Here is a 144,179-nt window from a genome sequence, read left to right as displayed (position 1 = left end):
TTGCTCAGGTAGTGAGTGTGGTAAGTAGATTCCAGGCCAACCTAGGGCAGGAGCACTGGACTATTGTGAAAAACATACTTAAGTACCTTTGAAAGACAAAAGAGTTTTGTCTGGTATTCGATGGTAGATACTACAGATCCAGGGGTATACTAATGTCAATTTTTAGTCGGATCCAGATGATAGAAAATCTACATCTGGGTATGATGTGTGGCTCATTGTGACACTAGCAAGTGCACTAGCCGTTCAAGTAATAAAGTAGTGAGTGAAGTATCGTTCCCACGAGGATTTAGGAAACAATTACCAATACTAAATTGAGAACTTCTTATCTGATCAACAAATAAATCAAAACTCTAATGAAAGCTAAGAAATCCTAAATTAAAATCTATCTAAATCATTGGCCCAATTGCCTTCAATTCAGGTTAGAAGAGTAAGCAGTAAATGTCAATCTCAGAATTCAGCAATCTATCAATTTGGATCATTCGAATGAATCATGAATGAGCCTTGGTTTGGTGAAACCCCAAGGTCATGAACAGCCTCTCTCAAGTGCATGTTCATCCTATGCATGAGTGACGGTTCTTCTATCTCTAGCAAGAATCTAATCCCCATGCATGCATTTCTTCAAACACTTCTAAGGCATCAATTCAAATCTGAATTGATCACCAACTAAATTGTGCAAGTTATCTCTAACCTTGCACTCAATTCAGTTTTTGAATAGTAGATCTGAATTCCTAGAGTCTCTCTCAAGCACTCTAGGAATTCCAAGCTGTAGATTAATTCGCCCAATCTGAAAATTGCTGATCTGAATTCTCTTTCAAGCAATTCAGATCTTGCAATCTCAGATCTGAGAATTCAGATCTGAGTTTTGAAGGTTAGTTGGCCGAATTAATCTACAATCACACCCTTATTCAAGAAACTTCAAATACAATGCATGACCATTTGAATGAATCAAAAAGAATTAGATTGCTGAACTGAAATTTTACAAGCTGAAATACATCAAGGAAGAATGGAAACAAGGAGAAAGAAGAAAGAACATATAACTAAGAAACTGAATTCAAATCAAAAGAGAATGAAACTACAAATGATTTATTACAGAAGATCTTTGAATCACAAACTCTCAATTCGAACTCACCTTCTTCTTCTAGCTTGCTTGTCTTAAACTTCCTTCAGCCCTTCTTCTTCTTCTTCCTTGCGCCTAGCCTTCTTCTCTTCTCTTCTCTCAAGGTGGCTGAACCTCTAAGAGTGGGAGAGCCTTCCTCTCAAGCAATTGAACAACTTTCTCCCCTCCTAGAGGCCTCCTTATATAGTTTTTCAAGGGGGCTCTTGCCCCTTCTTGAAGCCTCTAGAATGGGGTGTATTACACCCCTCATGAACCTTCTAGAGTGCTCCCTCCTTCTCTTCAAGAAACATCTAGGAGTTGCCACCCCTAGCTCCCTTTGGGCTGCTATTTGGGCTACAACTTAGCTTGCTTTTGAGCTCATGTGGGCTACACTCTAGGCTGTTATTTGGGCTAAAAATGGGCCTTCCTTGCTGGGCCAAATTCTCCTCATAGCTTATGCTTTATTTTCTTGGGTTTTCTAAAGGAATTCACTTGCTCTTTTTGGGCCGAAGTGCTCTCTCTTGCTTCCACGACCGGGCTGGACTGAAATTGGTCTTTTTGAACCTTCTTTTCTTTCCTTTTTCCTTCCTTTTCTTGGATTGATTATCCCTGAACCTATTCTTAGCATTAAGCTAAATTAAGGCAAAAATTAATAAAACCGGCATAAAAATCCATGCTAAAGTCCTCAAAAATTATAGATAAATTGTAAGTTCATCAGGGTATATTTCACGATATGATCATGTGTTGTTTGTTGGAAAAGTAGCAAATAGGGGTCCATGGCAGATTCCACAACTGAAGCCGAATACATTGCCGCAAGTGAGGCTGCCAAAGAAACTGTATGGATGAAGAAATTCATTAATGAATTGGGAGTAGTTCCATCCAGCACATCACCCATTCCATTGTTGTGTGACAGCAATGGAGCTATTGCTCAGGCTAAGGAGCCATGAGCCCACTTGAAGTCGAAGCACATCGAGAGGATGCACCACATACTGCGGGAGATTGTTGATAGAGGGGACGTCCTAATTCAGAAGGTAGCATCAGTAGAGAATGTAGCAGACCCATTGACTAAGCCACTCACACAGAAAGTGTTTGAGAAATACGTGGAAAGCATGGGACTCCGATTTATACCAGATTGGACCTAAGTGCAATTGGGAGTTGTTAGGCAGTGTATGCCCTTAGATCCATACAGATTGATGTACATTATGACATTTATTGTAAATGAATAAAGTACATATTTGATTCAAGTTATTGTGGTGTGCTTCCATGTAATACGCTTAAATTGGACACATATGAGACTCGTGTTAATTTAAAATGTTCACAGTTGTTGGATAAGTTTGCGGAGATTTATCCTGCCAAGGCTGACACTGATGTGCTGCCAATTGTTGGGGTAGCATGTCCTAGTTGCCAGGGTGAGACCCAAAGTACATGCAGTGTAGGTTTACTTGAAACCCTAAACTGGACCAGATTTCTAGTATTGCCCTGGACCTTGGAGATTGATGGGCAAAAGTGAAAAATTACACCTGACCGCTAGACTTGATTATAATACTACACTAGGTGTCGGATTGGGCTGTCTTTGATATGCCAATTGTTAGATAGTCTTGTATGCCCTTAGCTTCAATCAGAATGATGTACTTTTGATGTTTATTGTAAATGAATAAAGTGCATATTTGATTCATGTTCTTGTGGTTTGTTTCTATGTTATACCCTTAAACTGGACACTTAATGAGACTCGTGTTAGTTTAGAATGTTCACAACCAGTGGGTCGGTCTGGGGAGACCTATCCTGATAAGGCTGACACTGATGTGCCACCAAGTCGGTTGGGGTGGCCTGTCCTAGCCACTAGGGTGAGACCCAAGGCACATGCAATGTAGGATTAATTGAATCTTTGAACTGGACCAGATTTCCAGTGTTGCCCTGGACCTTGGAGATTAATGGGCAAAACTGGAAAGTTACACTTGATCCCTAGACTCGATTATGATACTGCACTAGGTGTCAGATTGGGTTGTCTTTGATGTACCAATCAGTGAGATCCTTAGTGGGGGTCAACACCTGGGTTTGTTGGGACAGTTTGAGAATTCATCTGATAGGTGATCATAATGACAGGATCAGCCCCTTTGTCGGACAAAGGTAACGATCGGGGATGCACTCTCTCTGATGGAAACCAAGACTGTCGGCAGCCGATTTCAATCATTGAGATTTGTTTTGCAAAATATATTTGAGATATAAAAGTATATATATTATAGTTTCTAAGATGTTTGCAAAAGGTTTTAATTCCCGGGATCCATATAAGTAGAGAGTGCAACACTATTCCTTGCAGCCAAGGGAGAGTTCCTCTCTTGTCGGGCAGTGTTTGATCATTATGGGCTGAGAGGTTAAGTGTAAGGCCTCTAAGGGTAATGCCTGATGGGCTAATTTTGCATCTGCCTACCGTCCCTGGGTTTTTATAAGGTGGTTTGGCCCAGGGACCACTTAATGTAAGTGTTGGGCCCAATAGAAGCCCATGTGATGGGTTTCAGGGGGTGCACTATCCACAACAGTGTATTCGGCTAGGCCTTGTAACAAAAGCTGGGCCGAACCCATGTGGCTGATGTGTAGATCAATGCTTAGGTCCCACACCATACAAAGAAGCCCAATTGGGTAGTAGTTTGGAAGCAGTTTGGAAGCAATTTTGAGCACATAAACTTTTTGGGCCTAAAGCCCATTTCAAACTGGTCCTTTTAATTAGTAAAATAGAGAGGGCAGATCTGGGATTAAATGATAGAATAGAGTCCTACTCTATCCACTCAGAGAGAGACCAGATCCGAATTCAGATTTGGAAACCTCCTGATAAGATCAAGAGAAGGCTGATCTAATCTGCAGATAAGATAAGGGTTGTATCCTTATCACTTGAAGAGAGTCCAAATTCAGATTATGATCTAAATTAGGAAACTCCTGATAGGATCAGGAGCTGATCTCTTTAAGCCTATGAAAGGAGGGGGCGAACCATCCAAACTATCCCAGAAGTTCCAGAGATACTAGATCTCGAATTACAAAGCGAAGAATACACAGTGTGACTGTGCCTTCTCCCTGTGATCCCTTCCTACCACCGTCATACTGCCAGTTCGTTCTCCAACATTGTAGGGGTAGTCAAGATTGGATCCTGATATCAATCTTTGCTGAAAGGCTGGTAGGAAGTTGTGCTCACTGCCTCCATTGGATTCTTGCTGAAGAATTCAATTCATGGGATGGACCCTGTTGATTCTGCTCCTTCATCCACTGTGTCGTCTTCAGTGGGAGTAGTTTTTGGTGATCTTCTTTGGGCGTGAACACCTCCATTGAGAGATACTATTTCTCTGTATCAGGTATATCCCTCTCCCACTGTTTTATTTCAAATCTGGTTTGGTTTATGGTTCAAGATTGATCTTTGAAAAATATGATTTTTCTAAAATAGGGAATATGATTCCCAGTTGAAGGGAGAGAAATTTTTGAAATTCGCCCACCCTAATCCACACCTTTTGGTCATCCATGTGATGGATCTGACATCCCTTTACCAATCAGTGAGATCCTTAGAGGGGGTCAATACCAGGGTATGTTGGGACAGTCCGAGAATTCATCTGAGTGGATAGGGATGTCATATTTTTCAATGATCAGGGATGCACTCTCTCTGATGGAAACCAAGACTGCCGGCAACCAATTTCAATTATTGAAATTTGTTTTTGCAAAATATATTTATAAGATATACATATATTACAGTTTCAAAATGTTTGCAAAAAGGTTTTAATTCCCAGGATCCATGTGAGTAGAGAGTGCAACACTGTTCCTTGCAGCCGAGGGAGAGGTCATCTCTTGTCGGGCAGTGTTTGATCATTATGGGTTGAGAGGTTAAGTGTAAGACCATTGAGGGTAATACATGATGGGCTAATCTTGCATCTGCCCATAGTCCCTTGGTTTTTATAAGGTGGCTTGGCCCAAGGACCACTTAGTGTAAGTGTTGGGCCCATTAAGAGCCCATGTGATGGGCTCAAGGGGTTCACTGTCCATAATAGTGTATTCGGCCATGCCTTGTAACAGAGGTTGGGCTGAACCCATGTGGCTGATGTGTAGATCAATGTTTGGGTCCCACGCCCTACAAAGAAGCCCAACTGGGCAGCAGTTTGGAAGGCCACTGAGCACATAAGACTTTTTGGGCCTAAAGCTCATTTTGAATTGGTTTAGTTAGACTAATTAAAGAGGGGTGGATCTGGGATTTGGATCAGCAGATAGGATAGGGTCTTACCCTATCCACTCAGAGAGTCAGATCTAAATAGAGATTTGGATCTAGAAACCTCCTAATGAGATTGGGAGAGAGCTGATCTAATCTGCAGATAAGATAAGGATTTATCCTTATCACTTAAAGAGAGTCTAGATTCAAATAAGGATTTCAATCAGGAAACTCTTAATGGGATTAGGAGTTGGTCTCTTTAAGTCTATAAAAGGAGGAGGGGGCGAACCATTCAGTACATCTACACTCAACCATAGAGATCATATCTTAGATCACACAGAGAGAAGACAACAACAGTGTGACTGCGCCATCTTCTCCCTACGCTCTCCTCCAATTGCCGCCTACTGCCAGTTTGATCTCTAGTTTTGTAGGAGCGATCAAGAATAGTTCTTGGTATCATCTTTGGAGAAAGGCTGTTCTGAAGTCATGCTCACAGCCTCCATCGAATTCTTGCTGAAGGATTCGATTCTTGGGAAGAACACTAATGATTCTGCTCCACCCTACACTGTATCATCATCAGTGGGAGCAGTCTTTGGAGATTTCTTTGGGCATGAACACCTTCATTGGAAGATATTGTTTCTTCATATCAGGTATATCCCTCTCCTACCTCTTGGTTTCAGATCTGGTTTGGTTCTTGGTTCAAGATTGATCCTTGAAAATGTAGATTTTCTAAAACAGGGAATGCGATTCCTAGATGGGAGAGAGAGAAATTTTTGAAATTTTGCCCTACCTTCCTGCAGGGTTCGGCCATCCATATGATGTTCCCACTTTAGATGACCTACCACACACTCAACCCCAGACTCGGCTGGTTCAGGATCTCTTAGACTCCACACAACCAGTCCCTACTCCTGTTCGGCGCACTCACTCTATGATTACCCGATCTATGCGCTCTGAGGCCTCTCTGGCCACTCAGTATCCTCTTCCTCTTTGTTATAATGCATCTATTGTGGTTACTGATTATGAACCCTCTACTTACTCCCAAGCCTCTAAACATCATCGTTGGTGTGATGCAATGTCCAAAGAGTTACATGCTCTTGTTCAAAATAAGACTTGGGACCTCGTACAATATCATTCTTCAATGAATGTGATCGGCTCTAAGTAGGTGTATAAGATCAAAAGAAAACCTGATGGATTGTGGATTACTATAAAGCTTGACTTGTTCCTTAGGGTTTCACTCAGATACCAGGTGTTGATTTTTCTAACACCTTTAGTCCTGTCATTAAACCCACCACTATTCGTACTATTCTCTCTCTTGTGATCTCACATCAATGGGTCATTCGACAACTGGACTTTGATAGTGCCTTTCTCAATGGGATTGTCACTGAGAATATCTATATGCAGCAACCTAAGGGTTTTGAGGATGCTGATTACCTTACTCATGTGTGCAAACTATCCAAAGCACTCTATGGACTTTGATAGGCGCCTCGGGCTTGGTTCTCACGTCTTAGCTCTAAGCTTGTCGAACTGGGATTCTGTACTTCTCGATGTGATCCCTCTTTGTTTATTTACTCTCATGGTGCTCATCATATATATTTGTTATTATATGTGGTTGATGTATACTCACTAGGACTTCTCCAACCCTCATTAAATCTATGATAACCAGACTGAGCCGAATGTTTCAACTTAAGGATCTTGGTGACCTCCATTATTTTTTAGGAATTAAAGCTCACAGAGATCACACTGAACTCTATCTTTGTTAGTGCCGCTATATCATTGATCTCCCCCATTGTGTTAAACATTCAATTAATTATCAATCCTTAGGCCTATTAGTGGGAGAATTAGGGCTGACATTCGGCCTTGATCGAACCCTAGATTCAGTCCAACCAATTTGGACCAATCTGGTTCGAATGGGTCTAGGGTTTGATATTTAATTAAAGATTTAATTCAAGAAACTAATCTAAAATTAAACATTGATAAAAGAAAAAGCAAGAATCAGTCAGATAGGATTGTTCGCACAATCCATCCTACAAAACAAACGTTAGGTCACAGTTTGTAGGTTCATAAACTATAAATCGCAGATAGCGATTCTCCCATCTGCGAAATCTCCTTCCCTACGCTACCATCTTCGGTCCAAAATAAAATAAATAGAAAACATAATTTCTATTATATTACATCAGATCAAATGCCTATACATTCAATCTAAAAGATAAAAAAAAGAAATTATTTTAAAGACCAAATGTAATAAAATAATCAAGAAACTGCAAGTCGTAGATTCCCTGCGCCAATCAAGATTTCGATCTCCATGTGTACGAATAACCCAAAATCAAGAAAATTATAAAGAACAATTCTAAATAATAATCAGATTTATAAAATTTAATTTCAGATTAATCGCCCATTAGATGGAAACAAATTTTCCAAAAAAATCTTACATCTACACAAATCGGGTAGAACGCCTTCTGCCCATTTGCACAAGTTCAGATTTGACCCAATTCGGTTCAAGATTTGAACCTGGCTCTGATACCACTGAAGGGATGAGATATCCATTGTATGGACTAAAGGGATAGGATATCCATCACATGGATGCCCAAAGATTGTGGAATAAGGGGGCGAATTTCAAAAATTTTTCCCTCCGTTCAACTGAGAATCGAATTCCCTATTTAGAAAATCATATTTTCAATGATCATTCTTGAACCATAAACTGAACCAGATCTAAACCAAAAGGAGTAGCGAGGGATTATACCTAATACGAAGAAGCAATATCTCCCAATGGAGGTGTTCACGCCCAAGGAAGGATCCAAAATCTACTCCCACTGAAGATGGCGTAGTGTAGGGTTGAGCAGAATCAACAGTGTTCTTCCAAAAGAACATGACCCTTCACAACGAAAAGATTGGTGTCAAGATAAAATCTTGATTTCTCCCAAGAACTGGAGATCGAACTGCTGGAGGCGGCACCTGTAGGAAGGATGCGGCAAGAGAGTATATGCAGGGTGTAGAATTCTCTCTTCTTGTGATCTCAACTCTAAAGATAAGAGTGTGTTGGTTGCATGTCCAAAGGCTGCCACCCCCTCCTCCTTTTATAATCTTAAAGGGATCAGCTCCTAATCCCATTAGGAGTTGCTAATCCAAATCATATTTGGATAAGAAGTCCCTTTAAGTGATAACGGATAACTCTTATCTTATCTGTAGATCAGATCAGCCATCTCCTAATCTAATTAGGAGGCTTCCAGATCTAAATCTTATTTAGATCTTGGACTCTCTAAGTGGATAGGGTATGGGCCCAATCCTATCAGATGATCCATCTTAGAATTCGCACCTTTAAATGACTAATCAAATTAGCCCAGTTCGAATGGGCTTAAAGCACATTTAAGGTTATGTATTCACTTAATCTTCCAAACTGCTGCCTAGTTCGGCTTCCTTGTATGGCGTGGGACCCAAACATTGATCTACACATCAGCCACATGGGTTCGGCCCAGCCTCTGTTACAAGGCCTAGCCGAATACACTGTTATGGACAGTGCACCCCCTGAAACCATCTCATGGTCTCTATGGGCCCAACACTTACCCTAAGTAGTCCCTGGGCCAAGCCACCTTGTAACACCCAGGGACTGCGGGCAGATACAAGATTAGCCCATCAGGTATTATCCTCAATGGTCTTACACTTAACCTCTCAGCCCATAATGATCAAACACTGCTCGACAAGAGAGGACCTCTCCCTCGGCTGCAAGGAACAATGTTGCACTCTCTGCTTATATGGATCCCGGGAATTAAAACCATTTGCAAATCATTTCGAAACCATAATATATACTTTTATATCTCATATCAGATGATCCATCTTAGAATTCGCCCATTTAAATGACTAATCGGTTGTTGGCAGTTGACGGGTTTGTCGAAGCCCTCAAAATTATTACTAGTCCCACAATAAAATATTTGCAGTAAAAGTGGTTCTAGGTCGAATCCCACAGGGAGCAAATCAGTAATCTCTTAGCAGAATGGGTAAAGTAATGGGAAAATTAAATAACTAAAATTAAAAGAATAACAAACTAAGCAAACAAAAGAAAATCAGTCTTACCGAATTCTGGTTCAAGGGTTCGGGTTGAATCGATTGGCCATCGATCCTAGGTACTATTCAACATTCTTGCAATTCAAGCATTTAACCTTAGATTTATTAGGATAGCCATAATAAACCTTGTGTTTTCCTAATTCAGTTGACCAAACCCAGCATTCGATCAACAACCTAATTGCTACTTGTACCATTATTCGTGACAATTACGGATCACCGAAATCATGGATAGCAGTAGGAAAATCAACATCAATTCAGTTTGTCAGACTAAGTAACATTAACATCCAATAAAAATGTGCACAAGAACCAATGAATACTTGAATAAAAAAGAAAGAAAATAAAGTAACTACAGAACCTCACAATGACACAATCGAACCTCCCCCCTTAAACCAGAAAAAGAAGCTTAGCTACTCATGATCTGCGCAATCTCCATGCTCTTTTTCTCCATAGCCGAACTGCCTTCTTGCTTCTTGGTCTTCTTGATGATCTCTTGGATCTTGGAATGAGTGATTGGTATAGCTAGTTTGCCCCCCTCTTTATATAGCCAAAGGAGAGGGCTGTTTTCCAACTCCTTCTAGGAGATCATCTTATCTTTAGGGTGTTTTGATCTTATCTTGAACTAATCCTATCCTATCTCTTGTCTAATGCTCTAATCTCAATCTTCTTATCTCTCTAGGATTACATTCAAGACTTTAGATCTGATAAAACTCTCTCCTTGGAGATTACATTCGAAATTTGGACTCTTAACTCTTGAATTCGAGTTGGGCTGCTTCAAGGTACTTCTGCGAGTTGGGCTTAAGTTGTGAAATGGGCTTGGCTGCGAACTTGCTCCGACTTTGGGCTCATTTTCGTACTCGATTCAAGCCGACTCTGTCAAAACCCAAAACATAAAAGTTGTGGGCCTTCCTTTCGTCTTTCTAATGCTTCTTGAATTGTCCAATTCGGTCTCCGTAATTGAGAGTTAGGCCCAGATTACTGACTGTCGCCGAAACTGTGCAAAATCACCCGATTTGCCCTATTTTCTTCCAATTGCCTTCTTTATTGCCCTGAATCGAAATACAAGAGTAATGAGTCCATTTAAGTGCTAAATAAATATAAAAGAGTGAATATGAGGGGATTAAATTAGGGTTCGTTTTGGTCTCATCAAATCCCCCCACACTTAAACTTTGCCCATCCTCGGGCACGGCAAAAACTCAAGTAACACAAGAGAGACTAACTACTGATTTTCAATCTTTCCTTTTCTCTACATGAGGCCTGGTTCATTTCATGCTTTAGTTCAGACTTGGTAACCTTTACGTTTTCATCTCTTTCTCCCCTTTTTCTTGTCCCAGAGTGATCGCAAATCACTATTCCTCATGGTCCCAAGTTAAATCGATAGTCAAGGAGACAAGCCTTCCAGGGCTGAAACTCCTTAGACTGCACGGGTGCTCATTGCTTTTAACAAACAAATTCAGCCAGATGCAATTACTTTCCTTTGAATCAAAACAAGGTGTGCTTATTGCCATAAGCTTGCTATGTATCACATCTTCACCACTTAGTGTGAATTCCTAGGATCTGAAGGTGAGAATGGGGTTGGGGTTCTAGGGTGAGTGCATTTTATGCTCCATCTCACCCTTGCCTTCTTTTCAAGATGTGAGTGCATTTTATGCTCCATCTCACACTTGCTTTCATTTCTAAATGTGAGTGCATTTTATGCTCCGTCTCACACTTGTTTTTTGTTTCTAGATGTGAGTGCATTTTATGCTCCATCTCACATTAGTCACGATTTTAGTTTCAAACTCCCTTTCTCTTTTTTTTTTCACAAGAATCACAGGGTTTCACCGCCTGATCCATGAATTCATTGATCATGGTCTCTATATGCCTAACACAGCAAGTTCTAGAATAATCATCCCCTGTTTGATAGATAATTATGTGAAAATCAATCAAACCCTTATGCATCTTGCCTATTGATCGATTAAAATCATGAGGTACCATATGCAGCCAAGAAAGATTCAGTTAGTCATACTTGCATCCTATCTTATCTATTCAGCCTAAGCACATGATTCCTAATAAGTTGAAATCGTTCAAGGATAAGTTCCTAGGGAGCAGAAATTTCAAGAAGATAAGGTATCCCAAATTTCCATCAGATTTCCGTAATCCCCCCACACATAAGTTATACATTGTCCCCAATGTATGTGATTATGCATAAAGTAGAAGGATTTGGGGGTACTTCCCTGTTTGTCTTGTTGGGTTCCTGCTAAACACAAAAATCAAAACCAAACAAAATAACAAAATTAACTAAACACAATGGGTTGCCTCCCACAAGCGAAATTGTTTAACGTCGTTATGCTCGACGTCCTCCTTTGCTACTTTAGCTCTCGTGGTTTCAGCTTTCGGTGTGCCCCCCTTCCATCCATCATGAGCGGGTTCAAATCTGGAATAGGGTCCTTCGTATCCAATTGTGCACTCGATTCTAGCTCCTCATTCATATCTTTTTCAAAAAATTCCTGCATAGTTGGATCAATAGTGTCAACTGAATGGTCTTCATTTGGGTACTTCATAGCTTCAAAAATATTAAATTTAATAGTCTCCCCGCCGATTTTGACGGAGAGGGTACCCTCATCCACATCTATTTTGGTCTTGGCCGTTTTCATAAATGGCCTGCCTAATAGAAGTGGGGCTGAATTTTTGATCATGTCCTCCTCCATCTTCAGAATGTAAAAATCAGCTGGGAAAATTAAATCGTTAACCTGCACCATTACATTCTCAACAATCCTTTCTGGGAAGGCGTAAGAACGATCAGCTAATTGGATAACAGCTTTAGTTTCCCTTAAAGGACCTAATCTCAAAGCATAGTAAATCGATTATGGCATGACGTTGATAGATGCACCTAAGTCTAGCATGGCATACTCGATTTGCTTATTGCCAATCACACAAGGTAGGGTGAACATACCTGGATCAGCATGTTTTTCTGGTAAGGTCCTCTTGATCATGGCTGAAACGTTCTCTCTAACTCTTGAGTCCTGCACCTTGTCTTCTTCTTGTCTTTTATCCACCTTCCTTGGTGAGGTAGGTTCTAGCTGCAGTTCCTTCCCGCTTCTCAGCACCACTGCACTTACATTCTCCTTGGGGTTGACTACCGTTTGTGATGGTAGTTTCCCGGAGCTCTGCACCTCCAACTTGCTAACAGCAGTGGCAAGTTGGCTGATTTGGTTCCCCAAATTCTGAATGCTGGCTCTTGTTTCCAGTTGAAATTGTTGAGTATTAGTAGCTAGAGCCTTAACTATATCTTCTAATGATGTACCTGAATTCGAGGGTTGGCCTTGCGCTGTAATGGGTGTTGAAAACTGGGGTTGTCGACTGAAAAAATGGGGCTGGTATTGCTGCTGTCCTCCTTGGTTCCCGTAGCTTAGGCTTGGGTGATCTCTCCACCCCGGATTGTAATAATTGGAGTAGGGGTCATACTTTCGTTGGGGCTGGCCCGGGAATCCTCCTATGGCATTGACTTGCTGCATCAAACCATCTTGCAATGATGGACACATGTCCATAGGATGGCCAGGAATCGAGCAGATACCACACACCCTGGCAGTTTGTACTTGTCCTGCAGCGAGTTGTCTTACCAAAGCAGTTAGGTTAGAAATCTGATTTTCTAAATTTACATGGCTTACCTCATTAACCCGTCTAATGGTATCGTCTGTCCTAGCACCGAACTGTTGTGAATTTTTGGCCATTTTGGAGATTAACTCCCTGGCCGCTTCGGGTGTCTTGTTCACCAAGGCTCCTCCATTGGCTGCATCGACCATACTTCTATCCATGGGCTGAAGCCCTTCATAGAAGTATTGGATTAACAATTGTTCAGGAATTTGGTGGTGGGGACAACTAACAACAAGTTACTTAAACCTTTCCCAATATTCATATAATGTCTCACCACCAAACTGCCGAACTCCACATATTTCTTTTCTTATATTCGCAGCCCGGGATGCAGGAAAATATTTATCTAAAAATATCCTATTCATTTCATCCCATGTGCATACAGAACCGGGAGGGAGAATATAAAACCAATCCTTTGCTTTATCTCTTAAAGTAAATGGAAAGGCTATGAGTTTTACCTGGTCCTCGGTCATACCATGGGGTTTCATGCTTGAACAGACGACATGAAATTCCTTTAGATGTTTGTGAGGGTCCTCACCTGGGAAACCATGAAACAGAGGTAATAATTGAATCAAACCAGATTTGAGTTCAAAGGCTACCTCAAGAGTGGGGTACGTGATGCATAAAGGTTGTTGGTTCATAATTGGTGCAGCCAACTCCCTTAATGTCCTCTCTCTGTCAGCCATTTTTTCTACTTCTTCGAAGATGGGAAGATCACAATCTGAATTCACCTTCTTTGGTGAACGATCATTCCTTTGCTTCGCCTCCTTTCTTAAACAATGGTTGGTCCTCTCAATTTCAGGGTTGTACTCGAGTTCACCTCATTGAGAAGCACGAGTCATAAAATAAAAAAGGTTAACAAGAGGAAGGTAATAGCTAAGAAATTAAAGTTGCTCCCCAGCAACGGTGCCAAAATTTTGACGGGTTTGTCGAAGCCCTCAAAATTATTACTAGTCCCACAATAAAATATTTGCAGTAAAAGTGGTTCTAGGTCGAATCCCACAGGGAGCAAATCAGTAATCTCTTAGCCGAATGGGTAAAGTAATTGTGTGGGAAAATTAAATAACTAAAATTAAAAGAATAACAAACTAAGCAAACAAGAGAAAATCAGTCTTACCAAATTCTGGTTCAAGGGTTCGGGTTGAATCGATTGGCCATCGATCCTAGGTACAATTCAGCATTCTTGCAATTCAAGCATTTAACCTTAGATTTATTAGGATAGCCATAATAAACCTTGTGTTTTCCTAATTCAGTTGACCAAACCCAGCATTCGATCAACACTTATCACCACTCAACTGGGTACGATAGCGTTCCATGTTAAACAATGATAGCATTAAGATTTGTGAAAACAGTTAAACCAAAATAACAATAATTGAGATAGCTGCAATTACTGAATTTTGTTCCATCGATTCTTTTAGGTTGAACCATGTTAAAACATTGGTCAAAGGCTGTCACAAACAATTGACCCAAAAAGATAACAACCTAATTGCTACTTGTACCATTATTCGTGACAATTACGGATCACCGAAATCATGGATAGCAGTAGGAAAATCAACATTAATTTAGTTTGTCAGACTAATTAACATTAACATCCAATAAAAATGTGCACAAGAACCAATGAATACTTGAATTAAAAAAAAAAGAAAATAAGAACCAATAAAAATGTGCACAAAACCTCACAATGACACAATCGAACCTCCCCCCTTAAACCAGAAAAAGAAGCTTAGCTACTCATGATCTGCACAATCTCCATGCTCTTTTTCTCCATAGCCGAACTGCCTTCTTGCTTCTTGGTATTCTTGATGATCTCTTGGATCTTGGAATGAGTGATTGCTATAGCTAGTTCGCCCCCCTCTTTATATAGCCAAAGGAGAGGGCTGTTTTCCAACTCCTTCTAGGAGATCATCTTATCTTTAGGGTGTTTTGATCTTATCTTGAACTAATCCTATCCTATCTCTTGTCTAATGCTCTAATCTCAATCTTCTTATCTCTCTAGGATTACATTCAAGACTTTAGATCTGATAAAACTCTCTCCTTGGAGATTACATTCGAAATTTGGACTCTTAACTCTTGAATTCGAGTTGGGCTGCTTCAAGGTACTTCTGCGAGTTGGGCTTAAGTTGTGAAATGGGCTTGGCTGCGAACTTGCTCCGACTTTGGGCTCATTTTCGTACTCGATTCAAGCCGACTCTGTCAAAACCCAAAACATAAAAGTTGTGGGCCTTCCTTTCATCTTTCTAATGCTTCTTGAATTGTCCAATTCGGTCTCCGTAATTGAGAGTTAGGCCCAGATTACTGACTGTCGCCGAAACTGTGCAAAATCACCTGATTTGCCCTATTTTCTTCCAATTGCCTTCTTTATTGCCCTGAATCGAAATACAAGAGTAATGAGTTCATTTAAGTGCTAAAAAAATGTAAAAGAGTGAATATTAGGGGATAAAATTAGGGTTCGTTTTGGTCTCATCAGCAGTCTTGGTTTCCATTAATGAGAGTGCATCCCCGATCATTACTTTTGTTCGACAAAGGGGTTGACACTGTCATTACGATCACTCACTCAGATGAATTCTTAGACTGTCCCAACATACCCATATTTTGACACTCGCTAAAGATCTCACTAATTGATACATCAAAGATAGCCCAATCCGACACCTAGTGTAGTAACATAATCGAGTCTAGGGGTCGGGTGTAACTTTCCATTTTTGCCCATCAATCTCCAAGGTCTAGGGCAATACTGGAAATCTGGTCCTGTTCAAAGATTCAATTAATCCTACACTGTATGTGCCTAGTGTCTCACCCTAGCAGTTGAGACAGGCCACCCCAACCGACTTGGTGGCACCATAGTATTAGCCTTGTCAGGATAGGTCTCCCCCGACCGACTCACTGGCTGTGAACATTCTAAACTAACGCGGGTCTCATTAAGTGTCCAGTTTAAGGGTATTACACAGAAACATACCAAGGGAACATGAATCAAATATGCACTTTTATTCATTTACAATAAACTCATAAAGTACATCATTTTGATTGAAGCTAAGGGCATACAAAACTGTCTAATATGGATGCCCGAATCTTGTAGAATAGAATGGGCAAATTTCAAAAATTTCTCTCTATCCTACTAGGAATCGTATTCACTATTTTAGAAAAATCATATTTTTCAAAGATCAATCTGTTAGACAGTTTTTGTATGCCCTTAGCTTCAATCTGATTTGATGTACTTTTGTTATTTAGTGGAAATAAATAAAGTGCATGTTTGATTCATGTTGTTTGGTTTAATTCTGTGTAAAACCCTAAAACTGGACATTTATAGCGACTCGTGTTAGTTTTAAATGTTCACAGCCGTTGGATAAGTCTGGGGAGATTTTTCCTGCCATGGCTGATACTGGTGTGCCACCAAGTGTTGGGATGGCCTGTCTCAGCCACCAAGGTAATACCCGAGGCACATGCAGTATGGGATTACTTGAATCCTTGAACCGGACCAGATTTCCAGTCTTGCCTTGGACCTTGGAGATAGATGGGCAAAACTGGAAAGTTACACCTGACCCCTACACTCGATTATGACACTTCACTAGGTGTTGGATCAGGCTGCCTTTGATATGCCAATCAGTGAGAACCTTAGCAGGGATCAAAACCTGGGTATGTTGGGGCAGTTTGAGAATTCATCTGAGTGGGTGATCTTAGTGACAGAATCAGCCACTTTGTCGGACAAAGGGAAATGATTGGGAATGCACTCTCTCTGATGGAAACCAAACTGCCGGCAGTTGATTTCAATCGTTGGAATTTTGTTTTGCAAAATTAATATATTTATATATATATGTACGGTTTCAAATTGTTTGCAAATGGTTTTAATTCCCGGGATCCATGTGAGAGGAGAGTGCAGCACTGTTCCTTGCAGCCGAGGGAGAGGTCCCCTCTTGTTGGGCAGTGCTTGATCATTAAGGGCTGAGAGGTTAAGTGTAAGACCATTGAGGATAATACCTGATGGGCTAATCTTGCACCTGCCCACAGTCCCAGGGTTTTTATAAGATGGCTTGGCCTAGGGACCACTTAATGTAAGTGTTGGGCCCATAGGGTCCATATGATGGACTCAAGGGGTTCATTGAGTTTTTCAGTGAATTCGGCTGGGCCTTGTAATAAAGGCTGGGCCGAACCCATGTGGCTGGTGTGTAGATCAATGCTTGGGTCCCACGCCATACAATGAAGCCCAACTGGGCAGCAGATTGGAAAGTAATTAGACACTGAACACTTAATGGGCCAGAAGCCCATTTCGAGGTGGGCTGATATTATCACCCATCCTTGGGGCGAATCTCAGATTAATGTTAGTGAAAGGATAGTGTCTTTAGCCTTATCCACTCTTGGAGACCAAATTCAAATTAGATTTGAATCTGGTAACCTCCTGATAAGATCAGGAGTAAGCTAACTTTATCTGCAGATAGGATTAAGATTATCCCCTATCCAAATACTGATTTGGATTGGCATAACTCCTAATTAGGAGGTTTCTTAATCAAGAATAAAGGAGGAGAAACCCTAACCAAGAAGGAGAGAAATACAATAGATTTCGAATCAAGAAAAATCGCATGATAGGTTCCTGCGAATTGAGATTAGATCTCATACTCCAAAAAAAAAAAAAAAGCAGTTCAGCCTTTTCGCCTTTAGAGTTCTCCTCCTGCCGCCACCATCTCCTTTGCAAGATTAGATCTTTGCAGAAAAGAAAGTCAAGAAATCTGTTCTTGACATCAGTCTTGCAAGAAAGACTGAAATAGATTCAGTGTTTAGTGCTTCTAGAGGATACTTGCGAAGGATCCAGTGTAGAGGACGCACCCTGCTGGTTATGTTCCATCCATAGCTGTGTCATCTTCAACAGGAATGGATCTTGGAGCATTCTTTGGGCGTGAACACCAACTTTGGGAGATAGTGCTTCTCCGGATCAGGTATATTCATCCCATTTGTCTTTTGGTACAGATCTGGTTTCATTATGGTTCAAGTAGGATCCTTGAATATTGTATTCTAAATTTAGGGAATATGATTCCCAGTTGAGAGAAGGTAGGAAAATTATTGAAATTCGCCCACCCATTCCGCAACCTTTATGGCGTCCATTAGATGGATCCTACCATTCTTTCACAATCTTGAACTAGGAACCGAACCAGATCTGAACTTGGGTCCTAGAATAGGTAACCTACAGAGCCTTTTGGGTAGCCAACAAATAGGCAACGACTGGTCTTGGATTCCTACTTGTCTGCACTCATTCTTTTAACGTGTGCTGGACAACCCCAAATCTTTAAGTGTCTGACACTTGGTTTCTTTCCGGTCCAAAGTTCATATGGAGTATTCGGAACCGATTTGGTTGGAACCCGATTCAGCACATAAATCGTAGTCTCTAATGCGTAACCCCAAAAGGATGTGGGTAACTCTGAGTGTATGAGAAGCGACCGGACCAAACCCAATAAGGTCCTATTCCCCCTCTCTGAAACACCGTTAAGTTGTGGTGTAGCAGGAGGAGTTAATTGTGATACTATCCCATTCTCCTTTAAGTAGTCCCTGAATTCTTCAGAGAGATACTCACCACCTCGATTTGATCGAAGGACCTTAATTTCTCTCCCTAACTGTTTCTCGACCTCTTGTCTAAACTTTTTGAACTTTTCAAAGGATTCAAACTTGTGTCTCATTAGTTACACGTAACCGTATCGTGAAAAATCATTTGTGAAGGTGATGAAATACACGTGTTGATTTTGTGTCCTAACAGTCAGGGGACCACATACATCACTATGTATTAGGTCAAGTGTGCTTGTACATCCTTCACTCAGCCTTCTGCTTACGTTGAACCCCTGTAGTGAGTTACAAGCATGAGTTGAAGCCCCAGAGTCAATACACCAGGATGCAGAAGCTACCAACAAATTGGTTTCTATAACACAAGTTTCGAAGTTACCTTTCTTGGATTCCAGGTAGGCAGGACAGTTCATTTTCTAGTGGCCGGTCTTCTTGCAGAAGTGACAGGCATCCGATGCTTTGTCTTTCTTCTACTTCTTGCTCTTAGTGGCTTTCTTCTGAGGCTTCTTTGCCTTCCTCTTTCTCTTGCCTGTCTTGCCAGCTTCAACAAGCATGGCTACAGGCTCATCCTTTCTAATCAGTTCTTCAACTCTTTGCAACATATTGCTGAGCTCTTGTAAACTGACGTTCAGCTTGTTCATGTTATAGTTCATGATGAATGGATTAAAGGAATGAGGCAAATAGTTAAGGATTGCATCTATCTGGGTTGCAAGGTCTAGCCCGGATCCAAAAGCCTCCAATTCATAGATGTATCCCATCATCCGAAGACAATGGTCGTGAACTTGTTGACCCTTGGACATTTGTGCGGTCATGAACTGTTTCAAGACCTTTTGTCGAGTATAACGATTCTTTTCTTCATACATTGTCCTAAGACTGTCCAATATGTCTTTGGCAAGTTCAATCTGATCGAACTGCCTCTGTATCGAGTTGTCTAAGGAGGCAATGATGTAACACCGGGCAAGGGAGTTTTTCCCCTCCCATTCTTGATAGTCTCTCCTTCGGGCCTCAGAAGCCCTATCACCCGGACGCTCCAGGGCAGGATTCTTTGCCACTTTGTCCAACTTTTCAGAAGCTAGGACCAGCATAAGGTTCCTATACCAGTCAGCATAGTTTGGGCCCTTCAACTTGTTGTCATCAAGCAGTTTTGCAAAAGATCCATTTGCATTTTCTGATAAAAGAGCAAACATCAGTCCACAACCTAATTTGATTCATGTTCATTTCATAGATATGGATTTTAATCTACGATCCATTTCCATTTATTCGTCTCTGAGATTTCCCACCTTTCTTAGAGACGGAGATTACGGGTTGTCTCTGGAAATGTTGGAAATCACATAGGGTGCATGGAGCCAACTGTTTCAGCTGCATAACCCCACCACCTTTCTGTGAAGGATCATATCCACTCATCATATGAGTTTTCCCTTTGGCCTATGTCAGACAAGGTTCAGAGCCGTTTTCAGGTAAACCTTTCTGTCCAGTGAGTGCTTACCCATCATATTCATGAACGCCAAGGTACCGTGTGAGAGTTCCCATTTTCTGGTGAAGCCCCTCCCACAACGGTCTATGACGCCCCGATCATCTTATGAAACACTCAGACAAGCCCAACAGCAAATGGATAGCCCATTTTCTGGTGCGTTTCCTCATTACTGAAGGACCCATCCTCATGCTAATGATGGAAGGCCTTTAGAGAGTTCATCATATGAATCTCCCTATCACATGCACTCATATTAGTTGGATCCTACCATTCTTTCAGTGGTATCAGAGCCACAAGTTCAAATATTGAACCAAAAGAAAATTAGATCTGACCCTGCGCAGATGAACAGAAAATGTTTTGCCAAGATCTGCACAGATTGCTTTCCTTTTTTTTTTCAAGAAATTGTTTCTTGTTAAGGGCATTTGATCTGAAATTAATTTTTTTAAATCCTAAAATTTATTTAGAATTGTTCTTTATTTATTTTTTATTTAATGGACTGTTCAAACTTGGAGATCGCAGTGCAGTTTTGGCGCAGATAGTCTTCGCACCCTTTTTTCTTCCTTTAATTATTATTCGGTCTGTAAATTTTTTTTTTTCTAGACTGAATGTATAGGATTTGATCAGGAATGTAATTAATTAATAGAAATAGGATTTCTATTTTTTATTTATTTTCTTGATTAAAGAAGAAGGAAGAAGATGGCGGCGCTGGAGATTTGTAGATGGAGAAATCGCATACTGCGATTTACAGTTTATGAAACTGTAACTTTTGTGATTAACCTTTGTTTTGCAGGTGGCATGAACAGTCCATATTTTTTATTTGGGATTGTCTAAAATAAAAAATTATTAATTTCAGATCTGTCTTGAATTAATTCTTGAATTGAAAATCAGTTTTGGACATTTTTGGACTAGATTAGACCAAAATTGTTTGGACCAAATCTGAGATTCGAATGGGGCTGTTTTTTAGTCCATATTTCTCACACTAATTATTCCAAATCTGATGTTCAATTACAGGGATTAATTTGGCCCACCTATAAAGCCCAGTTTTAAGGGGTTAAAACTGCAAAAGCCCATTGTTGTGAGAAAAGCTGTATGGGCCAAACTTCTAACTGCAATTCAGCCCATACACCAAGTAAACATTAATTGTTAATGCTTTAAGTTTTAAATGGGCCATTCGATGGGCTTTACAACAGTTAATTGATTGGATCAATTCTTCCTTTACATGTGATGTTTGGATGTATGATGTGCAGCGACCATGGGCCATAAGCACTTGGCCCATGTTAACTCGTTAGTGGCTCTTGCGCACACCATGGCAGAATGCCCATCATTGCCATGGTGTCCCTTAAGGTCAATGGATGACCCCTCTCTACTTGGTGGGCCCCACAACCCTGAAAAGGGATGCGTACGAAACCCCTAGCTGATTGAGGCCCACTAGAAATCTGGCTTTATGAAAGCCAGTGGGAGCCAGTTTGGTTTGACCGAAATAAGAACTAGGGCATAATTTTGCTCCCTCCAAGCAAATATGAGTGCGTGTGATAGGGAGATCCATTTGATGGACTCTCTAAAGGCCTTCTGTCATTAACACAATGATGGGTCCATCAGTAATGAGGAAACACACCATAAAATTGGGTTATCCATTTGTTGTTGGATCTGTTAGAGTGTTTCATTAGATGATAGGGGCGTCATAGACCGATGTGGGAGGGGCTTCACCAGAAAATGGGAACTCTCTCACGGTACCTTGGCGTAACCTGAATATGATGGGTGTGCACTCACTGGACAGAAAGGTTTACCTGAAAACGGCTCTGAACCATGTCTGACAGAGGTCAAAGGGAAACTCATCTGATGAGTGGATATGATCCATCACAGAAAGGTGGTGGGGTTATGTAGCTGAAACAGTTGGCTTCACGCACCCTATGTGATTTTCCACATTTCCAGAGACATTCCGTCGTCTCCGTCACTGAGAAGGGAGGGAAAATCTCAAAGATGAATAAATGGGAATGTAACATAGATTAAAAGCCATATGTATGTAGGTAACATGAATCAAACTAAGGTTGTGGACTAACGTTTTTGTTGTTTTATCAGAAAATGGCAAACGATCAATTTGCAAAGCTTCTAGATGATAACAAGCTTAAGGGCCCAAACTATGCCGATTGGTACAAAAATCTTATGTTGGTCCTAACTTCTGAAAAGTTAGATAAGGTGGTGAAAAATCCTACACCGGAACGTCTGGGTGATAGGGCTTCTGAGGCCCGTAGGAGGGACTACCAAGATTGGGAGGATAAGAACTCCCTAGCCCGCTGCTTTGTCATTGCCTCATTAGACAACTCAATACAGAGGCAGTTCGATTAGATCAAACTAGCCAAGGACATATTGGACAGTCTAAGAACAATGTATGAAGAGCAGAACCGTTCTACTCGACAGAATGTCTTGAAATTGTTCATGACCGTGCAGATGTCCAACGGGCAGAAAGTTCATGACCATTATTTTCGGATGATGGGATATATTAATGAACTTGAAGCTCTTGGATCCGGGCTAGATCTTGGCACGCAAGTGGATGCCATCCTGAATTCTTTGCCCTCTTCCTTCAATGCGTTCACTATGAACTACAACATGAATAAGCAGAATGTCAGCGTCCAGGAACTCAGCAATATGTTGCAGAGGGCCAAGGATCTTTTAAAGAAGGATGAGCCTGTGGTTATGCTTGCTGAAGCTAACAGATCGGGCAAGAGAAAGAGAAGGGCAAAGAAGCCCCAGAAGAAAGCTGCCAAACCCAAGAAGCAGAAGAAGAACAAGAAATCGGATGTCTGTCACTTCTACAAACAGACCGACCATTGGAAGAGGAATTGTCCTGCCTACCTAGAATCTAAGAAAGGTAACATCAAAACTTGTGTCATAGAAACTAATATGTTAGTTCCTTCTGTGTCCTAGTGTGTTGACTCTGGGGCTTCAACTCATGCGTGTAACTTACTGCAGGGGTTCAAAGTTAGCAGAAGATTAAGTGATGGCGAGGTGACACTATTCTTGGGAACGACTCCAAGTGTTGCAGCTGCGGCGATAGGAACCGTAGAATTAGTTTTTAGAGAAGGAGTCCTTGTACTTAAAGATTGTCTTTATGTACAGAACTTGAGAAGAATTTTAATTTTTGTTTCTAAACTGTGTGCTAATGGATATACTATTTATTTTAGTAATATGATTACGGTTAAACGGAATCACAAATTCATTGCATGCATCGAACTGGAGAATGGTCTATATGTTCTACATCCTTCTCTAGAAACTAACCTAACCGAAACTACGTCTGTCGAAAATCCGAAGAAATGGAATCGTGATACAGTTAATCCCACGTGCCTCTGGCATTACCGACTTGGCCATATCGGTATTGACCGAATCACAAGACTGATAAAGGATGGTCCTTTGGATTTTCTAACCGTAGAAAATCTTCCCACTTGTGAGCCTTGCCTTCAAGGTAACATGACTAAGCGGCCATTTGACGGTAAGCCTGAAAGATCTGGAGGCACACTTGACCTAATACATACTGATGTATGTGGTCCCCTGAGTGTTAGGACATGGAATCAACACGTGTACTTCATCACCTTTACAGATGATTTTTCACGATATGGTTATGTGTACCTAATGAGACACAAATCTGAATCCTTTGAAAAGTTCAGAGAGTTCAGACAGGAAGTCGAGAAACAGTTAGGGAGAGAAGTTAAGGCCCTTCGATCGGATCGAGGTGGCGAGTATCTCTCTGACGAATTCAGGGACTACTTAAAGCATAATGGGATAGTGTCACAACTAGCTCCACCTGCTACACCACAACTCAATGGTGTTTCAGAGAGGAGGAATAGGACCTTGTTGGACATGGTCCGGTCACTATCTTACGCTCAGAATTACCCACATCCTTTTGGGGATATGCATTAGAAACTGCTATCTACGTGTTGAATCGGGTTCCAACCAAATCAGTTCCAAAAACTCCATATGAACTATGGACCGGAAGGAAGCCAAGTGTAAGACACTTGAAGAGGAGAGCTCAAGAGCAGTGGGAGATGTCCCACAAGTTCTAGGTAGTGACCAACCTAGAAGGTCCACCTGGGTATCCAGACCACCAATCTGATATGGTTATGACCAGGATACCTACCTGGTGGAAGCCTTGACTAGTGAAGAGGATCTCGTGACTTACACGGAAACTATGTTAGACATAGATTCCCAGAAGTGGGTGGAGGCCATTAGAGCTGAGATGGACTCAATGGAGACTAATGGAGTCGGGACTCTAGTGGATCTGCCCTCCGGGGTAAAAACAATTGGTTGCAAATGGATCTACAAGAGGAAGAAGGGCCCCGATGGCAGGATTGGGACCTACAAAGCTCGCTTGGTGGCGAAAGGGTATACTCAGAAAGAATGCATCGATTATGAGGAAACCATTTCGCCCGTGGCCATGCTTAAATCCATTAGGATCCTGCTAGCTATAGCAGCATACCATAACTACAAGATTTGGCAAAAGGATGTCAAAACCGCGTTCCTAAATGGAGATCTTAGTGAAGATATCTACATGCAGCAGCCGCAAGGATTTATTGCTGTTGGTCAGGAACAAATGGTATGTAAACAGATCCATATATGGACTTAAGCAGGCTTCTAGAAGTTGGAACATCCATTTTAATTCTGCCATCAAAACACTTTCCACGTGTTTCTCAAACACTTTCTGTGATAGTGGCATTGTCAATGGGTCTGCTACGTTATCCGATGGCGCTACCTTATGAATCAGGACGTCCCCTCTACCAACAATTTCCCGCAGTATGTGGTACTTCCTCTCGATGTGCTTCGACTTTGAGTGGGCTCATGGCTCCTTAGCCTGAGCAATGGCTCCATTGTTGTCACACAACAATGGGATTGGTGATGTGTCGGACGGAACTACTCCCAACTCATGAATGAACTTCTTCATCCATACGGCTTCTTTGGCAGCCTCACTTGCGGCAATGTACTCGGCCTCGGTCGTGGAGTCTGCAGTGGACCCCTGTTTGCTGCTTTTCCAGTAAACAGCACACGATCCTATCGTAAAAACATATCCAGATGTAGACTTTCTATCATTTGAGTCTGACTGAAAATCGGCATCTGTATACCCTTGGATCTATAGTGAGCTACCGTCGAATACTAGACAAAACTCTTTTGTCCTTCGAAGGTACTTAAGTATGTTTTTCACAGTATTCCAATGCTCCTACCCTGGGTTGGCCTGAAATCTACTTACTACACTCACTGCCTGAGCTATGTTAGGACGAGTGCACAGCATGGCATACATGATGCTCCCTACGGCAGAGGCATAGGGAATGTCTTTCATGCCATCAATCTCCACAGAAGTCTTGGGAGACATCTTCTTGGAGAGAGTGACTCCTGAAAGGAACATTTCCTTTTTTGGAGTTTTTCATGCTGTATCTTTTGACTATTTTGTCAATGTAGGCAGATTGGGATAATCCTATTATCCGCTTCGATCTATCTCTATAGAGTCGAAGACCCAGTATATAGGAGGTTTCTCTAAGATCTTTCATGGAGAATTGCTGTGATAACCATACTTTCACCGTAGTTAACATACCTACATCATTCCCAATGAGTAGAATGTCATCTACATACAGAACCAAGAAGGTAACCTTATCTCCACTGTACTTCCTGTAAACACAGGGTTCATCTGGATTCTGCTCGAAATCAAACGATTTGACGGCAGAGTCAAAACGGATGTTCCAACTTCTAAAAGCATGCTTAAGTCCATAAATGGATCTATTAAGTTTACATACCATGTTTTCCTAACCTGCAGCAATGAAGCCTTGCGGCTGCAACATATAGATATCTTCAGTAAGATCTCCATTCAAGAATGCAGTTTTAACATCCATTTGCCAAATCTCATAATCATGGTATGCTGCTACAGCTAGCAGGATTCTAATGAATTTAAGCATGGCCACAGGAGAAAAGGTTTCCTTATAATCGATGCCCACTTTCTGAGTGTACCCTTTAGCCACCAGACGAGCCTTGAAGGTCTCAACCTTACCATCGGGGCCCTTCTTCCTCTTGTAAATCCATTTGCAACCGATTGCTTTTACCCCGGAGGGCAGATCTACTAGAGTCCAGACTCCATTGGTCTCCATTGAGTTCATCTCTGCTCTCATGGCCTCCACCCACTTCTGGGAATCTACGTCCAACATAGCTTCCGTGTAAGTCACGGGGTCCTCCTCACTAGTCAAGGTTTCCACCAGGTAACTATCCTGGTCATAACCATAACGGACTGGTGGCCTGGATACCCGAGTGGATCTTCTAGGTTGGTCACTACCTGGAACTTGTGGGACATCTCCCACTGCTCCTGGGCTCTCCTCATCAAGAACAATTTCCTGACGATGGGTGTCTAGATATAGTCAGTTTCCAAGAATTGCGCATTACAACTGCAGAACACTTTCTACTCACTTGGGTCATAGAATAGGTAACCTATAGAGCCTTTTGGGTAGCCTACAAATAGGCAACGGCTGGTCTAGGATTCCAACTTGTCTGCACTCGTTCTTTTAACGTGTCTTGGACAACCCCAAATCTTCAAGTGTCTGACACTTGGTTTCTTTCCGGTTCAAAGTTCATATGGAGTATTCGGAATCGATTTGGTTGGAACCCGATTCAGCACATAAACCGCAGTCTCTAATGAGTAACCCCAAAAGGATGTGGGTAACTCTGAGTGTATGAGAAGCGACCGGACCATGTCCAATAAGGTCCTATTCCTCCTCTCCGAAACACCATTAAGTTGTGGTGTAGCAGGAGGGGCTAATTGTGATACTATCCCATTGTCCTTTAAGTAGTCCCTGAATTCATCAGAGAGATACACGCCACCTCAATCTGATCGAAGGGCCTTAATTTCTCTCCCTAACTGTTTCTTGACCTCTTGTCTGAACTCTTTGAACTTTTCAAAGGATTCAGACTTGTGTCTCATTAGGTACACGTAACCGTATCGTGAAAAATCATCTGTGAAGGTGATGGAATACACGTGTTTATTTCGTGTCCTAACACTCAGGGGACCACATACATCAGTATGTATTAGGTCAAGTGTACCTGTACATCGTTTAGGCTTACGTTAAATGGTCATTTCGTCATCTTGCCTTGTAGGCAAGGCTCACAAGTGGGAAGATCTTCTACATTTAGAAAATCCAAAGGACCATCCTTTACCAACTTTGTGATTCGGTCAACACCGATGTGGCCAAATCAATAATGCCACAGACACGTGGGATTAACTGTATCACGAGCTCTCTTCTTATGGATTTCAGCCGATGTAGTTTCGGTTATGTTAGTTTCTAGAGAAGGATGTACAACATAGAGACTGTTCTCTAGTTCCCCGTATGTGATGAATCTGTTGTTTCTTTTAATAGTAATCGTATTACTAAAGAAAACAGAATTACCATCTGCACACAGTTTTGAGACAAAAATCAAATTTCTCCTTAAATTTTGTACATAAAGACAGTCTTTCAGTACAATTATTCCATCTCTAAAAATTAATTCCATGGTTCCTATGGCCGCGGCTGCAACAGTTGCAGTAGTCCCTAAGAAGAGTGTGACTACTCCTTCACTCAGCCTTCTGCTTACCTTGAATCCCTGCAGTGAGTTACACGCATGAGTTGAATCCCCGGAGTCAATACACCAGGATGCAAAAGCTACCAACAAATTGGTTTCTATAACACAAGTTTCGAAGTTACCTTTCTTGGATTCCAGGTAGGCAGGACAGTTCCTTTTCCAGTGGCCGGTCTTCTTGCAGAAGTGACAGGCATCCGATGCTTTGTCTTTCTTCTACTTTTTTCTCTTAGTGGCTTTCTTCTGAGGCTTCTTTGCCTTCCTCTTTCTCTTGCCTGTCTTGCCAGCTTCAACAAGCATGGCTATAGGTTCATCCTTTCTAATCAGTTCTTCAGCTCTTTGCAACATATTGCTGAGCTCTTGTAAGCTGACATTCAGCATGTTCATGTTATAGTTCATGATGAACGGATTAAAGGAAGGAGGCAAAGAGTTAAGGATAGCATCTATCTGGGTAGCAAGGTCCAGCCCAGATCCAAGAGCCTCCAGTTTGTTGATGTATCCCATCATCCGAAGACAATGGTCGTGAACTTGTTGACACTTGGACATTTGTGCGGTCATGAACTGTTTCAAGACCTTTTGTCGAGTAGAATGATTTTGCTCTTCATACATTGTCCTGAGACTGTCCAATATGTCTTTGGCAAGTTCGATCTGATCGAACAGCCTCTATATCGGGTTGTCTAAGGAGGCAATGATGTAACACCGGGCAAGGGAGTTTTACTCCTCCCATTCTTGATAGTCTCTCCTTCGGGCCTCAGAAGCCCTATCACCCGGACGCTCCGGGGTAGGATTCTTTGCCACTTTGTCCAGCTTTTCAGAAGCTAGGACCAGCATAAGGTTCCTGTACCAATCAGCATAGTTTGGGCCCTTCAACTTGTTGTCATCAAGCAATTTTGCAAAAGATCCGTTTGCCATTTTCTTATAAAATAGCTAACATCAGTCCACAACCTAATTTGATTCATGTTCATTTCATAGATATGGATTTTAATCTACGATCCATTTCCATTTATTTGCCTCTGAGATTTCCCTCCTTACTCAGTGACGGAGACTACGGGTTGTCTCTAGAAATGTGGGAAATCACATAGGGTGCATGGAGCCAATTGTTTCAGCTGCATAACCCCACAACCTTTCTGTGAAGGATCACATCCACTCATCATATGAGTTTTCCCTTTGGCCTTTGTCAGACAAGGTTCAGAGCCATTTTCAAGTAAATCTTTCTGTCCAGTGAGTGCTTGCCCATCATATTCGTGAACGCCAAGGTACCGTGAGATAGTTCCCATTTTCTGGTGAAGCCCCTCCCACATCGGTCTATGACGCCCCTATCATCTTATGAAACACTCAGACAAGCCCAACAACAAATGGATAGCCCATTTTCTAGTGCGTTTCCTCATTACTGTAGGACCCATCCTCATGCTAATGATGGAAGGCCTTTAGAGAGTTCATCATATGAATCTCCCTATCACATGCACTCATATTAGCTGGTGGGAACAAAATTACGCCCTAGTTTGATTTAGGTCAAACCAAAGTGGCTCCCACAGACTTTCATAAAGCCAGATTTTGGTGGGCCTTGAATCGGCTAGGGTTCCGCACGTAACCTCTTGATGAGGTGTGGGGCCCATGACTGAGGGAAGTCATCCAATGACCAATAGGGACACCATGGCAATGATGTGCATTCATCCATGGTGTGCGCAAGAGCCACTGTCGAATGAGCATGGGCCAAGTACTTATGGCCCATGTGCGCAGCACATCACACATCCATACATCACATGTAGGGATAAATTGATCCAATCAATTAATTATCTGTAAGGCCCTTTGGAAGCCCGTTAAAATTCCATAATATTAACCATTAATATTATCTAGGTATATGGGCTGAATTAGGGTTTCCTAGTTCGGCCCATATAGCTTTATCCTTTCCAATGGGCTTTTAAAGTTTTAACTATTTAAAACTGGGCCTTTACAGGCTGGGCCGAATTAGCCATTTAATTAAATATCAATCCTTAGGCCCATTAGTGGGAAATTAGGGCTGACTTTCAGCCTTGATTAAACCCTAGAATTGGTCCAAACAGTTTTGAACCAATCTTAGTTCGAATGGGTCTAGGGTTTGATTTTAATTAAATCCTTAATTCAAGAAAATAATCTGAAATTAAATACTGATAAAAGGAAAAACAAGAATCAGTCAAACAGAGCTGTTCACACAATCCTTCCTGCAAAACAGATGTTAGATCACAGAATGCAGTTTCACAAACTGCAAATCGCAGATAGCATTTCTCTCATCTGCGAAATATCCTTTTCTGTGTCGCCAACTTCGACCCAAAATAAAAATAAATAGAAATCCTATTTCTATTAATAATTACATCAGATCGAATACCTATACATTGAGTCTAGAAAATAAAAAAAAAATTATTTACAGACCCAAAAAAAAATCAAGAATTGCAAAATCGCACATTCCCTTCGCAAACCAAGAATTCGATCTCCTCTTGTACGAACAGCCCATAAATCAAGAAAATTATAAAGAACAATTCTAAATAATAATCAGATTTATTTAAAATTAATTTTAGATTATTTGCCCATCTGTTTTGGAAACAAATTTTCCAAAACCCATATCTGCGCAAATTGGGTAGAACGCCTTCCCCTAATTGCGCAGGTCCAGATCTGAAACAAAATGGTTCAAGATTTGAACCTGGCTCTGATACCACTGAAGAGTTGAGAGATCCATCCCATGGATGCCCAAAGATTGCGGAATAAGGGGCAAATTTCAAATTTTTTTTTCTCTCCCTTCAACTGGGAATCACATTCCCTATTTAGAAAATCATATTTTCAAGGATCAATCTTGAACCTTAAACTGAACCAAATCTTAACCAAAAGGAAGGGGAGAGAATAATACCTGATACAGAGAAGTAATATCTCCCAACGAAGGTGTTCACGCCCAAGGAAGGATCCAAAGACTGCTCCCACTGAAGATGGCGCAGTGCAGGATGGAGCAGAATCAGCAGTGTTCTTCCCCAAGAACTCTGTCCTTCACAAGAAACAGCAGGATGGAACGTGAGCACAGCTTCCCTTTTCAATCCTTTCTCAAAGAACTGATGTCAAGATCCAATCTTGACTTCTCCCACAGCTGGAGATCGAACTGGCAAACAAGGCGGCAAGAGCAGGGAGACGGCAAGAGAGTATTCGCAAGGTGCAGAATTCTCTCTTCTTGATTTCAGCACTAAAGAGGATCTGATGTGTTTCTTGGTCTCTCTCAAGGCTGCTGCCCCCTCCTTCTTCTTTGTTAACTTGAAAAAATCAGCTACTAATCCCATTAGGAGGTGTTTATCCAAATCATATTTGGATCAGCCTTCTCTTCTTGTGATAAGGATAAACCCTTATCTTATCTGCAGATTAGATTAGCTTTATCCTAATCCCATTAGGAGGTTTCTAGATCTGAATCACATTCAGATCTGGACTCTCTGAGTGGATAGGGTTAATACCATATCCTATCTGCTAATCTATCTTAGAATTCGTCCCTTTAATTAACTAAATAAATAGCCCAGTTCGAAATGGGCTTTAGGCCCATTAAGCTTATGTGCTCACTTAACCTTCCTAACTACTGCCCAGTTGGGCTTCCTTGTATGGCGTGGGACCCAAGCATTGATCTACACATCAGCCACATGGGTTCGGCCCAGCCTTTGTTACAAGGCCTGGTAGAATACACTGTTAAGACAGTGCACCCACTGAAACCCATCAAATGGGCTCTATGGGCCCAACACTTACCCTAAGTGGTCCCTGGGCCAAGCCACCTTGTAACACCCAGGGACTGTGGGCAGATGCAAGAATAGCCGATCAGGTATTATCCTCAGTGGTTTTACACTTAACCTCTCAGCCCATAATGATCATACACTGCCCAACAAGAGAGGACCTCTCCCTCGGCTGCTAGGAACAGTGTTGCACTCTCCACTTATATGGATCCTGGAAATTAAAACCTTTTTCAAACATTTTAGGAAACATAATATATATACTTTTATATCTCATATAAAATATACTTTGCAAAACAAATCTCAACGGTTGAAATCGGCTGCCGGCAGTCTTGGTTTCCAATAGTGAGAGTGCATCACCGATCATTACCTTTGTCTGACAAAGGGGCTGATACTGTCACTATGATTACCCACTCAGATGAATTCTCGGATTTTCCCAACATACCCAGGTTTTGACCCCCGCTAAGGATCTCACCGATTCGACACCTAGTGCAGTACATTAATCGAGTCTAGGGGTCGGGTGTAACTCTCTAGTTTTTCCCATCAATCTCCAAGGTCCAGGGCAATACTGGAAATCTGGTCCAGTTCAAAGATTCAATTAATCACACACTGTATGTGCCTAGGGTCTCACCCCGGTAGCTGAGACAAGCCACCCCAACCGACTTGGTGGGTGTCAGCCTTGTCAGGATAGGTCTCCCTAGACCGACCCACTGGCTGTGAACTTTCAAAACTAACACGAGTCTCAATAAGTGTCCAGTTTAAGGGTATTACACAGAAAAATACCAAGGGAACATGAATCAAATATGAACTTTTATTCATTTACAATAAACTCATAAAGTACATTAATTTTGATTGAAGCTAAGGGCATACAAAACTGTCTTACAAGATGTAGGAATGTTGACTTCGGTCAAGGTATGGCTGCCACAACAGTTCTCCATGAAAGATCTTGGAGAAGCTTCATACATATTGGGTCTTCGACTCTATAGAGATAGATCGAAGCAGATAATTGGATTATCCCAGGCTGCTTACATTGACAAAATTGTCCAAAGGTACAGCATGGAAAACTCCAAGAAAGGAAATGTTCCTTTCAGACATGGAGTAACTCTCTCCGAGAAGATGTCTCCCAAGACTTTTGAGGAGATTGAGGGCATGAGAGACGTTCCTATGCCTCAGCCGTAGGGAGCATCATGTATGCCATGCTGTGCACTCGCCCAGACATAGCTCAGGCGGTGAGTGTGGTAAGCAGATTCCAGGCTAATCTAGGGCAGGAGCATTGCACTGCTGCGAAGAACATACTTAAAAACCTTCGAAAGACAAAAGAGTTTTGTCTGGTATTCGATGGTAGTTCACTTCAAGTTCTGGGTATACCGATGCCGATTTCCAATCGGATGCAGTTGATAGAAAGTCTACATCTGGGTATGTTTTCACGATAGGATCGTGTGCTGTTTGCTGGAAAAGCAGCAAACGGGTGTCCACTGCAAACTCCACAACCAAGGCCGAGTACATTGTCGCAAGTGAAGCTGCCAAGGGAGCCATGTGGATGAAGAAATTCATACACGAATTGGGAGTGATTCCATCCAGCACATCACCCATCCCGTTGTTGTGTGATAACAATGGAGCGATCGCCCAGGCTAAAGAGCCTTTGGCCCACTCGAAGTCAAAGCACATCGAGAGGAAATACCATGTACTGCGGGAGATCGTTGGTAGAGGGGACGTCCTAATTCAGAAGGTAACATCAGTGGATAATGTGGCAGACCCATTGTCTAAGCCACTGACAGAGAAGGTGTTTGAGAAACATGTGGAAAGTATGGGACTCTGGCTTGTACCAGATTGGACCTAAGTGCAAGTGGGAGTTGTGAGACAGTCTTGTATGCCCTTAACTTCAATCGAATTTGATGTACTTTTGTTATTTAGTGGAAATAAATTAAAGTGCATGTTTGATTCATGTTGTTTGGTATAATTCTGTGTAAGACCCTAAAACTGGACACTTATAGAAACTTGTGTTAGTTTTAAATGTTCGTAGCCATTGGATAAGTCTGGGTTCATTTATCCTGCCAAGGCAGATACTGGTGTGCCACCAAGTGTTGGGATGGCTTGTTTTGGCCATCAGGGTAAGACCCAAGGCACATGCAGTATGGGATTGCTTGAACCCTTGAACCGAACCAGATTTTCAATATTGCCCTAGACCTTGGAGACAGATGGGCAAAACTGGAAAGTTACACCTGACCCCTAGACTCGATTATGACACTTCACTAGGTGTCGGATCGGGCTGTCTTTGATGTGTCAATCAGTGAGATCCTTAGTGGGAGTCAAAACCTGGACATGTTGGGGCAGTCTGAGAATTCATCTGAGTGAGTGGTCATAGTGACAGGATCAGCCCCTTTGTTGGACAATGGTAATGATCGGTAATGCACTCTCTCTGATGGAATCCAAACAGTCGGCAGTTGATTTCAATCGTTGGAATTTTGTTTTGCAAAATAAGATATATATATATATATATATATATATATGTACGGTTTCAAAATATTTGCAAAAGGTTTTAATTCCCGAGATCCATGTGAGTAGAGAGTGCTACATTGTTCCTTGCAGCCGAGAGAGAGGTCTTCTCTTGTCGGGCAGTGCTTGATCATTAAGGGCTGAGAGGTTAAGTGTAAGACCATTTAGGATAATACCTGATGGGCTTATCTTGCACCTACCCACAGTCCCAGGGTTTTTATAAGATGGCTTGGCCGAGGGACCACTTTTTGTAAGTGTTGGGCATATAGGGTCCATGTGATGGGCTCAAGGGGGTCACTGAGTCTTTCAGTGAATTAGGTTGGGCCTTCTAAAAAAGGCTGGGCCGAACCCATCTGGCTGGTGTGTAGATCAATGCTTGGGTCCCACGCCATACAAAGAAGCCCAACTGGGCAGTAGGTTGGAAACTAGTTAAACACTGAACACTTAATGGGCCAAAAGCCCATTTCGAACTGGGCTGATATGATCACCAGTTCATAGGGCGAATCTGAGATTAGTGTTAGTAAAAGGATTGGGTCTTTGACCTTATCCACTCTAAGAGACCAAATTCAAATTAAATTTGAATCTGGTAACCTCTTGATAAGATCAGGAGTTAACTAACTTAATCTGCATATAGGATTAAGATTAACCTCTATCCAAATACTGATTTGGATAACTCCCAAATTATTGGGAGGTTTCTTAATCAAGAAGAAAGAGGAGAAAACCCTAGCAGAAATATCAGATTTCGAACTAGGGTGTTTTGTGTAAACAAGAAACACATCCTGCAATCTAAGATTTGATCTCTCACAGACTTCTCCTCCTTTAGCCGCTGCCACTACCTGTTGGAAGATTGGGTCTTTGCAGCAACAGGAAGTCAAGAAAGCAGTTCTTGACAATAGTCTTGCAAGAAAGACACTAGGATTCGGTGTTCATGGTTTCCAGAGGGCTCTTGTGATGAATCTAGTGTGTAGGAGGCATCATGCTGGTTCCGTTCCATCCACAGCTGTGTCATCTTCAGCAGGAGCGGATCTTGGTCTCTTCTTTGGGCATGAACACCAACTTTGGGAGATATTATTTCTCTGGATCAGGTATAATCCTTACTATTTCCTTTTGGTTCAGATCTGGTTTGTTTATGGTTCAAGCAGGATCCTTGAATAATGTATTCTAAATTTAGGGAATATGATTCCCAGTTGGAAGAAGGTAGGAACTTTTTTTGAAATTCGCACCCCCATTCCGCACCTTTCTTGGCATCCATTAAATGGATCCTACCATTTTTTCAGTGGTATCAGAGCCACAGGTTTAAATCTTGAACCAAAAGAAAATCAGATCTGACCCTGCGCAGATGAACAGAAAATGTTCTGCCAAGATCTGCGCAGATTGCTTTCCTTTTTTTTTTTAAGAAATGATTTCTTGTTAAGGGTGTTTGATCTGAAATTAATTTTGTTGAATCCAAAAATTTATTTAGAAATGTTCTTTATTTATTTTTTATTTAATGGACTGTTCGAACCTGGAAATCGCAGTGCAGTTTTGGCGCAGATAGTCTACGCACCCTTTTTTCTTCCTTTTATTATTATTCGGTCTGTAAATAATTTTTTTTTCTATACTGAATGTATAGGATTTGATCAAGAATGTAATTAATTAATAGAAATAGGATTTCCGTTATTTATTTATTTTCTTGATTAAAGAAGAAGGAAGAAGATGGCGGCGCTGGAGATTTGCAGATGGAGAAATCGCAGTAGACAAATCGCATACTGCGATTTACAGTTTATGAAACTATAACTTTTGTAATTAACCTCTATTTTGCAGGTTGTATGAATAGTCCATATTTTTATTTGTGATTGTCTAAAATCAAAAATTATTAATTTCATATCTGTCTTGAATTAATTCTTGAATTGAAAATCAGTTTTGGACCTTTTCGGACTAGATTATACCAAAATTGTTTGGACCGAATCTGAGATTCGAAGGGGGCTGCTTTTCAGTCCATATTTCTCACACTGATTATTCCAAATCTGATGTTCAATTACAGGGATTAATTTGGCCCACCTATAAAGCCCAGTTTTAAGGGGTTAAAACTGCAAAGGCCCATTGTTGGGAGAAAAGTTGTATGGGCCAAACTGCTAACTGCAATTCAGCCCATACACCTAGTAAACTTTAATTGTTAATGCTTTAAGTTTTAAATGGGCCATTCGATGGGCTTTACAACACTTAATTGATTGGATCAATTCTTCCTTTACATGTGATGTTTGGATGTATGATGTGCTGCGACCATGGGTCATAAGCACTTGTCCCATGTTAACTCGTTAGTGGCTCTTGCGCACACCATGGCAGAATGCCCATCATTGCCATGGTGTTCCTTATGGTCATTGGATGTCCCCTCTCTACTTGGTGGGCCCCACAACCCTGAAAAGGGATGCGTACGGAACCCCTAGCCGATTGAGGCCTACCAGAAATCTGGCTTTATGAAAGCCAGTGGGAGCCACTTTGGTTTGACCAAAATTAGAACTAGGGTGTAATTTTGTTCCCTCCAAGCAAATATGAGTGCGTGTGATAAGGAGATCCATTTGATGGACTCTCTAAAGGCCTTCCGTCATTAACACAATGATGGGTCCATCAGTAATGTGGAAACGCACCATAAAATTGGGCTATCCATTTGTTGTTGGATCTGTTAGAGTGTTTCATTAGATGATAGGGGCGTCATAGACCGATGTGGGAGGGGCTTGACTAGAAAATGGGAACTCTCTCACGGTACCTTGGCGTAACCTGAATATGATGGGTGTGCACTCACTGGATAGAAAGGTTTACCTGAAAACGGCTCTGAACCTTGTCTGACAGAGGCCAAAGGGAAACTCATCTGATGAGTGGATATGATCCGTCACAGAAAGGTGGTGGGGTTATGCAGCTGAAACAGTTGGTTTCACGCACCCTATGTGATTTCCCACATTTTCAGAGACATTCCGTCGTCTCCGTCACTGAGAAGGGAGGGAAAATCTCAGAGAGGGGAAATCGTCTCTGTCACTGATTTCCCAAAAGATGAGGAAGAAGGGGTAATGAAAGAAGAAACTCACACATTCTTAAATTCAGAATGGGCATACAAGGAAGGAAACAAATCCTTAAGAGGGGAAATCCCCACCCAGATTTGTTCCCAGAATTTTATGGAGCTGCCTGTGTTCAAATCATACTTGATGAAATGAGAGAAAGTTAGAAGCAGGTCGTGAATGGATTTCCGTGGTGGCACACTTGTGGTCCTAAATCGAATTCCGACATCCCATCCATTTTGCTCCAACCCATGTATGCTTACCAATATTTTAGCCTATAGTCTCTCCTTTTCTATTGGGAGTCTCCATAGTCGTTTTCCCAAAAGAGCCATGTTCCTTTTCCTAATTTTCCCAATCCCCAAGTCACCCAAATTTTTGCTTTTGCACACCACCTCTCAACTCACCCTATGGTCCCTTTTCTCCTCCCCAGGCTCCCAAAGGAAATCTCTCATCATCTTCCCTGACCTATTGGATACATTTGATGGGATTTTGAACACTTAAAGGAAATAGATGAGTAAGTTATCTAAGGTAGCCTTGATCAGTGTAATCTTTACACCAAGGGAAAGGTAATTCTTCTTCCAAAAGGCAAGTCTCTTTTCAAATCTTTCCACCACTGGATTTCAGAAACTCTCTTTCTTCGGGTTATCACCTAAAGGCACCCCTAAGTAAGTCAATGACCATCCTGAAACTTCACAACCCAATAGTTTTGCGCTTTCCCTAATCTCACCCTCCTCCAAATTCACACCCATTATACAAATTTTCTCAAGATCCACCTTTAGGTTGGACATTTGCTCAAAAATTTGTATCACCAACTTCATGCTCCTGATGTACCTCAGATTCCCACCTTCACAGAACAAAATTGTGTCATCTGCAAACAGTAAATGGGTAAGGGGGGTTTCCTCCCTCCCGACTCTCTAGCCTCTTAATAGGCCCCTTGAATTTGCTTTATGAATCAATCTCCCTAAAACATCAACAACCAAAGTGAAAAGGAAAGGTGATAAGGGGTCCCCCTATTTTATTCCCCTTACAACTAGAAAGAAGCCCACCACTGTCTCATTCACTAGCACAAAATAATGATAGTTCCGAATGCATCCCATGATCCATTTACACCATCTAGGCTCCAACCCAAATTTGGACATCACTTTCATCAAGAACGACCAATCCACCAAATCATAAGCCTTTTCTAAGTCTAGTTTACAAACCACTCATTTCTTTCTATTCTTCCAAAAATTCTCCACACTTTCATTCGCAATCAAGATTTGATCAGTAATTTGTCTCCCCCTTACAAAAGCTCCTTGATTTGGAGAGATTATTGTTGGCAATGGTTCCTTCATCCTCAAAGACAAAACCTTTTTCTAGGATCTTATACAAGCTATTCACTAAACTGATTGGCCTAAAGTTCTTTGGGTGGGATGCATCTTTCTTTTTTGGGACCAATTTTAAGAAAGTAGAATTCAAACCCGGGTTAACCACACCTCTTCTATAAAATTCCTCATACACTAGCAAAAGGTAATCTTTCATAATATCCCAACAACCTTGATAAAAAGCCATTGTAAAACCATCCGGGCCTAGAGCTTTTGTTCTATCCATAGAAAACACAACCACCTTGATCTCCTCCAGCTCAAACCTTCTTTCCAATCTCTACCTATTGTCCTCCCATATATCTGACCAATCTAAGCCTTCTAGCCACACCCCCTACTTAGTGGCCTTCTTAATATGGACTTAACGTGTTCAACAAATGCCCCTGCTATTTCATCATGTTGTGTTAATGCAACAAACTCCACTTCGTCTTGAGATAAAGTTTTTCCTTCCTCTCCCATTTTCCACAAAATGAAAAAATCAGGTATTTTCATTTCCCTCTTGTAGCCATTTGCATCGAGATTTTTGCCTCTAGTTTATTTCCTCCTTATGTAGACAATCCTCTAATATGGAATCAATGGAACAATGTACTAACGTGTTTTAACCTAAAAGGAATCAATGGAACAAGATTCGATAATTGCAGCTATCTCAATTATTGTTATTTTGGTTTAACTGTTTTCACAAAGTTTAATGCTATCACTAGTTAATATGGAGCGCTATTGTACCCAGTCGGTTAGTGATAAGTGTTGATCGAATGTTGGGTTTTGGTCAGCTGATTTAGGAAAACACAAGGTTTATTATGGCTATCCTAATAAATCTAAGGTTAAATGCTTGAATTGCAAGACTACCGAAGTCTACCTAGGATCTGAAGGGTTGAGAGGTCCATCACATGGACGCCCAAAGATTGTGGAATAAGGGGTGAATTTAAAAATTTTTCTCTCCCTTCAACTGGGAATCACATTCCCTATTTAGAAAATCATATTTTCAAGGATAAATCTTGAACCTTAAACTGAACCAAATCTGAACCAAAAGGAATGGGAGAGAATGATACCTGATACGGAGAAGCAATATCTCCCAACGAAGGTGTTCACGCCCAAGGAAGGATCCAAAGACTGCTCCCACTGAAGATGGCACAGTGCAGGATGGAGCAGAATCAGCAGTGTTCTTCCCCAAGAACTCGGTCCTTCGCAAGAAACAGTAGGATGGAACGTGATTAATGAACAACTTTTGTGATTAACTTTTCATTTAAATTTTATCATAGGAGATGGTTGAAATGATGTTCAATTTATGATTGTTTTTAAAATTAGCAAGATTTTATCATAGGGATGAACTTAGAACCGAAACCGACCGAAACCGACCCAACCCGACTCAAACCAACCAAGTCAGTTTTGCTTAACACTAGGTCGGTTTCGGTTTCTATGTCAGGTAACCCGACCAGGTCGGTTCGGTTGGAAAAATCACAGTAAAATGACCCAACCCAACCCGTGAACAGCCCTAACACCCTGCAAAACTCTGGAATCGATATCGAAACAAAAGGTAACAAATTCTAATATTCCATTGTCATTTTCTCATAAGAAATTGCTGCTTTCTGTTTTGCAAGCTCCGAAGTTGGAATTAAAGACCTTGCCAGATGACCTTAAGTATGCATATTTGGGCGATAAATAAATATTGCCAGTGATCATTGCGAAAGGGTTGACTGAAGAATAAGAGGAACGACTCATCAAGGTTCTGGAGAAATATAAGGCGGCGATTGGTTGGACCTTGGCCGACATAAAAGGGGTCAGCCCCTCAATTTGCATGCACAGGATTCTTTTGGAAGATGGCGCCAAACCAGTCAGAGAATCGCAAAGAAAGCTCAACCCAGTAATGAAAGAAGTGGTGATGAAAGAAATACTTAAGTTGTTGGATGAAGGGATAAATGCCACTTTATGGTAAAGGAGGGCATTGTGTTCGGACATGTTATCTCTGCTAGAGGAATAGAGGTCGATAAGGAAAAAGTTGATTTCATTGTGAGCTTACCTTACCCTACAAATGTTAGGGAAGTACGTGCCTTTCTTGGACATGCAGGTTTCTGTCGTAGGTTTATCAAAGACTTTTCAAAAATCGCCCTGCCATTGTCCAAATTGCTTCAGAAGTATGTGCCTTTCAACTTTGGAGATGAGTGCAAGGAAGAATTTGACAAGCTCAAGAATCTATTGACAATTGCACCCATTATTCAACCACCTAACTAGAACTTGCCATTTGAGATCATGAGCGATGCAAGAAATTATGTGGTAGGAGTTGTTCTAGGTCAATGAATTGATGGGAGGAGCCACGTCATCTACTATGCTTCGAGAACACTGAATGCTTTACAATGCAACTATACGACCACCGAAAAGGAGCTATTAGCAATTGTTTTTGCTTTAGATAAATTTTGATCATATTTGTTTGGCTCTAAAGTGATTGTATTTTCTGATCATGCAGCTTTGAAATACTTGCTGGCGAAAAAGGAGTCAAAACCGAGGCTGATAAGGTGGATACTTTTGCTCCAAGAGTTCGATTTGGAAATCAAGGATCGAAGGGGCGCTGAAAACTCAGTGGCAGACCATCTAAGCAAGTTGGTAAAAGATGAAGACTCCCCACCCATCTCTGAGTTTTTTTTCCGGATGAGCAACTGCTCTACATAAAAGGTATGGTCCCTTGGTATGCTGATATCGTGAATTACTTGGTCACCGAAATTTTGCCTAATTATCTCAGCAAGTCAAGGAATAACGAAATCATATATGAGGCAAAATATTATGTTTGGGATGAACCCTATCTATGGAAATTCTGCTCCGATCAAGTGATTAGGAGATGTGTCCCTGAAAATGAGCATATATCGATTTTAAATTTTTATCAAAATTATGCTTGTGGTGGACATTTTGGGCCAAAAAGAACAGCTCGAAAGGTCTTAGATAGTGGGCTGTATTGGGCAACCTAATTTAGAGATGCATACTTGTTTTGTAAAAATTGTGAAAGATGCCAACAAACAGGTGCATTGTCTCGTAGAAACAAGATGCCCCAAACCCCCATTCTTATTTGCAAAATCTTTGATGTCTTGGGTATTGATTTTATGGGACCCTTTCCTCCCTCTGTGGTTTTGTTTACATACTTTTGGCAGTTGATTATGTCTCAAAATGGGTGGAAGCAAAAGCCACTAGAACTGATGATTCTAAGTGTGTTGTAGGTTTTAACAAATCTAACATTTTTAGTGGTTTGGTATTCCTTGAGCCATCATAAATGATCAAGGGACCCACTTCTGCAATAGAACCGTTGAAGTCTTGCTGAAAAAGTATGGGGTGCATCACCAAATCGCCACTGCCTATCACCCCTAGACAAATGGACAAGCTAAGGTTTTCAATCGAGAGGTCAAGTCCATTTTAGAGAAGACGGTGAACCCAAGTAAAAAGAATAGGAGCCTACATCTAGATGACACACTTTGGAAATACTGAACCGCATACAAAACACCAATAGGGATGTCTCCTTATAGGTTAATTTTTGGCAAATCTTGTCACTTACCAGTCAAAATCGAGCATAAGGCCTATTGGGTAATCAAATGCTGCAATATGGACATGGAAGAAGCTGGCATGGCAAGAAAGCTCCAATTGCAAGAATTGGAGAAGTTGCGGTTAGAACCATATGAGAATTTGAGAATCTACAAAGAGAAGACCAAATTGTTCCATGATAATTTGCTTCTAAGAAAACAATTTATAATTGGACAAAAAGTTTTATTATAATTCATGCCAGGTAAGTTGCGTTCTAGGTGGATGGGCCCTTTTGTTGTTACTAATGCATTTCCTTATGGTAGACATCTCATTGGACCTTCCTCATTATTCATTGAATTAAGGAAGCAAAGGAGGACGTCGAGCATAACAACGTTAAAAAATTACGCTTGTGGGAGGCAACCCACTGTGTGTGGTTATTTTTTGTCCAATTATTGTTTTCAATTTTAGGAACATGGTCGTGTTTAGCAACTGATTTCACATTTGAAGAATCTCAACAAGATGTTCAGGGAAGTTCCCTTAAATCCTTCTATCGTATGCATAACCATATACATTGGGGACAATGTATACCTTAAGTGTGGGGGGATTAGGGGAAACTCATAATTTCTAGGGTAACTCTAGCATGCTTCATTCATCACTTATTAACCTTGCCTTTTGAAGTTTCTGCTCCCTAGAAACTTATCCTCGAATAATTTCAAACTATTAGGAATTATGTCCTTAGGTTGTATAAACAGGATAGGATGCAAGCATGACTAACTGGAATTTTTGGTTGCATAAGGTACCTCATTATTTTAAATGATCAATAGGCAAGATGCATACAAATTTAACCCGCACGAGTGTGTGCTTAATTTTCACCTAAATGTCTATCAAACACGGTGTAATTATTCCAGAACTTGCTATGTTAGACATGTTGAGACCACGTTAATGAGTACATTGATCAAAATGTTGATGTCCTTGTTAGACAGTTTTGTATGCCCTTAGCTTCAATCAAGATGATGTACTTTATGAGTTTATTGTAAATGAATAAAAGTGCATATTTGATTCATGTTCCCTTTGTATGTTTCTGTGTAATACCCTTAAACTGGACACTTAATGAGATTCGTGTTAGTTTAGATTGTTCACAGCCAGTGGGTCGGTCTGGGGAGACCTATCCTGACAAGGCTGACACTGTGGTGCCACCAAGTTGGTTGGGGTGTCTTGTCTCAACTGCCAGGGTGAGACCCTACGCATATACAGTGTAGGATTAATTGCATCTATGAACTGGACCAGATTTCCAGTATTGCCCTAGACCTTGGAAATTGATGGGCAAAATTGGAAAGTTACACCCGACCCCTAGACTCGATTATGATACTGCACAAGGTGTCGGATTGGGCTGTCTTTGATATACCATTCAGTGAGATCCTTAGCGGGGGTCAAAACTGAACGAATGAGAAATCCATCCCATGAACGCCCAAAGATTGCGGAATAAGGGGGCGAATTTCAAAAATTTTTCTCTCCCTTCAACTAGGAATCACATTCCCTATTTAGAAAATCATATTTTCAATGATCATTCTTGAACCTTAAACTGAACCAGATCTGAACCAGAAGCTACCAACAAATTGGTTTCTATAACACATGTTTCGAAATACATTTCTTGGATTCTAGGTAGGCAGGACAGTTCCTTTTCCAGTGGCCGATCTTCTTGCAGAAGTGACAGGTATCCAATGCTTTGTCTTTCTTCTGCTTCTTGCTCTTAGTGGCTTTCTTCTGAGGCTTCTTTGCCTTCCTCTTTCTCTTGATTGTCTTGCCAGCTTCAACAAGCATGGCTACAGGCTCATCCTTTCTAATCAGTTCTTCAGCTCTTTGCAAAATATTGTTGAGCTCTTGTAAGCTGACATTCAACTTGTTCATGTTATAGTTCATGATGAACGGATTAAAGGAAGGAGGCAAAGAGTTAAGGATAGCATCTATCTGGGTTGCAAGGTCCAGCCCTGATCCAAGAGCCTCCGGTTCGTTGATGTATCCCATCATCCGAAAACAATGGTCATGAACTTGTTGACCCTTGGACATTTGTGCGGTCATGAACTGTTTCAAGACCTTTTGTCGAGTAGAACGATTCTGCTCTTCATACATTGTCTGAAGATTGTCCAATATGTCTTTGGCAAGTTCGATCTGATCGAGCTGCCTCTTTATCGGGTTGTCCAAGGAGGCAATGATGCAACACCGGGCAAGGGAGTTTTTCTCCTCCCATTCTTGATACTCTCTCCTTCGGGCCTCAGAAGCCCTATCACCCAGACGCTCCGGGGCAGGATTCTTTGCCACTTTGTCCAGCCTTTCAGAAGCTAGGACCAGTATAAGGTTCCTGTACCAATCAGCATAGTTTGGGCCCTTCAACTTGTTGTCATCAAGCAGTTTTGCAAAAGATCGATTTGCCATTTTCTGATAAAAGAGCAAACATCAGTCCACAACCTAATTTGATTCATGTTCATTTCATAGATATGGATTTTAATCTACGATCCATTTCCATTTATTCTTCTCTGAGATTTCCCTCCTTTCTCAGTGACGGAGACTACAGGTTGTCTCTGGAAATGTGGGAAATCACATAGGGTGCATGGACCCAACTGTTTCAGCTGCATAACCCCACCACCTTTCTGTGAAGGATCATATCCACTCATCATATGAGTTTTCCCTTTGGCCTCTGTTAGACAAGGTTCAGAACCATTTTCAGGTAAACCTTTCTGTCCAGTGAGTGCTTACCCATCATATTCCTGAACGCCAAGGTACCGTGAGAGAGTTCCCATTTTCTGGTGAAGCCCTCCCACATCGATCTATGACGCCCCTATCATCTTATGAAACACTCAGACAAGTCCAACAGCAATGGATAGCCCATTTTCTGGTGCGTTTCCTCATTACTGAAGGACCCATCCTCATGCTAATGATGGAAGGCCTTTAGAGAGTTCATCATATGAATCTCCCTATCACATGCACTCATATTAGCTGGAGGGAACAAAATTATGCCCTAGTTTGATTTAGGTCAAACCAAAGTGGCTCCCACTGACTTTCATAAAGCCAGATTTCTTTGGGCCTAAATTGGCTAGGGTTCCGCACGTAACCTCTTGATGAGGTGTGGGGCCCACCATTGAGGGAAGTCATCCAATGACCAGAAGGGACACCATGGCAATGATGTGCATTCAGCCATGGTGTGCACAAGAGCCACTGTCGAATGAGCATGGGCCAAGCACTTATCGCCCATGTACGCAGTTAATCACACATTCATACATCTCATGCAGGGATAAATTGATCCAATTAATTAATTATCTGTAAGGCCCGTTGGAAGCCCGTTAAAATTTCATAATATTAACCATTAATATTATCTAGGTATATGGGCTGAATTAGGGTTACCCAGTTCGGCCCATATAGCTTTATCCTTTAAAATGGGCTTTTGCAGTTTTAACTATTTATAACTGGGCCTTTACAGGCTGGGCCGAATTAACAATTTAATTAAATATCAATCCTTAGGCCCATTAGTGGGAAATTAGGGCTGACTTTCAGCCTTGATTAAACCCTAGAATTTGTCCAAACAGTTTGGACCAATCTCGGTTCGAATGGATCTAGGGTTTGATTTTAATTAAATCCTTAATTCAAGAAAATAATCTGAAATTAAATACTGATAAAAGGAAAAACAAGAATCAGTCAATCAGGGTTGTTCGCACAATCCATCCTGCAAAACAGAAGTTAGATCACAGAATGCAGTTTCACAAACTGCAAATCGCAGATAGTGTTTCTCCCATCTGCAAAATCTCCTTCTCTGCGTCGCCATCTTCGATCCGAAATAAAAATAAATAGAAATCCTATTTCTATTAATATTTACATCAGATCGAATACCTATACATTAAGTCTAGAATATAAAAAAAAAATTTATTTACAGACCCAAAATTAATTCTAGAACTGCAAAACCGCAGGTTCCCTGTGCAAACCAAGAATTTGATCTCCTCTTGTACGAACAGCCCATAAATCAAGAAAATTAAAAAGAACAATTCTAATTAATAATCAGATTTATTTAAACCATATCGGCGCAAATTGGGTAGAACGCCTTCTCCCTAATTGCGTAGGTTCAGATCTGAAACAGAATGGTTCAAGATTTGAACCATGGCTCTGATAACACTGAAGGGATGAGAGATCCATCCCATGGACGCCCAAATATTGCGGAAGAAGGGGGCGAATTTTAAAAATTTTTCTCTCCCTTCAACTGGGAATCACATTCCCTATTTAGAAAATCATATTTTCAAGGATCATTCTTGAACCTTAAATTGAACCAGATCTAAACCAAAAGGAATGGGAGAGAATTATACCTGATACGAAAAAGTAATATCTCCCAACGAAGGTGTTCACGCCCAAGTAAGGATCCAAAGACTGCTCCCACTGAAGATGGCGCAGTGCAGGATGGAGTAGAATCAGCAGTGTTCTTCCCCAAGAACTCTGTCCTTCGCAAGAATCAGTAGAATGGTACGTGACCACAGCTTCCTTTTCAATCATTTCTCAAAGAACTGATGTCAAGATTCAATCTTGACTTCTCCCACAACTAGAGATCGAACTGGCAAATAGGGCGGCAAGAACAGGGAGGCGGCAAGAGAGTATTCGCAAGGTGCGGAATTCTCTCTTCTTGATTTCAGCACTAAAGAGGATCTGATGTATCTCTCCTAAAAGCTGCCACCCCCTCCTTCTTTTGTTAACTTAAAAGATCAGCTCCTAATCCCATTAGGAGGTGCTTATCCTAATCATATTTGGATCATCCTTCTCTTCTAGTGATAAAGATAAACCCTTATCTTATCTGCAGATTAGATTAGCTTTCTCCTAATCCCATTAGGAGGTTTCTAGATCTGAATCACATTCAGATCTGGACTCCATGAGTGGATAGGATTAAGACCCTATCCTATCTGCTAATCCATCTCAGAATTCGCCCCTTTAATTAACTAAATAAATAGCCCAGTTCGAAATGGGCTTTAGGCCCATTAAGCTTATGTGCTCACTTAACCTTCCTAACTGCTGCCCAGTTGGGCTTCCTTGTATGGCATGGGACCCAAGCATTGATCTACACATCAGCCACATGGGTTCGGCCCAGCCTTTGTTACAAGGCCTGGTCGAATACACTGTTAAATACAGTGCACCCCCTGAAACCCATCAAATGGGCTCTATGGGCCCAACACTTACCTTAAGTGGTCCCTGGGCCAAACCACCTTGTAACACCCAGGGACTGTGGGCAGATGCAAAATTAGCCCATCAGGTATTATCCTCAATGGTCTTACGCTTAACCTCTCAGCCTATAATGATCATACACTGCCCGACAAAAGAGGACCTCTCCCTCGGCTGCAAGGAACAGTGTCTTACTCTTTACTTATATGGATCCCGGGAATTAAAACCTTTTTGTAAACAATTTAGAAACCGTAATATATATACTTTTATATCTCATATAAAATATACTTTGCAAAATAAATCTGAACGGTTGAAATCGGTTGCCGGCAGTCTTGGTTTCCAACAGTAATAGTGCATCCCCGATCATTACCTTTGTCCGACAAAGGGGCTGATCCTGTCACTATGATCACCCACTCAGATGAATTCTCGGATTGTCCCAACATACCTAGGTTTTGACCCCCGCTAAGGATCTCACTGATTGGTACATCAAAGACAGCCCGATCCGACACCTAGTGCAGTATCATAATCGAGTCTAGGGGTCGGGTGTAACTTTCCAGTTTTTCCCATCAATCTCAAGGTCTAGGGCAATACTAGAAATCTGGTCCAGTTCAAAGATTCATTTAATCCCACACTGTATGCGCCTTGGGTCTCACCCCGGTAGCTGAGACAAGCCACCCCAACCGACTTGGTGGCACCATAGTGTTAGCCTTGTCAGGATGGGTCTCCCCAGACCGACCCACTGGCTGTGAACATTCTAAACTAACACGAGTCTCAATAAGTGTCCAGTTTAAGGGTATTACACAGAAATATACCAAGGGAACATGAATCAAATATGCACTTTTATTCATTTACAATAAACTCATAAAGTACATCAATTCGATTGAAGCTAAGGGCATACAAAACTGTCTAACAGAAACCTGGGTATGTTGGGATAGTCTGAGAATTCATCTGAGTGGGTGATCATAATGACAGAATCTGCCCCTTTGTCAGACAAAGGTAATGATTAGGGATGCACTCTCCCTGAAAGAAACCAAGACTATTGGCAGCAGATTTCAATCGTTAAGATTTGTTTTTGCAATATATATTTTATATGAGATATAAAAGTATATATATCATGGTTTCTAAAAGGTTTGCAAAAGGTTTTAATTCACAGGATCCATATAAGTAGAGAGTGCAACACTGTTCCTTGCAGCCGAGAGGTCCTCTTTTGTTAGGCAGTGTATGATCATTAAGGGCTAAAAGGTTAAGTGTAAGACCATTGAGGATAATACCCGATAGGTTAATCTTGCATCTACCCACAGTCCCTGGGTGTTACAAGGTGGCTTGGCTCAGGGACCACTTAGGGTAAGTGTTGGGCCCAGAGAGACCATGAGATGGGTTTTCAGGGGGTGCACTGTCCATAACAGTGTATTCAGCCAGGCCTTGTAACAAAGGTTGGGCCGAACCCATGTGGCTGATTTGTAGATCAATGTTTAGGGTCCCATGCCATACAAGGAAGCCCAACTGGGTAGCAGTTTGGAAGGCTAAATGAATATAAAACCTTAAATGGGCCTTAAGCCCATTTCGAACTGGGCTAATTTGATTAGTTACTTAAAGGGGCGAATTTTGAGATGGATCAGCTGATAGGATTTGGCCCAGACCCTATCCACTTAGAGAGTCCCAGATCTAAATAAGATTTAGATCTGGAAGCCTCCTAATTAGGTTAGGAGATGGCTGATCTGATCTATAGATAAGATAAGGGTTATCCCTTATCACTTAAAGGGACTTCTGATCCAAATATGATTTGGACCAGCAACTCCTAATGGGATTAGGAGCTTATCCCTTTTAAGATTATAAAAGGAGGGGGCGGCAGCCTTTAGACATGCAACACATAACTCCTGTCTTCAGAGCTAAAATCACAAGAAGAGAGAATTCTGCACCCGGCGAATACTCTCTTGCCGCCTCCTTCCTGCAACCGCTGCCTTCAGCAGTTCGACCTCCTCTTCTCAACAAGAGTAATCAATATTCGATCTTGATACCATTCTTTTGGAGAAAAGAATTGGAGCTGTATTCACAAGCCACCTAGTTGATTCTTGCAAAGGGTCAAGTTCTTTTGGAAGAACACTGCTGATTCTGTTCCACCCTGCACTGCGCCATCTTCAGTGGGAGCAGATTTTGGATTCTTCCTTGGGCGTAAATGAAAGGATGGTAGGATCCATCTAATGGACGCCATGAAGGGTAAAGAATGGAGGGCGAATTTCAAAAAAATTTCCTACCTTCTTCCAATTGGGAATCATATTCCCTAAGTTTAAAATACATTATTCAAGGATCCTACTTGAACCATAAACAAACCAGATCTGAACCAAAAGGAAACATGAAGGATTATACCTGATCCGGAGAAATAATATCTCCCAAAGTTGGTGTTCACGCCCAAAGAAGAAACCAAGATCCACTCCTGCTAAAGATGACACAGTTGTGGATGGAACGGAACCAGCAGGGTGCATCCTACACTCTGGATTCTTCACAAGAACCCTCTGGAAACCTTGAACACCGAATCCTTCTGTCTTTCTTGCAAGACTATTGTCAAGAACTGATTTCTTGACTTCCTGTTGCTGCAAAGATCCAATCTTCTAAGAGGGAGTAGCGGCGGCTAAAGGAGGAGAAGTCCAGGGACGAAGAGGGCAGAACTGTCTCTTCTCTCTGGAGTTTGTGGGAGATCAAATCTCAGATCGCAAGATGTGTTTCTTGCTTCCTCAAACCCCCTAGTTTGAAATCTGATATTTCTGCTAGGGTTTTCTCCTCTTTCTTCTTGATTAAGAAACCTCCCAATAATTTTGGGAGTTATCCCAATCCAAATCAGTGTTTGGATAGAGGTTAATCTTAATCCTATCTACAGATTAAGTTAGTTAACTCCTGATCTTATCAGGAGGTTACCAGATTCAAATCTAATTTAAATTTGGTCTCCTAGAGTGGATAAGGTCAAAGACCCAATCATTTTACTAATACAAATCTCAGATTCGCCCCATGAACTGGTGGTCAAATCAGCCCAGTTCGAAATGGGCTTTTGGCCCATTAAGTGTTCAGTGTTTAACTAGTTTCCAACCTGCTGCCCAGTTGGGCTTCTTTGTATGGCGTGGGACCCAAGCATTGATCTACACACCAGCCACATGGGTTCGGCCCAGCCTTTATTACAAGGCCCAACCGAATTCACTGAAAGACTCAGTGACCCCCTTGAGCCCATCACATGGACCCTATGGGCCCAACACTTACATTAAGTGGTCCCTGGGCCAAACCATCTTATAAAATCCCAAGGACTGTGGGCAGGTGCAAGATTTTCCCATCAAGTATTATCCTAAATGGTCTTACACTTAACCTCTCAGCCCTTAATGATCAAGCACTGCCCGACAAGAGAAGGCCTCTCTCTCGGCTGCAAGGAACAATGCCGCACTCTCTACTCACATGGATCCCGGGAATTAAAACCTTTTGCAAATCTTTTCGAAACCGTACATATATATATATATATATATATATATATATATTAATTTTGCAAAACAAAATTCCAACGATTGAAATCAACTGCCGGCAGTTTGGTTTCCATCAGAGAGAGTGCATTACCGATCATTACCATTGTCCGACAAAGGGGCTGATCCTGTCACTATGACCACTCACTCAGATGAATTGTCAGACTACCCCAACATGTCCAGGTTTTGACCCCCACTAAGGATCTCACTGTTAGACACATCAAAGACAGCCCGATCCGACACCTAGTGATGTGTCATAATCGAGTCTAGGGGTCAGGTGTAACTTTCCAGTTTTGCCCATCTATCTCCAATGTCTAGGGCAATACTAGAAATCTATTCCGGTTCAAGGGTTCAAGCAATCACATACTGCATGTGCCTTGGGTCTTACCCTGATGGCCGAAACAAGCCACCCCAACACTTGGTGGCACATCAGTATCAGCCTTGGCAGGATAAATCTCCCCAGATTTATCCAATGGCTGTGAACATTTAAAACTAACACAAGTTTCTATAAGTGTCCAATTTTAGGGTCTTACACAGAATTATACCAAACAACATGAATCAAACATGCACTTTAATTTATTTCCACTAAATAACAAAAGTACATCAAATCCGATTGAAGCTACGGGCATACAAGACAATCTAACAGTGAACACCTCCATTGGGAGAAACTGTTTCTCTGTATCAGGTATAATCTCTCCCTACTCCTTTTGGTTCAGATGTGATTCAGTTTATGGTTCAAGAATGATCCTTGAAAATATGATTTTCTAAATAGGGAATGCGATTCCCAGTTGAAGGGAGAGAAAAATTTTTGAAATTCGCCCCCTTATTCCGCAATCTTTGGGCATCCATGTGATGAATATCCCATCCCTTCAGTCCTTGTGATTCTTGTGCAAAAAAAATATAAAATATAAAATATAAAATATAAAAAAACTTTTTGTGACTAATGTGAGATGGAGCATAAAATGAATTCACCCTAGAACCCCAACCCCATTCTCACTTTCAGATCCTTGGAATTCATGTTAAGTGGTGGAGATGTGATATATAAGCAAGATTATGGCAATAACATACATCGTTTTGACCTAAGAAATAGAGGAAGGTTTTTGAATCTGGCCGCATTGGTTTGTTAAAACAATGAGTGCTTGTTTAGTCCAAGAATGTTTAGTCAGTGAAAGGCTTGTTTTCTTTACTGTTGATTTTACTTGGGATCATGAAGAATGGTGATTTGGGATCACTCTTTGACAAGTTAAAAGGGAGAAAGAAATGAAAATGGGAAGATTACCAAGTCTAGACTCAAGATTGCAATGGATCAGGCCTTAAGTTGAGAGAAAGAGAGATTAAAAATCAGTAGGTAGTTTCTTTTGTTTTGCTTGAATTTTTGCCTTGCCCGAGAACGGGCAAAGTTTAAGTGTGGGGGATTTGATGAGACTAAAAAGTAGCCTATTTTTATCCCCAAATATTCACCCTTTTTCATTATTTTAGCACTTAATTTGACTCATTACTCTTGTATTTCGATTCAGGGCAAGCAAGAAGGTGATTGGAATAAAACAAGGCTAATCGGATGATTTTTGCACAGTTTCGACACCATTCAATAATCTGAGTATAACTCTCTATTCCGGACTCCGATTTGGATAATTCAAGATGCACTGGAAAGATGAGGGATAGGCCTATAATATGTTTTGGGTTTTGACATATTCGGTCCGCATCGAAGATGAAATCGGGTTCGAACTCGGAGAAAGTTCACAGCAAAGACCATTTCACAGCTGAAGCCCAATTCGCAGAAGAGTCTTGTAGTAGCCCAACTCGAATTCAAGAGCCAAGAATCCCAATTTCGAATGTAATCTCCAGAAAGAGAGTCTTATTAGATTTATGTTTTGAATGTAATCCTATAAAGATAAGATGATTGAGACTAGATCACTAGATAAGAGATAGGATAGGATTAGTTCAAAATAGATCAAGACTTTCTTAATTGAGGTTAATCTCCTAAAAGGAGTTGGAAAACAGCCCTCTCCCTCAACTATATAAAGTGGGGGGGGGGGGGGAGGCGGCGAGGGGTGGACTAGCTTTAGGCATCAATCAAGCATCAAGCAACTCGATCAATCAAGAAAGATCAGTTCGGCCTTCTGAGAAGCAAAGCATGGAGGATTCAAAAATCATGAGCAGTTAAGCTTTTCTTTTCTAGTTCAAGGGGGGATGTTCGATTTTTCAAGTATTCGTTGATTCTTGTGCTTATTCTCTATGGATGTTAATGTTAATTAGTCTAGCAAATTGGTTAATATTGATTTTCCTACAGCTATCCATGGTTCGGTGATCCGTAATTGTCACGAATAGTGGTACAAGTAATAATTAGGTTAACATCTTTCTGGGTCAATTGTTCGTGATAGCCTTTGACCAACGTATTGACATGTTTTAACCTAAATGGAATCAATGGAGCAAGATTCGATAATTGCAGCTATCTCAATTATTGTTATTTTGGTTTAATTGTTTTCACAAAGTTTAATGCTGTCAATAGTTAATATGGAGCGCTATCGTCCCCAGTCGATTAGTGATAAGTGTTGATCGAATGCTGGATTTGATCAGCTGATTTAGGAAAACACAAGGTTTATTATGGCTATCCTAATAAATCTAAGGTTAAATGCTTGAATTGCAAGACTGCCGAAGTCTACATAGGATCGATGACCAATTGATTAAATACAAACCCTTGAATCAGATTTCGGTAAGACTGATTTCTCTTAAGTTGATATTGCTCTCTTGATTTTTTTTTAATTTTATTTATTTAATTTTCCCACTCTTTATATTGAACATTTGACTGAGAAATTATTTCCCTAGCTCCTTGTGGGATTCGACCTAGTACCACTACTACTACAAATTTATTGTGGGACTAGCATTAATTTTGAGTGCTTCAACAACCCGTCACTCATCAGCAGGAGTTCGCATCCTCCCTCACTAGTTTTGAAGGTTGGTAATTATCTGTCCCCCTAAGTTGGTTGGGCAACATCTCTATCCTTTGGTTAAGTTGGCAATCTGTCCTCTCACCCCCTTGTTTTGTTAATGTATTCCTACTCTACTTTAGGTTCCCCTAATTTGCCACACTATTTGTGCCGTGCACAATCTAAAGCCTTGGGGATGGGTTATTTGGTAAGTGTAAATTTCATCAGCCTCATTTGCTTCAAGCATCCTAGGAATCCTCACATCTCCCATTGATCCTTTCTTGCCATCTGAACGGTTTTTTCTCTCCTCATCTATGTGCCACTAAAATAAGCCTGCAATGTTCATTAAGCCCATATCACCTTCATCATAACCTCCACTATCCTCCACTCTACCAATTTTGGTACCAGCGACTGAGCTACAGTCTGAGTCTTCACGCTTCTCCCTACATAGAATCCATCCTTCGTCCAAACTGGCTTCTTCTTCACGTCTCTCTCTTACGAATCTGGGGTTTGGTTTCATTGCAGAGTGCCTTATGACACTAGGGACAGCCCGACCTTGAAGGCACAACCACTGCAAATCCCCCTATTCGTCACTGTTCCACCACTGCATATTCTTCCCCGCATGCCTCCCCCTTATAGACGATGATAGTTAGAAAAGACGGTCTATAGTTGGCACCCCTTCCTCTCTCTTACTCCGACCCACGTGACATTTTAAGTTATCACGTGGGTCGCTTAAGATGAACCCCAATTTAGATTTTGACCCTCCCTTAACCCCCACCCACGTGACATTTTAAGCCCTGTGTTTAGGCTTGGTCCATTTATTTCCTTTGCCACATCAGCATAAGATAAGTTCCCCGCCCCAAACTTACTACAAAATCCTCCCGAGTTTTTTAGCAATCATAAAAACCTCATTTATGTTTATACTTTAGCAAAAACCTCTCCTATACTTTTTAGAAAATATGCAACTCCCTCCCTTCCTAGACAGAAATGCTGACCTAATGTATTTATTTTTTTAAATACCTATTTTGCCCTCCCTCCGAAACACTATTCATTTTCTTCCTAAGAAGTAAGAACTAGAGGCCATTGGCCTTCCATCACATACCCATGGCCATGGCTTCTCCGAAACAGAATCAATTCCCAAGAGCTTGAGACATGGTCTATCAATCTACCGCTCCCATTCCCTCTCCCCCTCCTCAAACATAGTCTACAGGAAAAACAAAAGGTTGCAAGCTGGAGTTGCTTTATAGGAAAAATGAAAGGTTTCAAGTTGGGCCGCAACTCGTTACAAAATTCAAATGGCCAAATGGGTACTCAAGCCTAAATAGCTAATAGTTTTGCTATATTTTTCAAGGGTCAATGATGAATACCTTCTAAGTGTAATTTCTAACCACTTCATGATTCAGTAATGGGTTGGGCATGAAGCTTAATTTGACTGATTGGTTTACTTCGAACAATTCAGTTTTAAGAAGAAAGAAAAAAGAAAATTCCAATACAAAGTTGAAAGGGGATTCATTTTAAGGAATTAGAAAAAATCGATGGATGCCACACTTGCTATTGGGACTCGATCAGACATAAGTTGTGCTTTTGTCTCCGAAATCACCCCTTTTCATGGAAATTCAACTTTTACATGCTCATGTATAAACTAAATACACTGAGACACTCAAGACAGATTTGTTAGCTATCGTAGACGTAGTCTTCCACCAATTATTCATCTCTACAAGTCTAATCTTATCCGATATTCAACTTTGGAATTATTGGCACAAGACAAAGAGGTCGAAATGCAAGCTGTGTTGGTTAAATACCATGAAACACATTCAAGTTGGCTTCATTGTAGCGATTGGTGAGGCCGAGATGCCGCCATGTTTCTCATTTTCCTTGTGTGGTGGTGGGTGTTTGTGAAATTGGAGATGAAGAAGGAGCTGACAAAGACTCGATCGAGTGGAGATGGTGAACGAGATTAGGAAGGCAAAAGAGGCAAAAGCCGAGATGTAGCCAAAGGCAGACAGAAGGATAAGGCAAAGAGAGAGAGAGAGATGACGACTCTGGTTCTCCCTTATTGGGAAGAAAATGAACAGTGTTTTGGAGAAAAGTTTAATAAATCTACATCTAAATAGATATGCATAAGAGCAAAATAGGCATTTAAAAAAAAACACACATTTTTTCATCTTTTTTGTCTAGGAAGGGAGGTAGTTGCATATTTTCCAACAAGTATAGGGGAGGTTTCTGCTGAAGTATAAACATAGAGGAGGTTTTTATGATTGTCAGTAAACTTAGGGGAGGTTTTTGTATTTTACCCTTGAATTAATTACTCTTAATGGCTTGCTTGTCGCCTGGTTTACCCACGTCGACTGATTTAAATCTATTTTGGTTTTCTCGAGACTTTTCTTCTTCCCCCACTCTTCTTCATCCACTTGCCCACCACCCTACCACCTCTTCCTCTTCTTCAACCTTTCGTCTTCCCCACCCCGTCTGTTCGAATTTAGACGCTACCCACACCAACTTCGAAAACTCTTGGTAAGAACGCCTGCTTTATTCCGGCGACTTGCAGCTCAAGAATGAATAGACCTTTAACACGTAATAAATATTCAAAATGCACTGTAGTTAGATATCCAAACAATTTGTAGTACGGCTATGGTGAAAATCTTTCACCTTTGTTATTTTTAGTTATTTAGGCTGTGTATGGTTGCAGTGCAATTTTACTTGCACTAGTAAAATGCATGGGAGAGCAAATTCTCATTTAATTTTGTTCAGGTTTTTACTTTATTCTGCTCCATGTCTTAATTTACTTCATTTGTAATGCAATCAAGCAAAATAAACTAAAATTTGAAACAAAAATAGATCAGAATTTACGCTCAAATCATTTGCACTGCCACAGTTTCACATCAATGCAAATTTATTTGCATTGCAACCAAACACAGCCTTAGTATTATTAATGGTAAGCTGTAAGCACTTGCGTTTGAGTCTGTTAATTTATAAGTAATTCAAATTTGAAGCAGGCAAGTAGAATTGGTTTGTAATAATCGAGTACTAATTTGTGACAATTATCTGTTTGTAACAAAAAATTAAAATCTCTCGAGATATACCATATACATTGCCACAGATCAACCACTCAATATAACCGTACAGAATGATGAAATGTATGCATGAACATTTTCAGATGTAAAAACTATATACACAACTGTGGGAGCCACATGCAGGAGAACTAGTAATTACACTCCCTGAGATCTCTCAGGAAGAACACCCAAGGTTCCAGCCCTAGCCGCTGCATCTCTTATTCTTTGGTAAGCTTGTGACACTGGACCATGAGCATTAATGCTATTAGCGATGAGGACCTGCAGTTGTGTTGTATCAGCAGGGGCGGATATCTGATTGGATGGTGGTAAGGGAGCTTGGGATGGTTGCGTTTGAGTCGGTTGAATCATCAAATGACCAATAGCAGCAGAATAAGCCCGGCCTGCTAAGCTTCCCCTCATTCGTCCTGTGGGTCTCCAGTTCTGCTCGGATGGCAATTCTTCTGAGCTACCAGCCGTTGAAACTGGTTGCACCATCGCTCTCATACTCCCTCTCTGCTCCCCCATTCTAAGCCCATCAGTGTTCATTGCAACAGATGATGCCCTAGGTGCTTGCAGTTGAACTGGTACTGCTGGTGGTGGTCTGGTCGTCTGCCCAGCTCGTTGAACACCAGCCATATGCCAAGCATGTTGGTTTATTGCACCTGCAGTAGCCTGACCAATTACACCTTGAGCCCCTCCTTGCTGAATCTGTGACAGTGAGAAATTTGTAGGTGGACGAAGCAGGCTTGCAGACTGGGTCAAGGTCTGAGAGACCCTCGTATGTGGAGCTTGCTGCAGTAGCAGGTTTTGGGGTTCTGAGGGAAGCCGCGAGGATCTTCTGTAAGCACCTGGGATATGGCTTGCTGCTGTAACACCAACTGCCTGTCGTAGTGCTTGATTTGAAATGTACTGTCGTTCTTGATGATCCTGTCTCTGTCAGAAATATACAACAAATAAATTGATCTTCAGATTCTCAACATCTTAAATAATATCAATTGATCTCTTCACTTAATGAGGGAATATTAAAGATGGATTGATAAAGGTATGGCCCCATATTTTCCCTGTGCAAACCAAAGAAAACCTTAATTAAGGGGGCAAATCTATGATGCTGAAAAGATATGATATCAGGAGGCTTTGACCAATCACAACCCCATGAATCTTGATGGCCTGATTGATTACTGCTTTTATGATGTCGGTTGATTGGTTGAAGTTTTTCTGGTATCATGTCTTTCCAGAATCATAGCAAGGTTAACCTTTTTATAGATGTCTTAATTAAGAAAGAGGTCAACTACAGCTAACTAGATGACCAACACCAACAAGTAGACAATAAACTGAATTTATAATATTGATCAATGTGTCGTAATTGTAATGGACATAAAGATAGTCAACCAACTACACAACAGTATGTAAATTCCACAATGTGTAGAACTCGTCTAAAGCTACTGGTCCCAAAATTACCTCTTAACATTTTCATCTAAACCAGTAATCTATTTTGTCACCTTTTCTCTGGAATAAACTGAAAATATTACATATTGATACTTCTGGCTCTCCAAAAGGAGAGAGCCTCCTGTTTTCATATACTTTTAGACATCCCCAAATTTTCTTCTTTCTAAATGGGGGTTGTCAGCCTGCTTTTAGACATCCCACAATATTTGTACATGAACACATGCGCACACACACTCACACACTACTATTATTAGAGGTATGAAGGTGGGATGTCCATGTTTTTTAAAACAGACTCAAGAAAAAAAAACCATCTTCTATCTGGGTGGTGGATAAGCAATTCAACTATCCAATCAAGCGAGTCAACCCATGATATTAGATAATAAAATTTTAAAATAGAAATAAATGCAAAAAAAAAAATTGAGAAAAGGAAAAGTATAATTGAATTAAAGAAAAAGGTCATTTCTAAGATGAGAAGCTATACAAAAAGCAATCAAGGACCTCAAGAAAAGGCCATCCTCAAAAGGTACAATCAGACGTATCATCTTTAAAAACAGTATGTACAGACAACCAACTCCTAATAAACCCTATAGCTGTATTGATGACCTCAGCTTCAGAGGAAGCATTGTGTTCAAAAGTCCTGTTGTTTCTTTCCAGCCACACAGCCCTTTCCTAGTCAACCCAGATATGTGCCATTCCTCCCTTCTAAAGGATGGAGTGTCAGCTACTAACGCCTCCTTGTCAGTTGCCATACTGAACAAAGAAGGAAATAGCTCTTTAAGTGTGCTCTCACCAGTCCGGAGGTCTAACCAGAATCTGATCCTCCTACCATCTCCAACTTTATATCCAATACACCTTCTGACATGTGTAGAAGCTTTACAAATTCCTTTCCACAAGCCACACCCATAGGTCAAAATTGGAGAACCAGCATCCCACCCATTCCTGTCAAGCCCATATTTCTTTGCAATTTGTTAGACAGCATATGCCCTTAGCTCCAATCAGAATGATGTACATTATGACATTTAATGTAAATGAATAAAGTACATATTTGATTCATGTTATTGTGGTGTGTTTCTGTGTAATACCCTTAAACTGGACACATATGAGACTCGTGTTAGTTTAGAATCTTCACAGCCATTGGATAGATCTGGGGAGATTTATCCTGGCAAGGTTGACACTAATGTGCCGCCAAGTTGGTTGGGGTGGCTTGTCTCAGCTGCCAGGGTGAGACCTGAGGTACATGCAATGTGGGTGAAACCCTGTACCGGACCAGAATTCCAGTATTGCCCTAGACCTTGGAGATAGATGGGCAAAATTGAAATTTTACACCTGACCCCTAGACTCGATTATGATACTGCACTAGGTGTCGGATTGGCTATCTTTGATATGCCAATCAGTGAGATTCTTAGAGGGGGTCAAAACCTGGGTATGTTGGGACAGTCCGAGAATTCATCTGAGTGGGTGATCATAGTGACAGGATCAGCCCCTTTGTCGAACAAAGTGAATGATCGGGGATGCACTCTCTCTGATGGAAACCTAAACTGCCAGCAGTTGATTTCAACCGTTGAAATTTGTTTTGCAAAATATATTTATATAGAGACACATATATATTATAGTTTCAAAATGTTTGCAAAATGTTTTAATTCCCGGGATCCATGTGAGTAGAGAGTGCAGCATTGTACCTTACAGCCGAGGGAGAGGTCCTCTATTGTCGGGCAGTGTTTGATCATTATGGGCTGAGAAGTTAAGTGTAAGACCATTGAGGGTAATACTTGATGGGCTAATCTTGCATCTACCCAGTCCTTGGGTTTTTATAAAGTGGCTTGACCCAAGGACCATTTAGTGTAAATGTTGAGCCCATTAAGAGCCCATGGTAATGGCCTCAGGGGTTCACTATCTCCTATAGTGAATTCGGCCAAGCCTTGTAATAGAGGCTGGGCTGAACCCATGTGGCTGATGTGTAGATCAATGTTTGGGTCCCATGCCATACAAGGATAACCAACTGGGCAGCAGATTGAGGAGCTAGTGAGCAGGTAGACTTAATGGGCCTAAAGCTCAATTTGAACTGGCTTAATGAGATTAGTTAAAAAATGGCGGTTCTAGGATATAGATCAGCAGATAGGATAAGGGATTATCCCTATCCACTCAAAGAGTCCAGATCCAAATAAAGATTTGGATCAGGAAACTCCTAATTAGATTAGGAAGGCTGATCTTTATCTGCAGATAAGATAAGGGATTATCCTTATCTCTAAAAGAGAGTCTAGATCCAAATAAACGATTTGGATTAGGAAACTCTTAATGGGATTAGGAGAACCTCTCTTTAAGGCTATAAATAGAAGAGCAGGGCGAACCTCCAGATCATCTAACAGACTACTGAATTCCAGAGAAAGACTCCATAGTTTGACTGCACTGTCTCCTTCTCGCTTGCTCTTACCACCATACCAGTTCGATCTCCACCTGTGGGAGCGATCAAGAAGAGTTCTTGATATTACCTTTTGGTAGAAAAGGTAATCTGAAGTCGTGCTCACTAGCCCTCCATCAAATTCTTGCTTAAGAATTCAGTTCTTGCTGAAGAACCGTCCTGCTGATTCTGCTTCATCCTGCACCATGTCATCTTCGGTGGAAGCAGTCTTTGGATTTTTCCTTGGGCGTGAACACCTTCATTGGAGGTTATTATTACTTCGTATCAGGTATAACCCTCCACTCCCTTTTGGTTTCAGATCTGGTCCGGTTTGGTTTCAAGATTGATCCTGGAAAATGCAGTTTTCTAAAATAGGGAATGCGATTCCCATATGGGAGAGAGAAATTTTTGAAATTTCGCCCAACCTTCCTACAAGGTTCGGCCATCCATATGATGGATCTCTCATCCCTTCACTATTACCATCCTCCACAGGTTATCCAGCTCAGTAGAAACCCTGCAAAGCCAACTACCCAGCAAGGCTAAATTGAAGGACTTTAAATGTCTTATCCCCAAACCACCTTGGTAATGGGGTTTACAAATCTGGTCCCAATTCACAAGGTGATATTTACAAGTCTTTCCAACCCAGCCAAAGAAAATCTTTTATCTTCTTTTCCAATTTCTCTGCCACCTCTGAAGGAGTCAGAAAGAGGGCCATAAAATAAATCGGGAGGCTTGCTAACACACTCTTTATTAGAGTTACCTTCCCACCTTTGGAGAGATACCTTGCTTTCCAAGTGGCCAGTTTTTGTGGTCCATCCTCTATAAGATTGGATTCCTGATGGCTTTGGATGTGCATTTGGCACCGAGAAGCAACCCTAAATATTTTGTTGGGAAGAAAGACAATTTTGCAGCCCAACAAATCGGCCATTCTCTGAGTGTTGGAAACTTCTCCAACAGCTATCATTTCACTTCTTGCTAGGTTCACCTTTAGGCCCGATACTATCTTGAACCAGAAAAGAAGATGTTTCAGGTTAATGATTTGGTCCTTTGATACAAAAAAAAAGAATGTATCAGCTGCATATTGCAGAAAGGGAACTTTTGTGCCATTAGTGCTCACTCCAAAACCCTCCAACAACTTTAGCTCTGCAGCCCTGTCTACCATTCTACTGAGACCTTCCATTACTAATAAAAATAACAATGGTGACAATTAAAGTTGCCTCTTGCTGAACCATTAACTAGAACTGAGAATCTTGGTGTGGTTATGCAGACTTTCGTCCAGCTTTTCCACTTTGAGCCGAAGTGCATTCTTTCCAAAATAGTCTAGAAAAGCCCAATTGACATGGTCATAAGCCTTCTCTAGGTCTATAAGAACAACATCATGTATATGTTTGTTATTGACAAAGGCACCTTGGTACTTGGAGATCAGTGAATCCATCACCTATCTTAGTCTGGTCACCAGAATTTTGGCCAAGATTGATTTTGTAAACACTGCCAATCGAACTAATTGGCCTAAAATCCTTCAGCTCAGTAGCTCCACTCTTCTTAGGAATTAAGGCTATAAAAGTTGCATTCAGGCTTCTTTCCGAGGCAGTAGAATCGTGAAATTCCTCCGGCACCTTCATCAAATCAGCTTTAATTAGCTCCCAAATTTTCTTAAAGAATAACATAGTGAAACCATCCAGATCTGGAGCCTTTTCCCTTTCCATATCTTCTAAAGCCTTCTTTACCTCTTCTTCTGTAAAGGGTTTCTCTATGTTCAAGGCCTGCTGCTCTGAGAGAAAGCCAAACAATAAGCCGTCTAATTTTGATCTTCATTTGCAAGGTTCACTGAAAAGTTTTTTTAAAGAAACCGACAAAGGAGTCTGCTATGTCTTTTTCTTGTTCCACAGGGATGCCAACGGATCAAGTTTGGCACGGGTTTGCCTCAACCCTAACCCGACACTATAGTGCCTCAACCCGAACCCAATCCGCCTTAAAAATACATAATTTCTGAACCCGACCCAACCCTATATCGACCCATAGCATTTCAATTGTATTTTTTAACACGCTTTGAAGACCTAAAGTCCATTAATTTAAGTTAGGAAATTGTATTATAGAATCTAAGATGTCACTTTTCCATTTAAAAAAAAAAGAAAAAAAAATCAAAACCAACATGCAAATAAATCTTAAACTTTATAGCTATAGACTTAGAAGTCAAAACCTGAACCTGAATCGGGTTAAAGAATTAAACCCTAACCCGACCCTAAAACCAAATATATGGACCCTAACTCGACCCTATAGGGTCAGGTCAAGCCGGGTTTACTATTTACCTGACCCATTGACATATGGGATTTCAAGCCAATCACATGGATAAATACCCCAAATACTTCTCACCACTTTGAAAGATAACTTTTGTAATTTAAAAAGAAAATCAGGTTTTCATTTCTTTCAAAAACACTCAATTACCAATCTTCTTCTGCCTGAACCGAGGCCTTAGCCATTCCACGAGATTAATTTTAATCTTTCCATTCTCTAGTTTCCAAAAGATTTATTGCTTCGTCTGACGCTTCTAGCACTATCATTTAAACCCCAGGCAAGTCTCAGTAAGTCTTTCAATTGCCTTCTATTTTTCTTCCCCTTTTCTACCAAAAATCTGTTTTCAATGGCCACCAATAGGGCTTTTGTTTACACATGAAGCCCTTTAAAGATACCCCCAAGAACTCCCCAAAACCAAGAAATTTAGACATGACCCAATTGGAAATTTCATTTTCTTCAGCATACCTCAAATTCACCTATTGTAGTTGTGTCTACAGAGATTCATTGGCTAAAAGAATTACAGCTAAAGGTTTTGGCATCATCAACATCTAGGCCTGAGCCAAAGGAGAATCTTATTTCTCGCAAATGTCTGTTATTATTGGAACGGAAAGCACTAGGAACTCCTGCCTCTCTGAAATAGAAGGAGAGCTTGTACTTGAAACTTCGAGGTGCCTCATCTTCTTCGTGTTAGCCGACATTGGTGCAGCTTCCTTGGACGAAGAAGTTACTGCTGCTTCTGCTTCCTTTCCTCCACCTAACAAACTTTCTTTTGGAAACTGTAAACAAACCCTGATATCCTCCCTCTCACTATCTTGCTAGCCATCTTCGCTCCAAGTGTCAGGAAAGCTTGATCCTTCTCCTCCTATTGAACCTCCGAACTCAAACGAAGACGAGGTTGAAACTTCAATCTAGGTTGTGCCTTTACCTTTGCCCTTGAATTGTTGATACCTAAACCCAAGATGAATGTCCTTTATTGCGTTTTTGATACGTAATGGGTTAGGATTGCAAATAGGCTTTAGGTTGTTCCTTCCTTATTTTATGAAAGGGGGCAAGGCCTTTGAGATCCACATTCAACTCTTTTGCTCGATTTTTTAAGGCGGTCCGCAACCACCTCGGCTAGCTTGTCAACGAAAGCCACATCGTCCAATTGCATGTGTGTGGGTTTTGAAATTTGAAAATGGGCTGACCTCAGCCCCTATTTCCACCAAATTCCATCCCCCCTCATCTGAACTTCCAATGACCAAGGTAGACTCCTGCACTTCTTCCTTTTGGTGATTGGAAGAAACCTTCATGCCACCCTCTTTCTCAGAAACCTTCATCAAGGATTTAACTTCCACTTCGATAGGATTACCTGCTAACACTTTTTAAAAAATAAAAAAGAGTGGAATACCCCTTTTTTACTACAATACCCCTTTTTGGGTTTAGTCCCTCTCTAATTGTAAGGTCAAAAAGTGCAATTTAACTATTACTTTTAACTTCATTCAATTCCCTCTCATTATGTCTTATACTTAAGATATTAACTCCCATTCTCTCTAATTATATCCTATACTCAAGGTATTTCTCTCACCAATGAATTGTATTAATTAAATCTATACTCAATAATTTTAACAATATAAAGCCCATGTTTAATAGACCTGAAAATGAAACCTTCTTCCGTTACGTGGTGAGTAATCTATTCAACTATCTCGACCAAATGGGTCAACCTATGATGTGACAATTAAATAATAAAAAATAAAAAAGATAAAAACACAAACTTACAAAAAATACATGAATTTTGTAAAAACGTTTTGGCACAACTTTAATATCATATATTCATCATATTAAACAAAAATAAGTGTATTAAATGGGAATTTTTTTCATGCACATAGAAATGTCTAAAAATTATAGAAAAAATTTTGACATATTATTACTGTCATGGTCGTCATCATCATCATCCAAAATTGTCACATGCAAAGTGTTAGAGAATAAAATTGTCACATTTGCTAGTATTATAAAATGACAATTAAGATATATTTTATATTTATACACATTATAAAATATATTTTATACACATATTATATGTATTTTAATATAAAAGCATTATAGTATTAAATATAATATATTTAAAGGCATAGGCCCAATGCCTGACCTAGCCCATGATCACCCCTATTTCTAAAGCATGCATCTATTGTTGCCATAACATTTGCAAATTCCAAAATATCATCTAGCACCCAAGTTTCTCTTCCCCAAATTTAAACCCTTCATGCACCCAGTTATTATCTAGATTCCCTTTTCATATGTGGCTTAATATATACTCTATACAAAAAGACAACCTTATTTGTCCTACTATCCATGCAAATGGGTCATACTTTTGATGGAAGATTCCTAGGTGAGTACTCAATTATGGTAGGTCCAATCCAAAGGAATAATCATCACTTCAACAGAAGCTAAAGAACAAACTGAACCTGAGTCGTTGAGTGGTTATGCATCGATGATGAAGCAATGTCTGGCGCCGCCAAAGGATTCATTATTGGCCTGGAAAATTGTTGCTGCCTTTCTGTGTCACTGCCATTGACATTGAGCCCATCTGTAATGGGTGAAATAAATGGAGAGCTCTGAGGAACAGAAGAAACAGCAACATTGGGCATCAAGGAATTCAAATTTGTCCGTTGCCTTTGATGTGAACTAGGCATTTGAGTCTGGGCTGGAAGGGCCTGAATTGCTATTGGTGTTCTGCTGACATGTCTAATAGATGATCTCCCATATTCACTGCTGACCATTGAATTCCCAAATTGTGATTGCTGTAACTGCAAGTTATAGGGACCGCAAAATTGGCTTTGAGGTATGGAGGTAGTGGGTTGAATGGTCCCACAGACATCCACAGATCCTCGGTTAAGTGCAGGGGATACAGCATCAGTTAACACAGGAGCAGGCATAAAATTAGCAGGAATTGATTCAGAGTCACCAACCACAGTATCAAACCTAGTACTAGGAGCTAATGACCCATAAGAGGCAGAGGAGATGGATGAGAGAATTCCAGACCAGATATTATCCTCTGTATGAGAAGCAGCATTATGAACCTGCTCGGATGCACTACTGACTTCTAGTGGCACTGTGAAATTTCTCGCAGCCCCAAGAAATTGATAATTATCATGGAAAGGTTTCCTGTCTTCAATTTGAGAAGAATCCATGATATTGTTTCCATCATCCCCCATCGTTAGATCAACAACATCATCCGGGTTGTTTGATTTTGAGAACTTTGTGGGAATGCTCTGCTCAGACCCATCTTCTTGGCATGTTGTGCTTTGGGTTTGATGTACATTATCATCATTCTCAAAGACAGGCTTCCAGGATCCATCTGCTGCAATAATCACATCAGCAACACCTTCTGCCACCTCCCTCAGGACCTGTAAGATGGGATTATTCAAAATGAGAAAACCAAGGCAAAAGCAACCAAGAACAACTTGCCTTAACCATATTCTGATCAATACGTATGTCAGTGCAGCAAACAGTCTGGTTACAATGAGGGCACCGCCAAGATGGTCTTCTTAAGTTTATTTCCATGAAGTTGTCATAATCAAAACACTGCATAGATGGATAAACCCAAAAATGCAATAAGAAAGAAGGCTGAAAGGTCCAAACATTTAATTCTATAGGAAATAAAAGAAAACTACCAGAGTATGGAACAAAAGGATGGTCTACCCAGCAAGACAACAGCATATCTCAGCAGATGCAGTGGTCAGATTCGTCAGAACCACCAATTTTCTGGCCAGACTTCAGAGATCTCCTTGGCTAAAAAAGCCAACTAAACTGAATGCATAATCCATAATTACCATATATGCTCAGAACCTCCCTAAATTGCATATATAATGAAATAAATTTTCATTTTCAGCTGAACCTTATTTCCAGAAGTATGTGGTAATAAACAAAGCATATCAGCTTCAAATCAATCCAGAGAATGTCTTCCATGAACACTAGGATCATTACTTGACATTTGAATCCCAGAAGGCTTGAACTGGTGATTCTACTCTACATCATGCCATATCAGGAGTAATGCTGTTGGTAGACCATCATAGAAAACCTGAAGGACATTACAAGCTTCACTGACAATCCTATAACATTGTTGATAGTGTAGTAAGTCTCACCTGATGATGTTTGCAGAGATGTCCTTTAACAGGAGTCTTAATACGTGTGCGGCTGTTAAATAATGGAATATAAAAATCAGACCACCCCCAATATAAGCAAATATTATTATCAGAGAAATGGTACTTGATCCTGTTTATCAGAAAAAAAAAAGAGGAAGAACAAACAAAGAACTATGGAACTAGAATGTCTATGAAATTGTAAATTGTAAATTGTAATAATAAATTAACACTGCCCCTCATAAAGAATTATTATTTCTTTGTAATTTTGGGCTAATCAGTAAGATCCTTAAAAGCTAATGACTTTCAGCCGTGTCTCAGTTACTTTGTCTTCTTAGCTACAGGGAGGACATGCAACATACATGCATCAAGGTGGCACCTTGGCGACAAGGCGCCCTTGGAGGCTCGCCTCACCAAGCAGTTTTGTACTTTCTATTATAAAATACTTTTTTATTCTTTATTTTTTTGAGGTTTTAATTATAAAAAAGAGATTATTAAACTAAAATATTCATTTTGTGTGTTTATATACAATTTTCTTTTTATTATTTTCTTATTATACAATTGCCTAATCAAAAATTTTCTTTCTTCTTTTTCTTCTCATGAATATGTTGATCTTCTATACTTTACATGGACTTTATACTGACGAAAATTATAAATAAATGTTAAGGCAATATGGTTTTGGTACCTAGGGAACTACCCTAGCGTCTAGGTGTTTTACTAAAAAATCAATCGCCTAGGTTCCCCCCTGTCCCCCTAGCCTCACCTTGGCACCTTGAAAACAATACATACATGGATCAAAGGATAATCAACTTAGGAGTTACAACTACTGGCTTCAGCTTCTAATGATTACCCAATACTTTGTTTTAGGGGCCATTTGATAACAGCTGAAATGGCTGAACTGAAAATCTTATTGCTTTGTCTTTCAGTGAAAAAGATTTTAATCAAGTTGTAGGCCCCTTAATGGCCAAAGCTGAAGTTGGGTAGATTACTATACCTTTGAATAGTTTACTACAGAAAATTTTTATCCACTAAAAACAATGTAGCAAGTCATTCAGTTCAGCAACTTCATTTGTTATCAAAAGCCCCCTCACATTTCTGCCCCTACTTACTCTTTGAGAGTAAAACAAAAAATTGCCAATAATAACCGCTTGCAGTCTCAAGTCTCAACAATGGTATATAAAGTGATGAGGGCGGATTTGGCCCTCCAATGACTTTATGACACCTGGCAGCCTCTTGACAACTAGGCAGCTCGCTACAGGCAGCTCGCCACAGGCAGCTCACCACAGGCAGCTTGCCATAGGTACCTCACCCTCATGCAGCCTGGCACAGGTGCGGCCTGGCACTGGCACGACCTGGCCTTGGCACAAGCTAGCAACCTGGCCCTGGCACAAGCTGGCAACCTGGCTCTAGCACAAGCTGGCAGCCTGGCCCTAGTGCGACCTAGACCTGGTGCGGGCTGCCAGCCTGGCCCTGGCACGAGCTGGCGGCCTGGCCCAAGCACCGACCTGGCGGCCTGACACAGACGCCAACCTGACAACCCCGAGGAGCTCACCACGGTACCCTGCATTTCACGGGATTGTGACTTGTAACGATTATATTAGCTCACCCACTCCCCGAGTCAGACAGAAATGGACAACCTTACCAGTTGGTGGCTTTATCCCCACTTAACACGAAAGCAGGTCTCATCACAGCAGGAATCCAGGAACTGCTCCACCTAACCCACAAGGACTCCAGTATATAGAGACCTCACCCCCCAGGGACAAAGGGGGCGAAAAAAAAGGATGGTAATCTCTGCTCTCTAGCTCTCTCATTCTCTTATATCATCTTCAAGCTCTCTACTACTATACTGTGCTAACTTAGCCATCGGAGTGATCTCACCGGGTAAACACCCTCGGGTCCTCTGACATCTGGTTCCTTGTAGGCCTCTAAAAGAGCAACAAAGCTCGTCAAGGTAGCTTCCCTCCAAGCAGCTCATCAAGGTAGCTCACCTCCAAGCAACTCATCAAGGTAGCTCACCTCCAAGCAGCTCATCAAGGTAGCTCATGTTAGACAGTCTTGTATGCCCTTAGCTTCAATCGGATTTGATGTACTTTTGTTATTTAGTGGAAATAAATTAAAGTGCATGTTTGATTCATGTTGTTTGGTATAATTCTGTGTAAGACCCTAAAACTGGACACTTACAGAAACTTGTGTTAGTTTTAAATGTTCACAGCCATTGGATAAGTCTGTGGAGATTTATCCTGCCAAGGCTGATACTGGTGTGCCACCAAGTGTTGGGATGGCTTGTTTCGGCCATCAGGGTAAGACCCAAGGCACATGCAGTATGGGATTGCTTGAACCCTTGAACCGTACCAGATTTCCAGTATTGTCGTAGACCTTGGAGACAGATGGGCAAAAACTGTAAAGTTACACCTGACCCCTAGACTCGATTATGACACATCACTAGGTGTCGAATCGGGCTGTCTTTGATGTGTCTAACGGTGAGATCCTTAGTGGGGGTCAAAACCTGGACATGTTGGGGCAGTCTGACAATTCATCTGAGTGAGTGGTCATAGTGACAGGATCAGCCCCTTTGTCGGACAATGGTAATGATCGGTAATGCACTCTCTCTTATGGAAACCAAACTGCCGGCAGTTGATTTCAATCGTTGGAATTTTGTTTTGCAAAACAATATATATATATATATATATATATATATATATATATATATATATATATATATATATATATATATGTACGGTTTCAAAAGATTTGCAAAAGGTTTTAATTCCCGAGATCCATGTGAGTAGAGAGTGCGGCACTGTTCCTTGCAGCCGAGAGAGAGGTCTTCTCTTGTCGGGCAGTGCTTGATCATTAAGGGCTGAGAGGTTAAGTGTAAGACCATTTAGGATAATACCTGATGGGTTAATCTGGCACCTGCCCACAGTCCCTAGGTTTTTATAAGAAGGCTTGGCCCAGGTACCACTTAATGTAAGTGTTGGGCCCATAGGGTCCATGTGATGGGCTCAAGGGGGTCACTGAGTCTTTCAGTGAATTCGGTTGGGCCTTGTAATAAAGGCTGGGCCGAACCCATGTGGCTGGTGTGTAGATCAATGCTTGGGTCCCACGCCATACAAAGAAGCCCAACTGGACAGCAGGTTGGAAACTAATTAAACACTGAACACTTAATGGGCCAAAAGCCCATTTCGAACTGGGCTGATATGATCACCAGTTCATAGGGCGAATCTGAGATTAGTGTTAGTAAAATGATTGGGTCTTTGACCTTATCCACTCTAAGAGACCAAAATCAAATTAGATTTGAATCTGGTAACCTCCTGATAAGATCAGGAGTTAACTAACTTAATCTGCAGATAGGATTAAGATTAACCTCTATCCAATACTGATTTGGATTGGGATAACTCCCAAAATATTGGGAGGTTTCTTAATCAAGAAGAAAGAGGAGAAAACCCTAGCAGAAATATCAAATTTCGAACTAAGGGGTTTGAGTAAGCAAGAAACGCATCCTGCAATCTGAGATTTGATCTCTCACAGACTCCAGAGAGAAGAGACAATTCTGCCCTCTTCGTCCCTGGACTTCTCCTTCAGCCGCCGCCACTACCTGTTGGAAGATTGGATCTTTGCAGCAACGGGAAGTCAAGAAAGCAGTTCTTGACAATAGCGGATCTTGGTTACTTCCTTGGGCATGAACACCAACTTTGGGAGATATTATTTCTCCGGATTAGGTATAATCCTTCCTGTTTCCTTTTGGTTCATATCTGATTTGTTTATGGTTCAAGTAGGATCCTTGAATAATGTATTCTAAATTTAGGGAATATGATTCCCAGTTGGAAGAAGGTAGGAAATGTTTTTGAAATTCGCCCCCCATTCCGCACCTTTCTTGGCATCCATTAGATGGATCCTACCATTCTTTCAACTCACCACCAGGCAGTTCGTCAAGGTAGCTCACCTCCAAGCAGCTCATCAAGGTAGTTCACCACCAGGCAATTCGCCACCAGGTAGCTCACCACCAGGCAGCTCACCACCGGGCAGCTCATCAAGGTAGCTCACCACCAGGCAGGTCGCCACCAGGGAACTCCACTTCAGCCTCTGAGTCACCGACCATATGGGAGCAGACAAGAGGACGAGGTACTTAGCCAAAAAATAGACACATCATGAAAAAATGATACATGGCCGAAAACGGTTACATCATTTGGCGCCATCTGTGGGAACACGCTACAAAAAGCCAAGTTCTCATCCTACAAAAGCTAAGTTCTTAATTTACAAAAAGCTAAGTCCTCACCTTTTTAAAAACTGAAGCTCTTGCTTTATAGTTTCCATTTTTTATGAACTCAAAGACTATGCAGGGAGCTAACAGACTAAGTAGCTCTAAGACGCCCACCCGGCGGCCTCGCGGCCTGGCGCTGCCTGCGTGCGGCCTGGCACATGCGCTGACCTGGCGCGACCTGGCACTGGCGTCGACTTGGCGGTCTGGCCCAGGTGCAAACTTACGAACTAAAACAGCACCAGCCTCAAAAACAAGTAAGCAAGCTCTAGCTCTCAGATTGTGATTTCTAGCTCGCAGTCTACTATGAGAGTACTAACTTAGCCATCGGAGTGACCTCACCAAGTTAGCCACCCCGGGTCCTCTACCATTTAGCTCCTTGCATGTCTCTAAAGAGCAACGAAACTCATCAATCCAACTCGGCACCTCACAGGCAGAGACCTCGACGCTACAAAAAGACCTAGTCGCTCCCAAAGCCTAAGGGCCAATACTACTGAAAGACCCAGCCGCCTCTTCGGCATGGGCAAAAGTTCAGGAGTGGACTACGTATCCCTCCCAAAGCCTAAGGGCCAATACTGCTAAAAGACCCAGTCGCCTCTTCGGCATGGGCAAAAGTTCAGGAGTGGACTACGAGTCCCTCTCAAAGCCTAGAGGCCAACACTACTGAAAGACCCAGTCGCCTCTTCGGCATGGGCAAAAGTTCAGGAGTGGACTACGTGTCCCTCCCAAAGCATAAGGGCCAATACTGTTGAAAGACCCAGTCGCCTCTTCGGCATGGACAAAAGTTCAAGAGTGGACTACGAGTCCCTCCAAAAGCCTAAGGGCCAATACTACTGAAAGACCCAATCGCCTCTTCAGCATGGGCAAAAGTTCAGGAGTAGACTGAGTCCCTCCCAAAGCCTAAGGGCCAATACTACTGAAAGACCCAGTCACCTCTTGAGCATGGGCAAAAGTTCAAAAGTGGACTACAAGTCCCTCCCAAAGCCTAAGGGCCACAATAATACTTAAGCCCCAGTTGCCTCTTTAGGCATGGGCAAACTTCAGGAGTGGACCATGAGTCACTCCCAAAGCCTAAGGGCCAATACTGCACAAGACCTAGCCGCCTCGTCGGCATGGACAAAGTCAACAAGAGTGGACTATAAGTCACTCCCAGAGCCTAAGGGCTAAAGTACCGAACTGGCAGAGACCTCGGCACCTTACAGGTAGCTCTCTTCCAAGCAGCTCCCAGAGCCTAAGAAATTGAATCAGCGCTTACAAGCTCGTCGACTTACGAGCCAAAAAGAGAAATCTACTCCCTTCGCCGAGTTACTTTTAGCTCGGGAGTGGGGGGCAAATGATGAGGGCGGATTTGGCCTTCCAATGACTTTATGACACCTAGCAGCCTCTTGACAACTAGGCAGCTTGGTACAAGCAGCTCACCACAGGCAACTCAATACAGGCAGCTCGCCACAGGCAACTCGCCACAGGAAGCACGCCACAGGTAGCTCACCCACATGCAGCCTGGCACTAGCGCGACCTGGCCTTGGCACAAGATGGCAGCCTAGCCCTAGCACAAGCTGGCAACCTGGCCTTGGCGCGACCTAGCCCTGGCACAAGCTGGCAGCCTAGCCCTGGCGCGACCTGTCCCTGGCACAAGTTGGCAACCTGGCCTTGGCGCGACCTGGCCCTGGCATGAGATGGTAGCCTGGCCCTGGAGCGACCTGGCCCTGACACGAGCTGGCAGCCTGGCCCTGGCACGAGCTGGCGGCCTGGCCCAGGCACCGAACTGGCAGCCTGACACAGGCGCCAACTTGACAACCCCGAGGAGCTCACCGTACCCCGCATTTCACGGGATTGTGACTTGTAACGGCTATATTAGCTCACCCACTCCCCGAGTCATACAGAAATGGGCAACCTTACCAGTTGGTGGCTTTATCCCCACTTAACACGAAAGCAGGTCTCACCACAGCGGGAATCTAGGAACTGCTCCACCTAACCCACGAGGACTCCAGTATATAGAGACCTCACCCCCCAGGGACAAAGGGGGCGAAAAAAAAAGATGGTAATCTCTGCTCTCTAGTTCTCTCATTCTCTTATATCATCTTCAAGCTCTCTAAATAGTTAAGAAAATTACATCATGAAAAAATGATACGTGACCGAAAACAATTACATCATAAAGAGTTAAGAAAATTACAAATGACAAGGGAGCTTCTTGAAGTTATAAGATATTTCTACAATATATAAGTGATGCATTAGGGCAGGAACAAACTAACACAAGACAGAGAGAGGAAGAGAGTAGAAAGGGTAGAGAAAGAGAAAAGAGAGAGAAATCCCAAGGAATCAATCCAAGGGGTCTTAGAATCACTCCATACAGCAAGAGAGCTCTTAAGAAATCTTCATTCATTCATTCATTAGCCTCAAGAGTAAGAGAATACATCTATTTATATAGAGTGACTTGTGGCCCGGAATATTGTTCACCATAATTACAAAAATGCCACTCCTTGTCTTGTGCATCAAGAAACATAATAACTTTCTATCTACTAATGCAAATAAACTGAAAATTGAAAGGTAAGCCCTACTAAACTAGAGGAAAAAGATGTTATAGCCCAGGCCCCACACAAGACTAGTTAAAATGACGGAAATACCCATACTATCCAAATATACAAAAAAATTTAAGAAAATTCCATATTTGATTCTTCAGCTCCTGCATTATTCTCCCCTGGTTCAAAAGAAAACTCATCCTAGAGTTTTGAAGAACTTGAGGATGAAAAGTTGATATACCTCAATGACAAAAGGAGTAGTAATTCCCATAACTACTTCAACATACTTGGACTGTAGAGTAGATGTCACACACAAAGCTATAAATGGATCTTGAAAGCAATGTATGTATGAAATATTGCCTTCCATAACCTTCGTTGTTAAATAATCAATAACATTAGCTTCTTAACCACTTACATCACCAATCAGCCTATCTTGTGGTGAATCTTCCCCTTGCTTATCACTATGAACTTTCATATCCAAAATCTCAACTGCAGCATTTGGAACTTTTCCTTCAATCTCTAGTTGAGAAATCTCCACCTCTATGTGTCCAGCTCCCCTTGGTTCTTCAGCAAAATCTTGAACTTCTTCTATTATTGATGTTGGTGGAACTTGTATTATGTCACTTGTGATTCTTGAATTGGATCCAGTTGAACTTCATGACTTACTTCCTAACATCTACTACAACCAACACATTTGCATCTTGCACCTGAATTTCTTCAACTTGCTCCACTTCTATCTCTTCTTGATCATTAACCTCAAGTTGACCATGGGTTTTACAACTTCTTTATCTTCAACTTTGTACTTTCTTCTCTATCTTAAGAGCCAATTCAAAGGCATGATCTAAGTCATAAATCTGAATTGTAGACAATTCATTCTTGATATCATCCCTTAGTCCATTCATGAAACGAACTGATTTGTGCCTTTCACTTTCTGTAATGTCACATCTAACATATAATTTATCAAGCTTATGCATATATTGAACTACAGATAGCATACCTTGCTTGAGATTAGTTAACTGCACATATAGATCACCATGGAAGTATTGTGGAATGTACTTTTCTTGCAAATACATCTTCATCTTTACCCATGTGGTAATAGAATATTCACCTCTATTTTCTAGTCGTTGCTCAATAGTTCTCCACCATACTTCAGCAATACCCGCGAGCTTCATGCGTGCAAATCTAAATCTTTGTTCTTCAAACATATCATGCCAATCAAAATATTCTTCTAGTATAGCAATCCAATTATAAATGCTTGTCCGTCTTCATCTCCCTTGAAATTAGGCACTTCCCTTTCTCTTCTAACATTCTTGAAAACCTTACTCCCATAGCCAACATTACTAGATCTACTTTCTTCCACCAATTTCTCAAGTAAATCAACCAATGACCCTTCATATGGTTCAAAAACCCTATCATCATTGATTCTAGGCCCATAGAATCGGTCACTTTGTGAGAACATGGTGACTAAACATTGGCTCTGATACCAAACACTGATACAGTAGGGGTGGAACAAACTAACACAAGACAGAAAGAGAGAGGAAGAGAGAGTAGAAAGGGTAGAGAAAGAGAAAAGAGAGAGAAATCCCAAAGAATCACTCCAAGGAGTCCTAGAATCACTCTAGGGTTTGTAGGAATCACTCCATACACCATAATTACAAAAAAGCCACTCCTTGTCTTGTGCATCAAGAAACACAATAACTTTCTATCTACTAATGCAAATAAACAGAAAATTGAAAGATAAGCCTTACTAAACTAGAGGAACAAGATGTTATAGCCCAGGCCCCACACAGGACTAGTTAAAATGACGAAAATACCCATATTGTCCAAATTTATAAAAAAAAATTAAGAAAATTCCATATTTGATTCTTCAGCTCCTGCATTAATAAGGCATCCTAAGAATTACCATGATGGTCATTGTTATCAGCCATGCACAACTACATTTAAAGAAATAAAGTATTTGGAAAGGGAAATAGTTCTTAGCATCTTAAAACAAATTATTAAAACATCATACATCCTGAGGTTAAGAAAAAACTATTACTTTAACCCAATGGTAACAACTGTAAGAGTATTAACCTTAAATGGTGTAAACTGTAAAGGGATCTAAAACCCCAGTGACATATTTCAATAGGCTATATCCTTAGATCATCATGGCACATTTCCAACTGAGACATTTTTTTCTATTTCTTTATTTTATTATCATTAATGGCCCTGCTATTTCTTTTGAAATACACGACTTTGCATCATAATGAAAAACAACCTCATGTATCCAAATATTGTATTCCTGGGTCGCATAATCAAGTAGATGGGCTAGCAGGTAGCATTTGGGGGAGAAAAGAAATATTGGATACGCAGGGATAATGATTACAAGTTCAATCAGGTTTTATACCAACACTAAAACAACTATCATATATTGGAGAGCAGAAACAGTCTATCCCCTAATTCTCTTTTCGTCCTCAATAAAATTCTTCTTTACCAGTCACAAACAATTTAACCATAAATGTTATTCACATGCTAAGAGAAAAAAAAAAAAAAAAAAAAGAGTAATCAGATAGAGTCCAGAGTTTGTGCAAATGCTCAAGATGTCTTAATGGATTCATCAAATCCATAACTTGCTGAGCCACTTACAAAGATATATAACTTTAAAGTGATATTAATGAATACCTTATAGGACAATTAAGTGATATTCGTGATGGCCCCTCGATTACCTCTGGATTCATTGTTCACAAATAAAAGAAAAACCTGATATTAGTTGAGCATTTAAAACTTTCCATCACGAGGTTCTAACAGAAATACAAAATATGATAGAACAAAATAATAATAGAGATACTCATGCAATAAATGGGCAATACTATCAGTTCCATATGCTCCTTAGGAGCAAATAACAAAAATAAAATAACAGAGAAAGAAGAAGATAGAACACAGAAGATTTTTGAAAGAAGAAGAAGAAGAAGAAGAAGAAATAAAAGATGTACAATAGTAATCTGGCCACCTCTCACATTAACTTTTACAATGTCAAATATGTCCTTAGTAGGGTGGCTACTGTCAACACACCAAAGAAACTTAATCAGCACTAAACTAATGGACCTTCGGCCAAATAAGAGCAACTAATTAACAAGAAAATAAATGACAGCAAGTCCTCAACACTCCCCCTCAAGTTGGTAATAAATGTCACACATTCCAAACTTTTGTAGATCATGTTCAAGCTTGCTTTTTGCAACTCCCTTAGTGAAGACATCAGCTAGCTGTAAGTTAAATGAAATATATGGCAGACACACTTCTCTTGATGTCACCCTCTCTTCTCTCTTATAAAGTGTTTGCTTATCTCAATATGCTTCGCCCTATCATGCTGAATTGGATTGTGTGGGCAATGTTGATTGCAGCTTGATTATTGTAGAGAGACCGGATGGACCTTAGTGCATCATTATATTATATTTTTGTATTTTACCTGTTACGTTTGTTACAAGGCCTTGTCCTTATGGGCCCGTTAACCTTTTCTTATTTATTTTTAAGTATGTTTATGAGCTGGCTGCCAATTTAAGGGCAGTATTGTTATTGTTCCCATTAAGTTAAGATTAATAAAAGATTAAAGGAGTAAGGGAGGAAGTGGTCGAACAATCTTCTCCTCCTTTCTTCTTCATCTTCTTTCTTCTCTTATCTACTGTTTCTCTTATTTTCTCACTTTTCTACTTATAATCTGAGACTTATTTTCTGATTGTATTGGACTGAATCACATCTTTGTATCAGAGCACCTTTCCTGTTTTTTCTCCCTTCCTTTTTTTTTCCCCATACACCCTTTGCTTAGAAGAGTGTATGGAGAGATAGATTGCTCATTGTTTTGAGATCATTTGATCCTAGTTGGTAGAGGGTTTGGAGAGATAGAAACTGCTATAGATTGACAAGAAATTGAGGCTGTTGTTTTTTGCTCAAAACCCTAGCCGCTAGAGAGTTTTTTTCCCAATTATAGATTAAAGAGAGTGTGAGAGTGGCGCTCAACATAGCCGAGAGTAGTGAAACCCTAATTTTTGGGGCCTATAGGTGCGGGACTGATCACAATTTGTGCCATAGGAACTATCATTGCTTTTGGATTTTCGTTTGGTTAATGGAGCAATCTAGAAGTGAGATGAAGCAGAACCCGGTGTCCGGGGTTGGTCTAGCAGATTCAATTTTGACTGGTGTGACAACAATTAAGCTAGATGGAAGGATTTACTTGTTTGAGCACAATTCATACAGATTTATGTTTACAGTAGAGGTAAATTGGGTTACCTTATAAGTAGTAAGGAGAGACCATCAAAAATTGGTCCTACATATGAAAAATGGATGCAAGGAACTATATAGTGATTGGATGGTTAGTCAACTCTTCGCAACCTTACATAATCCAGCAATACCTCTAGATGAATTCGATCAAGGAAATTTGGGACAGCGTTACAGAAAATCTCACTTAAGAACCATAGTCCTTGGGCCTTCATAAGGTGGTTAGACACAAGGACCATTTAGTGTGAATATTGGGCCCATTAAGAGCCCATACTGATGGACTCAGGGGTTCACTATATACAACAGTGAATTCAGCCAGGTCTTGTAACAAAGGCTAGGCTGAACCCATGTGGATTTTGTGAAATCAATGTTAAGGTCCCACGCCATACAAAGAGAGCCAAGTTAGCCAGCAATTAAGAGGGGAAGTGAGCTTGCAAGCTTAATAGGCCTAAGGCCCATAATTAACTAGATTAATTAAGCAGTCATGTGACTTTGGGCGAAGGTTTGGATCAGAAAGAGGATAAGAGGATAAGTCTTATCCACTTAAGAGTTCATATCCAAATAAAGATTTGGGTCAAAGAACTCCTAATAGAATTAGGAGAGCTGATCTTGAAGGCTTATAAATAGAGGGGGCGAATTGCTTTAATTTTCACCTTTCTGCATTTAGTTATCTCTCTCTGTTCTTGCCGCCCTAACCCTAATTCAATCTCCAATTTCTTGGACTGATAAATATCAGTTTCTACCTCTGATTTCATGCTCACACTCCTTGCTTGATCCTTGCTGAAGGATAGCAGTTCTTGCTGAAGGACTGCATTGCTGAACCTCCTTCATCTCAAGCTATGCCATCTTCAGTGGAAGCAGGTTTTGGTACCCTCTTTGGGCGTGAACACCTACTTTGGGAGCTACACGTGTGAATTCCGTATCAGGTATTGCTCTCCCATTCATTTGGTTTCAGATCTGGTCCAGTTTGTTTCAAGAACGATCCTTGAAAAATGCAGTTTTTTTATTTTTTTGAACAATAACAGATTCATTCAATTCATTGAAAAATCAAAATATTTACAGCAAGGAAGACAAGAACTCTTATCTTCCGAATACAACTTAAACTCTCCAAAGAGAGAATAAAAAAGAAAAAGAAACAAAAGAAACAATTAAGTTACAGCTTAGCCCAAAACATTGCTTCCCTTTCTATCCCTTGTTTAGCTAATCCATCAGCTAAAGAGTTAGTTGATCTCTTAACCCAACTCATCCTAATTTCCATCTCCCGCACCAGCCACCTGAATTTCCTCTTCTCATTTCTGTAGTTCCATAAACAGCAGTCGTCTTTAATCAGCCACCCTATCACCACCTCCGAGTCCCCTTCAATTATGAGTTTCCTGACATTCATCTCCTTGGCTTTTTGAACACCTTCCATAACCGCCAAGATCTCAGCTCTAAGGGAATCCCCCACACCAATTGGGCCTGAGAACAGGGCATAAATGACCCCGTTCTCATCCCTAAAAACACTTCCAATCCCTAATTGTCTCAAATTCCCCCTACAACTCCCATCAAAATTTAACTTTAAGAAGCCAGTAGGTGGGGGAGTCCAAGACACCCTTATTATTGGTTTGACCTGAGTGCAGTTTGCAATCTCGCCCCACTTTCTCAACATGTCTTCCACTGTGTAATCTGTAAATAGTTCTAGTGATTTCAGCCACTGTACTGCCCTTGTGTGGATCACAGCCCTCAATTCCTCAACCCCTCTCTCATTTTCTAAGAAGATCCTAATATTTCTTTCTTCCCATGATGTCCAGCATACTGCAACCCTCAGACCTCTCCACATAGTCCTTCCCCTTTTCATGTGCCACCTGAAAAAGGAAGGGGAAAATAGGCTCTGCAAGTTTGATGGAGGATTCCACCTACACCCAAAGAGAGAAAAAGCCCACTCCCAGATTGACTTTGCAAATTGGAAAGACACCAATAAGTGAAAACCAGTCGCCCCGTCCGCTTTGCAAAAAACACACCAAAGGGAAGGTTGTAAGACTGGTGGACTAGCAAAGGACTTTGAAGAAGGAAGTGCAAGAAAAAGAGCCCATGGGGGTAGGGGTCCAAATTCTAGAGTCCACCTTAGAAGGGTCCAAGAAAACATTATCAAGAAGTTCAAAGAGGCTTGAAATACTATCAAGGTTTGAATCCCTCACAACCCTCCTCAGACCCAAGTCCCACCCAAACCCCAAACTGGAAGAAGAAGGGTGATGAATGAAGAAACTGACTCATTTTTAAATTCAGAAAGAGCATACAAAGAAGGAAACTGTTCCTTAAGAGGAACATTGAAAAAATGCAGTTTTTTAAAACTGGGAAAGTACTTCTTGTATTACTTAATGAAAAAGAGTGTCTACAATGCTTTGCCAATTAATAACCTTCACACTCCAGGCTTGACACTTTAATTAACTCGAACCAATGAGGAAACTAAAAACTCAAATAAGTAAAAACAAATGATCCAACCGACTAAGCCACAACATAACTTGACTCACTAACTCAGACTCTCTAGGACTAACTAACATGACAACTCTAATAGTTGGGAAGTGCCAAGGTAAATTCCACCACTCTAGCCCACTAAGAAGATTGTCCATTATCAGACAATGCATATACAATGAATGATAAATGAGTAAATGATAAAGAGCCAATTAAACATAATTGTCTATTACTCTATCAAATGATAGGTTTCAGTTTCAATGACTACTAGTTATTCTTGCATTTTATCCAGTCATCCTCCCAATACCTGGGATAATAGGACCATCATTGGTTAAATTCATTAAAAACTTAGCCTTCATTCTTCTACATTAGGACATTGAAAAAAAAACATGTCTGCATTTTCAAAAGCATGATTTGGCAATTTACACTAGGACATTGATGAAACAAAAGCCTAAATCTACTTTTCACTTCTGCATACCTGAATCAAGTGAAGAGACAGCAGGTTGAACATAATCTTGTAGCTCCGGATTATCAGATGATGCAACATCACTCATAAAGGCTACGGCTATAATATATTTAGCTGCAAATAATTTAAGACACGGATATGCAAGCCACATCATTTATATAAAAAAACTTATGATAGCTAGACCTTAAAGAGTATGTTCACACATACCATTAAAGTGTCCAACAGCTTGCAGAAGATTTGTTCCATATTTAAGCATTGATTTCAGATTTGTTGGGAATTGTGGTCCACTATCCTGATCAGATGATGCAACATATAAACAAGTAATGACAGAAGCTATGTTACAACATTGGAGAAAGCAAAATAAATAAAATGCTGAATAAATATAGCTGTGCTGGCATGCAATGCTTTATGGGCCATCCTTGACTTATGACAAAAGACATGGTAAGACCCATTTTAGCACTTGTCTGATATCTCCCACTACCTCGGAGCTCTCTTCATCAAGAACAACTTCCTTATGATGATTATCCAAGCTGTAATCTTCCTCTAGGAATTGGGCATTATGATTACAAAACACCTTTTGTTCTTTTGGATCATAGAACAAGTAATCTACAAAGCCTTTGGGGTAACCTACAAATAGAGAATGGCTGGTCTTGGATTCCAATTTGTTAGCACTAGTTGTTTTAACATGTGCTAGACAACCTCAAATCTTCAAGTGTCTCACACTTGGTTTCTTACCGGTCCATAGCTCATATGGAGTCTTAGGAATGGATTTGGTTGGAACCCAGTTCAGCACGTAAATCGCGGTCTCTAACGCGAAACCCCAAAAGGATGTGGATAATTTTGAATGGACAAGAAGTGATCAAATCATATCTAATAAAGTCCAGTTTCTCCTCTCTGACACACCGTTTAATTGTGGTGTAGCAGGAGGTGCCAGTTGTGATACAATCCCATTTTCTTTTAAATAGTCCTTGAATTCATCAGAGAGATATTTGCCGCTTCGATCTGATTGAAGGGTCTTAATTTCTCTCCCAAACTGTTTCTCAACTTACTTGTCTGAACGCGACTGTTACCGCATGCGCAAAGCCTTAAAAATCGATGCGACGACCTTGAAAAGCAACAGGTAGGGCATTAATTGCTCTGGTCCAACCACCAATGCAGGTGCTTGAGGTTTACCCAGGCCCACAGGGTCAACCAATACAAAGATGACAACCGCTTGAACTGAGGGGAGAGGATTGGGCGGATGCTGAGTTGTGCAAATTGCCGCATAGGAGGTTGATGGCAAGATATAAGTGGAGGCCCGAAAACGTGGGTTTTGCGGTGCATTCGCACTGAATTTTCACACGTCCATCTAACCCTTAGGACCACTACATACATATTCGGATGAACCCATTGATTAAACGATTGTGATGGGTTCATGTATATCTTTGTCACGTTGTAGAGTTGACTTGACTGGAGAGAGAAAAAAAAAGAATTTCAGTATAATCCTAGGGTGGAATTAAGATTTTTAGGGTTGGACTGAATCTTTACCGTTAATTGATGTTAGATCTATGGGCAGGATGAGGTTTATAGGAGGTATTAATTGATCATTTTCATAATGAAATAGATTTCAAATTTGTCTTGGTGAAATATTTCGAACTTGTGAAGTGGCTAAAAGTCATTGCTTGAACGTTTCAAAGGTTCTTATCTATCCCCCTTTTTCTTTGTCTTGGTCTCCATTAGTTTCTCATATTCTAAGTTTACATTATTCAATGTATTTACTAACATCAAAGTTGGGTTTCTTATCATGCACAGTGCAATTTGTTCTTTAAAAAGACATTTCTGTAGAACTTAGATCTTGCTTCTAGCGGTTTAGGAATCAAATGATAGCACGGTATTTTAATAAATAGTCTTTTTCATATTGAAATATATTTCGAATTTGTGTTCTTTTATTTGGTGACTTGTCAATTTGCAAAAAGTCATCGCTTGAAGTGGTGGGTGTAATATGTGGCCAATTTCATTGAGTCAATCATTAAGGCAATGTTTGGTTTGAAGGAAAAGGTAAGAAAAGAAAGGAAAAGACGAAAAAGTTAATACAAAGTTTGTAAAAGCTTTTCTACCTTTCCCTATATTTTCCTTCAAATCAAAGTTGGGTTTCTTATCATGCACAGTGCAATTTGTTCTTTAATGTAGAACTTAGATCTTGCTTCTAGCGGTTTAGGAATCAAATGTGACCAAAAAAGTCACATTAGATAACATCCTAATGGTCCATGTACAGTGGAAATTTTCTTAAGTGGACAACTTTGACTTGGACTAGAAAAGCTCAAATCGACAAACACAAAGACTATGTCAAGAGGAATGAAGCGCCACCGGAGAAGATGTCAATCTAGAAGGTGTAGACTAACCATGTTCATTCTATCCCTGTAAATCTAGAGGAAGTAGGATGACTTTTCATGGGGTACCCCCACCTGTAAGGCTACCATGGAGAGAAATTCAGTCTGAAGGCTCTGAAAGTAGTTCAAGGAAGGGTTCAAGACTGCCCAGTTGATGCAGCTGGTAAGTCGAAGCCTTTCCCTACACACATTGCAGAGATAGTAGGCTAAGAGTTGTGCAGATTTACACTAAGGGTGCTATGGGTAAGATAATTTGCTGTTAGCTTTTCCTATAGCCTTTTTATAGTCGTTCTATGGCTTGCTACCATTGGAAAACTTTGATGCACTTGAGGCCTTGTCTGCTGGTCTCTTTCCTTAAACAGTTTATTAGTTTTGTAGAGGTGAAAGGCCAAATGGGCCTTAGTCCTTTTATTTTACAGGTGTTGTTATTAGTATGTAATGTTTTCAACTAGTGGGCCTTAGTTTATTGGGACAGTTTTCTTTCTTTTTATTGTCTATTTAGTAGCCACCTTATTGGGGACTGAAGAGGGGTTCAATCTTCTCTCTTCTTCCTTCCCTTTCTTCCCTTCCCTTCTTCTTCTGAACTCTTTTTTCTTCCATCTTCTTCCCCTTTCTTTTGGTTTGTTTTTCAGAATTAGTGCAGATGTGATTTACAACTTGGTATCAAAACAAGTCCTTAACTTTTTCAGTTTTCTCTTTTAGGCCCATACACAATGTGTGTGGAGAATTGACTGATTGATTAACAGCTTATACAGCCCAGTTGGGGAGGTTTGTGGAGAATTGACTGACTGATTGATTAGCAAGGGTTTCTCGAAAACCCTAGCTAACTGGAGATTTGAATTAAGGGGTCTATAGACAATTTGAAGTATGACAAGACGAAGCATATAAAAGTGGATAGACACTTTATAAGGAAGAGGGTGACATCCGGAGAAGTGTGCTTACCATATTTTGCATCTGACTTACAACTAGCTGATGTTCTTACAGAAGGTGTTGCAAGAAACAAGCTTGAGCATGATCTACACAAGTTGGGGATGTGTGACATCTATTCCCAACATGAGGGGGAGTGTTGAGATTGAGCTGAGAACATTTGTTATTGGGCCCAAGGCCCATTAGTTTATGTTTTGCTTAAGAATGTTTACTTGCGTTTTATAATAGTCAACTTACTAAGGGTATACTTGTCATTGTCTCCTTTTTTAATTATGAGTATATAAGATGGTGAAAGAGGCAGCCAGATCTGTTCTTTTGGCTTCTCCCCATTTTCTTCAATCTTTCTCTTCTTCTCTTCTCTACACAAACTTTTCCTTTTCTTCTTATCACAGATTTCAAATCAGATTAGATTTATTTCACTTTCAACAATATAATATTTTAAATTAATTTTCACTCAATTATTATTTTTGTTAGAATCGATAGTACAAGGGTAGTTAAGTCTTTTGTCTATCTAATTAAGGTTAAGTTGCCTATTTTGGCACAGTTTAAGTTGTGTGTCTCATACTTAATGAGGGACAACTATGTCTTTTGTAATCTAATACAAAGAATATAAATACAAAGTGGGTCGGCTGAGAGAGGTGACCTTTCTTCTTCTCAGACCGAACCCTCTCTCCCTCCTCCTCTCTCTCTCTCTCTTCTTACTTACTTCAGACCTAGGACTGAGCTAGGGTTAATCGAATTACTCACAATTTTGAATTATTAATAATTCTAAATGTCCTTGTGTTATATTGATAATTCTTAATATTATATTAACACAATTTAATAAGTAATATATACTACCATATCCAAGTTATGGTAGACATTTCACTTAGATGTCATGTTATTAATTTTTCAAAGAATAGGTTCAGGTTTTCAGGTTATTGAATTTTTAAAGAACATGTTCATGAAATTAATTTTTTAAAGAACTAGTTCAGGTTATTAAATTTTTAAAGAATAGGTTCCATGGGTAGACCTTGGAACCAACAAGGCCAGAACCGACCCTGGAACCAACCTTTACCGGGACAGTTCCAGGTTCTGCCTTGGAACCAAACTGAACCGAACCAACCCATGCTCACCCTAATCACTTATGATAATCTCCTAATGTTGTACTATGATAATCAGTCTACTAAAAACATTGCTCATAACCCAGTTCAGCATGATAAAACAAAAAACATTGAAGTAGACAAACACTTCATGAGAGAGAGTGGCATCAAGAGAAGTCTGCCTTCCTTTCATTGCCTCAGAGCAACAATTAGCAGATGTTTTGACGAAGGGTGTCCCCAAGGCAAGGTTACACCACTATGTAAGCCAGTTGGCATGATTGATATCAATGCTCAACTTGAGGAGGAATGTAGAGATGATGGGCTGAATTGGCCTTAGTCATTTTATTTTATGGTGCTACTACTAGTATGTTATATTTTCAGTTAGTGGGCTGTGATTTATTGGGCCAGTAATCAGTTAGTAGGCCTTAGTCTTTTTATTTAATGGTGCTATTATTAGTATGTTTTGTTGTCATTGTACTGAATTTTACAATCGGATTAACAAAAGTAATTAGAGGACAGAAGAGGGGTTTGATCTTCTCTCATCTTTCTTCCCTTTATGGTTTATTTTTCAGAATTAGTGGAGGTATGATTTACAACTACTTTACTTTTCGGTAAAGGAATATCATATTTATTTCTGTGAAAGAGGATAGATTCGTGTCTAGACGAATCTCCTCACCAGGCAGCTATGAGTTGGTTATTGTTAACACGTGGGAAATATGGTACCAGCCGATTGTCCTTCCAATTGGTGTGTGTCCTATTTGAATGTTTTAGTTGGGGGTGCACGACTGGGATCGCACACAGGTTTCGAAGTCTGGTATAGTCTAATTGTAACCCAACTACGATTAGATGGTGTTCAGGCACGGACCAGGAGCGGTTCAAGTCACAGATCGCACTCAGGTTTGGTCTGGTCTTATGTCTGGGCATGTCCTTAGGAAGGTCTATGCTCTTACACCACCAAGTCAGAGCACACTGATGTTAGATATGAAATATCATGCAAAAAGCATGGCATGCAAGCATTGCTCATCATAGTAGCGTTCCACTACAAAAAGAAAATTGTGTTAGTGAAGATATATATACCATTGAAATGTAAACTCTTCTATCCACTCCCCTCCCATTCAACAAAAAGCTACAGCAAACAAAAGAAGTAATTGGACACAAATTACAGTAAATATAACAAACAGAGCTGGCAAGTAGATTAAAGGTCATACTTCACTTGTGGGGGACTGATAATACATGAAGATGTCTCCATATGATCTGTTTGAGCTACAAATAACCGCTGTCAACAAAAAATATTTATATAAATACACACCCAAACACAAATAAAATAAACAACCCAACAATTTCCAGTTTCAAATGTATCAAGATCTTTATCATTTATTATTGACCTTCAAGAAACTAACCAATATAGAAAAAATGAAGGCAACAGAGGACAAGAAAAAAAAATGCTATGTTGAAATTCAGCGTGCATCAAACAATAAGAAAACAGCTCTGTTTTTATAAAGTAGCTCAGGGTTGACTTCAACTTTGAATCAGCCTCCAATATTTTGTGATGCAAAAGAGATAATCAAATTCAATAATTTTTAATTTTATTTCATTTTGTATATTTTAATTTTATTTTAATAATTTAATAATTTTTAAAGAAAACAAGTTGGACCAGATCAGATCTGACTTACCGATAGGATTCAAATTCAAATTGAGTCCTATCAGATCCGATAGGATCTTCGGATCGGATCGGATCCGACATGAACAATGTCAGATTGGATTCAAATACACCCTGATTCGAATCCTATCTGATCCGTTTGCATCCCTATTATAATGAAATCAATATGAGGACAATGTAAGGCCTTGATCCATAAATCAGCTAACTAGTCTTATGACTTTACAAAAGTTGTGTCAATATCACACTTTGGATCTTTTCTCTAACAAAGTGACAGTCTAGTTCAATATGTTTCATCCTCTCATGAAAAACCAGATTTGGTGCAATACAAATGGCAGCTTGATTATCATAGTGTAAGTGCATAGGAGTTTTCACTGGAATCCCAATTTCTTGAATAAGACTCTTAAGCCACACTAATTCTCCTGTTGCATGACTCATGCTTCTATAGTCAGCTTCTACACTTGATTTAGCCACAACATTCAGCTTCTTGTTATTCCAGGAAATAAGATTGCCATCTAAAAACATACAATACCCTATTCCTGATCTCTTATCTAGATCCAGCCCAATCAGCAACTATAAACCCAAACACAATGAAATGGCTATAATCTCTATAGATAATCTCCATAAGGTGATCCCTCTTTAAGATATTCTAGGACTCTGTATACGGACTCAAGATGTGAACACATAGAGAGCTACCAACTTACAACCCCCACTGCAAAATAGATATTTGGATGGGTGATAGTTAAGTAATTCAGCTTCCCTACAAGTCTCCTGTACTACTCAGGATAATCTACCCACTCCCCCTGATCTGAAACCATTTTAGTATTAGGACCCATGGGTGTAGCAACTGACTTACATCCCATCATGCATGTCTCCTCAAGGAAATATCTTAGCTTGCCTAGATCTTTGGTATGAAATCTCTCTTGCAGAAAGTGCTTCAATTCATTGATGCCTTGTGAGTCACTCCATGTGATAACAATATCATATACGTAGAAAACAAGGATAATGATGCCACCACCAAATATCTTAGCTTGCCTAATAGGGTGTGCAATACAGGAATGCTTACCTTTGCGAAGGGCAATGGGTAGATCAAGGTTTAGAGGTGGCTGCATAACGAAAGTAATAGTAGTAGTAGGGGGGTCAGGTCAGTAGGACCTGCAAACAGCAAGGAAGATGATGTTGGAGCTGAAGCTAGTCACCTCCGAGGATACACCTACTGAATAGGTGGCCTAGGTAGAGTAGTACCAATGGATTGTGGAGAGGAATCACACAATGAAATAGGAAGAGGAAGAAGATCACCCAGAGGAGAAGGGAGTGAATCACTGGAGGATAAATACAAAGTGAACTCATGAAAGGTAACATCAACACGAACAAAATGACGACAGTGAGGACTGTAACATTTGTACCCTTTCTGAGTTCTAGAATATCCCAAGAAGACACTTCGCTACACAAGGTTCAAGTTTGTTATGTTGCTGATCAAAAAGGTGGGAAAAGCAAAAACATCCAAAAATACAAGGTGGTAAAGCAAACAAGGGAGATTCAGGAAATAAAACATAATGAGGCATCTTATTTTGAAAAACTTGTGAAGGCATTCTGCTAATGAGATAATAGGCACTAAGAACAGCATCACTCCAATAAATTTTTGGCACATGCATCTGAATAAGGCCCGTGTAACTTCAAATAGATGGCGGTTTTTGTGTTCAGCCACACCATTCTACTATGGTGTATCAACACAAGATGATTGATGTATGATTCCATGCTCATTATAAAATTCAGTAAATGGTGAAGACATGTATTCTTTAGCATTACCAGATTGGATAACACAAATAATAGAGTCAAACTGGTTTTTTATTTCCATAAAGACTTGAATACATAAAATAGTTCAACACTCTCCTTTAAAAATATAACCAAGTAACTCTTAAAAAATCATCAACAAAGGTAACAAAATATTTGAACCCCAAATAAGAAACCAAAGGACAAGGACCCCAAATATCTGAATGAACTAACTGAAAAGGTTAGACACACGACTAATAGTGTGAGGAGGAAAAAAAAGCCCGGTGATGCTTGCTAAGCTGACACGCATAGCACTCAAAACTAGTGTCGGGCGAAAGCGAAGGAACCTTAACACGTAGACTCTGCAATGAAGGATGACCCAACCGGCAATGAAGCTGAAAAGTAGACACACCAGAAGAGGAAGATTTAAGGCAGTAGATCCTAAGTCACCTTGCAGATAGTACAAACCACCAGATTCAACTTCTCCACCAATCTGACTCTTAGTCTTTAAGTCCTGAAACACACAATAAGAAGGAAAAAAGGTAACAAAACAGTTTAGTGATTATGTAAGCTTACTCACAAACATAGACTGAAAGGAAAGTGAGGAACATGAAGGACAGATGATAAAGACAATTAGGATGTTGGGTTCACATGACCTATGCCAGATATTGGAGATTTATATCCATTAGCAAGAGTAATATGTTGGGTAGAAGAAGACAAAGGAGTTAATTGAGAAAAAATAGATGAAATACCTGACATGTGATCAATAGCTCTGAGTCGATGACCCATGGTGATGATGATGATGTAGAGTAAGAGTAGCAGTGGAAGATGATGAGGCTGCAACCAACCAATTATACTCTTCCTTAGAAATAGCCATAGTCTCCCCTTTAGGTTGATTGTTGGTAGCAACAATCTGTGGTTGGGATTGTGAGACATCATCTGGATAGGTAACTTGGTTAGCATAACTTCCCAGTTTCTTCAACAATCGAACTCCATACAAATCTCTACAGTAGCTAATTATGTGTCCTTCCAATTCACAATGAGTACAAAACTTAGTATTGCCATTTCTGCCTCGTCCGCGACCACCTCGAATACCATTATCACCTCTACAATCTGAAATATCTGGAGGACCAGAACCACCACTACCACATCCTCCTCCATAATTACCATGGCCTCGTCCATAATTACCACGGCCTCGTCCATTATTTCCAGATACAACTAGTGCAGCTCGATCAGATGTCTAGGTGGATTCAAATAATTTGGCCCTTTTTAGTCAGGAAAATGCATCCTCCATGTCAAGTAGTTGTGGACTTCCCAAACTCTGAGCTCTCACTGATTTGTACTCAAGTTTGATTACTGAAAGAAATCTGTGCATCTTCTTGTAACCACTCTAATTACTTGGAATTATCAATCCCAGGCTTCGTATCAATGAGATGCTTTAATTTTCCAACATCTGTAAGTGAAACCTCTACTGATTTTGCCAAACAGCATAGTTTGCACTGCCATTCAACTTAATGGTGGTCAAGATAAAGGTTGTGGGGACCATAACATTTGATTTTACCTCCATAGTATCTCACTGTTCTCTCAAAAAATAAAATCACAATCAAATTTCACCAACCTGATCACATTCACAGTTCACAAACACACCTACCACGTCACTGGCAGTCCCTCCACAGCCTTAGTTCTGTCATAGAATGTTAGGAACCTGCCTAACTCAGGGCTCTTCAAGGGAGCCAACCTCCTAAATTCGTTGGAAAAGGAGAGAGAGAGATTACTGCCAAAAGAATTATTGTCTTATTTCTCTTTGTGCTTCACTACTTATACTGTTTACAATCTTTGATTTCTTTCTGTTACAGCTGTTGCAAGTGGACGATTAGTTGTGCTGGCATGGCCTCCTCTTGTAAAACTGATTAACTGCTTTCTTCAGTAAGGAGATATGGAATACAGGGTGCAGTTTTGATGTTGCCGGAAGGTCCAGCTTGTAGGCCACTGACCCTATTCTCTCAAGGATTTTAAATGGTCCAAAATAGCGTGGGCTGAGTTTGTTCCACTGTCGGCTTGCAACTGAAATCTGTCTGAAAGGTTGTAATTTGAGAAACACCCAATCACCAACTTCATTTTGGACATTCTTGTGATGTTTATCATAGGTGTGCTTCATCCATTGTTGGGCCTGTAAGAGATGATGTCTCAGTTCCTTTAACACCTCATCTCGTTGCGTCAGCTGTTCTTCTAAGGCCGCTACTGTGGTGGTCCCTTTTTCATAAGGAAGTAGAGGGGGAGGATCCCGACCATATAGAGCTATGAAGGGTGTCATCCCAGCGGCGCTATGGAAAGTGGTATTGTACCACCATTCAGCCCAGTGGATCCACTTCACCCATTGTCTTGGTCGATCTCCCGCAAAGCATCTCAGATATGTTTCGAGACTCTTGTTAACCGCCTCTGTCTGTCCATCAGATTGGGGGTGGTAGATAGTTGACTTGAAGAGTTTAACCCCGTGCAGGCGAAAAAGCTCAGCCTAGAAACGGCTCATAAAAATAGGGTCCCTGTCTAATACAATTTAGCTGGGGAGCCAGTGTAGGCGCACAATTTCCCAGAGGAACAATTCAGCAACTGTGACTGCCGTAAACGGGTGTGATAGAGGTAGGAAATGACCGTATTTCGTCAATCTATCCACTACCACAAGGATAACTGTTTTTCCGGCAGAAACGGGCAATCCTGTGATGAAATCCATTGATATATCATCCCAGACTTTGGTTGGTATTGGGAGTGGTTGCAAGAGGCCTGCTGGTGTTGTAGTGGTCGACTTGTTTTGTTGGCATACTGCACACCTGGCTATGAAGTTCTGGATAGATGTACGCATGCCTTTCCAATGGAATTGTGTGGCGATGCGTTTTTGTGTTCGCAGGATGCCGGAGTGGCCACCTGTGGGTGAGACATGAAATAATTCCAGGAGGTTCCTGAGATGAGAAGAGTCTGCCGGAATTTCCAGGCGTCCTTTGAAGAAGAGTAAATCATTCTTAATGGTGTACCCGGGGTGCAGTGAGGGCTTTGCCAATACTTGGGCCTTCAACTGCTGTAACTCCCTATGGGATTGGGCTTCTTTTTGAAGTAGATCCAAGAGTGGAGAAGTTGGGGAAGATACTAGTAACTAAAATGATTGTGGGTGCCATGAGAGGGTGTCAACCACCCGGTTAGTAGCCCCTTCTTTGTACTCAATTATGTAGTCGTACCCCAGTAGCTTGGATATCCATCGTTGTTGTTCTGAGGATAGGACTGATTGATCCAATAAGAACTTCAAAGTTTGATGGTCGGTCCGAATTATGAACCGTCTACCGAGCAAGTAGGATCGCCAATGTTGGACTGCTACGACCACTGCTATTAATTCTCGTTCATAAACTGATTTGGCCCACTTTTGTGATGTTAAGGCCTTGCTGAAAAAGGCTAGTGGTCGCCCCTCTTGCATGAGAACAGCCCCAACACCTTGACCGGAGGCATCACACTCAATGATGAAGTCTTTTGTGAAATCGGGCAATGCTAATGTTGGTGGGCTCGCAATTGCCTGTCTCAACTGCTCAAAAGCTTGTTGGGCCTGGGTTGACCAGTAAAAAGCGTCTTGTTTTAGAAATTGGGTCAACGGGGTAGCTATTAGGCCGTAGTTTTTTATGAAGCGACGGTAGTACCCAATCAGGCCCAAGAAGGCCCTCAACTCTTTCACACTTTTGGGTTGCGGCCAGCCCATTATACTGGAGATTTTATCTGGGTCAGCCGCTACAATTCCATTCTCTACAACATGTCCCAAGTAGTGAACTTGGTTTTGTCCAAAGGAGCACTTGGACTCTTTAGCGAACAACTGGTGGGCCTCAAGTGTTGCAAGGGTGACATGTAGATGATTCAGATGTTCCTCCCAATTAGGGCTATAGACCAATATGTCATCAAAGAAAACAAGGATGAACTTACATAAATATGGTCGGAATATGTCGTTCACTAATGCTTGAAATGTGGCTGGAGCATTGGTCAACCCAAATGGCATGACCAGGAACTCATAGTGGCCATCATGTGTCCTGAAAGTCGTTTTGTGAACATCCTCCCTATGTACCCTTATTTGATGATACTCAGCTCATACATCTAATTTTGAGAATATGGTGGCTTGACTGAGTTCATCAAGCAACTCATCAATGACCTGTATTGGAAATCGGTCTTTAATGGTGATATTGTTAAGGGCTCTGTAATCAATACAAAATCGCCATGTCCCATCCTTTTTTTTACTAATAATACTAGTGAAGAGAATGGGTTGTGACTGGGCTGTATTATCCCTTGCTTAAGCGTATCTTGAACTTACTTCTCGATTTCAGATTTTTTAAAGTAAGGGTATCGGTAGGGTCTTACATTGGTTGGGGCAGCTCCCGGCATGAGGGGAATGCGGTGGTCATGCTCCCGGCGTGGTGGAAGTTCTTGGGGTTCTTCGAACACGCTGCCATATTGCTGAAGGAGTTGTCGTAAGCGGCTTTGGAAGTCTCTAGGCCCATTTGGGCTGTTGTTAGCTAAAGATGGGCTGGTCCAATTTGAGTCCATGTGCATGAATATGGGCTGATCCGGATCTCCTATTTGCTTTGTTAATGTTGCAAGACTGATGGGCCTTGGACCCTTGCATGTTTTCCCTTGTAGATGGACTGTAGAGTTCCCTTATGTGAAGTCCATGGTGAGACGAGTCCAGTCACAGATCACGGGCCCTAGCTGTCTTAACCATTGAATGCCTAGCACCACGTCCACTCCACTGAGATGAAGAGGATATAGGTCCACCGCAAACTGGTGACCCTGAACCTTTAGTGGTAAGCCCATGAAAATGCTATTGTAGGATAGGCTATTACCGTTGGCCACATGAACCGTAAAAGCCGTTGTTGGTTGAACCGAGAGTCCCATTTTATCCACCAAGACTTGAGTTATGAAGTTAAGAGAACTGCCACTGTCTATGAGGATTGACACTTAGCATCCCTGGATTAGCCCTGCAACTCTCATTGTTTGAGGGGACGCAAGTTTCGTAAGGGCTTGTAGAGATATTTTAGGTGTGCCATTGGGTTGTATTTCCCACCCTGGGTTAGACTCCCCGCAACCGGTGAGGTCGTCTTCCTCTTCGGCATCTGTTTGGAGGAGAAATACTTGTTGTTTCTTGCACTGATGGCCCGGCCCGAATTTCTCTTCGCAGTTGTAACAGAGTCCTTTGTCTCTGCAGGCTTGCATCTATGCCCAGGTCAGCCGTTTGAAAGGAACCAATGGGCCTGGGCCCAGTATTCCTTCCTCCTTGTCTGGTGTTGTCGTCCTGGTTCTTGGACCCCATGGTCGTTGCACCTTTCTTGCTCGAGTTAACTTATCCTCATACGATCTTGCTAGCACTACCGCATTTATGACCGAAGTGGGCTGCATCGCCTTCACTTCCAGTCGCAATTCTTCTTTTAGGCCGCCAACTAAGCTTCCCACCAATGCCTTCTCCGTCCACCCTTGGACTCTTACGGCCAGCTTTTCAAACTCCATCTAGTAATCTTTAACTGATCCTACCTATCGTAGCTTTTCCAAACTCTCATCATGATCTTCGAACCCAGACGATCCAAAACAGATAGTCATGGCATCAGTGAAGTCTCCCCAAGTTTGACGAGGGTGCCCCCGTCGGTACCATTGAAACTAGAGGATAGCTTCCCCTTCAAGATGCGTAGAAGCCAGAGCTACCCTGTCTTGCCCAGGTGTCTCATGGTAATCGAAATACCATTCGGCTCTGAGAATCCAGGGAGTTGGGTTGCCGCCTGAGAAGATGGGGAAATCGATTTTGGTTGCTCTAGTTGCCACCGGTCCTGTTCTGCGGTTGTTTTCATTGTTGCGCTCTTCTTGGCTTCCTCTGCCGTTGTCCGTTGCCCCCTGCTCCATCCGATTGAGGAGAGCAGTGAAACCTTCCTTCATTTCTTTGAGATCTAAAGGCATTCGATGGATCTCTACCTCCATCTGATCCACTCGGGTGTCTACTGATGTGTTTCTTGTGTTGGTCATGCTAGCTCTGATACCAACTTGTTAGAAACCTGACTAACTCAGGGCTCTTCGAGGGAGCCAACCTCCTAAATTCGTTGGAAGGAGAGAGGAGAGAGAGAGATTACTGTCGAAAGAATTACTGTCTTATTTCTCTTTGTGCTTCACTACTTATACTGTTTACAATCTGATTTCTTTCTATTACAGTTGTTGCAAGTGGATGATTAATTGTGCTGACGTAGCCTCCTCTTGTAAAACTGATTAACTGCTTTCTGTTGGTCTGTTCCAGTAGTCTTTACATAGAATCAGTCCCATCACAAAATTACAAGAAAATTTTCACTTCACAGTACTAATCAGAACCCACCATCACTTTTCCTCTTGGTTTCGATCCGGTAGGTCACAATCACTAATCACCAATCACAACACCTGTGATGGTTAGAACCATCACTAATCACTTAGAAACAGTTACGAAACTAGTTCAATCCCTTGTAGCAAAAAGTTAGTCTTCTAGAAGGGACCCTAATAAGTTTGATGGTAGAAGAATGCCCTAATCAGATCTTTCTCTTGTTCCCTGGTCTGATACCATGTGAAAATATGGTATTACAAAAGCAAAGAACAGTTCAGATCGAAATGGAAAGGAAGAAAGAAAGAAAATAGAAGAGAAGAGAAGAAAGAGGAGAATGGAGAAAATCTACCAAACAGATTGGAGGGAGATTAAAATGTCTTAATCCCCTCTAAGCAGTTGGCCCAGCTTTATATTAAACTTTAAATAAAGGCTGAATTACAAATATACCCTTCTTTATGAAAAACAGTGGACTAGAGTGTCCTTACTTCAAGACATAATTACTAAACTACCCAGCCGCCCAAATACATGTAAAATAATGTACACCTAGTATACAACAACTAACCGAACTACCAATTTCAGTTTGGTTCTTTTCAGTTTGACAGTCTGGACCAAATAATGAACACATCTAGTTGCAGATTCATCTGTTTTTTGAAAAGCAATTTTATCATTTTCAAAAACTTGAAAATCAAAATTTTTGCTTATATACAACAACTAACATGATGATTTGTTAAGGACAAAGGTGTCATTTCCTACTAATACTAGTAATGAGGAAAGCTAGAATTTATTTTGAAATAGTGAGCTTAATATTTTGAAACAATGTTTACCTGATAAGAAAGTGAGGTGAGCCTAATGTTTTTGTGTCCTGGGCATGCTAATATAGTAAGTCACTATACATGCCTTTTTGCATATGAATTATTTGAACTCGGAAGAGTGCATTACCTTTTGCTCAAAAAAAAAAAAAAAAAGAAAAGAAAAGAAAAGCTAGAGTGGATTTTGACTCTTTTACTAGTTGCCAGCTACAAGACCTAACTTCTTGGAAAATTTAACAAGGAAATTTGTCCTCATTGACAAAAACTTTATTAGTTTTATTTGAATTAATGCATATATGCATATATGTGTGACTTGAATGTTTTCAACTATCAGCGAACTGAGTGCCTGTTCGGGAGGGCTTCGAGATGTGGCTTCTCGCATTCTGAGATGGGCCCCACATTAGACTCATAAAATCTGAGTTTAGTGAAAATCTGCAAAGCCAATATTGGCATTCCGAACACAGAACATGACTGTAAACTGAAGCTACTCTAGGTAGCTTGTCCAAAACACATGTGCTCAATGACCATGCCTTAATCAATGCAACTCACCTCTAACACAGAAGCCCTCCCAAACAGGCATTGAATTGTTTGAGTTTCTAAGCCTATGCTCATATGGTGTATGTTTCCATAAACCCCGAAGCAACTCTAGGTGTACATTAATTTATTTTAGGTTCTCTTTCTCTTCTCTCTCTTCTATTTATACTTGTGATCAGCAGTTTCAGCCTCTGAACTCATGACATAAATCAACAACCCTAGAAGGTCGAATCAATCCTAGTGAATTCCTCAAAAGCTTATTTTCTCTAAGTTTTTCTAGATAGAGAAACTCTTGTCTCAGTTACTTGATGTTTAAATGCAAGAAGCACAACCAAAGTGCAAGGGGTTCATGGATGCTGAAGTGTAAGCCACAAGTGTGTGCTTGGGTAAACTAAAGTGCCAATTTTGAAAGAATAAAAAAAAAATCTTAACACAAGAAATATGCACATATATATTCAGAAAGAAATAAAATACGTAAAAAAATCTACTGCTTCAAGTGGTTAGAGTATTGTGTTATTATCATGGAGGTTGCAGTCTTGCACATTCAAATGCTACTTGAGCTAAATTTTCAAATTCTGAGCGTCATTAATACAGTCTACAATAAAGTAAATTATGTATTGAACATCAAAATCAAAGTTTATGCATCAAGACATTAACAAGCTAGGACTGGGTTCAAGCAAAATGAACTTTGCCTGAAAGGGCATGCCTTTCAATAAAAAGGAAAATGCTTTTTCTATGACTTAATCTCCCTACAACCAAACACATTGCCTGATATTCTTTCTTTAGAGGGCTTTGAGATTGCATTTTCTTTCTTGTGTTTCCATGACATCAGATAATCACCAGAAAAAAGACAATGTTATAGTTGAGAGTATCTGGATAACCTTCCAAATGAACATCAACATATGCCTTCAAGTGAAATGATGATGAAGAAGAGAAGAAAAGTTCTTTGCAGGAGTCCCCTTTCAAGTAGCTAACTATTGCATTAATTGTAATGAGATGTGAGTGGCAACAACGAGACAACAAACCACCTGGATTACATATGATGTATCCAATCTAGTCATAGTCAGATAACTTGGATTTCCCACTAATGATAACATAAAGGGTAAAAGACTTAAACATACCCTGAGTTTTTTGTAAATTGACTTAAACATACCCTGAGTTTTTGAAAAAGACAAATATACCCTGTGACGTTTTTACCCTTCATTTTCTTTCAAATTTTCAAAATATACCCTGTATAGTTCAAACTCATGTGGGTGGTGGGCATCTACAAACGTACCTTGAGTTCTTTGAGTTTTTCATCAATTCCTGCCTTCCACTTCGCTGGAACATCAGAATTTAACATCACAATGACTAGATCTTATAGGTCCTTCTTTGAATTGAGAGACAAGTAGAAGAAAGATGGAACCATTTATAGAACCTAACCCCCTCCATTCAATTTTCTTCCAGTCTTCAAGGTTCAATATCCTATAGTGGCTTTAGTTTATGCACATAGAATCATTAAAGCAGAGGAGTACATTGGTCTTGGAGAGAAATCCGAACAGCCCTTTAATACAAGAAATTAATAATTTTGAGGTGGAAGACATCAAATCCGGTGACTTGATTCTAACAGGAATCAAGTTAAATATAATTTAAAGTACATCTAATTCCTTCAAAACTGATCCTCAATACCACTAAAAAAAGTCCAGTCTCCACCATATTTTTTAGTTGTTCACATTGAGACAGATTAGACGACTCCTCATCTCTGTCAGTCCCCACCATTTAGGTACATAAAGCATGTTCAAGCATTGGAGTAAAAGACCTCAAAAGATGTGTTGAATAGGGTTGAAACTTCAGTGATAACATTATGGTTTTGGTACAATAAGAAACATAAAGTGTAGAGATGCACAAACACCCTTGCATTTATATTTAGATCAAATGAACGTTTAATTCTTGACAGAGGAATTTGTGAGCAAGCAATATGACACATAAATAAAACAACTTCCAGAACCATTTTTGACCTCAGAAGAAGAAGAATCTTACAATGCTTTCTTTTGTAGCAGACACCATAGTCTTCGAGATTTGGAAATCGGTCACAAAAGTCCCATATCCAGGCTATATAACAAGTAAACGACTAGTTACATGATAATCAATCCTAAAATATTAACAAAAGGAAATCAGTGATTGACAGACAAAAAACACCATACCTTAATTTGAAGACAAGTAAGTATATGACCCATTCTAATTCGAGGATAAAATCTGTAAGAGAATTTAAGAGTGAGAAACACGAAAATTATTTAACTACACATACAAATGATCAATTATTAAAGAAAAATCGGGTATAACTTAATTTCAGGCAATATGGTAAAAATTTTGGAAGACACTTAGTAGAGGAATACTACTTTGAGCCTAAAACTTCCTAAATTGTACTCCACCTTTTAGAAGAATAAACCTATATCATAATTAGTTTCCTACTATGCATCAGGGATTAATTGGGATTTAGGGTTCAGGAGAGGTCTTACAGATCATGAGGAGAATGGTGAGATAATTAATCCCCTCAATTTTTCCTTAAAGATGTTTTCCTATTAAATAAAGTTTCAGATCAAAGAATTTAGTCCATTGACCCGCATAGTTCTTTCTCTTGTAAGCCTTTCTTTGAAGTCGTTGACCACACCCCTCTCAATGCTAATCTATCCCTGATTAAAGCTTTGTGGAAAGGCTCTACTTCTCAGGAAAATTAAAGCACTCTGGTGGAAAGCTTCGATGAAGAAAATAAACATTAGAGAGATGCTTCAATGAAGCAGGAAAAGTAGAGCACCCTAATACCCACCACTCATGTGTTCCCTTTACCTTAAAGAGGGTGTCTTCTGTCTTTTTCTTTGAAAAAGGCTAAGTATAACCATTTATTAGTCAAAACTTTTAGACACCTATGCATATTAAGGATCTATACAAAGGGAAAATACAACCTTACACCCTTATATCACAAAATTTAGGAAAAAAATCTTTTGACTAAAAAAATTATCATATTGGTTTCCAATAAAATGTCCTATGCACACCCACCCAAGAAATAATTCTAGCCTTCATTTTAGCTAACACTCGATCTTCTGCTCCATATTTGCTTTCATATAACCTTGAATTTCTCTCAACCTATATGGCCCAAGCTCCAAAAGACTGCAAGCATGCAACCCTCCACACAATCCTTCCCAAGTTGGAGAAAATTTTAATGTCAATGGAAATGTCGCTTACCAAAATCAAAACTGTTTCATGACTATTTCCTCTCTCAAAAATCAAAACTTCAAGTTGGAGAAAATTTTAATGTCAGAGTACAAACTATTTTCAACTAATAGAAGATGAAGTTTATGTAATAAGAAGCACTGCATATCAAAGTAAATACCTGGTCATGACATTTGAAATAACAGGAAGAGAATGACTTGGCTCAATATTGGCACACCCCCCACTACAGAAGAGGTTTTCTATCTAAAAACACAGAAAGACTAGAGTTTGTCAAATTTTCTGAAATGCCATGAAGGAAAATAACAAGTGTAGAAGAAAAATTGGCAACTGAATTATATAAATATGAACACATATACATAGAGAGGAGATACAAACCTCTTTTGCCAAGCTAAGAAGGTCCTCAGTATCTTTTGCTGAAAACCAACCGCATTTACAAGCATTCTACCAGCCATAGCATAATGAAGAAACATCAAGAAAAGTTAACATTTACATGATTCAACTATTTAAGTATTCTAGGGTAAACATGTTTTGAAAAGTAAAGAAGCAACACGAGAATATTTCAAAAAGAACAAGACAAAAAAGATAAGACGGCAATTGGGGTTTCTTCAACAAAGACAAGAAGCTATTGGCGCATCACTTTGACATGCGTAGAACATGGCTTACAATGTCACTAATTTCCCTTATATTTTCATGACATTTTCATTTCAATGGCTAGCAACACGAGATTTTACCAGAATCAACATATTCCCCAATGAACACTACCAGCAATATGTAGCAACACAAGATTTTACCAGAATCAACATATTCCCCAATGAACACTACCAGCAATATGTGGAGTACAAGAAATAGTATTATAACATCAGTCGGTGATAATATAGCAGATATATGAAGTAACAATGTTATTGCCCACCTAACTTACATGATTACCACTTTGAGCTAGCTCAATATTCATTTCAAACATTAAGTAATATTAGTTTTTGTTTGTGTAATAGATTATTTGGTTGATCTATTACAACCATTTACATTTTCTATGAGTTTACATTTTGTATTAACTTATTCTATCATGAAGCTCTGAATCTTAAAGTTTATAGGGCAACTTCAGAACATATTCTTTTGTCCACAACCTTAGTTTCCTAGATTTGTTTAGTGATTTGGAACAAGATAATAATTTAAAAAGGTGTACCTATGTTTCTTTTATCATTTCATAAAATATCGTTCTATATTTTGCATATTTTAGAGTGTTTCCACCATGTTAATAATTTTTACAATATCTCCGACATCTTTGACATGTTTCTTATATTTGGATGCCCAACATTTACACCAACACAGACATTTTAAACCTTGATAGGGATTAAGCCGCATAGATTTTATAATCTCATGAATGATAAAAAATGTTCTAATAGAAAATAAAATCAGGAGAAAATGACAAAAAATAAAAACAGGTAGGCAATTCCCACTTTTTCTGAGAAAGGTAAAGTATAAGCTATTGTATTAATATCAAAGTGTGATCCTCTGTACAAAGATGCATTGTACAGTAGCTTAATAGGAACCCCCAAAGTCTACCCTTAAAAAAGAAGAAAATATATCATCTTAAATACATTTTGAACAGAGAGCCAATTCTTCTACTGCCGTATTGATCACCCCTGCTTCAGAAATTGACTTGTATTCAAAGATTCTTCTATTTCTAGCATGCGATAAGGCCCATGTAATCACTGCTGGGACAGTTGCCCAGCAAACTTTTCCTTTCCTGGACATACCTGAAACTTGCCAAGCTAACAGCTCTTTCACTAACTTGGAACAGCACCGCTAGAGATTTGAAGCTCTGCAAAAATGGTTCCAAACAGCAGTACTGAAACAGCAGTAAAGGAACAGGTGATCTGAAGTCTCAACCATTCTGTTACAAAGCACCAAGGACCCATCTGGGAGATTGAAGCCTTTCCTCAGTTGCATATCCTTACTAAGGAATTTTTCCGAAGTTACCACCCAAAGAATGAACTTTATTTTTGAGAACATCTGTCCCCCAAATAGCATTGCTTGGGAAGAAACTTTTTTATCTCGCCCACCAGGCCTTTGTAGAAAGACTCCACTGTAAACTCTCCTGAATGACTCCACTTCCAACATCTGGAATCTTGATTTTGTAGACTTGGTTGCTGATTCTGGAGGACAGCGTAAAGAACCAGCCACCAAACTCACATCCCAGTCATTAAAATTGCTTCTGAAAGAGTTGGTCCATAAAATCCTGCCACTCTCTACCACAAAAGAGACAGCTACTTTGAGCAATCTATTTTCAGCCACATTAAACAAAGCAGGGAATATATCTTTTAAAGTTCTGTTCCCACACCATGGGTCCAGCCAGAGGCACAGACTTCTCCCATCCCTAACCTTGAGATTGATTCCTTCACTGAACTTGTTGAAAGATTTGTAAATCCTTCTCCAGACACCACAACCATAAGACAGTTCAAAACACTCTGCATCCCACCTGTTGCTTCCTAAGCTATACTTTTCTGCTATAATTTTCTCCACAGATTGTTGGGTTCCATAGATAACTTCCAAAACCACCTACCCAGTAGAGCCACATTGAATTGCTTAACCTTCCTTACTCCCAAATCAAAATGGTGGTTTGCAAACCCGATCCCAATTGACCAGGTGATAATTGGTTGAATCTTTCAATCCCTCCCAAAGGAAATTTCTCATTTTCTTCTCAATTTTTCCTGCCACTTCAGAAGGAATTGAGAAAATAGACATATAATAGGCTGGGAGGCTAGCCAAGATACTCTTAACTAGAGTAACCTTGCCTCCTTTAGAGAGATAGTGTGCCTTCCAAGAAGCTAACTTCGAATCCACTTTTTCTAGGATGGGGATCTAAATGGAGTTTAATGTGCACCGTGCACCTCGCAACCCAAAACATCAGTCAGTTCCTGCAAATTTGACACATCCCCAACTGCCATCATTTCATTTTTGGACAGATTAACTTTCTAACCCGAAAAGACCTCAAACCAGTAGAGTAAGAACTTCAAAATGTTCACCTGATCCAAGGATGCATTGCAGAATAAAAGTGTATCATCTGCAAATTGCACAAGAGCAATCTTTGTACCATTGTTTCTAACATCAAAGCCTTCTTGGCAGACAGAATCTAAGGCTTTAGCTGTATTCTACTCAAGTCTTCCATCACAATGAGGAAAAGTAAAGGCAAAAGGGGATCACCCTGCCTTGGTCCTCTTGAGCACTTGACTTTTTTTTTTTTTGAAGATAAATAAAGAAGAAAATTTTATTACTGCAATAAAAGATATAACATAGGTGACAAGGAGTCACCCAACAGACATCTACAATAAACAAAAAGGTCTTATAATCAAAAAACAGAATACATAAACCAAAACAAAGATCATTATTTATCGCTTAAAGTATGCCAAAAGTCAGCATCAACAACCAATTAACAAAATGCCACCCCAACTTCTTCCAAGCTTTTCATCTTTTCCTCAAAGATCCTCTTGTTTCTCTCCTTCCAAACCTCCCAACAGACAGCAAAAGGAATGCAGCTCCATACCCATTTCCAAACCCAGATTTGACTAAGAGCACATGACAACCTAATCTTATTAATTATAGGCCTTACGCCCATTTCCTTCAAAGGCTCACGACCCAAGACGTTGCTGAAGGGTTGAGAGATCCATCACATGGACGCCCAAAGATTGCGGAATAAGGGGCGAATTTCAAAAATTTTTTTCTCCCTTCAACTGGGAATCACATTCCCTATTTAGAAAATCATATTTTCAATGATAAATCTTGAACCTTAAACTGAACCAGATCTGAACCAAAAGAAATGGGAGAGAATGATACCTGATACGGAGAAGCAATATCTCCCAACGAAGGTGTTCACGCCCAAGGAAGGATCCAAAGACTGCTCCCACTGAAGATGGCGCAGTGCAGGATGGAGCAAAATCAGCAGTGTTCTTCCCCAAAAACTCTGTCCTTCGCAAGAAACAGCAGGATGGAACGTGAGCATAGCTCCCTTTTCAATCCTTTCTCAAAGAATTGATGTCAAGATCCAATCTTGACTTCTCCCACAGCTAGAGATCGAACTGGCAAACAGGGCGGCAAGAACAGGGAGGCGGCAAGAGAGTATTCGCAGGGTGCAGAATTCTCTCTTCTTGATTTCAGCACTAAAGAGGATCTGATGTGCTTCTTGGTCTCTCTCAAGGCTGCCGCCCCCTCCATCCTTTTGTTAATTTGAAAAGATCAGCTCCTAATCCCATTAGAAGGTGCTTATCCAAATCATATTTGGATCAGCCTTCTCTTCTAATGATAAGGATAAACCCTTATCTTATCTGCAGATTAGATTAGCTTTATCCTAATCTTATTAGGAGGTTTCTAGATCTGAATCACATTCAGATCTGGACTCTCTGAGTGGATAGGATTAAGACCCTATCCTCACTGCTAATCCATCTCAGAATTCGCCCCTTTAATTAACTAAATTAATAGCCCAGTTCGAAATAGGCTTTAGGCCCATTAAGCTTACAAAGAAGGAAATTTATCTTTCATATGTGACACATGGTAGGAAAGAAGGTAGAATAGCATTTGTTGCCCTAGTTAGTACTCCAACATCCCAACCATCGGGCATGAGCCTGTGAATGCTCACAATTACCTTTGTCCATACTTTGTCCCTATCCTTAAGCAGTCTCCAAAGCCATTGCCCAATAAGCCACATTTCTCTTCTGCAAATTTCCTAAAACTAAACCCCCATACTCCTACTAACTACTTCCCATCTAACTCTATGATCCATTTCCTTCTCGCCTATCTACCACAAGAAATATCCCATCATCTTTTCTAGTTTCTTTCTCACCCCTCTGACATCTTAAAGACAAAGATATAATAACACAGGTAGGTTAGCTAGGGTGGATTTGATCAAAATAATCCTACCTCTCAAAGAAAGGTAATTTTCTTCCAAGAGGCAAGCCTTTTAGCAAACCTTTCTACAATGGGATCCCAAAAACTACTCCTCTTTGGATTGTCTCCAAAAGGTAAACCCAAATATTTCAAAGGCCAATGAGACACCACAGATCCTAAAATTCCTACACTCTCTGCCAATTCCCTTTCCTCCATGTTAAATCCCCTTAAACAACTTCTATCAAAATTCACTTTCAGATTTGACATTTGCTCAAAGAGTTGTACCGCTAATTTCAAATTCTTAACCCACCTTCTATCCCCTCCCTCATAGAACAAAATCGTGCCATCAACAAATTGCAAATGTGTAATGAAAATCCCATCTCGACCAACTTCCTAACCACTCACAATGCAAGTCCCCTTGTTTAAATCCTCTTAAGAACAAAATAAAGTCCACCATAGTTCCATTCACGAATATGGAATAATGACAAGTTCTAATCCACATACACCACCTCTCCCCACATCCAAAGTTTTTAATCACTGTCAATAGAAAGGACCAATCCACCATATCATAGGCCTTCTCTAAATCCAATTTGAATATTAATCCTTTCTTTCTCCATTCTCAACACTTGCAACACGACTATCAAAGTTTAACTAAATTCATTAGTAGATAAAAGAGATCAATTTCGATATGTAAGATAAAAGAGATCAATTTCGATATGTAACTACACTTGCCAAGAAGAAATTCACCTTAACCCACTAATTACGTATATCATCAATAGAGACAAAAAAAAAACACTTCCAATGATTTTTCCCAATAAGCAACATTCACAAAGATGTAGGCAGTAGCCTTTTGTTTTACCATTGCAATAACCACAAACAAATACATCACAAGAACCATTTCCATCAACAACATTTAGTTACATGTTTGACTTCAATCCCAAAGGCATATAGAAGTAGTTGTACAAAAGAAATACCTTTACAGAAATCATTAGCACCATAATAGCAGCTTGAAAAATGGTCTCCTTACTATGTTGGCATACCTACAAGAAATTATTGTCAGTGTTAATGATGTTCTAATCAATCAGTGGAAATAAAAGTACAGTTTCAAGGGAAAAACATCCTCTAGTTCTCATGATATTGATATATATGATGCCCAGATATGGATATGGACACAAACAGATGCAAGATCTTTGTGATTCAGTAGTATTCTTGCAGCTAAACTTAGGTCTAGATGTGTAGCACAAAAACAAAGATCTAACAAAAGAAAGAACAAAAGACAAGAGAAGAGTAGAATGGGAATAGGATGAAAACCTAGTCAATAACACCTAAAGGTGAGGGTAACCACACCCTCTAACTTGGCAATCCCACCAAATTTTGTAGCCAAAAATTATCCTCCAAATGAGCCTTACAAGCTTAAAGAGAAACTTGCCCCCCAAGTTGGCTTGTCCAACAAGCAACTTACAAAAAGAAGCTAGGTTAGACTAAACCTAGCACCAAACAATTAAAAATGTAAAGACAAAAAAAGGGAGATTGCTAGACTAAGACCTGTCCAAAAACATAAACCCCCTGATAACTCTGTATTTTGGTGCCTTAAGGGCATCACTTCAGGGGTATTTTCGGCCTTACAATAGTCAAAGTGTGCCCTTTCCCCAATTAAAATCAATGTTGTGACCTCAGAGTGTCTATGTGCAACTTCTGTGGAAAACTTGGGAAGTTACATGGCTGAAATGCAGTTTTTGGGAAGCTGGTGTGAAGTCCAACTGAAAGAGGGGGTGTTTTTGTGAAAAACTAAGAACAGAAGAGCACCTCCTATCTAGTAAACCCAAAATGGTACCCCTCCTACTGTATTAGCATGCTCCCCTCTCATTAGCAAAGCCTAGGGCGCCTTCTAGCTCATTCTTTTCATCCTTAGCAAACCCTAGCCGTCCCTAGCTGCTCAATCTCCACCTTCAATCCCTTCTAATCTCCACCATTCATTTTAGGGCACTCTCTTTGTAACTTTTTAACCCTAAGGTGCCACCTACTTTCTAATCCTCGACATTCAGCCTCTAGTCATTAGATCTCAGCCCACCATTCCATTTTCTATCTCAGCGATCCACACTAGGGTGCCACCCACTCCTTTTAATCTCCACCTTTCAACCCTGGCGCCTTAATCTCCACCCTCCATTTCTGGGCACCCAAATCTCAGCCCTACATAAAATTGGGCGCCTTCTCCTTCTCTTCTCAGCCTTAGGATCAACCCAAAACCATCCTAACCCTTCATTAGAAACCCTAGGGCACCCATATTTTTGCTAAAACACAGTTGCCGCCGCCCTCTCTCTAATCCCAGTTGTGTCCATCCTTCTCTATAAAAAGGACCTAAGGGCTCCTGAGAAGGGGTTGGATTCTGCCCCCAGGTAAGACGGAGGGCTAATCTTGAGAAGTTCAAGGGTAGAGGAAGAGGAGGACGTCCAGACACGAGGGGTTCCTGCTTGCAGTTCGCCCAATCCATTACTGCCACCTCTGGATTCGGATCCCAACTATTAGTCTTAGATTTAATTTCTATTCTTTCATTTCCAGTTCCGTTTTTTCCTTTCTGCAATTTACTTTCATTCAGTTTGATTTTTGTTTTCTTTTCTGCAGATCTGGAACTCGGCTAGGTAAGACGAAAGGCCTAGCTCGAGAAGTTCGAGGGTCAAAGGAGAGATTTGGAGACTGCTACCTCTGATCGGATTACAGACTTTTTATTTCGTTGCTTTTATTTATTTATTTCTGTTATTTATTTATTTATTTTTCTGCACTTTTCACTTCCAACAATGTTCGAATTTTATTTAATGAATTTCAGTTTAATTAATTAAATTGTGTGTTTCTGCAACTCTCAATTGTGTTCTCTTTCCCAAATTTAAGTAAATAACGATTTTTCCCTCGCTTCCCTATGGATACGAACCGTTCTCACCTTTTACTGCGTTTGTAATTGTTTGAGAATCGGAAAAAAATTATAAATATTAAAACGGGTGTGTCGAAGTGGTTAACGACACGCTTCCGGACACACCAAGTTTTTCGTGCCATTGACGGGGAAGCAACGAAGAAAGATTTTTATTTGCTATGTCCGGATATGTTTCATTATTTTTTTTATTTTCGTTTGATTATTTGATCTGTAATCTCATTTTAATTCTTGTTTCTCTTTGATTTTGCAGGATGTAAAAGCGAAAGGTGGGGTACCGGAGCATTGTCAGACTGAAGAACAAAAAAGAGAAAAGAAGAGAAATTGGATTGCGTTTCAGGTGTAGTCGTCCCATTTTATTTTTTATTTTTTATTTTTTCTTTTCGAACTCTTTTTTTTGGTAGAATAGTGATTTTCGTTTTTTTTAATTAAGTTTTTTCTAGATCTGATTTATATTTTTTTAGTATTATTTTTCTTTCGTTTAGTTTCTCGATCTATTTTTTTCTTTATTTTAATTTCTTGTTCGAATTTCTGTTTTATTAGGTTTTTTATTATTTTTAGATAAAAAACATTGTTTGTATATTTTATTTTATTTTTTTATTGCTGCATAATCTTTCTTTTTTTGTATTTTCGGTTTCATCTTTTGAGTAGCTATTTTTTTCTTGTTAGAATTTATTTTGGTAGTTGTTAATTTTTTTTAGCACAATTAATTTTTTTTCTGTTTGCAATAATTATTTGTTGCTTTATTTAGTTGTCCTTTAATCAGTTATTTAATTGAATAATTAATTGTTAAATAGGAAATTGTTCAAATTTTCGAATGAGTTTAAATTTCAAATTTCGAACAGCAAAAAATAATAAAAAATATATATAAAAAATAAAAGTAAATTAAAATTGAAATTATAAAAATTATAAAAAAATTAAAATTTTTGCATTTGCCTGCCAACATTTAGGGTTTGATATGTTTTAGAGCATGCATCATATAGGATTATTTAATTGTTGAAATTATCTTGTTAGTTGTGAATGTGTTAGGTCTTCTTTTTTATTATTATTTTAATTGCTTCTTTTGCTTAGTTTATTTTATTATTTTATGTTAAATTGCTGAATTGCATATTAGAAATAATTGTTTATGCATTGTAATTTGTTTATTGTGTTTTTTCGTTAATCCATTTAAGGGCAATCCAACTTAAATAAGATAAAGTGGGGATTTCATCACCCTTCCTTGGCCCAAAAATCACCACCCTTCAAGTGCGGTTCACCCTAAACCCTAATTTAAAATTTGAATAGCAAGATCCTTTAGAGAGCCTCATATTTGGTTCAAAAATGTGCAGAATTTTAGGAAAGCTTGTGATTACTTTCTATAACCGGCGGTTGGTATCTAAGGAAAGAGGTTAAACGACAAACCTAAGTGGGTTTTGTGGTTATTTAATTAGGTCCTTACGAGAGCAAGGGGAGCCTTCCAATCCCCACCTCTTACCTGGCTAACCAAAGGAAGTGGTGTAATTCCAAGTGAACCTAAAAGGATTCACATTGGTTGGACCACTAGTTTAGGAAACCCTGGGTCAGCCCTAGGTCGTGTGGTTGATTTGCTTGCATTTTTTAAAAAAAAATTTAAAAATTCGAATTTGAATTTAAATTTCAAAACCAGAAATTAAATTTAAATTTCAAAAAAAAAAAGAGAAACAAAAAAATATATAAAAAAAATTCAAATTTGAGTTTAAATTTCAGAATTTAAATTTCAAAATCCAAATTTGAAATTAAAATTCAAAAATTTTAAATTCAAATTTCAACAAGAAAAAGGGACTTCTGAGTTGTATGTGGGAAGGAGATCTCTAAGGAGAGAGAAACTATATAACCCATACCTGAAATAGAGAGATACCCCCATCACCAACATCGCAACCAAATGGCCGGAATCAATGATGCCCAACCCAGAAAGTTGAAGGAATACTTCACTCCAACCCAATATAACCCTTCATCCTACACACAGTTGCCAGATACTCAAGCCCTACAGTATAAGATTAAGTCAAGCAAAATCCAAATGCTCCCCTTTCTATGGGAACCCGAGTGAGGACCCATACAAACACATAGACGAGTTTCTGGAAATTTGTTCCACTGTAAGGATCCAAAACTTCAATAATGATGCCCTTAGATTGACTCTTTTCCCCTTCTCCTTGAAAGGTAAGGCCAAACACTGGTTGGGAACTATAGGGAGACCTATTAGAACTCGGGCAGAAATGCAACAAGAATTCCTTAGAAAGTTCTACCCTATAGGATGAACCAATACCATGAGAAGAGCCATCACTGGATTCACCCAGACACCGGGTGAACAAATTCATGAGGCTTGGATGAGAATGAAGGAGTTAATGAGAAAATGCCCACACCATGGCCTGTCCCAGTGGCAAATTGTCCAAACCTTCTATGAAGGTTTGACGGATCAATACAGGCAAATGGTAGATGCATCCTGAGGGGGGGGGAGGGGCATTTATGAGCAAAAGTGAGGATGAAGTGTATGCACTTTTCTAGACCTTGAGTGAAAACTCCATCAATAATGCATCCTTGTATTCCTATGAAAGGTCGGTGGGACCCACAAAGAGGGTAGGGCTCTATGAAGTCAGGAATAATATAGAGCCTGAGGCAAGAATGGACTTGAATGCTATCTTGAGAAAATTGGACAGGGTAGATCTTCTAGCCCAAAAGCTTAATCAGTTTTTCACCTTTAACCAGCAATCGGGCCCATCTACACCCTATCCTGAAGTTGCTCCATTTTTGCCAATTCGACCCACTAGGTTGATGATTGTCCCACGGTGGCCCAGTTTCCACCATTTATCCAAGAACAGGTTCAGGCAACCCAGAGTTTCTCAAGGCCCAACAACGACCCATTCTCAAATACTTGCAACCCTAGGTAGAAAAATCACCCTAACTTTTCTTGGAGGACACATCAACCCAATTCATAGTCCCAATAGTATCATCATCCACCTAACTCCATGGCTCAGCAATTTTAGAGGCCACAAGTAAAGAACCAATTCCAACAGTTGTACCTTAGGAACCAAGCGGCCCAACCGTATCAGGCTTACCCTCAACCTCCTCAGACTAGTATAGTAGATGACCAATTCATGCAGCTTCAGCAGCTAATCCTAAATCAACAGCAGTCCATTGCCAGATTAGAAAGCCAAATAAGACAGCTAGCCGAAGCTAATGTGAGGAGAGAAGTAGGGCAATTACCGAGTCAACCGGTTGCAAATCCTAGGAATCAGCTACAGGGTCTTCCTCCACAACAAATTCAACCACCACCTAAGTCAGTTCAAAAATGCCAAAGTTGTTACAACCTTAAGGAGTAGGAGAATTTTAGAAGACTCGTATGGGGAAAAGAAAATTGAAGAAGAAGAAAAATAGGAAGACTAAGTTGGGTGGAGAAGAAGGAAATGAAACTTTAGAAAAAGAACCTTTAGTGAACCAACCTGTGATCCCCTTTCCAACCGCATTCATAGTCGGGCCGTTGCGAAAGAAGAAAGAGATTCGCAACGAGGAGATCAAGGAGCTCTTCAAATTAACATCCCTCTCCTCGATGCGATTCAACATGTCCCAACCTATGCCAAGTTCCTAAAAGAGTTGTGCACTCAAAAGAAGAAGCCACGAGCAGCCCCACAAAAAGTGATGCTCTCGGTAGACGTTAATGCGATCCTCCTAAACCAACTACCCCGGAAGATGAAAGACCTGGGTGCTCTTCTCATAAGTTGTGTCATCTCTAGAATCACCTTTGATCGGGCCCTATTGGATCTTGGGGCCAATGCAAATCTGCTTCCGTCCATTATCTATGAAAGGTTCAGGATTGGCAAGTTAAAACCTACCCCGATAATTCTAAAACCCGTTGATCGATCGGTCAAGACTCCTCAAGGTGTTATCAAGGACGTCATTGTCAGGATAGAGAATTGTTATTTCCCTTTAGACTTTGTTGTCCTAGACATGACCCCAACTGAGGAACTAAACCATAATCCAATAATTCTAGGATGGTCATTTCTAGCAACGGCCAATGCAAACATTAACTGTAAAATCGGGAGAAATGGACATTTCATTTGGGGAGCAGAAGGTCCGATTAAATGTTTTTAGTGCCTCTAAGTGTCCAAACCTAGGGGAAGATGAGTGCAATGAAGATATAGTGGACGATCTTTTGGATGACTTGTCTACCCCTTGGTTAGCCCAGTCTGAGCCCTGTTTGTATGAAGAACAAAGTGAGTCTGAGAGTCTGGATGGAAGAAGTGAATGAATGTGACTGGCTGAAAGCGTTAAACTTAGCGCTGGTTGGGAGGCAACCCAACGTAGTTTTAGTGTTTCTGCTGTTAGGATTTGAGTTTTTATTCTTCTTTTTTTTTATTTAAGACCAGGTGGCAGACCTTGAACCCCTCAGGAAAACCCTATTGATTGTTCCCTTTGGCCCAAGTCCTTTTTGCATCAGCCTAGTCATGCCATTGGGGACAATGGCACTTAAGTTGGGGGGTGAGGAAAGAGAGAAAAAAAAATGAAATTTTGAAAATAAATTGAGAAGCTAAGCCTTTAAATATGTAGAATTAAAATTTCATTGGAAATTTTAAAATTTCTTTCCATTAAAAGAGATTCCCAAACAGAAAAAGTTGAGGAAACTGATAAAAATATATTGAATTTTGTATAAATTGGTAGCAAGTTATAGGAGTAAAAATTGGTCTTATTTGAATATTGTTGACTGTCCTGAACAATTGGTCTTGTTAGAAACAGTGGACTGCCCAAAACAATGTTGCAAAAAAAAAAGAACAAAAGGTCAATGGACACCCTAGACTTAGTAACTGGGTCTCTTCACCTAAGTTAAGTGTCGAAATTCACGTCAAACGGAAAAGGGAATGCCAAAGATACTTACCTAACACTTAATAACCGGGTCTCTTCACCAAGGCAAGTGTCGAGATTCGTGTAAAACGGTGAAAGGTAACAATAAAAATAAGTGTGCATATTAAGTTCAGGGGTAGAAATCAACTGTCAAAAATGATAAAAATACCCACCTGATTTCAAAAATCAATCTCAGCTTATCAAGACAGTATGTAATTGGAAGTGTAAATAAGATTTTTAAGCCAAGTTTATGCGATATTCAAAATAGGACAGTTTTAACCCTTAAGCCCAATACCAATCTATACAAAGTTTGAAAATTCTGGAATCAGGATACTTGGCTAATTTTGTGAGGGATGATCTAGCAATGGGAATGATCTCTTTACTCAGTGTAATTTTAAGGCTGCATTGCTAAGGGACTAGCAATGGTTAAGTTAGGGGGTGTGATAACTCAATATTTTGATGCCTTAAGAGCATTATTTCAGAGGTATTTTCGGCCTTAGAATAGTCAAAGTGTGCCCTTTTCCCAGTTAAATTCAATGTTGTGACCTCTAAGGGTCTCTGTGCAACTTTTGTGGCAAACTAGGGAAGTTACATGGCTGAAATGCAGTTTTTGGGAAGCTGGTATGAAGTCCAGCTGAGAGAGGGAGTGTTCTTGTGAAAAACTGAGAATAGGAGGGCAACTCCTATCTGCTAGACCCAGAATGGCACCACTCTTACTGTATTAGCATGCTCCCCTCTCATTAACAAACCCAAGGGCGCCTTCTAGCTCATTCTTTTCATCTTTAGCAAACCCTAACCGCTCCTAGCTGCTCAATCTCCACCATTTATTTTAGGGCACTCTCTTTTTAGCTTTTTAACACTAGGGTGCCACCTAATTTCTAATCCTCACCATTCAGCCCCTAATCATTAGATCTCAGCCCTCCATTCCATTTTCTATCTCAGCCATCCACTCTAGGGCACCACCCACTCCTTTTAATCTCCACCTTTCAACCCTAGGCGCCTTAATCTCCACCCTCCATTTCTAAGCACCCAAATCTCAACCCTACATAAAATTGGGCACCCTCTCATTCTTTTCTCAGCCTTAGGATCAACCCAGAACCATCCTAACCCTTCATTAGAAACCCTAGGACGCCCATATCTTTGCTAAAACCCAGCTACTGCCCCCCTCTTTCTCTCTAATCCCAGTTGTGTCCATCCTTCTCTATAAAAAGGACTCAAGGGCTCTTGAGAAGGGGTTGGATTCTGCCCCTAGGTAAAACGAAAGGCTAATCTTGAGAAGTTCAAGGGTAGAGGAAGAGGAGGACACCCAGGCAAGAAGAGGGGTTCCTGCTTGTAGTTCGCCTATGCCACTACTGCCACCTCTGGATTCGGATCCCAACCATTAGTCTTAGATTTAATTTTTGTTCTTTCATTTCTAGTTCCGTTTTTTCCTTTCTACAATTTACTTTCATTCAGTTTGATTTTTGTTTTCTTTTCTGTAGATCTGGAACTCGGCCAGGTAAGACCTCGGCCAAGTAAGATGGAAGGCCTAGCATGATAAGTTCGAGGGTCAAAGGAGAGATCCGAAAACTGCTACCTCTGATCGGATTACAGACTTTTTATTTCGTTCCTTTTATTTAATTATTTTTGTTATTTATTTATTTATTTTTCTGCACTTCTCACTTCCAGCACTGTTCGAATTTTATTTTAATGAATTTCAGTTTAATTAATTAAATTTTGTGTTTCTGCAACTCTCAATTGTGTTATCTTTCCCGGATTTAAGTAAATAACGATTTTTCTCTCACTTCTCTGTGTATACAACCCGTTCTCACCATTTACTACGTTTGAAATTGTTTGAGAATCGGAAAAAGAAATTATAAATATTAAAACTAGTGTTCCAAAGTGGTTAGCGACACGGTTCTGCCCCCCCCCTAAACATGCAAAATTACAAAAATACCCTTGCTGTCCTAAAATGTAAGAAACTCAAATAAGTCCTATCCAACAGCAAACTCAACCACACAAAGAGCATCTTAAGGTGAATTGAAGACTTTAAGATTTTCCCAAGTTGATCCATTGCTAACTAAGTTCCCACATGGTCCCATGTGATCATAATGATGCCAAATAAGCATAGTAGCAGCTTTGGTTCTCTTTTGATATGCCTTAAGTTGATCTCCATCATCTCTCCCCGGCTTGGAAAAACTTAGCTCTATTGATTAAAAGGAAATATGCCTCTCATACATATCGCATTTTAGGCGTTGGAACTCATTGGCAATGATGCAATTGCAATGAGGGTAAGGACGACCTTTCCATTTCAAAAGAAACTTGCAACATCCCCTATGTTGTGTTGAAACAATTTGATCACCAATAATATCTTCAATCTCTTCCTTGGAAATGAGGGCTAGTGGTAAGTGGCCTACAGACTGGTTTATATTGATTGCATTTTTTTTGAAGTAACAAAAAAGAAAATTTATTAATAGAAGAAAAATGTACATCTGATAGTGATGAGATATCACTGGAAAGCAAAACTACAAAGGAGGGCAGAGCAAAAAAGAAAGATACATTGAGAAGAAGAAAGGGAAAAAAAACATAAGCCAAACAAAGGTTGCAGAGTGTTTCAAAATCTTGAACCAATGTCTTCCTTTGTGATTCCTTCGAACTCTGGGAGAATGAGAATCCAATCCATAATTCTTTTGCCACATAGAAGTGCGATATGCTCCATTAAGCGAGCCTTCTCATCAAATATTCTTCTATTTCTTTCTTTCCATGGTTCCCAGCAAACTGCAAAGGAAATGCAACTCCAGGCAATCTATGCCTTGACATTTCCTAATATCTTTGGTCACTTGGAGAAAATATCCTCCACAAAATTGGGAGACCACCCACCAGCCTTGAAGAGACTAAAGAAGAAACCTCTATCTTGAAGATGGTTTAATGTCAATATGCTACCCAATGCAACTAGACAACAAAAGATTCCACCCTTGGGGGACAGAGTTTCCCCAAATGCCTTTTGAACCTGAATTTGGCCAAGAATCGGCCATTTTTAGATTCTTTCCACCATCTCGAATCTTTCCTTTCCACCTTGATAAAGTTCAAACCTGCACTAGAATTCAGTAAGAAATAACAGTAGCAAAAAACTAAAAAAGGATAGAGAAAGAAGAAGAGAAGAAAAGAGAAGAGAAGAGAGAAGGAAAAACTAGTTCGAACTAGAGAGAGAGTTATATTCTCCCTGGTCGGTGAACTACCCCTATACAATTGACACTAACACTCCCCCTCAAGCTTGTGAGTATATATCATATAGACCCATCTTGTTACATATGTAATCCACTCTTCCCCGACTCAATCCTTTGGTGAACAAGTTTGCCCATTGATTTCCTATGTTAACATATGCAGTGGCTATCACTCCGCTTAGCACCTTCTCCCTCACAAAGTGACAATCAACTTCTCTATGTGTTGTTCTCTCATGAAAAACTGAAATAGAAGAGATGTGGACTGCAGCTTGTTGTCACAATAAAGCTTCATTGGAGTGTCAATTGAGTACCCCATCTCCTATAGAAGATTTCTCAACCACACTAGCTCACAAGTTGTATGTGCCATGGCTTTGTATTCAGCTTCTACACTATTTCTTGCCACCATTGTTTGTTTCTTACTCTTCAATGTCACCAAATTACCCCTAAGAAAGGTACAATAACCTGTAGTGGACCTTCTGTCAAATACAGAACCGTTAATACTCATCACATGGGGCACTCATCATCTCCTTCCCAGAAACATCCGTAGATGTAGAAGGCATCTGATCAGCTTGTTGACTCTCCTGTCTGGAACTACTATCACTAGCCACTGCATGATTTGCCCAAGTTGAAGGTGTGCCCTCCATACCACAATGTGTACACCTCCTCGAACCATTACAACATCCTCTACAACGAACTCCCCTGAATCTCAACCTCCAATTCTTCCACCACCACGACTATACATGGGTCCACCACCACCACTACGACCAAGCATGGGTCCACTGCCACCACTACGACCAGGCTGAACTCCCCGAGCTCCACCTCTAACTCCACGACCTTCCCCTCTCGTCACTACAAAGGCAGACCTGTCAGAGATATTAGAAGTCTCTATAGGTCCAACAAAATCCTTCGAAGTTTGGCAAACACCTCTTCTAGAGAGGGAAGAGTTGTCCCACCTAGTATTTGTGCTCTCACTGGTTCATACTCAGGTTTCAGCCCTACTAAAAATCCGGTTACATCTAGTTGTTCGCTCTGTTGTTGTTGAATCTAAACATCGGAAGTGAGGGGATGGTACACATTCAACTCATTATGAAAGTTCCTCATGCTAGCATAGTATTCCTCAAGACTTTGTCAACCTTGTTGCAGATTAAAGTACTCCTGATAAAGCTGGTACACTCTAGTAATGTTGTCTTGTCCCAAGTACAGCTTCTTGGCATAGTCCCAAATCTCTTTCGGTGTATCTAAGAACATAAAATTCACGTTGATCTTGGGTTTCATACTATTCCACAACCAGGTCATAATCTGTGCATCTTCTTGTTCCCAATCACTATACTCCTAAGAATCAGCGGGAGGTTTTTCTTCTCTTACATGCTTCCCTTTCTTCTTGGCCCTAAGGAAGACCTCTATACATTTCGCCCAAGGCACATAATTTTCCCCGTTCAATTTGATAGAGGTCATCTGAACATTCAGGTAATCAGTGGTAACCATGACACTAGATTTGCATTCACTATTGTCTCCCATATCTGATTTTTTTTTCTTCCTTTTTTCACCTGTATATCACACTTCTAATTCACTTCTCACCTACAGCCACTTCTCACCACACTACACACTAGTGGAAACACCTACAGAGATGGTTTTCAGCAACAACAGTTGTTGATACTCTTCATTCTCAGCACCACTGTTAGCGTAAGTGGTATTTCTGTCTTTATACTTATATTAAGGTTGCTGAACTGTAATATTATGTTAGAACCAATGCACCTTACTTAAATAAGGGCACATATGTCTTTTCCATTTATTTTAATAATAAAAGCACATATCTGGCCAAATGGGAGTTAGGTTTTTGACTTCCAGTTCGAACCAGACTTTCTATTTATTTTAATAATAAAAGCCTCTCTCTACATGACTGATCTCAGACAAATAGAACTCCAAGGCAGGCCAAATCATAACATGGTATCAGAGCAACTCGAATCTGCCAAGATTTCTGTCTGACTAGATTTCTACTCTTTGTGCACCCAATCTAGGGTTTCTCTTGATTTTCCTGCATTCAACTGGAGATAAGGGAAAGGGCTGAAAAGGAGTGATCGCCCTCTCCCCTTGGAGGTTTCTAAGCCTCCAGTCGTGTCTTGTGTGGTCGGTTGCTGTGGTTTCTAAGAAGCCCTCCCCTAATCGATGAAGAGAAGAGGGTCGATCTGTGTGGTGCAGTGGCTGTCTTGTGTGGACTGATTTTCTGCTCGTGTGGTTGTTCCTTCAGTGATAAGGTAGCCGTAGGAGTAGGGTTTGTGGTGTAAAGAGTACAATTTTCAGCAACAACAAGTGCTGAAATCAGTGTGACGAGTGTGATCTAGTCGTGTGCAGTGTGCAGAATTCAGTGACAATAGAATTCAGCAAGTGTGCAGAATCGGTGATAACAGAATGGGAGATAACAGTGACTGTAAATCTAATGTGATGGTGCCTACAGACTACCTGAATGTTCAGATGACCTCCATTAAACTAAATGGAGAGAATTATGTGCCTTGGGCTAAATCCGTCGAAATCTTTCTGAAGGCAAAGAAGAAAGTAAAACACATAAGAGAGGAGAAACCCTCCACTAACTCTCACGAGTATGAAGACTGGGAGCAAGAGGATGCTCAGATCATCACATGGTTATGGAATAGTATGGAACCCAGGATTAGTGTAAATTTCATGTTTCTTGACACTGCCAAAGATGTGTGGGACCATGCAAAGAAATTGTATTCGGGTCAGGACAATACAACCAGAGTGTATCAGTTGTATCAGGAGTACTTTAATCTGCAACAGGGTAATCATAGTCTTGAGGAGTACTATGCCAGTATGAGAAACATACGTAATGAGCTAAATGTCCATCACCCTCTCATTTATGATGTCAAAATTCAGCAACAACAGAGAGAACAGCTTGATGTGACTCGATTTTTGGTGGGACTGAAATCTGAATATGAACCAGTACGAGCTCAGATACTAGGAGGATCATCTCTCCCTTCCTTAGAAGAGGTATTTGCTCGACTCCGGAGGACTTCTATCGGATCTACTGAGAACTCTAATATCTCAGACAGATATGCCTTTGCTGTGTCGAGAGGCCGTGGTGCTAGAGGTGGAGCTCGGGGAGCTCAGTCTGGTCGTGGTGGTAGTAGTGGTCCGGTGTATGGCCGAAGTGGCAATGGTGGGCCTACTTATAATCGTGGTGGTGGTCGTACTGGGGGCAGAGATTCAGGGGGAGCCCGTGGTAGAGGACGTGGCTCAAGCCCAAAGAGGTGCACTCATTGTTGTATGGATGGACATACCATTAACTATTGTTATGATCTACATGGTCCACCCTTAACCTGGGCCAGTCATGCTATGACTAGTGACACCAGTTCCAGCTTTAGACAGGAGAATCGTTCATCTGATCAGATACCTCCTACATCCACAAATGGTCCCGTGGAGGAGATGGTGAGTGTTCCCCGTGATGAATATGAGAGGTTTATCCAATCCACATCACAGCAGAACACAGCTACTTTCGCTCAATCAGGTACGGCTTGTTTGGCATCCACACCCAATCCTTGGATCATTGACTCTGGAGCCTCCGATCACATGATTGGAACTCCAGGTGTGTTTTCTTCCCTATCTCATTGCTCAACAACAAAATCTGTCACCCTTGCTAATGGTTCCACATCCTCAATTTGTGGTGTTGGTAATGTTGACGTAGACCTTGTATCCCTATCCTCAATTTTTTATGTTCCTAAATTGCCTTTTAATCTTATGTCTGTTAGTAAGCTGACCAAATCACTTAATTGCTCCATTACTTTTTATCTTTCTATGTGTGTTTTTCAGGATCTCAAGACAGGGATGAAGATTGGTGGAGGGCATGAAGCTGGTGGACTGTATTACCTTGACGGTGGTGGAAAAACTTCAACAGCTATCCAGTCATCCCTTTCTCCTCTCCAGTGGCACTATCGATTTGGTCATCCGTCGTTGAAAGTTTTAAAGTCTTTGGTTCCGTTTGAGTCAACTTTCTGTTTTGGATTGTGAGTCGTGTCAGTTTAGGAAACACCATCATGTTCCCTTTAGTTCTAGGGTTGATAACCATGTGTCGAGTCCTTTTTCTTTGATTCACTCCGATGTTTGGGATCCTTATAAAGTAATGTCATATAATGGGTATAGATGTTTTGTCATTTTTGTAGATGATTTTTCAAGGATGACGTGGCTCTATCTAATGAAAGAAATATGTGAATTGTTTACCATTTTTCAGAAATTTTATGCTAAGATTCATAATCAATTTGGTATTCACATTAAAGTTTTCCGTTCTGATAATGGCCGTGAATATTTATCCTCATCATTTCAAGAATACATGGACCAATACGGCATTATACATCAAACCTCATGTACCTACACCCCACAACAAAATGGGGTGCTTGAGAGAAAGAATCGTCATCTCTTGGAAACAGCACGATCCCTCATGCATCACATGAATGTTCCCAAACCCTTTTGGAGTGATGTGGTGCTTACCTCTTGCTTTCTGATTAATCGGATGCCCACGTCCATCCTTGATGGTCATTCTCCGTCTACGATCCTATTTCCCGCCTTGTCTCGGTTTCCTCTTACTCCTAGGGTATTTGGGTGTGTCTGCTTCGTCCATAATCTGGGTCCCGAGAACAACAAGTTCGATGCCCGTTCTCTCAAGTGCATCTTCCTTGGCTATTCTCGGACCCAGAAGGGTATAAGTGTTACCATCCTAGTTCTCGACAGTCCTTTGTGTGCTGATGTCACCTTCTTTGAGTCTACTCCGTTCTTTTTCGGGTCCGGTGATGCTTTTTCCTCCTCGTCACCTCCACTTCCCATTGCCGACCCTCTTCCCCTTGTTCCAGCCGTGACCAAATCCTTGCCTCCAGTGCCACCACCGGTTGAACGCCCACCTATCCGTCAAGTGTATACACATCGTCCACGCGCACCAGCTACTACTCCGGCTACATCACCATCGACAAATCCGGCTCCAGACCCGAACCCAGCATCTGATCTTGATCTTCCCATTGCCTTGCGGAAAGGTAAACGCACTTGCACCCTTCATCATATTTCCAATTATGTTTCACTTACTCACATTTCTGCCTCCCATCGCCAGTTTGTCACCTTGTTATCATCAGTTGTTGTCCCTAAGGATGTCCAGGAAGCCCTTGCCTCTCTAGGGTGGTGTCGTGCAATGGCAGAAGAACTTTCATCCCTTCATCATAATCATACTTGGGACCTCACCGTTCTTCCTCCTAGGAAGCAAGTTGTTGGTTGTAAATGGGTTTATACAGTTAAGTATCTTCCCGATGGTGGTGTTGAACGCCTGAAAGCGCGATTGGTTGCAAAAGGGTACTCCCAAACCTATGGTATTGACTATACAGAGACCTTCTCACCAGTTGCTAAGATAGGGTCAGTTCGTGTTGTGATCTCTCTTGCAGCTATGTATGCTTGGCCGCTATATCAGCTTGATATCAAGAATGCTTTTTTGCATGGTGACTTACTCGAGGAGGTCTACATGGAGCAACCTCCAAGGTTTGTTGCTCAGGGGGAGGATGGTAAGGTGTGCAGACTAAGGAAGGCTATATATGGGCTTAAACAGTCTCCTCAAGCATGGTTTGGTAGGTTCAGTGAGATGGTAAAGAAGTTTGGTATGAAAAAATGCCAAGTTGATCATTTTGTATTCAGTCATGACTCCGGGAGGAAAAATACTGTTGGTGTATGTAGATGATATTATTATTACCAGGAATGATAACATGGGTATTGGCAGGCTGAAAACTTATCTACAAGATCATTTTCAGACAAAGGATCTTGGTAAACTGAAATATTTCTTGGGGATAGAGGTAGCGAGATCTAAGTATGGTATTAATTTGTGCCAGAGGAAATATGTGCTTGATTTGCTGGAAGAAACAGGCTTTTTGGGTGCTAAACCAACTGAAACACCTATGGACACAAATACTAGGCTAAGCAGTAATATGGGTGAAGTGTTTGAAGACCCTAGCAGATACCGACGACTTGTAGGTAAATTGAACTACCTAACCATTACTAAGGCCAGACATCTCATTTGGGGTTAGTGTGGTAAGTCAGTTCATGTAAAAACCTCTGATTCCTCATTGGAATGCAGTTCTGAGAGTTGTGAGGTATTTAAAAGGGGCTCCGGGTCGCGGTTTGATATACAAAAGTGGTGGAAAACTTGAAATAAAAGGGTATTCTGATGCTAACTGGACCGGTTCTATGTCTGATAGGCAATCTACCACAGGCTATTTCACTTTCTTGGGGGGTAACCTGGTGACATGAAAAAGTAAGAAACAGACAGTTGTAGCAAGAAGTAGTGCAAAAGCAGAATATAGGGCTATGGCGCATACTGCTTGTGAATTAGTGTGGCTAAGGAACCTTCTACAAGAAGTAGGGTACAACATCAATACTCCAATGAAACTCTATTGTGACAATCAGGCTGCAGTTCATATTTCTTCTAATCCGGTGCTTCATGAAAGAACCAAGCACATTAAGGTTGACTGTCACTTTGTGAGGGAGAAGGTGCTGAATGGAGAGCTAGACCTGCATATGTTAATACAGGAAACCAGTGGGCAGACTTATTTACAAAAGGTTTGAGTCGGGGAAGAGTGGACTACATATGTAACAAGCTGGGATTATATGATATATACTCACCAGCTTGAGGGGGAGTGTTAGCGTAAGGGTATTTCTGTCTTTATACTTATATTAAGGTTGTTGATTTGTAATATTATGTTAGAACTAGTGCTCCTTACTTAAATAAGGGCGCATATGTCTTTTCCATTTATTTTAATAATAAAAGCACATATCTAGCCGAATGAGAGTTAGGTTTTTTGACTTCCAGTTTGAACCAGACTTTCTCCTTTTCTCTCTCTCTTTCTTCCACCTTTCTACATCTCTCTACGTGACTGATCTCAGACAAATAGAACTCCAAGGCAGGCCGAATCATAACAACCACAAACCTACCTGAATTCACACCACAAACCTACCTCAACATAGCAACTCACCAACCACTCGATTAACACTGAAACACCCATACAATCCACCTATTCAATCAGCAAAGAAACAACCTGCACTACTGCACCACCCGAAACAACCCTCTTCGTACCATCGATTAAAGGGTTCCCTACTAACCACCACAAACACCCACTAAACCACCAACTGAAGGCATGAAAACCTCCAAAGGGAAAGGTCGATCACTCCTTTTCAGCCATTTTCCTTATCTCCAACTGATGATGCAAAAATCTGGAAAACCCTAGGCTGAATGGCAGTAAAGAGAATTCTGGGCAGATCTGAATTTGTCACAGTTGCTCTCATACCATGATAAAGTTCAGACCTGCACTAGAATTCAGTAAGAAATAACAGTAGCAGAAAACTAAAAAAGGATAGAGAGAGAAAAAGAAGAGAAGAGAAAAGAGAAGGAAAAACTGGTTCGAACTAGAGAGAGAGTTCTATTCTCCCTAGTCGTCCAGATTGTATTTATACTTTTCCAATGAAAACTAAAAGGTCTGTTGTACCCCTACTTAAGTATGGGACACATCACTTAACTTAAACGTGACACCTCACACCAAACATAAACAAATTGACAAAACTACCCCTATGTCGACACTAACACACCTGTTTGTGTTACTTGTAATGTAAAATAGATGAAAAAAAAAGTTTAGGACTGTATCCATCTACCCCTCCCCCCAAGACCCCAGATAGCTGGAACCAAGATGGGTAATGACCCTTTTTAGTAATGTAAATTAGAAGTCAGGTCAGGTGGCTGTCTTCCAACCTAATATCATTGAGTTTTTAAACATTGATCTACACAAAAAATTATTTATTCATAACATTTTACTGCTATAATTTAAAAAAAAAAAAACAGCAAGTTAATTTCATTAAAAATATGAATAACCTGATTCCAAATTAGGATTGATGAGACATGAGAGATGCAGAATAGCTAGAAGCTGAAGAAAATGAACTGCTTGGGTGCTTTTTTTCTTTAATCAGTAACAAACTGGTTGAATGATTATAATCCCGTATTAGCTTCATCCCTGGGTCAGGGGCCCCCTAAAACAAGTCTGCCTGTTCCACGCCTCCACATACAAACAAAGCAAGGCTTCTAGCAGATCTTGAATGTTGAAATCCGGTTGAACAAACTGTTCAGAGTGGTAGCCAAAACCTTTGTACCAGGTCGCCATTAACATAATGGTTGCCAAGGCCTTTGCATGAGCTGTCCAGTGAATCTTCTATAACATGCTCAATTCATGTCTATGTATGGTTTTTGTATAACCTATACCTGCAGCCACAACCTGGGTCCTATGGAATGGAAGGAATTTGTACATCTTTCAAAACAACTGTACATCAGAATATACTCTCTCAAACATGGCAGTTGGCTATTGATGTTGGCTTGCTAAGATATTGACTAGCCATCAAGCTCCTGTTGGGGACCTTTACCACAACTTTTATTAATTGCATGTTGTTTTGATAATCTTCAATATTTAGATCCGGTGATTTTTTTGGACAAACCTGTTGAACAGGGGCTTCTTGTACATGGAAGCTGGTGTTCATAATTTATATCTTTTTTTTTTAATTGTTCATAATTTATATCTTTCTGCAGCAAAACTCTACCTTTTACCAACAAAAAAAACAAAATAAAAAAAAGGTGTGATCTTGGGCTTTCTGGGCAGGAAACTAAAAAAAAATCTTTCTAATGAGACCAAAATCAAGCTAAACTAGCAACTTTTGATACATATTTAGGCCCAAGTAGAATAAGGGAATTAAAATGTTTCTCTTGGATAGTGACAACGAAGGAAAGACCTGTGAGAGCAGCAATCTGATATGTTAGCATAGTTGAGATGACAACAAAGGAAAGATTCCTGCCGGCGACAAAGTGGAGGAAGATAACAGTTGTGGAAAAGAAAATATTTCTTCTGGAAGAAATCAGTGGAGGCTCAGGGATTAAAATCAGAGGAGATAAGAGATCTGTAGTAGTTCTAGGGAGGGAGGCAATTTGCTGGTTCAAGGGCTTCCTTGATGGAACAATACTTGCCATCGCTGAGCCCGGATGGAAAGGAGAGTTGGTGTGTGATAGGAAAAGATTCTTGGTGGAGAATAAAAACAATAACAGAGGTACCTACATTCAGCTAACTGAAGCTTTTGGAAATGGAAAGAAGCAAGCGATTTGTAAAGAAGCAAGGTTGGATTATGGTTGCAGGAGCTCTAGATGATTTTGAGCAAAGGAGGTGGGGATTGGAAAGAAAAACAAGCATCCCTACACAAGTCCCAGAAATGTCAGCACAAGATAGGTAGCAGATAAGAGCCTCGCAATCTCACAGGTTGGAGAAGATGAGAAAGAAAAGATCAAAGGTGTTGGGTGGAGCAGTTGTGTGCCCAAAGCTGGTATTAGAAGGATCTTTGAAAGACTGAGAAAAGAGAAAGGTGATAAGATTCATAGAGGAAGTGGTTGACTGGTATGGAGTTCTAGTTGATGTCATCAAGACGCTTCCGGAAATAGAACAAGCATTCCTGATTCCGTTTGAGAAGAAGGCAATTTTGGATCTTGATCGCTCTCTTGAGGTCACGGCAAAAATACAGACAAGTGAAGGTTGGGCCTTGTTGCAGAACTGGAACCCTTCCTGCAAAGAGTTCGTGTTGGAGGAAGTGGAGGCTATTCAAATAAAACTGATTGGGCTTCCATTTAATCTATGGAAGCAGGAGATTTTCTCCCAAGTGGCAATACTCTGTGGAGGGTCGCTTATAGCAGTGGGATCTGTCCTCTCTTCAAGCCGCAAAGATCAAGGTAAAGGGCTCTAACCCGCAGCGGGTTCCAAGATCAGTCGAGATCTTCTCCGGCGGGCGGTGGGCCGGTGGCGGAGAGTCTGGTTAGTGATGGAAGTTGAAACGTTGCTGTGGGAGGAAGGTAAAGAGGTAGGAGACGACGGTGATGTGTCCAGAAGACTGCCAGGTGGACAAGAAATTATGGAAGAACAGCAGTGCTAATGTCAGTTCTGTTTTAGAAGGTGGACTGTCAAACTTTAATCTGTTTGGCTCCAATTTGCCATTAAAAAGGGGTTGTTCACATATTTTTGAGTTTCACCAGTCAGTCTGCCCGAAGAACAAACCGTCTTTTGTGGAAGTCTTAAAAAACAGATTTAAAAAGAATGGGCCACATGCTGCTCCTGGGTTGAACCAGTCTTTAGTTCTCTCCCATGTGATGACTTAAAGGGCACATGTGTGGGCTTTAGTAAGTCGATGGGGGATGGTACTCATGATCTATCATCGTCCCCATCGACCCAAGACAGTCGAACTGGTTCGAAGTCTTTGCAGCTGCAGTGGGCTAGGTGCAATAGGCCTAACCCTCGCAATGAAAGGACTAAGGCGGACTGGAAGGACGATGATGTAGAGGATCAATGGATCGATTGTGAAGACTCAGACAACGGTTTCTCTTCTGAAGATGATTCTAGCAGCAGAAGTTACGCAGACACTGTTCAGGTCAGCGTGGAGAGTGGGGATGACCTTCACATTGTTTCCCTTTTTGATGAAAAGGAGGCCGCAATCAATAAGAGGAGATCACAAGATGGAGATGTATTTCACCCAACTACGAACAGAGATGGTGATTTGCAACTGACACCGGTTAGTGGTTTGAAGGATCTTTCATTTTATCAGGAGGGGAATAGGTATTCAAGAGGGTAAGGAACTCATTCCAGGCAAGAGACAGGAGCAAGATGATAAGTTGGTGTTTCGGCAGGGGATCCAGGAGGTTACATAGGATCTTCTGGGTGGGGGTACAAGTACTAAGATGGCCAAGTCAAATACTCATCCGAAGCCTTCCCAACTAGTTAGAACTGAAGATGGGGGTTTGGAGAGGCACCAAATGGAAAAGGTCACTGAAACTTCTGTGTTACTAAAACACACATCATACTTTCTTCTCAACCTTTTGGTAACTCTGCTGGTTTAGTTTTTTATGCTAATGTGTTTTGTTGGTCCTACAGTTTAACCAGATCCCATCCAAGGCTACGATTTGCCCATGAATATGCCAGAAGAAGGAGAGATGAGTAGGGGATTAGGAGATGTAGTTGGTGCAAGAGAGAGAGAGATAATGGGAAAGGAAGAAGGGGTGGGTGTGGCTGAGGCTAGGGGTGAAAGGAGGCAGAAGTTTAAGGAAGGAGCAGGGACTGATAGGGGGATGGGTATAGATGGGGAAAAAGAAACCACTAAAAGGATTCAATCCCAAGAAGGTGAGAGTGATGAGGAGGCTGGGAGGGTCTTAGTTAAGGGGAAGGAAGAAAAGAAGGAGGCGGGAGATAGTAGAAGAAGCCAAGAAGATTAGAATGCAAAGGACCCAGTGGTTGTTTTGGCTGATAAAATGGGGTTGAAAGTTGGAAAAAATTAAAGAAAAGGAATCTCAAAAGAAGGTAAGTAAAGAAAAAGGGGGCAAGAGGAGAAGGAAGCTAAATGAAGTTGAAAAACTCATTAGTGATGTGTAAGGGGATAAGGAGTTCAGTGCTAGGGGAGGGAGGAGAGGGGGTCTATAGGCTAGATGAGGGTTGGGGCCAGTATTTTATGTGATCATGAAGATTATTAGTTGGAATGTAAGGTGATTAGGAAGAGCCACAAAAAGAGTAGTCAAACAGGTATTGAGAAAGGAGAGACCGGATTTTGTTCTAATTCAAGAATCCAAAATTCAAATAGACAAGAAGTGGATAAGAAGCTTGTGGGGAGAGAGGAATATTAATTGGAGCTTCGCTCCCTCTTGGGGTGCATCGGGGGGCATTGTAACAATGTGGAGAGAAGTAGTCCAATGTTTGGAAGAATTGGTAAGCCGATTCTCAGTTTCTATTAAGCTAAAGAGTGTGCAGGACAGTTTTGAATGGGTTCTCACGAATGTCTATGAGCCAAATTCATATAAAGAAAGGAAGAAATTATGGGAGGAGCTTGGGGATATTAGGGGACTCTGGGGTGGACCTTGGTGTTTAGGGGGAGATTTCAATGTAGTAAGGTTTGTGATTGAGACAACCGGGGGTAGGCAAAGAACTAAATTGAGTATGAGAAAGTTCAACTCCTTTATTGAAGCTTTTGAGCTAAGAGATATTACTCTAGGGCAATCCTGTTATACTTGGCCAAACCTTCAAGCATCCCCTATCCTATCCAAGCTTGATACGTTTTTAGTTTCACCTAACTGGGAAGAGCATTGGCCAGGGTTAGTTGGGAGAAATTTACCAAGAATCACCTCAGACCATTGGCCCATCTGTTTGTTTGAGAGAATCAGTGATGGTGGCCCAACTGCATTCAAATTTGAAAATATGTGGCTCACTCACCCGGATTTTAAAGAGAAAGTCAATGTTTGGTGGAATAGTATGGCCGCACCTGCAATGTTGGAAGGATAAAAGTTCCTAAAGAAGCTTCAATTGTTGAAAAAGGAGATCAAAGAGTGGAATAGGGAAAAGTTTGGGAGATTGGAGGAGAAGAAAGTTGATTTGATTTCTTAGATTGAGGCAATAGATAGCAAAGAGGTAGAAGGAACTCTAGATGAAGGTGAAAATGAGCTGATATGGAACTTGAAGAAAGAACTAGGGGAGACCTTATTGAGAGAGGAGATATGCTGGAAGCAAAAGTCAAGAAAGAGATGGATCAAAGAAGGTGATGGAAATACAAAATTTTACCATGCCATTACAAATGGAAGGAGAAGGAAGAGCATGATTACTTCTTTAGTGGTGGGGAAAATGAGATCACGGACCAAGATGAGATTGCTAAAACATGATGTAGCACATGAAACAATAATGGAGTACCTTACTATCTCAGATGAAGTCATTGAGAATGCAGTCAAACTGCAGTTCAACCATTGAACCAAGAACAGCCAGCCTTATAGGTCATATGCCCAGTCTGGTTTTCAAAACATCGCTTCTACCATTCCAGGTGGCAATGCAATAATGCAAAAGATTGTTAGGAACTTCATACAACTGGAAATTTGCAATTTATTGCATTATGATTTTTATGTTTCTCTTTTGCAAATAAAACTGTAGCCAAATCGATTATTTCCAGATTTCCATGTCTTGTATTGGGACAATAAATTTCAACCCAAAGCCAAAACACCAAACTACAAGGTCATCTACCACTAGGAATGGAGATGAGAAATGTACAAGTCTATTACCTTTCTACATATTGGAGGCAACTCTTCAACTCTAGCTGGAACCTGATTCCATGCAACTGCTAAATCAATACCTCTGTATTTGTCAAAGCAAATCTTGTCAAACATAGCAAGGAAATATGAAGCAGAAATGTAAACAATTTAAATAACATGTTACTCGGAGTAAATAATATAGGCCTGAAGAAATTACTTTATAAGCAAACAAAGTTGAGATTTTCACCACACAAAGCCAAATAAGAGGGAGAACATATAAAGCATTGTAACAAATGTATAATTAATCATGCTTCTATCATTCCATGAACAAAACAGGGACATCAAAACTTCACCCATTGTTCTTTAATGATAACTTCTTTAATATGCTGACTAAGATTCCACTTCCATTTTCCCTTCTATTCCAATTTACGAGGTGATCCTTCCTTGTATCTCCCAGTTCCCATAGAAAGTCCCATTTAACCCTCTTTACAAATTAGAATAAGGCCCTAAACACTGAAAAGAAATAGACAGGGTAATTAGAAAGGTTGACTTGATTGGGGATGTTAAGTGGTGAATAAACAGGGTTCTTTCTGTTTTTTCCTTTATTTCTGTTTTATTCTTGTACAACCTGCCCCACCTTATACAGGGACAAATTGTTCTTTTATGTAATAAAAGACTTCTATTTATGGTGATTGACTGGGTGAGGGAAACCAACTTCTCTCCCTTTTTTGAGAAAAGGTAGCTTTATTCAAGAGAAACAAGAGTACATGAGAAGATGTATAAAAAGAGCTGAAAACTCTAAGAGTTATACAAGAAGAGAACTATCGCTAAAAAGGTAATCCCTGCGAACACTAGCCTTTGCTAGGCCATCAGCTACAGTGTTTATCTCCCTAGGGATCTAGCCTGATTGTTCATTCAAAGAGGAAAGGATGTCTCTCGCTTCAGTCAAGTAATGAGCTAAGGCCCAGGGGCCACCATCCAATTCAGCTAACCAATTGATAAACTTCTCCCCCATTTGAATCACTCCTTAACTCTTCTCTCCTCTTCTCTTCTTAATATGGAGTGCAACCTATCATATTCTGGTTTTAGAAGACAAGTCGTTTTGCCTCCAAATGTTAATGTTACTCCTTTCCCAAGAGGCCAAACTCTTTAGAATATGGATCCCAAAATGAGAGAGATCTTAGATTACACCCTAGAGATAAGCCTAAACTCTATGACATTGTACACACCAGGACACTAGCTAACTTCTGTATGACACTACCTTGCAAATTCAAACCCATCGAACAGCCCTTTTCCATATTGATCCTAAGATTTTTCGAAGACAAAAAACTAAATATCCCATCCTTCCCTGTATCTTGACAAAATATTACCCTCTCAAGTAGGGGTAACCATAGCCCAGGTCGGGCTAGGCTTAGCACCTATGATAAGGGTTAAAACCGAGCCTGGCCCAGCCTAAACCCCAGGCCTGAAACATAAGTGTAGGGCCTATACTAGGCTTTGGGACTATGATATCATATTTGAATATGTATAAAAATATTGTGCGGGCTCAGGCTGATCATTGGGCCTAAGACATTAAAATACATGGCCACCCAACACTCACAAATCCTTGGGAACAACTTGAACGTTAAGGTGGATTATATTTTTGAGAGTAAACTGCAATGAAGGAAGTCTTCATCAAATTGAGTGAAGGGGTTTTTGAAAGAGTGAGATGGCTAGAAAGATGCTTAGCTGGCCATTTCGTTAAGTCTGAACCAGATGAGGAAGATGTTCCAGGATGGGTCAAGCGTAGGACTGTCAATGGGTCGGGTCTAGGTCAGGTCTAGGTAGAACCAGTCCCAACCAATTATTAATCAGGACAAAACAACGGATCCAAAACTGTCCCAGTTAATAGTCGGGTCTATTGGGTCTAAACCGGATTATCTGAAAATTATATTTGTTTATTTAAATAATATTTTAAATTTTAAATTTTCATAATATAACCTTAATAAAAATGATAAAATTACTAAGTTATTTATATGTTAATATAGTAAACACTTTTTATTAATGACCTTATTTATTACCTATCAAATTTACCATTTCAAACATAAAATATGATAACAAGTGTAAGAAAATAATCAGTTCCAAGTGTGCATCGGTTCGGGATAGACAAGTACAAGAACCAACTCAATTTTTAATTGGGACAAAATCATGAAACTGGTTTTATAATTGTAATTATAATTCCCCGCCTCTTAAAACCATCTTATATTAATAAGAATGAATGAACAATATTAGCAAAAAAGGGGGTTGTGCTAGGCATGCACCTTTGTAAAGGGGCTGTGCTTGGGCCTAGGTGAGGCACAGGCCCTGAAATACACATCGCCTGTGCACCTTTTATATCATTACTCCTGCATCAACTAATTATGTGAATGAAGGTTTTACATTTATTTATATAAGAATAGTTAACCTAAGAGAATAAGGTATGCACCCTTACACAAGTAATGTACACATGTCAACTTTGACACAAAACCTAGCCCCAAGCCTGAAAATTTTTTGGGCTTGGTTAGGCCAAGCTGGAAATGATTACTCCTACTCTGAAGAGCCAATTATAGATGTTAGACATCCAGCCTACCCATTGTAGATATTAGACAACTCAATACATCAACCACTAGGGAAAACTGTCGAGGATTTACTGTTCAATCCACCCTTTCTTCTTTCTCATCTTTCTTTATTGTTTTCCATTTTTCTGTTTTCTACTTGGTATCAAAGCACCTTTTAGACCTTGGTTAGAGTTTTCATGCGGCCCTAGATCAGTCAACTGCATGGAGATGTAAGAGGGCTGATCAAATGATCAAGGAAGGGTTAGATCTTGAATTTTTTATGGGATTCAGTCATGAGGATGGTGATTTGTGATTTGGCATCAAAATCAAGAAGAAATGGAGTAAGAAGAAGAATCCTAGTCAGAGTGGACTCTTTGTTTTTGACCTAGAGTTGGGCGCTCAAGGTTTTCTTGGCTTGTTGGGGCTTCATATAAGGGGTGATTCTGTTTCTGGTCTGCTTTAGCTTTTGGTGAGATCAACAGCCTCTTCTCCTATTTATTTCTGTTCCCAGGAAAGAATTCTCTCCGGGTAAGTGTTTTTTTTTTTTTCGTTTCCGAAATAATTTTTTGACTATCTATGTGGGATCAATCTGATTCATGAGATATTTCTTTGCTCTTTACTGTTATTTTTAGTTGTTTGAGACAATATGGAGGGCAGTGGTGTTGAACTGAAATCAACCAGTGACCTAGGTTTGGGTGTGGGAGGTTCCGGAGATCCTTTGGGATCTGAAATTAATGTTACAGTTAAATTGGATGGTACAACTATCTAGAATGGGTACAATCATCCAAAATGACCATTGGTGCACATCGGAAACTGGGATATATTTATTACTGGAGAGAAGAAGCCTGATACAAACTTCTCAGCGAGAGCAAGAGAAGTACATGGTAATGAGTTAGTTGTATAATTCTATATTACCTCATATTAGTAAAAATATGATGGTCACAGCTATATTTTTTTGCACCTATGATGGTCACAGCATAGAGTATTTGGTTTTCACATGCAGCTTCTTTGGAGAATTTTGGAGTAGATTATTCAGAATTAGACCTACACAACCAAGCACTTAAGAACTTGACCTGACAATAGTCAATGGACCACCATACCTTCAAATGGATTATCATCCCATCCTTGATTCATAAATTAATCTTATTCAGCTCAAGTTAGCATAAATGGATGAAGAGAAGTTCAAAGCCAAATAAGAGATTTTACCAAAAGAAATTCAGACAGAGATACCTCCATTGAGATTACCCTTTTCTGAACTCTCATATTGCCTTGGCACATCACGCCAGCCTAGGGATTACCAAGAACCATGATATAGGGTATAGGTTGCTTTCATATTCTATGTGCTCCTTTTGACTCGATTTTTGGTTTTCCAGCTTGAGGTTTGTGGCTCAGGCGTGTTGGAGGATAGTTTCTTGCTTTTTCTTGCTGTACCAGAATCATATTTTTCAGATGTCAGATATCCTGTAGGTCTTGATTTGTTTCTCTTGCTTTTTTTTAGTTTGTACAGGCACGGTTGGTCTATTTTCTGTGAAGGAATGTCTCCCTTATCCACTTATATAAAAACGATTGTAAATTTGTATGCTTTTTTATTTTTCTATAGTAATACACTTGCTTAGCAGTTAGTGTGAAGACAAAGTAGACTTATGCAAGTTCAAGTAAATACAGAATCCAAAGAAGTACAGATCTAAATTATTTATAACACATATTGGTCAATTGCGGCACGCGAACAACCTTCTTTCACTAACAAAACCAGCAATTAACCTTCGTAGTTATCACAGTCAGATTCAATACCTACTCCAGAATCTACAGACCAGGTAAATAATACCATGCACCCCCATCCCTTGACGGGGTTCAGAAAAATCAGTGTAAAGTAAACCAGGAAAAAAAGAAGGAATATAGAAACAAGCTGAAAACACAGAAACAAAACAAAAAAATTAGAAGAGATTTGAAAATAAAACAAATGAAATTGAGAGAGAGGAAACATACCTAGCCATCGTAATGCAGAGACCAGATAACTCCTGGGGGTTGGACCGCTGTGCGTTCAATTGCATGGAAAGGCGTTCTGCCACGGTCGCAACGAACAACTTGTTAATATGCAATGCGGAAGCAGGATTGCCTATTACAGTTGACACCGCACCAGCGTTCGAGACCGGCGGCAACTGATGCGTAGCCCCAGCCATTTGCACCTGCCCCCCCTCTCTCTCTCTCTCTCTCTCCCTATGTGAGTAGGAGGTTTGCTCCTGATTTGCTCCTGCAGTAAGAGGGTTCGGATTTCGGAAGCTGAGAACGGAAACGACTGTTTAATAATGGTTACAGAAATGTAAATTGTATATATAAAGCTGTAAGCCGATGGAAGACTGTTTCATCGTTTTTTTTTTTTTTCCTGTTTCTTTTACTTCCGTCGCTAGGTGTTTGGATCGTGCAAATGCGACTCCTCTTTGGTTTTAATTACGGCTCTGTCACGATATTAGCCTTGCTTACACTCGGTGGATTTACGTTAAGGGACACTATTTGGAAAAAGTGATTTTATCTTCGGGCAGACCTCCAAACCTTAATGTACTCTTTAAAGAATAGTGGTCGACCTCCTTGGGTGACTAACCTTGGCACTCCTAAACTAACATCTATGGTTAATGATTATCATGGTTACCAGGGTTCCTCATGGGCAAACACATGCTCACAGGGACAGTGCATGGATTGGCACTGCACCACCAACACTCAAGGAAGGCTTGGCATGCAGGCCTGGCTTAAGCAAGACCCTTTACCATGCCAGCCCCTTGCCAAAGCTAAATGAACTATCACGTTGCCCATAGCACATGGGTGTATTCCGACCCAGCAGTTGCCTATCATCATCGGTACATGTGTCCAGCATTATCGGCATACAGGAGTCCCTTCACATTGGCGCCAAATCACCTCTCATCACGACCATCCACCTTTAACACGTAAGTAGCGCCTCCCATGGACCGGCAAAAGCCAGCAGAGTGCCCCGCCCATGAGCCTTGAGGTCATGATCTAGTGCTACTGACCTTGGTGGAGCCATCTCATCGAGCAACTCCTAACCCTAAGCATACAAAAGGCTTATACTGGCCTACCTTGGCCTGGACGCTGCACGGGTTTCTTCCGCTGCAGATCTACCCCCCGTGGCAGTTGGTATCAAAGTAGATGCACACAAAGCTAGTTGAAGCGGTAATCTCAACAAGCAACATCGTGGGGTGCGGTCCCTCGGCACTTCCACTTGGGCACGAGCGAGCAAGCATTCACATCAAGCCTGGCAAGAGGCCATTCATCGTGTCCCCATTCCAATGACCCCAAAACAATGCCCTTGCGAGGGCAGACGCTTTGGTCGCAGTGCTCATGCGGGGGCAAACACATGAGCCATTACATGGAAGCCATTAGTTGTTGTTCATTTTGGTGAGGTGTTGGGTGATGCGCCTACATCTTGGTTTCATGACAGATAAGCCATTGTTTTGTAGTTTGCCAGAGGCACTACTAAGGCAAGCACAGTAGTTTGAAATTGGTTTGTGTCAACAATTGGTCAAGGAATATTACTGAAGTGGCAGTTTTGCACAAAACGGGTCCTTAGTTGAAGGCACAATATTGGAATGATAGGAATGTGGGTACACTAGTCGTTGGAGCATAGCGGCCCTACACCAGCAATGCATCAGAGGACATGCTCAGTTCAACAACAAGGCGGAACATTCGCGGCAGCAACAACATACATCACAAGGTGAGTGCATGTTCAACAACATCATGGGTAAAAGTTGCCACACTTGCGTTCATTGCGACCAAATCTCCTTGACGCAACAACACATTGGGGCCCCCTCGAAGCGAAGATGTAGGCGAAGTGAAGTGTAATTTCGAGGGCCAAAAAAGCATAAGCCATGGCTAGGTTTGAGTAACCCAAACACAGCGAGGTGAAGTCTACAGGTCGGCATGGTGAAAGGGTATACCTAGGACATACCTTAGCAGTAGGAGTAGGCCTATCACATCGTGTTCGATAGCACCACCGAAAAGCTACCATGAAGACGGTTGAGCCTTGAGGTAAAGATGATACATGGGGCAGATCTCCGTGAAGCACACACATCCAATTTCTTTGAGGACCCTTCTCACACACTTTCAACGGCATAGCCATTGCACAGTTTGAGTAACCTCAACACAAGGGGTGAAGTCTAGGTAGGCCAACATGGTGAAATGGTTCTGTCCCCATAAATGGACACCAACATAGGCGAGACCCAGGTTGGCAGGTGAGCCCTGGAACTGGCACACACGTGGATGTGGCGGGACACAGACGCCCATTCACAGAAGGAACTATTGTTGATGATGACAATGAATTGAGTGGGGGAGCCTGTCACCGTCTGACACAAGCTTAGCCTTGCCTACGCTTGGCGGGCTTGCATTAAGGGACACCATCGTCATTTTCGCGTGTAAGATTTTTGGGAAAAGTGATGTTATTTTCAGGCAAACCTCCAAAATCTTAATGTACTCTTTGAGGAATGGTGGTCAACCTCCTCCTTGGGTGCCTAACCTTGGCACTCCTAGACCAACATCCCGTGCGGGGTGGCCCTTGTTAATGGTTACCATGGTTCCTCATGGGCGCACACATGCTCATGGGGACAGTGCATGGACCTGCACTGCGCTGTTGACACTCAAGGGAGGCTTGGCATATGGGCCTAGCTTAAGCATGACCCTTCACCACGCCAATCCCTTGCCTAAATTGAATGAGCTATCCCATTACCCATATCACACGGGTGTGTTCTGGCCCAGCGACTGCCTCTCATCAACGACACTCATGTGCCTAGCATCACTAGCATATAGGAGTCCCTTCACATCGGCACCAAGTCGCCTCCCATCATGGCCATCCTCCTTTAGCACGTAAGTGGCGCCTCTCATGGACTGACAAGAGCTAGTAGAGTGCCCCGACCATGAGTCTTGAGGTCATGATCCAGTGCTACTAACCTTAGTGGAGCCATCTCATCGGGCAACTCCTAGCCCTAAGCATACAAAAGGTTTGTCCTGGCCTACATTGGTCTGGATGCCACACGGGTTTCTTCTACTACAAATCTACCCCTGTGACATCTCGGCGGTGTTTGGTAAATATCGGTCCATTCGAGGCAAGTGTTTGAATGTCGATCCCGCTGGAGTCTGGAGACGGACCAAAGCACGAAGACGTTAAATAACAAATAGGGGAATTTACCGCCCAACCAAGGGAATAAAAAAGGATATCGAATCTGCTCTTTACATAGGGCACCTCATTCACGCCTCACACGCACATCGTACCATGCATTGGGAACACTTCTCGTACTTATAAGTTATTCACGGTGGATGTGCGTTTGATAAGCCCCATTCCATAAAAAATACCTCGAAAAGCATTGTACTACTTTAGAAATTTCGAATTTTTATACCTTGAAAATGCAAATTTCCATCAACTCCACTGTCCCACACCCACATCACCCCAACATCCCGTCATATTATAAAATACCCAAAATACCCCTAGTACCCACTTGACTCTCGACCCTCTATAGAAAAACGAAGGAATACCCCTAACATCCCACTATGGTTAAACAGTTAATCTTCTCTCTCCTCCCAACGCCCATCTTAATTTCTTCCTTTCACCGGTGTTCGTTTGAAAAGACAACAGAGTTTCTGCAAGCGGAGGGCTGCCACATCAGAAGATCGAACATCCAGTTTTACTCACTATTTTCCATGCCACATCCGAAGACCGAACCTGTTCATTCAAGCAGTGGAAGACGAGGTAAGATTCTAACCCTCTTTCTTTCTACATTGTCTGTCATTATCTCCATTTTTTTAATCTTTATTTTTATCTGTAAATCCCGCATTTCCCTTCATCTTTCTCGTTGGTACTTCTGCCACAACCTGAGCGATGGCAAGCATTATTTCCCCTGTTTTCCAAGTTATGAATTAGATTAATGTCGTGTAATGGCCTTTATATTGTTCTAACAGTTATATTTTTTGTGTTAATAAAATCATACATTTTGGCAATCACGTTGCAAACCTTGTAACAGTATGTTGTATGTATTTTTGTTATTTTTTTGTAATTTGATGACAAATGTTTTGTATACTTACATTTTGTTGAAAGTACATTTTGAAAGCAATGGCAAATAAGGGAATTTGCACCAGATGTTCACCAAAACGCTTCAATGAGCCTATTTCAAACTTGGGGTTAAGAAGGGAGCACAATGGAGCTCTTAATGCCATCCCCTTTGGACAATTAATTTGCATTCCACCAAGCACTTTTGATAAGGCGCTTATCGTGGAGATGGTACAACGGTGGGACCCAGAGACTAGTACATTCAATTTAGGTGGTGTGTATGTACAATTTATCGACTGGGACATTGCGCTAATATTGGAACAGAGGTTAGAAGGACGTCCCGTGATCACGGGCATCTACTCGTCGCTTCCAGAGTTCATTAATCGTTTGTTTGGACTTAGCGGTGATTCCTCCACCCAACTGCTCTTGAGTACAGTAGAGGAGAAGTTCCTTAGTGTAGTGCATGAGAAATTGAATGAATCGACTGAAGATGTGGTGAAGTTGATTCTCTTGCACCTATTTGGGTCGATTTTGTTTCCACAAGGGGGGCCCCGTGTGAGCCTTGTGTAGGCCAGTTACATCAATGATCTGGCACACATATCCGAATATTCATTGGCGCGGTGTGTGCATCAATTCATCGTAGATGGCCTTAATCGTGTTGTTGGTTACACGAGCATGCCTATAATTGATGGTCAAAGGTCCTTTTCAGGCACAATATTTGGTTATTTTGCTACTGTGATGGTGTGTATATGTGACTCAAGAATTTCTTGATGGTTGTGTATTGTTTCCTGTTTAGTGGAAGAAAACAATTTACTATTGGTATCTCTAAATGAATGTAATTCTTTTGTAGGCATGGCTGTTTGAGCATAGTATAGAGGCTAGACCATCAAATCCCATTGCTAGGCCACATTAATGAAATGGGGCAAAATGGGGCACAGTGACAGCTTTAATAGGATAGATTTTATTTGGAAAATAACAGCTGGAATGGTTAGTATATGATTTATACTCTTACTTGACCTCGGTTCATTGTTAATAATCTAGCTATTTACATTATTTATGTTGGAGCAACAGAAGTGTGGTGGTAAAAATAAAAGGAAGAAGCAGAAAATTTATAGAAGAGGAGAGGAATATAGTATAAAGAGAAGAATATGAAAAGCCCATGTAGAGTTTTGGATTTACTTCATACCTAGCTTATTGACCAGTGTTACAAAATGTTTCAAATTTCAAGTTACATAAAAGAGTCTTTTTTAAAAGTGTAAGCGTTGGAAAAATGACTCACTTTGCCACTTGGGCTGGAAATGGAGTCGCCACCCATCAATTATGGAAATGGAGGTGATGGGACCTCTAAGAATGGTATCAAAATCGTTTTGGTTAAATAGTGACTCCAAAGCCCAAGGCACCAGCTAAACTAGCCTGGGTAAGACTCGGATAGGGAGAGAGATGGGGTTATCCACCCCTCTCCTGGGTTCAATAGATGGGGCCCACATAGGGTTTTAAATGAGCATAACCACAAATATATAATTAATAAAAAGAAGTAATGATAAAGAAAGTAACAAACTAAAAATAATCCAACAAAGAAGATAAATTTAACATTTTTTATTTTTCTTTTTTTTATATATTTTTTAACCAAACCGGAGATCTGCATTTCCAGCAACTTGAAAGAATATTCCCTTCCATACTAACAAAGCAATCCCGTTTTGGATGTAGGGGCCTGAGCATAAGGGTGAAAGATTGCTCCCTCACCCCTTTTCTATTAGAGCCCCCACCTTTGAACTCGGTGGAATGATTTGAAGAGAGAGGAAGTTAAAACCTCTTGAGCTGATAATTGTTCTCATTCAAAATCTACAACTAAGGACGCCCTATCCATTCCAACATCCCACTCCTGCAATCACTCTCTATTTTCCCTTTTTTATATTTTTTCCATTTTCCTCTTTCTTCTATATAATGTATTTTATTCATTATTGAACAAGCTCCGGTTAATAGAGATCTCACATTGACAACTAAGAATAGTTGTCTCCAAATAATCAGAAAGAGATATTTTAGATATCCTTCAAAGAGAAGAAGAGCAAAATTAAAGAAACAAAATAATGTAAAATATATAACTCCAAGAAATTGAAGATGTCCTTTGAAAGCCATCAACTAGGGAGACAAAAGAAAACTTACCTGGTTTTGATTTTGGCCAGTGCTCGATCGATGCGGGGGATTCCTTGGTTGAGATTTGGTAACGTTTTAGCTTGATTATGACTAGCTCACGAGAGAGTTTTCGGTTCACTGTGATCTGCAATCTGGGAGTGCTAGCATTAGAATAAAGATGATCATCAGACGTTCATGGCTAATTGGATCTATTTCATAGGACGAAGATGATGGAATTCACAGAATCGAGCAGAATTTAAATCTGGCCAATCTAGAACCTTAAAATGGAATCTTGGTGCAATTGAGGGGTAAGCAAAGGTTTTTTGGAATGGAATTTACAGGTGGGTAGAGGTGTCTGGGATCTGATGATGAGGTTTAATCAGTCTTAGAGGTTCAAGATTGTAGGCATTTGGGTCAATGAGATGTTTCAAAGTGGAATCTTGGTTTGATGGAGGGACAAATGAGGGAATCTAGGGTTGAAACTTTATGGTTAGGTGTTTTGGTGTGTCCAGATTCTAAAGGTGTGTTCCGATTGGTTCAGGTGTGTCAGGATTAAGGTAATCTAGGTTCTAAGTGTTTAGGCTAATGAGGGAGGTTGAAATAGAATCTTCGTTTGATAGATGGGTAAACGGAGGAATGTTAAGTTCAACTTTCATGGGTAGGTGTTTCGGGAGGTCCTAGGTCTGATGGTTGTGTCTGATCTAATGGTTAAGGTGTAAGTGGGGTTAATTAGGACCATCGAATTGGTATTAGGCAGATTTAATGGTGGATCTAAGGGCTTTTGGGGTGAAATTTGGGTTTTCTGGGTTTTTGGGTGTTTTGGAGAGGTCGAAAGGGTTTGATCGGGTGTTTGGGGTGAATTGGAGGTTCAGGTGGTGGACCGAGCAAAAATCGAGTGCTAACAATAAGAAAAGGCAACTTTCGTTAAAGCTAAGAAGGAGGGTATCACCACCCAAAAAATGAGTGGGACAACAGGATAAAAATCTTATAAACAAGCCTAAAACAGTCTTTGTGACCATAGGAGATGTATACGGAAATTACAAGCTAGTCTTTGTGACCATAGGAGATGTATACGGAAATTACAAGCTAGAAATTAAGTAGGAAGGGAGTTATCACTAAATAAGGCATCCCTGTGAACACCAGCTTTAGGTTGAGAAGGATATCCCTTGCTTCAGTAAAAAAGTGTGCTAAAGCCCATGGCCCACTGCCATGATCAGCTAACCACCTGATTGTATTAGTTGAATCTCCTTTTATAGTGATTCCAGTTAGAGCTGCCATAATTTCAACCTTTGTTGAAGTGGCTATCCCTATTGGTCCACTGAAAGCCCAACCATTTGGTAGGTTTAGATTATTCATTTCCAATTGTTCAAGTCCTTGATCCGGTTCAATTACAACCTACAAACCCAACTATTTGCATTTTCCTGTACTTGCTAATTATGATCTCAGTCCAAAGGGCATCTGGTTCCTATGGGAGTCTCCTGTTTTTTTTTTTTTTTTTTTTTTTTTTCCCTCAAATGACCTATTCCCAAACCACCTTCCTCCTTGGAGTTGAACACCTGGGATTAATTTACAAGATGGGACCCCTTTTCCCCACTTCTCTTCCATAGAAAATTTCTTTGAAGTCTTTCCAGTTGATTGACAATTTTGATTGGCATCCGAAAGGATGAGATATAGTATGTGGGAAAATTTGCCAAAGAGGCTTTGATTAAGGTGAGTCTCTTGCCTTTGGACAGATAGTCTCTTTTCCACGTGGCCAGTTTTTTTTTTTCACATATTTCTATAATGGGATCCCAAAAGCTTTGAGTCTTCGAGTTTCCTCCAAGGGGCATTCTAAGATAATAGAAAGGGACCTTTCAACTTCCAACTCCTAAAGACAACCCACTTACAAAAGACAAAACACAAAGGAAAATTACAAAATTACCACTTAACTTTTCAATAATTTATATTTGTAGGTTGTTGATACCCTCTCTCCAGCCGATTATGAGTTGGATCTGTGCCTTGACATTACCTATTGGCGACAATGGAGGGACGCAAACTCCTTTCTGTGATCCATACAACCCTGTAAGCATGCATAATTCATTTTGATTATATAATTCACTTTTTTATTCATATTAAATATTACTAAATATTTTGGACTGTAGGCCCCACTGCCAATTGTTGTTGTGTCGGCCGAAGTTGGGTGAAGCTCAGGGCACAGTGCTGACACTATTTCATATCGTTCTAGATCAGTGGGTTGTAGAATTTAATAGGATTTTGTTTGAGATTACTATTTTTTCTTTAAATGTCTAATTTGGTGTTGTGATCTTGATGATGCAGGGTGTGTGTGCACGTTGCGTCGAATCCATTGAATTTGCACTGCTTAGTATGAAAGTAGCCCGGGCAGATTATTATGAAGTTGAAGTTGGTCAACTGCGGTCAGAGGTTGATGGACTGTGTGGGATATTGATAGCAAATGGCATCAATCCCGATGGCATGCTTGTGCACATATCCCGATGGAGAGGCGTCACTAATGTAGGAGGATTCTTTTACCTCACCAGATCCTAGGGATAGCATTCCTCCTTCGTGTGAGATAGTTTCACCCCAGTCATGGGTGAAGAATGTGTATAGAAGGGGGCACAACGTGGGAAAGTGTGAGCACTTTCCTAGTAGTGTTGTTATTTCCCCTTTCCGGCCTCTCGGTGATGTTGAGAAGGTGGCTAAGGAATTTGCCATTGCAGCTTGTGCCAATGAATTGGTATGGATTATGACGTGGTTATGGAAAGTATGTTTCATTTAACCTTAAATATTTATTGGTTACTCATGATCTTCTTTATTCTCACAGGCGGTAGAATGTGGCCCATCAGCGTGGGCAACATTTGCTCAAAATGACAGAATGGCGGCAAAAAAATTGCAGTTGGTGCACAATTTCATGCACAAGGAAATTTGGAAGTAAGACCATTTTATTGGTTCACATAACATAACAATATTCATGCCCACTCAATTCTTTTATTGCCAATCACACAAGGTAAAGTGAACATACCTGGATCAATACGTTTTTCCGGCAAGGTCCTCTTAATGACAGCTGAAATGTTCTCTCTAACCTTTACCTTCTCATCGATTCGCAGCCCCTCATGTTAGTGCACAATTCTTTCAGAAATTTTGCATATTTTGGAATCTGTTTGATGGCATCTAGTAAGGGAATGTTTATTTCCACCTTCCTGAAGGTCTCTAATACTTCTTGCTCATATTCTTCCTTTTTGGATTTTTTCAACCTACAAGGAAAATGTGGTACAATGGCATTAGTAATCTTAGGGAGAGGGGGGTCGGGTATTACCTTAATGGGGCTCTCATTTGAATCTTGTTTCTCCTCTTCCTTATCTCTAATATCTGCCTTCCTTGGTGAGATAGGTTGTAGCTGCAATTCTTTCCCGCTTCTCAGCACCACTACACTTGCATTTTCCTTGGGATTAACTACCGTCTGCGATGGTAGCTTTCCAGAGTTCTGCGCCTCCAACTTGCTAATGGAAGTAGCAAGCTGACGGATTTGGTTCTCTAAGTTCTGGATGCTGGCCCTTGTTTCTTGTTGGAATTGCTGAGTGTTAGTAGCTAGAGCCTTAATGATTTCATATAATGACATACCTGAACTTGAGGGTTGGCCTTGTGCTGTGATAGGTACTGAAATTGGGGCCTGTCTATTGAAAGCTTGGGGTTGATATCTCTGTGGTCCTCCTTGGTTTTCGTAGCTCAGATTTGGATGATCCCTCTACCCTGGATTGTAATAATTGGAGTAGGGATCATACTTGCATTGAGGTTGGCTCAGAAATCCTCCTATGGCACTAACTTGCTGCATCAGGCCATCCTGCAACAATGGACACATATCCGTAGGTTGCCCAGGAATCGAACAAACACTACAAACCCTAGCTTTTTGCAATTGCCTTGCAGCCAATTGTCTAACTAAAGCAGTGAGATCAGAAATTTGGTTTTCTAAATTAACATGACTTACCTCATTAACACGCCTAGTAGTGCCATCTGTTCTTGCTCCAAACTGTTGTGAATTTTCGGCCATGTTGGAAATCAATTCCCTAGCCGCTTCCGGTGTTTTATTTACCAAGGCTCCTCTACTAGTTGCATCTACCATACTTCTATCCATAGGTTGGAGTCCTTCATAGAAGTATTGGATCAAGAGCTGTTCGGGTATTTGGTGGTGTGGACAACTAGCAACAAGTTGTTTAAATCTTTCTCAATATTCGTATAGTGTCTCACCACCAAACTGCCAAACTTCATAGATTTATTTCCTAATGTTTGCAGCTCGGGATGCAGGAAAATATTTATCCAAAAATATTCTGTTCATCTCATCCCATGTATATATCGAACTAGGAGGAATAATATATAACCAAACCTTTGCTTTATCTCGTAAAGTAAATGGAAAAGCTATTAATTTAACTTGGTCCTCGGTCATACCCGATGGTTTCATGCTTGAACAGACAACATGGAATTCCTCGAGATGTTTATGAGGGTCATCACCTGGAAAGCCATGAAAAATAGGAAGTAATTGAATCAAACCAGATTTTAGTTCGAAGGCTACCTCAAGAGTGGGATATATTTTGCATAGGGGTTGTTGGTTCATGATCGGTGCAACCAACTCCCTTAGTATTCTCTCTCTATCAGCCATCATTTCTTCTTCTTCGAAGATGGGTTGATCACAAGTTGATAGGTTGAATTCAGAATTCACCCTTTTCGGTGAACGGTCCTTCCTTTGCTTTGCCTGACGGGTAGTCTTCTCAATTTCGGGGTTGTACTCTAGTTCACCTCTTTGAGAAGCACGCCTCATAAAACAAAGATGGTTAACACAAATAGAAGGTAACAAGCTAAGAAATTAAAGTACCTCCCTGGCAACGATGCCAAAATTTTGACGGGTTGTCGAAGCCCTCAAAATTAATGCTAGTCCCACAATAAAATTTTTGTAGTAATAGTAGTACTAGGTCGAATCCCACAGGGAGCTAGGGAATAATATCTTTGCCGAATGCGCAATATAATAGAGTGGGAAAATTAAATAATTAAAATTTCCCAAAGAACAAGAAAGCAATAGCAATATCAAACAAGAGAAATCAGTGTTACCGAATTCTGATTCAAGGGTTCGGATTAATCAATTGGTCATCGATCATAGGTAAACTTCGGCAGTCTTGTAATTCAAGCATTTAAT

General features: G+C 40.5%; 1 protein-coding gene, 1 long non-coding RNA gene and 1 other non-coding gene across 5 annotated transcripts; 1 reads left to right on the top strand and 2 right to left on the bottom strand.

Annotated features, from left to right (window-relative positions):
• Positions 1-56,282: 56,282 nt before the first annotated feature.
• Positions 56,283-133,218, bottom strand: LOC148848879 (uncharacterized). 3 transcript variants are annotated; one of them, XM_088951206.1, is made up of 16 exons: positions 132,805-133,218; positions 128,273-128,345; positions 105,132-105,197; positions 99,652-99,717; positions 99,437-99,519; positions 98,250-98,301; positions 98,086-98,157; positions 86,144-86,211; positions 86,013-86,061; positions 80,765-80,849; positions 80,570-80,671; positions 76,051-76,096; positions 66,613-66,664; positions 65,936-66,052; positions 64,933-65,874; positions 56,283-57,282 (listed from the first exon to the last, which is right to left on the bottom strand). In XM_088951206.1, the coding sequence occupies exons 1-16, from the start codon at positions 132,996-132,998 to the stop codon at positions 56,506-56,508; spliced, it is 2,844 nt and encodes a 947-aa protein (XP_088807332.1). In that variant the 5' UTR covers positions 132,999-133,218; the 3' UTR covers positions 56,283-56,505. The 3 variants fall into 3 exon arrangements, with proteins under 3 accessions (XP_088807332.1, XP_088807330.1, XP_088807331.1); XM_088951204.1 differs by lacking the exon at positions 86,013-86,061 and adding an exon at positions 88,816-88,879 and having other exon boundaries at positions 132,805-133,182; XM_088951205.1 differs by lacking the exon at positions 86,013-86,061 and adding an exon at positions 88,816-88,879 and having other exon boundaries at positions 56,283-57,276; positions 132,805-133,182.
• On the bottom strand, positions 109,360-109,466 carry LOC148848880 (small nucleolar RNA R71). Its single transcript, XR_016101575.1, has one exon. It is a non-coding gene; the product is annotated as a small nucleolar RNA R71 (small nucleolar RNA).
• A 2,986-nt stretch (positions 133,219-136,204) lies between the features above and the next one.
• LOC148848878 (uncharacterized) lies at positions 136,205-137,694 on the top strand. Its single transcript, XR_016101098.1, has 2 exons — positions 136,205-136,567; positions 136,940-137,694. It is a non-coding gene; the product is annotated as an uncharacterized LOC148848878 (long non-coding RNA).
• Positions 137,695-144,179: the final 6,485 nt, after the last annotated feature.

The sequence above is a fragment of the Nelumbo lutea genome, chromosome 6 (assembly GCF_056320005.1).
Source record: "Nelumbo lutea isolate HS-2025 chromosome 6, American lotus-T2T, whole genome shotgun sequence".
NCBI lineage: Eukaryota > Viridiplantae > Streptophyta > Magnoliopsida > Proteales > Nelumbonaceae > Nelumbo > Nelumbo lutea.
This window is presented reverse-complemented; position numbering and strand designations above follow the sequence as displayed.

Coding starts and splice junctions, on each gene's coding strand:
- LOC148848879 (XM_088951204.1), bottom strand. CDS start 132,998: ATGGCTGGGGCTACGCATCAGTTGCCGCCGGTCTCGAACGCTGGTGCG. Junction 80,672..80,764: donor AGCTGTTGGACACTTTAATG/GTATGTGTGAAC, acceptor AATTATTTGCAG/CTAAATATATTATAGCCGTA. Junction 66,053..66,612: donor ATCTCTGCAAACATCATCAG/GTGAGACTTACT, acceptor CCATCTATGCAG/TGTTTTGATTATGACAACTT.